The sequence below is a fragment of the Mixophyes fleayi genome, chromosome 2 (assembly GCF_038048845.1).
Source record: "Mixophyes fleayi isolate aMixFle1 chromosome 2, aMixFle1.hap1, whole genome shotgun sequence".
Classification (NCBI taxonomy): Eukaryota; Metazoa; Chordata; class Amphibia; order Anura; family Limnodynastidae; genus Mixophyes; species Mixophyes fleayi.
The window spans coordinates 157,071,206-157,215,384 of NC_134403.1; the positions used below are offsets into that span (position 1 = coordinate 157,071,206).

The window sequence follows — 144,179 nt, forward strand, 5'->3', positions numbered from 1 at the left end:
AGGAAATATTGCACTATATTACCTTCCTTGTTGCTTCTTATTTTCTCTCTTTGAGTGACAAGCGAAAGAAATGAAGAAATAAGAAAACGTCATTGTATATATATCCTAAAATTCAGGAAATTTTCAAGATATTCACCATTTAGTAGTATACTAGTATCTTCAGTCTTATCACCGTAAGGGAATCAGCTCAGCATAGGCGCTGTTAGATGCTTTGGAACACAAACATAAGGACAGTGTGCCCAGGAATTGCCTTTCATACCCTTTGGTATTTTATGGAATATTTCTTGGGACCTACACTATTGGGGCTATCCAGGAGGCCTGGAGCCTTATTATCTGTTTTAAGGATGCTATATGGCTGGCCAGGAATCGCCTCATTTTGAAAAGGGAGAAGATGACCATCCAGGACTGTCGCAGGCTGATCCAAAGCCTGCTAAGAGACTAACACCATTGACAGTATTGAGGTAGATGATTGAATTTTGTCTCCCTCTTCTACTTCTCCCCCATGTGTCTGTTTTTTCAATAAAGCTATGGGCTTGTGACCCCTCCTCCCTTACCCCATCCAACCCATTCCCCCATCACTGTTTAAAGTTTTGTTGAAATGTCATGCTTTAGTTTATGCAAACCCCCCCCCCCCGCCCCCACCTAGATATGTGTCTGTCTCTCAATAAAGCTTCGGGCCTGTGATTCCTCACCTACCCTTCCACCTACAGTCCCCTCATAACCATTGCTAATTTGAAACCATTATGCTGTTTAAGTGTTGCATGGCTATTGCAGTACTTGATGTATAGTGTAGGATGTCATATCTTGTACCTTATGTCGCCTATTGAACTAAAAGGTATGAATGATTATGTTTGACGGTGTATTGTGCTTACAGCTGCACTGCGACCCAGTACTTGAATGTAATATATTGCATGTTTTTGTACCTTTATACAAAATAAAGATACTTTTTCAATCAAATAATTCTATCTTTATTCTTTGTATGTATACAGTGCCAGGCTCCACATTTTCGGTGTATACTCTAAGATATGCAGATTTTGAAATAAAAGGAACTGTGATGCACTAGACTTAAACCTGGTCCTCAGGACCCATATCAGTGTATGTTTTCCATATCTCCTTGCTTTAGAACAGGTGTATTCATTACTGACTGACACATTGTAACAGATCCACAGGTGGTATGATTATTTACCTTGTCACCCGGAAGAAATGCACTGTTAGGGCTCCTGAGGACAGGGTTTAAGAAACACTGCTCTAGACTACACAGGCAAATAGGTTGGAACATTCAGTACCTAGAAGATAATAAATTAAACTTTCCAATAAGTATAGAATAAAACTGAAAGTAGGAAATGCTGAATATTGTAGCCAAGTGTTGTATGTGAAAATCATCTTTTCCCAACATTTGTCTGTGGTATATCTGTGTCTGCTCCTAGTTGATTGGTAATTTGTTGAACCCATACATTGGCTCAGACATTTAATCAAGTCTCTTGCTGATGCTGTTCACAGTATTTCCTCAGCTATCCAGTCACATAGAAAATTACAAAAATGAAGTCTGTGTTTATTTGGGAAAAAATAAGCACAGGTTCTATTTTTTTTTTTCACTGAATGCCAACCTGCATTAGTTTGATCTATCCATATGTGAGTACCTAGCATTCAAACTCTGAAAATGATAACTGGATTAAAATGGAATCTGTAGAAAGAACACACTGATCCATAACAATTTTGAATTAAACTATTCATCATTATTTATTTGTTATATCACAAATAATAAAGTCTCAAAATGTGACATTTGAGATATCTTACAAAGCATGCTATATTTTACTACATTCATTTGTCATTTGTTGTTATTTTTTTCAATCTTATTAGCATATGATTTTGCATAAAGTGTGTGTCTCATAAATGAAAACCTTGTACATGTGTACTATTGAAGACATTTTTTTAAACAATACAAACCAGCAAATTTATCTGCACTGCTGATTTCACATAATTAGGCAAATGCAAATTATTATCAACTGCTGTGATTTATTTGTAGCCAATACAGATAAGAACATCAGTGAAGTAGTTACTTAATTTGCTTCATTGGTTAGATACATTGCCTAGCAGAGTGTACCTAATGGTATCTAAAAATAAAATAAATTAAGAGCATTCTTTCTTCAGTGGGCAGGCATAATATGCAGTCTGGCTTATATGCTAACTCTAATTTCAAAACCAGCGTTGCTATTTGCCTATAGGAATTATAGTGTAATTTCAAATTATTTTGCATCACAAAATATATGGTCGGTATGTTTTACATATAACAACTTGCTTTAGCTAAACATATATAGTCATGGCCAAAAGTTTTGATAGTGACATAACTATTATTTCTCACAAAGTCTGCTGCCTCAGTATTTATGACGTTAATTTGCATATACTCCAGCATGACATGAAGAGTGATCAGATGAATTGCAAGTCCCTCTTTGCCATGACAATGAACTTTATCCCAAAAACAACATTTTCACTGCATTTTAGCTGTGCCACAAAAGGACCAGCTGACATCAGGTCAGTGTTTCTCTCATTAACACAGGTTAGTGTGTTGATGAGGACAAGGCTAGAGATCACTGAGTCATGCTGGTTGAGTTAGAATAACAGTCTGGAAGCCTTTAAAGGAGGGTGGTGCTTGAAACCACTGTTCTTCCACTGTTGACTGAAAGGAAAAACACTTGTCAGGAGAAGGAAAGGTGAGCGCTACCATCAGTCCTGTGTCATGCCAGCAGTAAAGCATCTTGAGAGCATTCATGTGTGGGGTTGCTTCTCAGCCAAGGGAGTGGGCTCACTTACAATTTTGCCTAAAAAAAAACAGCCATGAATAAAAAGTGGTACCAAAACATCCTCCAAGAACAACTTCTCCCAACCATCCAAGAACAGTTTTGTGACAAACAATGTCGTTCACAGCATGATGGAGTACCTTGCCATAAGGCAAAAGTGATAACTAAGTGGTTCGGGTATCAAAACATCTAAATTTTTGTACCATGGCCAGGAAACTCCCAAGACTTTAATCCCATTGAGAACTTGTGGCCAATCCTCAAGAGACGGGTGGACAAACAAAAACCCACAAATTCTGACAAACTCCAAGCTTTGATTAGGCAACAATGGGCAGACATCAGTTAGTATGTGGCCCAGAAGTTGATTGACAGCATGCCAGGGGAATTTCAGAGGTCTTCAAAAAGAAGGGTCAAATCTGCAAATATTGACTCTTTGCATAAACTTTGACACTTATGAAATGCTTGTAATTTTACTTCAGTATACCATAGCAACATCTGACAAAAAGGTCTAAAAACAGTGAAGCAGCAAACTTTGTGACAACCAATACTTGTGTCATTCTCAAAACTTTTGGCCATGACTGTCCAGTATGTACCATTATAGTTAACACTATATCGTATTGTTTAACGGAACATTAAAATATCTGCCAATATTGTGTAAATGTCCCAGTATCAGTGCTTCCTTTATGGCTGTGAATCATGTCATTATGACAATAACGAATATCATTTATTTTCAGTTCCCATCCTGCAGTTGTCCCATAAGTTGTAATTAGAGTTTATTTTCATATGTTGATGTTCTGAATTGATGGGAGTGATGTTGTGTTGTAGTGAAAAAACAGACTTACTGCTTGAAACAAAGAATAAGCCACATGCCAAGAAGAGACTGACTAAACTGTGATGGGAGCCCTGAGGGAGAAAGTATGCCTAGTGTGAGGAATTCTCACCAGATAACATCAAACTGTATTGTTCCCTACCGCAACGAATGTGAAATATGCTTTGAAAATTTAACTTCTTTGAGACACTGTAACAAAAATCCCAATTCACTTTATATTAATATTCTAAGTTCAATCCTCTGTACAGTACAGCAAAGTGATGTGAAGAATTGTTTTAAAATTTTATAGAATAAAAAATGTTGGCATAAGAGAAGTAATGATTAGCACACTAGACCCTTTGATGGACAAACAAATATATATAGCAGATATCTATAATATAAATGTCTAGTGGCGTATGTTAGTCTGTCTGTGTGTGTGTGGAAAAAATAAAACCAAGCTGCAGCGCCACCTGCTGGGCGGAGTTATACACTGACCTACTAAATTCTTAGTGTGTGTGGAAAAGAAAATTCAGAAAGGGCTGAAACTTGGTATACTAAGATGTTTTTAATTTGTTAAATTAATTTGTTAATTGTTAAAAGTGTTTATAAAGATTTAAAATATATATATATATATATATTTCTTGAAGGAGAAGTGACAGTTGGGAGTGGTTGGTGGTTGCCGGGGGTGACAGTGGGGAGTGGTTGGTGGTTGCCGGGGGTGACAGAGTGAGAGGAGTGTGATACTCAGGACCGCTGAGAGAGATCCCTGTGTCTGGATAGACTACTGGATAGATGTGGCGATGAAAATGAAGGATGAGGTGATGGAGAAAAATGATGAGGTGGTGACATGTGGACAAAACCATGTTAAAAAAGGGCGCTTACGTCAGGAAGTAACGCTCTTCCCCTGAGGAGGCCTGGGCTATGGCCCAAATGCATGACAAGAACCTTTTTAACACCTTAAGTAGCTTGATTTGACTAGAATGCATGAGTATCATGCACGGGTTAACTTGTGTATATATATATATATATATATATATATATATACTCTCCTCCAGGAGATCCCAAAGGAGAGATCATGTGACAGGGGGTAGGAGGGGGGGTGGTGATGCTTTTGCATCACAGTGGCCATGCCCCCTATTAAGAAAAGCCAAAATTCACGGCATTTCATAGAAGGGTCGCGGCTTTTTTATGTGGAATTGCATCATTAAGCCCCGCCCCCATAGCTTCTGGGAGATTGTCTACTTTTCCAGGAGTCCGGGAGGGCTCCCAGAAATTCAGGAGCATCCCAGAATTTCCAGGAGAGTGGGTAAGTAAGAGATATTCCCCTCAGTCCTACCCCATTAGAGCTTACAATCGAAATGCCCTACCACTCACAGAAGAGGGATTATTTTGTCTGGAGCCAAGTAATCAACAATGTTTTTGGACTGTGGGGGGAAACCAGAGCACTCAGAAGAAGCCCACACAAGCACAGGGAGAACATACAAACTTCACACAGATAGGCCTAGGCAGAATTAGACACATGACCCCAGTTTTTTTCTGTTATAGTGTGACTGGACCAGTGACTAGACTAGTCCATAACAGCCTGGCAATGATTGCAGCTTTTGCGTGGGGACCCCCCTCCCCCCGCCCCTGTAGTGGCAACCAGCCAAGCTATAAGCTCTGGGGGTAAATGTATGAACCCGCATGTTCATACATTTACCCCCTGGTGATTGGGTGCCTTTTTAGGTGGGGTATGCCTTTTTTATAATTATTTTATTTTTTATTAAAAGGAAGAGGTGTGGCGATGGAGGGAAGGGTTTTTCGAATGAAGTGTAACCGTATCTTCATGCACAAGATGCATTTAACATACTATGCTGAGTCGCACATATCTTAAGAGATAAGCAAATAATAAAAGTATGCAAATACATCATTTTTGGGACATTGATGTTCTATGAACATTTAGAACACAAATATACCCAATTCAGTATCTGGTCCAATTTGTGCAGATGTGTATTTAATAATGGGTATTGCTGCTATTTGCTGGGGCACTGCTGGTGTAATATAATAAGGCCACTTAACATTATAATGTGTGGAAGGTTTTGCTAGTATAATATTTGTGGATCACTGCTTGTATAATGTGTTTGGAGTACTTCTGGTTATAACGTGTGGGTCACTGCTGCTGTAATATATAGGATACTTGGTGCTATAGTGTGATACACTATATGGAAAAAGTATTTGGCCATACCTGTTAATTATTGAATTGCGGTGTTTCAATCAGACCCGTTGCCAGAGGTGTTTAAAATCAAGCACCTAGCCATGCAGTCTCCAATTGCAATCATTTGTGATACAAAATGGGTCATTCTGAAGAGCTCAGTGACTTCAAGCATGGTTCTGTGATAGAATGCCACCTTAGTAATAAAACGGTGAAATTTCATCCCTGCTGGATATTCCAGTGTCAACTGTAAGTGATATTATTAGAAAGTGGAAGCATTTAGGAACAACAGCAACTCGGCCATGAAGCAGAAGACCCCAAAAAATCACAGAGTGCGGTCAACGAATTCTAAGGCGCATGGTGCATAAAAGTCATCCACGCTCTACTGATTCCATAACTGGAAAGTTCCAAACGTTTACTGGCTTTAATGCAAGCACAAAAAGTGTGTGACAGGAACTTAATGGAATGGATTTCCATGGACAAGCAGCTGCATGCAAGCCTCACATCACCAAGACCAATGCCAAGCGTCGGATGGAGTGATGTAAAGCACACCGACACTGGACTGAGGAGCAGTGAAAACGTGTTCTGTGAATCATGCTTCTCTGTTTGGCAGTCAGATGGGTGAGTCTGGGTTTGGCGGATGCCGGGCAAATGCTACCTGCCTGACTGCATTATGCCAACTGTGAAGTTTGGTGGAGGCAGTATAATGATATGGGACTGTTTTTCAGGGTTTTTGCTTTTAGACCCCTTATCTCCAGTGATGGGCAATCTTAATGCTTCAGCATACCAGGTCATTTTTTACAATGCTATGCTTCCAACTTTGTGACAACAGTTTGGGGAAGGCCCTTTTGTATTCCAACATGACTGTGCCCCACTGTACAAAGCAAGGACTACAGAGACATGGTTTGATGAGTTCGATGTGGAAGAACTTGACTGGCCCGCACAGAGCCCTGACCTCAACCCCATCGAACAACTTTGGGATGCACAGGAACAGAGATTGCGAGCTAGGCCTTCTCGTCCAACATCAGTGCCTGCCCTCATAAATTTTGTACAGAATGAATTCCCACACTTCAACATCTTGTGGAAAGTCTTACAAGAAGAGTGGAAGCTGTTACCGCTACAAAAGGGGGACCAACTCCATATTAAAGTATATGTATTTGAATGCAATGTCATTACAGGCCCTGTTGTTGTAATGGTCAAGCATCCGAAGACTTTTGTCCATATAGTGTATGTAGAAGCATGCCCAGGAGGGGAAGAGGATGCCAACTTAACAGGTTGGATGAAGACCAGCTTTGATCTTTTTTTCCTAAAACAATACTCAGTTTATCTTCGTTTGTGGCTTAATTTAATCATGAAAGTAAGGGGACATGGGACTCCAATTGCTGCCTGTGGTAATTATGTGTGTGCTAAACTACAGAGAAGTAATGAAGCAGCATAACAGATTCCATTAAAAGTAATAGATGAGATTCAAAGCCCACAAGTTCTTAATTGGTGCAAAACTGATATCCTTATATGGAATGGAAATTTCAGTGAACCCTTCTGTATGGCAAGGATTACCTCCTCACCCCTTCATCTCATAGCAATAATGTCACTTCAGAAAAAGCAAATCTCATTAGCAACGCTCTGCAAAATAAGACACATCAGTGTATATTCTCAATACATTACTAGAAATACCTTCACTGAACCCAACTCCTCCCCTCTGAATGTGCAACATTCTGCTCCTCTATTAACAGCCACCTTGCTCCATAAACCCATTTTGATGGAAATCTAGGCACAATTGCGCAAATCAATACTGATTTTGTATGGTTGATGATTTGCGCTTCATGAATGACCTCCAGAATAACAGTGGCTTTAGCTTTTCAAATGTATTATTATTATTATTATTATTATTATCTTTTATTTATAAAGCAGCAGTATATTACTATATACTAGTGCTGTACATTGATTATGACACATTGAAATCACATACAATGACACTAAACAGAAGATAATAAAGATAGCCCTGCCCAAATGAGCTTGCTGTCTAAGAGGTGGGGTGAACACTTGATATATAATGTAGCAGAATAACAATTGTAATTGCTGGTGGGGAACATGTTTGTGGCTATGTATGATTCAACTGAATAGCACAACATATTTAGTATTAGAGTGATCAAATAATGTTGCTGTTTTGTATTACATTATTAAACAATTGCTATCACCCCAATTTTTGGCATCTGCTGTCCGAATTTGAAATTCCAGCCAGCCTCTCTCCCTGTATCAGTACCATGTAACAGATCTGTGGGAGGTAATGAGTAGAAAACTGTATTTGTTGTAGTAAAATTAATGACTAAACTGTTATAGTCTTTTAATTTTAATGTTGATAATGTTTATTTCACACATGAAACTTTACTAACCTTTTGGAAATATTTATTTGCATCAAAGCACTATGCCCTTAGAACATCTACGTTGCACCTTTTTGATGAATTTGTTTAGCACCAGTAGGTGATATTTAGTCTGTAGATGTACAATCGATACAGGCAGTCTCCAAACGAAAGCAGCAGACAATACATCTTTGTTGCCTGCAATGCACGCTGTGGTTTTTGAGAAAACATAAACAATTCAGTACAGCCAGAGCTGTCATACTCTTTATAAATGTAATCTTTATTTACAAGACGTTTTCAATAATCCTTCATTCACCTGAAATGTATGCAAGGAGCACAGCAGCTTTATTCATCAAAGGTTACAACAGTAATTGAGTTAAATGTAGCAGTTATGGTCTATACAATGCCAGGTGTTGATTTGTTGATTTCTCAGTTGTGTCAGATAAAAATAATATAATATATACACATACATGGCTGCTGTGCTCCTTGCATTTATATACATGTACAGTATATATATATATATATATATATATATATATATATATATATATATATATATATATATGTGTGTGTGTGTGTGTGTGTGTGTATATTCTATAATACTTATATGCATTTGCTTTATTTTATTTACATACCTTGTTTAATCTCACCCTATGGTTAGCTTAACGTCTGAAATCAAATAAGTGGATAGAAGATTCCTATATAAGAAAACACACTGCATCTGAATGATTTGGAAGGATGAATGACTACAGTAATTCCTTTTTATATATGAGTTTATTTAGTATAAAAATACTCCACTTTCCTATTGATTTATATGGATTTCCCATATGCATATATATAAAATAATACCTGTTTTCACAGTGCAGCCATTCATATTTGCAAAACTCATTGGAAGAAATATACTAAAGTGTGGTTTAGCAAAACTATGCTTTTGTAACATTTTGAGGGTTGTTTTAAACCAACCTGATTTACTAGAGGTAAAAGTGTAGCAAAACCAACGGGGAATCGCTGTTATACAAAGCGCCACATTATAAATCAAATACTTCTGATTTTTGACATGCTAAAAATACAAAGTATGAGATTATCAAAAGCAGCGGTTAAACAATCTGTAGAAAAACTGGATGGAAAAAAGAGGAAAAGAGGTGGTTGTGAGTAGAGATGCTCAGGCTCGGTTTTCACGAGCCGGCTTGTTACTTTCGCACGTCCTTGGATCTGAATCGAGGCAAATCGTCATTGTTGCCTTGTCGGATCTCGCGGGTTTTGGATTCCATAAGTACCTCCCTCCACAGGAGATCCATCACCATTGCTCACACAGATACAGGGGTAGCAGTGTTCTTGTCACTCTCCAGTCTCCAGTGCCATTGCTCAGTGCCATTGCTCATACAGAAGCAGTGTTCTTGTCACTTGACAAAAATTGACTGGAAATGATTGGAAATTAATGTCATTGAGTTTAATAATAATGTAGGGATAAAAAAAAAAAAGAGCCAAATTACGTGATTTTAGCAAAAAAAAAAAAATCGGGATTTTAGAAGAGAAAAAAATCGGGATCCAAAACCAAAACACGCGAGGGCGGTTTTGCCAAAACCAAAACACGACATTAATCCAGATCCTAAGCCAAAACCAATACCAAAACCAAAACAAAGGGGTCAGTGAACATCTCTAGTTGTGAGAGGCTCAAAACTCATGCTTTTTGAGCTTTCTTTCCTTCCTTTACATTATGACAAACAAAAAATAAATATAAATATGATAAAATAAATGTAAAACAAAGAAAACCTCCCTCCCCTTCTGTAACAGATCGTGCTACCCACCATCAGGCCCAGTCCCCTATGCACTGTATCGATATATTATTCTCTAGTTATTAACTGATCAGCCAATTTATGACAGAAAAGGCAGGGTTAAAATGCAGATTAAGTGTCTCTATGTTTGTCTATGCACACATATCTACTCTGACCTGCTATGCAGTTTTATCCAGTAAAGTGTTGTGGTCTGTGATATTTTTGAAATTTAAAAAGTGGGTCCTTTACAGCGCTTCAAATTCGATTGCAGCTAAAATAATCTTAAGTCAACCATACAGATGCGGATAGAGATTTTCGGAAACCAGAAAGATTTAAAGAAATTTTAAAGCGCTATCTATCTCTCATAGACCTTATCTCTACTATAATAAAGAAAATACTTAAATTCAATTCGGTGACTAGGTGGTCTCTGTAGATTTTCAACCATGTGATTCAAACAAGTAAAACAAGAATAAAAAATAATAGTGCAACACTGTATAAACCAATGAACTCTGATTCACAAATGTCCAAATAAGTGTAAGAGTTGGGGATCAAAATTGTTCATCCAGATGGTGGGTTCCCTCTCAAGAATGAACTTACAAAACTTACATTTGTGACCAAGATATCATAACATGCAGAATTGTGGGTCCCTTTTCAAAGTGGATCATATATATTAAATCTTTAAAGATCTCCAATGATATGCCTTAGAAATGAAAGCGAGGTCATGGATGGAATTCCCTCATGTGGATCATCCCAATGTAAAATACTGAAAAAAAGAGAGAAATCTAGTGAAGTATCTTAAAACCTATTTTCTTAATTATAGTAGATAGATAGAGATAACGTCTATGAGAGATAGATACTCATTTAATATTTCTTTATATTTTTCAGGGTTATGATTTTTTTATATCATGCAATGTAGTTGGATCAAGTCATGTCTAAGTTCTGTGCTATTTCCCTTATCAGTAGTTATAAATATGCCCATAAAACATGACATTTGCAGTTTCCCTCTCAAATAACTTTTAAAATAATTGGATCAGGCAGAGCAAATCCTAATCACATTTCTTCTATATCCGAGAATCTAGGTGGCCCATGGTCACATGTGTGTGAACTGGCTGCTTAAGCTCCACCATGTATGTACTTAGGGGGTCTCCAGTCGCCCAGAAATCAACCCCCACCCCCCATTACTGCTTTAATCCACGGCCATATGCCTGCTTTAAGTTTGGAAATATGACCTGGGTATCTGGAGAGCTTGGAGCAGAGACATTGCATACTGGATCCAAGCAGCTCACTATAATCTTGATAACTTACAAGGAAGTACCACCCAACATGTACCATATATTGCACAAATTCAGCTCACATAGGAGGGTGGAACATACTTCACATGTGTAAGGGGTGAGTCACACATTTAACTGTGCATTTCCCAGGCAGCTTGGAGGAGGAGGGAGTGCAGAGGAGTTAGCACCACGTGAGCTCCCTTCTCCCTCCACAGGTTTATACTGAGGGAAGCGGAGTGATGTCCGAGAACACAGTAAAGCACTTATCAGTTTGATACCAGCACTGTACAAATGTGTGGCTGGTAGAGAAAGAGCCAAGGGCAGTAGAGGAGGAAGCAATCTAAGTAATAATGGTAAACACCCCTCTCAATCTCTCAAAATCCTGGGAATTTCTTGGGGAAAGGGGATTTCTAATAGACAGAGCCAGAAGAGGAGTATGGAGCGCAGCATGGGACCGTTAGAGTCAAAGTTCTGAAATATTTTATCTTTTAATACTCTACCCAAAACATATTTTTTAGTTTTGGGTGGAGTTACCCATTCAGTTAATGATATTTTAAAAATGTATCAAAATTGAAATAATCCCACCAAAATTATTAATATTCATTCAGCTATTTTATGTTTCATTTTCTTGGTAGGCAATTTAAATATAATATAGCACACTGTGACTGAACTGTATTTATTATTTGCAGTAAGACAATTTGACTACAAATAGGTGTCTGTTCCAGGCTTATTGTGGCAATTTTTTTTAAGTTTGTTCCGAAATCAAGCATTTGGAAACTCTAAAAATTCTGTGTTTGCCCCTGCCCCCCCCCTCCCCCGCCACAAAGGGATGAGTATATGTCCAATTTGGCATCTCATATGCATATAACACAGGTTCAGGGCCTGATCAACCATTTAGGTCCCGGGGTGGGAGTGGAGGTGGCAACGATCAAAGGGATTGGTGGTCTGTGGTCAGCAACAGGCAGCCAATCGCTAGGCTGCCTGTTGCTGTATGGGCACCCACAATACTGTGCAGTAGACAGGAAGCAGGAAGTCTTCACTATCTGCTGATCTGAGGAGCGACACTGGCCAGCACAACTACTGGTAAGTGAGGGGACTGCCATACAAGTCTACAGGAAGGGGGGGGGACTACCATGCAAATCTATAGGGAGGAACTGCCATGCAACCCTATAGGGAGGGAGAGGGGGGATTGCCATGAAAATCTATAGGGAGTGTTATGTGCGTATTGTCGCTAACCAATAACGATTGTCGAACCTCGATTTGTGTTTCCAAAGCACAAAGATTTATTCGCAATAAGTGGAATATTATGCTCAAGCGAAGTAATAGTAAATACAGCCATTACTTATCGCAGGCGCTCTGGATCCACTGCAGTCATTCAATCCTGAAGTCTGGGGACAAGATGTCTGCACTCTGGATCACAAGCTGCTGCTTATATACACAATCAAATACAGTAATACAATGAAGATGGTACAGCTTGCATCTATTGGTCCGGGTCTCAGGAATGTCCAAGGGGTCGTCAATCATTGGCTGGTTCATCCTAAGGAATCCAAAGGAGGGGGTCATCTCTGCAGGGGGTATGCTCTGCTCTTCCCGCCAGGATTCCTTAGTCTTAAGTAGTTCATAATTCCCTATCATTCATAACTTGCGTATGCACTCTGCGATTCCCTCGCAGAGTGAACCAAACAGTAGGATATGTAATAAGGTTCATTATGATACCACTCATGATGTTATTCCTTTAACCCATTCCGTGTATTTCACTAATATGCATGTAACTCTGATATAACATATAAATACTACTATGTTTCGACATAACTGACTATGTGTTGCAACTATCATTAATGTGTACTATTTTATAAGTATGCGTGTTTGTGCGAATGTATGGTAAAAGACCAATTACTGTTGTTGCCACGTGTAGTGGATGCGTACGCCCTTTCACGCCGTAGCGTGCCCTTGTACGTCGATGCGTACCGTACGCATCTTTTCAGACAAAGACAACCAAGTTTGCTAGACTTTAATTGAAATGACTTTATCCAATTTGCTGACTTCGACAGCTCCACCCTTTGATAGTGTAATAAACTATCACCCAATCACCGTTTTAAGTTCAGGATTATACAATACTTCTTCACAGACCATGATCTCAGTATCTGGTACCACCCTTTCAGTCTCTTTCTCAGTGTTACTCCCATGAGACCGTTTTCCACACTTCAACACAGTAGGAACACATTTGACAACTAAACCAATTGCTAAGATGACACCCAGTATAAGGAGAAGGAGCTTACCTACACTAGCAACCATTTCCTGTACCCACTCCCTCAGACCGGAGAACCCTTTTGCTGGGTTCAACCATGATAACCAACCCGCCACCTTTTCCCCGACCTCATATAACGAAGAATTATGGCTCTTTCAAAATTCCCATTTCAGCTGCAAAATTTCATCCATCTTCCGGTCTATAACCTCTTTAGGGTCATCCGTATTATTAGTAATGTACGTGCAACATTTGACACCGAACTGGGTGGCCAGTGTCACACAGTACCCACCAGTAATAGAGGTGAGATAATTTAGTACCAGTCTATGTTGCACCAACTCCTTCTTGTACGCTTGTAGCTCCCTTCCAGTATACCTGTAAGTGTCATCATACATCTCTGTGATATTATCTATTAATTTGGCTAGGTCTTGGATATATTTAAAGTTTAATGTTCCCCGAGCGGTCCTGGTGAGATCTAGAGCAACCATAACTTGGAAACCAGCAGTTTCACTAATCAATTTTGTAGCTATGGGTTCCTCACCAGGAATCATATTTCTCTTGCCACGGTGTTCATACTGTGTGTGTATGTATGGTGGTGATGTAGTCTTGTGAATATCAACCATTTCTTCATAAGTAATAGTCATGATTTCAGGAACCAGTTTAGCTAAGAAACACAAGCCTTTGGAACTCGGAGTCACCCAGGAATAAGCTTTTCTTCCACAAACAAAATACACATCCTCAGGGAGAACATAAGGGACGGTATGCCCATGAATTATGTCACACAGAGTTTTGATAAAACTACCCATGCCTAGTGTCTCCATCTGCTCTAGACATGTGTCGGCATTAATGACATTTTCACATTTATCTGTAGAGACTTTTCCAATGGATACCTTCTTATGTTTGGTTATACGCCCTAACTTGTGACTTCCATCAACATTCCTGCCTAGTAGTGACCTTGTGAGTCTCTCTCTAAAATGAGTGTGGCGAGCCATTGTCTGATCTGATAGGTCAGCCTCCCAATTCTCCAGGCGCTTTGCATGAGATATGTTTAGGCACAGCAAAGATCTGCCTATGGAGTATTGTCGAAGCGTCAGACTAGGGGACCTAGTGTTATTGTACCTCCCTTCTATGGGCCTCCCTCCCTTTAATTCGAGTACTTCGGATATGTTTAGAGGGAATGGCACTAGTCCTATGTTATGCTGCCCTTGAGGCACGTGAGAGCACACCCAACACTCGGTTTGGTTTAGCACCTTACTCACCAGGGAGTGATAATCCTCCAAAGGATGCCCGCCTATATTCAGAGTACTGGGGGACTGGCATCGTTGGATGCATCTCTCTTCAACTAGAGAGTTGCAGAACTTGCAGATACAATACTCATCAGACAATAGCCCCTCACACTGCCTCCGAGTTCCTGAGCTAGCAGACCTTTTCATAACCCCTGGACCAAGTTTCATAATGGGCTGCTCAGGATATCCTATTAACTTTTCTTCGGCCTCCATTTCATCCGTATCACTCCCAGAACTCTCCTCCGTCCTCCATCCTCCTTCACAAAAATAGAATGTCCTAGAAAAAGTAAAAACAAGGAAAATCCTGGAACAAAAGAAAAACAAAAACCGCCACTCCATCGCTGGAAAGATAGTTCTGAGGCAACGTCTCTGGTTCAGGTGTCTCAACTGCAGGCTTTAGGTCTCCCGGAACAGGCTCACGAGTGACAGCTCTATGTCGTCGGTCTGAGTCTTGTCTTGCACTTTCTCCGGATTATGGACTCTCCTGCAGTGGGTGGAATGGACCCAAGTGTCTCTCTCTGCAACCTTCAGTGATGTAGTACTGGTCAGCAGCACTTGGTACGGGCCTTCCCAGCGGTCTGTTAAACAACCTGAACGTAAGAAATTGCGGATCATAACATAGTCTCCAGGTTCAACATCATGACAGTTCGTCTCTGGCATACCAGGTGACAGCATTTTTAGTTTTTGTTGTTGTTGTTTCAGCTGTCTACTCATTCTTATAAGATATTGTACAGTCACTTCATTATTACACTTTAAGTCGTCTTGTGGACTCACGATCAAATGAGGTTGTCGTCCGAACAGTATCTCAAAGGGGGACAGATTAAGAGGAGGTCTAGGAGTGGTTCGAATGCTGTGGAGGACCAACGGCAAAGCCTCAGGCCATGCCAACCCAGTTTCAGCCATTATCTTACCTAGTTTGTTCTTGATAGTACCGTTTACTCTCTCCACCTTACCATTGGCTTGTGGTCGGTAAGGGGAGTGAAGTCTGCTACTGATTCCCATGAGTTTACACATATTTTGGAAGATATCACCAGTAAAATGGGTACCCCTATCACTTTCAATGATTCTAGGGATACCGAACCTACACACAAAGTCTTGTACAATTTTCTTTGCAGTGAACACAGCAGTATTAGTGGCTGCCGGATATGCTTCTACCCAACCGGAAAACACATCAATACACACTAACACATACTTTAGATTCCTGCACGGTAGTAATTGGATATAGTCAATTTGTATTACCTGAAAAGGTCCGTCTGTAGGAGGGATATGGGATGGCTCAGTTGGAATAGTTTTCCCAACATTTTTCCTCAAACAAGTAAGACATGACATTGCTTTCTTACCAGCTTGAGAGGAAAATCCGGGAGCACACCAGTATGCTCTCACCAGTTTGCACATACCTTCTTTACCCAGGTGAGTCAGGCCGTGTGCTGCTTCAGCCAGGCTTGGATAGTATATTCGGGGAGCTACAGGCTTACCTTGTCCATCCCTCCAGAGTCCTGAGGACTCTTGACCACATCCCTTCGCCTTCCAGACCGCCTTCTCCTGCAGGGAACACAAATCTTGCATTTCAATTAATTTCTGCATGTCTAATGTCTGAAAAACCATCATAGTCTCGGTCGATACAGTCATAGGTTGCCCTGCTGCCCATTTAGCCGCTTCGTCTGCCCTGTTGTTGCCCAATGACACTGGGTCTTCTTCAAAGGTATGGGCTTTGCACTTTATGACGGCTACTGTTCTGGGTAACTGTATCGCTGTCAGAAGTCCTTTTATGTGTTGTGAGTGTGCCACTGGTGTACCTGCTGCTGTCGTAAAGTTTCTAAGACGCCAAAGGGCCCCAAAATCGTGCACTTCCCCGAAGGCGTACCTAGAGTCAGTATATATATTGGCTGATTTACCCTCTGCCAATTCACACGCTCTCCTTAGTGCTACTAGTTCCGCCACCTGGGCTGAGTGAGGTGGACCAAGGGGTTCAGCTTCTACCACATCCTGATCGTCTACAACAGCGTAACCAGTACATAGCTCTCCTGTCTCTGTCTGTCTATGGCAACTTCCGTCTGTATAAAACGTAAAATCAGCTTTTTCTAAGGGGGTGTCACGTATGTCGGGCCTTGCAGTAAAGGTCTGATTCAGGTGTTCCATACAGTCATGCGTGTCAGTATTCTTGCCTAACTCATCATCAACCAGGGTCTCCTCACCTCCCACCCTTTGTGTCTCTTGAGACACATACGGAAGGTATGTAGCTGGATTTAAGGTGTTACATCGTTTGATGGTGATGTTTGAGGGTGCCATCAGGGCTAGTTCCCATTTTGTGAATCTAGCTGAAGAAACATGTCTGGTTTGGGCTGAATTTAACAGAGCTGATACAGCATGGGGTGTATAGATGGTTGAATTATGACCTAATACTACATCTTCGCTCTTACTTACTAAAAGGGCCGTTGCTGCTACACTTCTGAGACATGTTGGGAGTGACCTTGCCACATTGTCTAATTGTGCACTGTAGTATGCTACCGGTCTGCTAGCGTCACCATGTTTCTGTGCGAGGACATCTGCTGCACAGCCATCAGCTTCTGTACAAAATAGCTCAAAAGGCTTTTCATAATCAGGTATTCCCAATGCAGGTGCTCTTGTCAGACTATCTTTAAGGTTAAAGAACGCTTGCTCTGACTCTTCTGTGTGTACAACACGCTCTGGTTTTGAGGAAGAGACTAGCTCCTGCAATGGTAATGCCAGAATAAAAAACCTGGGATCCAGGACCTACAGTATCCACACATCCCCAAGAAAGTACGAATCTGCTTCTGGCTCTGCGGCAGGGTCATGTGTTGTATGGCCTCAATTCTGTCGGTTGTCAGGTGTCTTAGCCCCTTAGTGAGGCAGTGTCCTAAGTATTTGACCTTAGTCTGACATGGCTGTAATTTATCCTTTGCCACCTTGTGCCCTGTTTGTGAAAGATGAAGCAACAACAATTTAGTATCATGCAAACATGACATAAAAGAATCAGAGCACAACAACAAATCGTCCACATATTGAATTAGAACAGACCCATTGTGGGGTTGAAAGGATTGCAAACAGTCATGTAAGGCTTGGGAGAAAATACTGGGGCTGTCAATGAACCCCTGGGGTAGTCTGGTCCATGTGTATTGCACTCCCCTGTAGGAGAATGCAAAAGGTATTGGCAGTCAGGGTGAAGAGGGACTGAGAAGAAAGCAGAACATAGATCAATGACAGTAAAATGACTGGCAGACGGTGGAATCTGCATGAGGATGACAACTGGATTCGGCACTACGGGGAATTGGCTCTCAACAACTTTGTTAATTCCCCTTAAGTCCTGGACTAATCTATAGCCCCTCCCCCCACTATTCTTTACAGGGAAAATGGGACTATTTGCTGTACTGGCTGTACGAATTAAAATCCCTTGTTGTAACAGCCTCTCAATAACAGGATATACCCCTAGTTCCACCTCCGGTTTTAATGGATACTGTGGGATTTTTGGAGCTATCCTACCACTTTTTAGATTGACCATGACAGGGGCTACGTTTGCCATCAGTCCAGTGTCCTGTCCATCTCTGGTCCATAGGGAACCTGGTATTCCCAGCAACATCCCCTTTACTTGAGATGGACTTTGTTCTATAACAGGTGAGTGTAACATTAACCTTTGAGGGGTGTCCAATATATCCTGTACCTTATGTGCGACCTTCTCCGGCATATCTAAGAACACACCATCAGAAGTACAGTATATGACACATCCCATTTTACATAACAAGTCTCTCCCTAGCAAGTTAGTAGGAGCCGCTGCAGCCAAGAGAAACGAATGCTTAGTATGCAGAGGCCCGATAGTAACTTCGGCGGGTTTAGTTAGAGGATAATGTAACACTTTTCCCGTTACCCCCATAGCTGGAATAGTTTTACTGGTCACCTGTAGGTTGAAAGGAGAGGTTATCACAGATCGGGCCGCCCCTGTATCTACAAGAAAAGTTTGTTTCCTACCAGCTATGTCAACTATCATTGTTGGTTCTTCACTCTGACTCTCAGTTAACCTCACTGGCTGTAGACTACAGGTATGACCTGACCCCTACCGCTGACTATTGATTTCCCGCGCAGCATTTGCTGCCGTAATATGCGCGGGTAGATGTGAGTCTTCTAGTCTATGTGAATCCCTCATTGGAGGATATCTATGTGACCCACCTTTCTGTGTATTGAGTCTTTCCTTTTTACACTCTCTAGCGTAATGTCCTTCCTCGTTACAGTTGAAACACCTGATCACTTTAGGTTTCCTGTTATATGGGTTGTATGCTGGTGGTCGTGTATGCACCCTTTCTAGAGCCTGTATACTTACCATCATTAACCTATCACTTTTCTCCTCCCTTTTTCTAAAAAGGTTTTTGTCATGCTCCACAGCAGACTCCCTAAGAGTCTACCGTGACGCCTCTCCAATTAGGTAATGTGGTTTGTACTCTCGTCTTTAAATTTTCTCTAAGGTCATCCATCAGTACTCCTACAGCTACCTCTCTGTGATGTGGGTCCTCACTTATGTTGGATATCCCAGTAAATCGTGCGATCGCTGTTATAGCTCTAGCAAAGTAATCTGAGGCAGTTTCACTATCCTTTTGTTTAATGGTGAAAATCTTACTCCAATTTACTACTACTGGAAAACAGATGGCTAAGTGTTTGACAATTTGTTCTATATTCCATTGGTTAATCTCATCAGTCAAGGTGTCATCTTCCTCCAACAAACAATCTTCAATAAACTTTTGTATGTTAGTATTGGGAGGAAGACACGCCCTCAACACTACACGCCAATTCTTACTGGTTGGTTCGTGAGCATTTCCTAAGTCTTTAACAAATTTCTGACATTTAGCTAACTCTTTTCTAGGATCTGGGAATTCAGTCATAATGGAACGTAATTCTGATCTAGTCCAGGAACAATGCATTGTAACATTTCTTAAAGGAACTACACCATCCTTATCCGGTTTCCCATTGGGAACTGATATTGTGCGGACCGGGAACGCATCCTCTGGTACACTGACTTCAGGAGACACTACAGGATTTACTGGTCCTAGATTTAGAACGCTTTCACTCCTAGTGATCACGCTACTCTCACCTATCTCAGCCATTTTCTCATACTTGCGCTGAGCCTCTAGTACACTAACGGCATGGGCAATGGCCGAAATCACAGTGGGTTCATCTTCACTTTCAGATACACTTGATTTAAACTGGTTTAAAACAGGATACAACTTAGCAATTTTTCTATTTTCAGTTTTAACAACGGCTGTACTTACCCCTCCCACCACATAAGGTGGCGGGGGCGCGCTTGCGCTGAGTTCGCCACGCTTCGCAACGGTTACATCCGCCTTGCGCGCGCTTTTCGTCACGCCTACTTCCGGTTTGCATTCGCTGCTCTGCCACGTGTTACTTTCCATTTGCCACAATTTTAAACAATCATTATGTTTATTCCTCACTTTCGTTGAGGTAATCAACCATACTTTATCTTTTACGGTATTTAGTACCTCTGCATTAAAACTTCCTATTGTTGGGAAAGGCCTATCACAAGTTTTGGTCATCTTGACCCACGTGTCACAATACACAGTTGCGTATGCACCATATTTCTTACACATGAGAAACCTCGCTGAACCAATAGGGCCTTCCTTAGGCAGTACACTGACCATCTCTAGCGTATGCTTAGCACCCATGTTGAACAATATACCTTCTACCCGGAACACAGACACACCGCAATGCTCTGTTCCTTCCGGCCAAATGTAAAATACAGACACACCGCAATGCTCTGTTCTTTCCACCTAATAATTTCAACTCTGTTGCTACAATCACACCTAGAGATCTCTAATGCTCGGTGAACGTATTTCCTTTAGCCGCGTTCACTCGCTTTTCTCGCCACTGGCGAGGATCCCTAATACAGAAATATCACTGTGGGCCCCAAGGGCTATCAGCTCCTCGATACCCTGGCTCAACCACAAAAATCTGCTGAGTTTATTATCGCTGGGAGCGCAAGTTAATACAATCAACCTGCCTTTCCAGTATAATTCCTCCTAGCTGCTTCACCAATTCGCACTAACGGTGCGATCGGATCGCACTGCCTACCAATACTAATTATTAGCAAACCTTGCGATCTATTGGTAGCGCTTTGCGAAAACCCGGTTTTCGCATTCGGTATATCTGCCCTGTATACCGTCCTTCAGTTGGGCAATCCGCCTCGTCAGACAGCAACTGAGCACAACGAATAATGAACAGTGTATCTACGTTACAACATCACACACTATACACCTTTTCTGCGCAGAAAATCAAAAGTTCCCAACAACAGTAATAATATCTCAGAGGCTTTCACAAGTACTTATACTATACATGTACAATAACTATCAAAACGATTGTTTAATCACGTGGCAAGTCTACCGGAAGTTCGCGTTCGCACAGCAGGAAATACACATACGCTAAGCAATGCAATACAGTTAAAACGCACAATGACAGAAAAAAGAAACAGTTTTCTCTTTTGTCCCTAGGTTCTAGTTAGCGTGCCCTAGATAATGCAAAACGGACATTCGGTTTCACAACACAGAGTAAAATTCAGGTTTTGAACACAATGCGTTCTTACCGTTTATGACGCGTCTCCACCCTTTGTTGAGGAACCGAAATCCGTTGGTCTTGCGTATCATCGGCAACGAAACCTCTAAAGCTCACGAGCCCCCAAATTGTTATGTGCGTATTGTCGCTAACCAATAACGATTGTCGAACCTCGATTTGTGTTTCCAAAGCACAAAGATTTATTCGCAATAAGTGGAATATTATGCTCAAGCAAAGTAATAGTAAATACAGCCATTACTTATCGCAGGCGCTCTGGATCCAGTGCAGTCATTCAATCCTGAAGTCTGGGGACAAGATGTCTGCACTCTGGATCACAAGCTGCTGCTTATATACATAATCAAATACAGTAATACAATGAAGATGGTACAGCTTGCATCTATTGGTCCGGGTCTCAGGAATGTCCAAGGGATCGTCAATCATTGGCTGGTTCATCCTAAGGAATCCAAAGGAGGGGGTCATCTCTGCAGGGGGTATGCTCTGCTCTTCCCGCCAGGATTCCTTAGTCTTAAGTAGTTCATAATTCCCTATCATTCATAACTTGCGTATGCACTCTGCAATTCCCTCGCAGAGTGAACCAAACAGTAGGATATGTAATAAGGTTCATTATGATACCACTCATGATGTTATTCCTTTAACCCATTCCGTGTATTTCACTAATATGCATGTAACTCTGATATAACATATAAATACTACTATGTTTCGACATAACTGACTATGTGTTGCAACTATCATTAATGTGTACTATTTTATAAGTATGCGTGTTTGTGCGAATGTATGGTAAAAGACCAATTACTGTTGTTGCCACGTGTAGTGGATGCGTACGCCCTTTCACGCCGTAGCGTGCCCTTGTACGTCGATGCGTACCGTACGCATCTTTTCAGACAAAGACAACCAAGTTTGCTAGACTTTAATTGAAATGACTTTATCCAATTTGCTGACTTCGACAGGAGCGAGTGGGGGGGACTGCCATGCAAATCTATAAGAAGGGAACGGGGGGACTGCCATGCAAATCTATAGGGAGGGGGAGCGGGGGGGGGGCTGCCATACAAATCTATAGGGAGGGGCAGGGGGGGCTGCCATACAAATCTATAGGGAGGAAGAGGGGAGGACTGCCATACAAATCTATAGGGAGGGAGAGGGGGGGGTGATGCCATACAAATCTAAAGGAAGAGAGGGGGGGATCTGCCATACAAAACTGTAGGGAGGGAGAAGGGGACAGTCATACAAATCTATAGGGAGGGAGAGGGAGGGGGATGCCATACAAATCTATATGGAGGGAGAGAGGTTGATATGTGTGAAGGAGGGCAGAGGATGGGGACTGATATATGTGGCTGGGGGGATTTTGATGTGACTGGAGGGGAAAATGGCTGCGGAGGTGGGATGTAAGGAAAATTGCTGCAGGGGGGGTTAAGGAAAATGGCTGCAGGGGGAGCAATGACTGTAAGAGGGGGTAAGGAAAATGGCTGCAGGGGGAGCAATGACTGTAAGATGGGGTAAGGAAAATGGCTGCAGAGGGAGCAATGGCTGCAGGGGGTGTTGAAAATGGCTGCAGGGGGTATTTAAAAAATAAAGCAGCTTTGGGGGCATAATCTCATGATTGTGTGGCATTTACATGGATGCTCTCTGTGGTCTCAGCAATCACTAGAACACTAATTATTAGTGACATGGGGCTGGTAGAGGTTTGTATTGATTGACCACAAATGTTCAGATATTGCTTATACATGCCTGTACAGTGGGGTACTTTTAGCTGGCCATAATGGAGTGTTTTGTTTTAACTAAAGGGCCTTATCATTCAGGGTTTGTTAACATTTTACATTATAATACATTTTTGCATTTTCAAAACAGGACGCCAACTTTCCAGAAGCCAGCGAGAGGATAACAAAGCTGCAAGAGAGAAGAGCAAGAAAGAGCAGGTAAGAGACAATGGCACAATCTGTCTAAATTTGAATTTTGGAGAATACACCCAAACATTCATATTGAGGAGTATTCCTATACACCTATATTCAGGGGAGGGGGCGCTGCGGCCGTATTAGTCTTGGGCGGCCAGAACCCTTAATTAGGCCCTGCACAGGTTGTTGTAATTTTACTGCACTGTAAGAGGGCAATATGAACCCTTGAGTAGAGAACGTAAAAATTGGAAGTACTTGTTGTGTTTTTGACCTATACATTTCATAAATGATTGTGCCTAAAAATATTGTGTTCATGTGGATATTTGACAGCAGCAATTCTCATTAGTTAGCTTTCTTACAGTGATGTACTATGTGTATACAAAGCGGGAAATTTACAAATACAGATAATCTAAGAACATGAGCCACATATGGAAAACAACATATTGGTATACAGTATCTCTCAACTTTAATCAGGTGCCATAACAACCCTGTGCTTTTAAAAACAAGAAGTATTTTGTTCGTTTTTCACACTATACTGTATTACATGCAAATAAATAAAAAAATCCAATTTATGTCACAGTATAGCTTACATGGAATACTGCATATGGTTCACCTGAGGATAATGAGTGGTTTGCGCCTTTTATTTTGTAACAAATCTGATTAAACAGGGATATCATCTTTATTATTATTATTATTATTGTTATGATTATTATTTATAAAGCATCACCATATTGTTCTGTGTATTGGAGGGATAATTTTAGAAATAAGTAACATATAATGATGTGAAACATTAGGATCTTACAACCTAAGTGGTGTGGGGAACTATTGATACATAAGGTAGCTAGCTACTGGTGGGGAAAGTGCATGTGGCTACTATAAGGCAGAATCATTTCAGGCACTTATTAAAGCATTAATGGGTGACTGGCATTTCTGTGCAGCTACTGGTTATTTGGTACAGTTCTAATTAGTAGAGACAGTGCAAGGTGAAGACATGAAAGATGAACTAGTCAATATAGAAATGTTAATACATCTATGAATTCCACTACCACTATGAATTATTGGCACAAATAATTTACTAAGTTACATAATTATAAAAAATAGTACAAAAGTCTATCAAATGCAACCTTTTCTAAATTCTAGCTACAGGGTCTTACAAAACGTATTAAGAACCATGGACAATTTCTCCCATTTTACTCAATAAAATAAATAATAAAATCCTACACTGACATTTTGTTCCCTGTGAGATTTCCATTTCAAAGCACTGAAACTCAAAATAAGATTTTTAACGTGACATTGCTTTATATTACAAAAAACATGCTAAGGAACAAATGGAATACTGTTGCAAGGTGATGCATGTTTATCAAGAGGAGAACAAGGTGAACCCACAGCAAGCTAGCTGCCAAATTAATCAGAGTGGAGACTTTCTAACACCATAAATGGTTGGAAAATTAACTACAAATGCCCTTTCCTGAAAGTAAAGCATCCAATTAAGTTTTAAATCTATTTGATAAATCAGACATCACCACCTCTATTACAGTGAAAATATTTCACTGTGTTGATGGTGAAACCACCTTTTCCTCATTGTATTTCCCCACATCATTTGCATTGTCTTGCAGGGAAGAGCGCAGCATTTTTACATGCTGATTGCTCCTCTTAGCTTTCACCAAATATGTATATTCTATGCAAGACTAACTTCTAAAGTGTTTTGATATAGTATATACAGTGCATCCAGAAAGTATTCACAGCGCTTCACTTTTTCCACATTTTGATATGTTACAGCCTTATTCCAAAATGGAATACATTCCTTTTTTCCCTCAAAATTCTACACACAATACCCCATAATGACAACGTGAAAAAAGTTTTTGGCGGATTTTTGCAAATTTATTAAAAATAAAAAATGAAGAAATCACATGTACATAAGTATTCACAGCCTTCGCCATGAAGCTCGAAATTGAGCTCAGGTACATCCTGTTTCCACTGATCATCCTTGAGATGTTCCTACAGCTTAATTGGAGTCCACCTGTGGTAAATTCAGTTGATTGGACATGATTTGCAAAGGCACACACCTGTCCATAGAAGGAGCACAAACTAAGCATGAAGTCAAAGGAATTGTCTGTAGAGCCCAGACTTGAATCCGATTGAACATCTCTGGAGAGATCTGAAAATGGCTGTGCACCGATGCTTCCCATCCAACCTGAAGGAGCTTGAGAGGTGCTGCAAAGAGGAATGAGCGAAACTGCTCATAGATAGTTTTGCCAAGCTTGTGGCATTATATTCAAAAAGACTTGAGGCTGTAATTGCTGCCAAAGGTGCATCAACAAAGTATTGAGCAAAGGCTGTGAATACTTATGTACATGTGATTTCTTAGTTTTTCATTTTTAATAAATTTGCAAAACTCTCCAAAAAACTTTTTTCACGTTGTCATTATGGGGTATTGTCTGTAGAATTTTGAGGGAAAAAAGGAATTTATTCCATTTTGTAATAAGGCTGTAACATAACAAAATGTGGAAAAAGTGAAGCGCTGTGAATACTTTCCGGATGCACTGTATTTTTTAATCTTAAGTCTGGTTGGGGTATTGTGAGCAAATGTAATGTACTTGTGCTTGTGATTGGTTCTTAGTATGAAAAGTTAAACAAATCTTTGTATTGACTGTGTGGTATAGCTTTTACTGTATGTGTGGTACAATTTACCTGTCACTCACCGGACTGTGAGTGCTTCTTCCTGGACATTTAGGAACCGTGGTCGTCCTCCATCCTGAGGGACTGCGCATGCGCAGCCCTTTCTAAACCTTCAGTGTATGTTCCTTTAACTTAATTGGCAGATCAGGCAACACTCCCTATATTAAGCACCTGTGGTCAACACCACGTTGCCTGATCTTGGAGTCTCATTCCCCATGAGTCTCTGAAGGTGTTCCCGTGTTTCCTCGTTTATTCAGCCCAGCTGATTCCTGTGGTTTCCAAACCACTTCTACCTCTGTGGTTTCCAAACCACTTCTACTCTGTGGTTCCCATACCACAGCTACCCCTCTGTGTATCATCGTGACTGTGAGCTGATTCCTATCCGCTGCCTCCGTGCACTACAGTCTTCTAACCACTTCAACTCTACCGTGTATTATTGGGACTGTTAGCTGATGCCTATCCGCTGCCTCCGTGCACTACAGTCTTCCATCCACATCCACTCACCTGTTCATCATCGTGACTGTTAGCTGATTCCTATCCGCTGCCTCCGTGCACTACAGTCTTCAACCTGCAACTCGTCTGTGTTTCATCATCGTGACTGTTAGCTGATTCCTATCCGCTGCCTCCGTGCACTACAGTCTTCAACCTGCAACTCGTCTGTGTTTCATCATCGTGACTGTTAGCTGATTTCTATCCGCTGCCTCCGTGCACTACAGTCTTCAACCTGCAACTCGTCTGTGTTTCATCATCGTGACTGTTAGCTGATTCCTATCCGCTGCCTCCGTGCACTACAGTCTTCAACCTGCAACTCGTCTGTGTTTCATCATCGTGACTGTTAGCTGATTCCTATCCGCTGCCTCCGTGCACTACAGTCTTCAACCTGCAACTCGTCTGTGTTTCATCATCGTGACTGTTAGCTGATTTCTATCCGCTGCCTCCGTGCACTACAGTCTTCAACCTGCAACTCGTCTGTGTTTCATCATCGTGACTGCCACTATTGCTACCCGCTACTCTCCGTGATCAACAGTTCCAGTTCAACTCTGCTCTCCCGTGTCCCATCGTCATTGCACCTGCTGGTTGCTATTGGCTACCTCCGTGTTTCCGCAGAGACCCGCTGTTGCTACTCCTCAGCGCTACTCATCCATCTACTGCTGATCCGATCTCCACGCTTTCCTGTGTTCCCTGCTGGTCTACCTACCTGTGCGCTGCACCTACTAGACCACCGCTTCACCCATCCAGGGACTTTGCATCCTGCCGGCCTCCTGCCGTTCAGGTATCTCTGCACTCCTGTTTGACTGCCTACTTCTGAACCACGGTATGCATACTTCTCATTAACTGTGCTGTGTATTGCATACCTTGCTGGACTGTGTTGGTTCTCCTCTGGAGTTTGCTATCCGCTGAGTCTATTGCCATCATTGACTGTGTTATCTCGTGCTGGATTACTTCAAGAGACTTTCTATATTGGCAGTGCTGTTCAGTCATTTATACATATATATTGGGCATATTACTGTGGATCAAAGTTAAGGTGCCCGTGTATATCTTGTGTTGCAGTCTCTCCCCGTGCACCTCCTCACATATATATTCAGTGGTACAACTTGCTAGTGGCAGACCACTGACCCCTGTTTCCAGTTTCACCTGTTCCAGTATCCTCTCACATAGCAGTGGTACAACTTGCTAACGCAGACCACTGACTCCCTGGATACCTCCACTTGGATTCCATTCCTTCACTCAGACAGCGGTACAACTTGCTATCCGCAGACCGCTGACTCTCATCACCTCCTCGTTTCTGTTGGACATTCCTCCTCACTATAGCAGTGGTACAACTTGCTACCGCAGACCACTGACTACCTTCACGTGTCCTTTGTCCATACAGTTCCTCGTGTATTATTACCCTCCATATTGCCGGTGCTGCTAGTCATAGACTTTCCTGAGCATCTCATCATCTGCTATTTCCTGTTCCGTGATCACCCTGCTACCAGAGTACCATATTACCATCTATACTGCTCTGGTAAGCCTATCACCTGGTGATCCCTGGGTAAAGACTCCAGATACGGAACCTACCGCTAAAGAGATGCTGCAGCATCTGGTCAGCCGTGTGGAGCAACAGGATGCTCGCCAACAGCTGCTACTTCAATGTTACCAATCGTTAACCTCCCAAGGAACATCTGGACAGACTGTTACAGCTAATATTGAAGCTCCTGTGCTTTCCTCCGTTTCCCCAGTGCCATCCCAGGTGTCTACAGCTCCTACGCTTCACCTGCCTACTCCGTCAAAATATGACGGGGACCCCAAAACTTGTAGAGGTTTCCTCAACCAATGTTCAGTCCATTTTGAACTCCAACCTCAAAATTTTTCTACCCATCGTTCCAGAGTGGCCTATCTTATCTCATTGTTTTCTGGACAAGCCCTGGCTTGGGCCTCCCCTCTGTGGGAGAGAAACGATCCAATTCTACAAGATAGTGCCAAATTCATTTCCACGTTCCGAAGTGTGTTCGATGAACCAGGTCGTGTGACCTCCGCTGCTTCCAGCATTCTTCGTTTGCGACAAGGCTTCCATACAGTAGGCCAGTATGTCATTCAATTTAGGATCCTAGCCTCTGAACTTCAGTGGAACACTGAAGCATTAGTTGCCGCCTTCTGGCAGGGGCTCTCCGATAAAATTAAAGATGCACTGACTACCCAAGAGCTTCCTTCGTCACTAGAAGATTTGATCTCTCTTTGCCATCGTGTAGATATGAGATTTCGTGAAAGAGAGTCTGAGAAATCAACGGCTGTCAAAGCACCTCTTCGTTCAACCCCTCAATTTCGTCCAGCTCCATCCTCTGTGATTCCCATGGAAATAGGACGTTCCAAATTATCTTCAGAGGAGAGGAAACGAAGAGTAAAGAATAGACTCTGTATCTATTGTGCTGATTCCACGCATATGCTCAGCTCTTGCCCTAAGAGATCGGGAAATGCCAGGCCCTAACTAGTTCTGGAGAGGTGAAGTTAGGGTCCCTGGAGTCCTCTCCATCGTCTATTAAATCTAAAGTCTGCGCTTTTGATGTTACGATTTCCTTTGCTACCAAATCCTTTGAGTCACAGGCATTGATTGATTCCGGAGCAGCAGGAAATTTCATTTCTAAATCACTAGTGAATCAATGGTCCCTACCAGTGATTACTTTAAAAACACCCATTACTGTGACGGCTATAGATGGATCACGTCTTATCAATGGTCTCATCACCCAGAGTACGTCTCCAGTAACTCTTCAGATTGGTGTACTACACCATGAAGAAATTTCGTTTTTAATTCTTCCAGTTACGACAAGTCCGATTGTCTTAGGCCTTCCATGGCTTCAGTGTCACTCTCCCCAGATTGACTGGCGCACCCCTCAAGTTACGTCTTGGGGGTCTGAATGTCACCATCGTTGCCTTTCCCAAGTTATTCCTCTTAAAGTACAGCAATCTTCCATCTCATCTACCTCCCCGGGACTCCCTCCTCAGTATGCTTCATTTGCTGATGTGTTTGATAAAGCTCAGTCTGAACGTCTTCCTCCTCATCGTTCTTGGGATTGTCCGATCGACCTTCTACCTGGCAAGACTCCTCCCAGGGGTCGGGTCTATCCTCTCTCGTTACCTAAAACTCAAGCTACATCTGAGTACATACAGGAGAACCTCCAGCGTGGGTTTATTCGACCTTCCACCTCTCCCGCTGGAGCTGGGTTCTTCTTCGTCAAAAAGAAGGATGGATCATTACGCCCTTGTATAGATTTTCGTGGACTCAACGCCATTACTATCAAGAATCGGTATCCCATTCCGCTGATCACTGAGCTATTCGATCGCATCAAGGGAGCTCGGATATTTACTAAATTGGATCTTCGTGGTGCCTACAACTTAATTAGAATCCGTTCCGGTGACGAATGGAAGACCGCGTTTAACACCAGAGATGGGCATTACGAATATTTAGTAATGCCCTTCGGGCTGTGTAATGCCCCCGCTGTTTTCCAAGGCTTCATCAATGAGATCTTTCGGGACTTATTATATGTATGTGTCGTTGTCTACCTGGACGACATATTGATCTTCTCACAGGACCTGCCTTCTCATCACCAACATGTGGCAGAGGTCCTCTCCAGACTACGGAAAAATTCATTGTTCTGTAAATTGGAAAAATGTTCATTCGAGTTACCCCAGATTCCATTCTTGGGGTATATAGTTTCCGGAGTTGGCCTGAAGATGGATCCAGACAAAGTAAATGCTGTATTACATTGGCCTCAGCCAACTACTCTTCGTGCCATCCAGCGTTTTTTAGGTTTTGCCAATTACTATAGACGCTTCATTCAAGATTTTTCATCCATTGCATCTCCTATTGTGGCCCTGACTCGGAAAGGGGCTAATACTAAGCAATGGTCATCTGAGGCTCTCCAAGCCTTTCAAATTCTCAAAGAGTCCTTCTCGTCTGCTCCCATTCTTCGACAGCCTGATGTGACACTCCCCTTCTTCCTAGAAGTAGATGCCTCTAATGTGGGCTTAGGAGCCATTCTCTCCCAACGCTCGGAGCAACAAAAATTACATCCTTGTGCCTTCTACTCTCGGGGCCTTCTGCCCGCAGAGAAAAATTATACTATCGGGGACAAGGAGTTGCTGGCCATCAAAGCTGCATTGGAGGAATGGAGATACTTGTTGGAAGGAGCTCGCCATCCGGTGACGATCTTCACGGATCATAAGAACTTGTCATATTTGCAATCTGCCCAATGCTTGAACCCTCGTCAAGCAAGATGGTCTCTTTTCTTTTCCCGTTTTGAATTAATTATAACCTTCAAACCAGCCGCTAAGAACAAGAAAGCTGACGCTCTATCTCGAGCTTTTGTGACGTCCTCTGATGTAGAAGAGGTTCCCAACCATGCTATTCTAGACCCCAAATGTATTTCTCTGGCTGCTTCATCCACCAAAATGCTACCATTTGGGAAGACCCTCGTGCCTCCTACTCTGAGGAGGAAAATCCTTTTGTGGTTCCATGCCTCTCGTTTTTCTGGACACGCCGGTGAACACAAGACCTTTGAGATTCTCTCTCGAAGTTACTGGTGGCCTTCAATGAGGAGAGACGTCAAAGAGTTCATTGCTTCCTGTGATTTATGTTCTCAGTTCAAATCCTCCCGCAGAACTCCAGCAGGGTTGCTGCGACCACTACCCATTCCCTCCAGGCCTTGGACCCATATTAGTATGGATTTCGTTACTGATTTGCCACCAAGTAAGAATCATAATACTATTTGGGTAGTGGTAGACAGATTTTCGAAGATGGCTCATTTCGTCCCTCTGTCCGGGTTACCTTCCTCGTCTACTTTGGCTGAACATTTCATTAAAGAAATCTTCCGCATCCATGGATGTCCGTCTGAGATTGTGTCAGATAGAGGAGTACAATTCGTTTCCAGATTCTGGCGGGCCCTTTGTAAAACCTTGGGCATACGATTAGCACTCTCATCTTCTTACCATCCGCAATCTAACGGACAAACGGAACGAGTCAATCAAGATCTTGAGACTTTTATTAGGATGTTCTCTTCAGCCAACCAAGACAACTGGGTAGAATTGCTCCCTTGGGCTGAATTCGCCCATAACAACATGTACCATGAGTCATCATCCAAAACTCCATTCTTTGTGGTCTACGGTCACCATCCGTCTTTTCCGGAATTTCCTGCCCTCCCGCCCACCCAAGTTCCTGCTGTGGAGACTGCTTGTCAGACCTTCAAAAATATCTGGTCTCAGGTCAAAACCTGTTTAAAGAAGACATCTAACAAATATAAGTCTTTCGCAGATAAGAAGAGGCGGGCTATTCCACCACTAAAAATTGGAGATCGTGTCTGGTTATCTACCAAAAATATTTGTTTGAAGGTTCCATCTATGAAATTCGCCCCTCGTTTTATTGGTCCATATAGGATCATTCAAGTTATCAATCCAGTATGTGTTAAACTTCTTCTTCCTAAGAATCTTCGGATTTCCAATGCCTTCCATGTGTCCTTGCTCAAACCTCTCATCATCAACCGTTTCTCGACTCCTCCCTCAGCACCGCAGCCAGTTCAAGTTCATCAGGAGGAGGATTTCGAGATTACTGAGGTATTGGATGCAAAAATTTCGCGAGGAGTCCTCCGTTTCCTCGTTCATTGGAAGGGCTTTGGTCCTGAAGAGCGTTCATGGATCAAAGCTGAAGATCTTAATGCTCCTGCCCTTTTGAAGAAGTTTTATTCCAAAAATCCGGACAAGCCCGGTTCCAGGCGTTCTGTGCCCACCTTTAAAAGGGGGGGTACTGTCACTCACCGGACTGTGAGTGCTTCTTCCCGGACATTTAGGAACCGTGGTCGTCCTCCATCCTGAGGGACTGCGCATGCGCAGCCCTTTCTAAACCTTCAGTGTATGTTCCTTTAACTTAATTGGCAGATCAGGCAACACTCCCTATATTAAGCACCTGTGGTCAACACCACGTTGCCTGATCTTGGAGTCTCATTCCCCATGAGTCTCTGAAGGTGTTCCCGTGTTTCCTCGTTTATTCAGCCCAGCTGATTCCTGTGGTTTCCAAACCACTTCTACCTCTGTGGTTTCCAAACCACTTCTACTCTGTGGTTCCCATACCACAGCTACCCCTCTATGTATCATCGTGACTGTGAGCTGATTCCTATCCGCTGCCTCCGTGCACTACAGTCTTCTAACCACTTCAACTCTACCGTGTATTATTGGGACTGTTAGCTGATGCCTATCTGCTGCCTCCGTGCACTACAGTCTTCCATCCACATCCACTCACCTGTTCATCATCGTGACTGTTAGCTGATTCCTATCCGCTGCCTCCGTGCACTACAGTCTTCAACCTGCAACTCGTCTGTGTTTCATCATCGTGACTGTTAGCTGATTCCTATCCGCTGCCTCCGTGCACTACAGTCTTCAACCTGCAACTCGTCTGTGTTTCATCATTGTGACTGTTAGCTGATTTCTATCCGCTGCCTCCGTGCACTACAGTCTTCAACCTGCAACTCGTCTGTGTTTCATCATCGTGACTGTTAGCTGATTCCTATCCGCTGCCTCCGTGCACTACAGTCTTCAACCTGCAACTCGTCTGTGTTTCATCATCGTGACTGTTAGCTGATTCCTATCCGCTGCCTCCGTGCACTACAGTCTTCAACCTGCAACTCGTCTGTGTTTCATCATCGTGACTGTTAGCTGATTTCTATCCGCTGCCTCCGTGCACTACAGTCTTCAACCTGCAACTCGTCTGTGTTTCATCATCGTGACTGCCACTATTGCTACCCGCTACTCTCCGTGATCAACAGTTCCAGTTCAACTCTGCTCTCCCGTGTCCCATCGTCATTGCACCTGCTGGTTGCTATTGGCTACCTCGGTGTTTCCGCAGAGACCCGCTGTTGCTACTCCTCAGCGCTACTCATCCATCTACTGCTGATCCGATCTCCACGCTTTCCTGTGTTCCCTGCTGGTCTACCTACCTGTGCGCTGCACCTACTAGACCACCGCTTCACCCATCCAGGGACTTTGCATCCTGCCGGCCTCTTGCCGTTCAGGTATCTCTGCACTCCTGTTTGACTGCCTACTTCTGAACCACGGTATGCATACTTCTCATTGACTGTGCTGTGTATTGCATACCTTGCTGGACTGTGTTGGTTCTCCTCTGGAGTTTGCTATCCGCTGAGTCTATTGCCATCATTGACTGTGTTATCTCGTGCTGGATTACTTCAAGAGACTTTCTATATTGGCAGTGCTGTTCAGTCATTTATACATATATATTGTGCATATTACTGTGGATCAAAGTTAAGGTGCCCGTGTATATCTTGTGTTGCAGTCTCTCCCCGTGCACCTCCTCACATATATATTCAGTGGTACAACTTGCTAGTGGCAGACCACTGACCCCTGTTTCCAGTTTCACCTGTTCCAGTATCCTCTCACATAGCAGTGGTACAACTTGCTAACGCAGACCACTGACTCCCTGGATACCTCCACTTGGATTCCATTCCTTCACTCAGACAGCGGTACAACTTGCTATCCGCAGACCGCTGACTCTCATCACCTCCTCGTTTCTGTTGGACATTCCTCCTCACTATAGCAGTGGTACAACTTGCTACCGCAGACCACTGACTACCTTCACGTGTCCTTTGTCCATACAGTTCCTCGTGTATTATTACCCTCCATATTGCCGGTGCTGCTAGTCATAGACTTTCCTGAGCATCTCATCATCTGCTATTTCCTGTTCCGTGATCACCCTGCTACCAGAGTACCATATTACCATCTATACTGCTCTGGTAAGCCTATCACCTGGTGATCCCTGGGTAAAGACTCCTAGTGCCCGTGACATTACCTATGGTATATGCTGCAATGCAAATTATTGCTGTAATAAATTATTATTATTAATTATTAATGTGGGTGTTGGCATATATGCATAAGCATGTATTGTTGTGGTTAATATGGGCCTAGATTGTGGCCTGCAGGTGTGATAAACTGGAGGTCATTCATGTATGACTGACTTTCTGTTCTATGACTATTACCTTTAGAGACCATCATGTGAGACTCTTAGGGGCATATTCAATTAGGGTTCCGGTTCGCGGTAACGCGCGTTGCCGTGAAAAGTGCGCATTCTTGCCGGTATTACGGTACCGCAATAACGCAGATTTTCGTACGCAACCCTATGGGCTGCGAACGAAAATCCCCGTTATTGCAGTAATGTGGATTAAGTTCGCGGCCCGTCCCGGCGCAATCCCGCGAACCGGAACCCTAATTGAATATGCCCCTTAAGGTGCAATGCTTATTTAACAAAAAGCAAGTAAATAAATTCTGATTCCTTAAAATAATTAGTAAGTTGCGGTGCTGTTTTAAATAACGTTCAGAACTAGGCTATCATGTTAAACTTACAAGTTATACAAGAACAAATACATGCACTGTGGTGCTGTAGTACAAACACATTTACCAAAGATAGTTTACTGCAGACATGTAAATTAAATGCTTATACAGAGTGGTTAGATTTAATTTATCTAAAATAAAATTTAAACTGAATTCCAATTCCATTGTAGGCAGTTATTTTTAGAGATGCTCACTGACCCCCGTATTCTGGTTTTGGTTTTGGATCTGGATTAACCTCGTGTTTTGGTTTTGGTAAAACTGCCCTTTTGTGTTTTGGTTTTGGTTTTAGTTTTGGATCCTGTTTTTTTTTTTTCTAAAATCACTTTTTTTTTGTTGCTTAAATCACATATTTTTGCTTCCCCCCCTACATTATTATTAACCTCAATAACAAGTCATTTGCAGTTAATTTTGACCACCTCACAGGTCACAATATTATTTTCATACACTTTCAAACAAAGACTGCAGATTTAGAAGACCAAGCCTGCCAGACCTATTATTTGTATTTCAGCAATGACAATTCGCAATGGAGCTCTCCTGAATGTAACTGGAGACTTTGAAGAACACTGCTACCCTTCCTCTTTCTTTTCTACCTATGACGCTGCCCATCTGCACTAGAGACTGCCAAGAACTCTGCTACCCCTTCTGTGTCCCTCTGTGAAATGGCGCTGGATCGCTGTAGAGAGCGGTACTTATAGAATCCAAGATCCGAGATCCGACTACATAACGAGGACGTTTTGCCTCGTTTTCAATTCCGAGGGCACGCAAAAGTTCCGAGCCGGCTCAGCTTGGTGCTCGGATCTGCTAAGTTAAGGTGTGTTCGGTTCTCGGGAAACCGAACCTGAGCATCTCTAGTTTGTGTATTCTTTAGATTTTATTTTCCACAAACAGGGATGAGTCCTATATGTGCCAATGAAATCCTTCATGAGCTCCACATTGCGGTCATATGCCATTTTAAAAAAGTGATCTAAAAAATATTGAAGACAATTTTCACACAGATACCACCCATGATACTTTTGTAAATAGCAAAGTTTTTTCTTCATAAAGCAAAAGATATTATAGTGTTTATGTGGTGGTCGAGTACTCGATGGGAAGTCTTTCCTTTACCTTGTCTTCCAGATACGAATCAGGTTATTTTCTGTTTCGGATATCCGGTGGCCAGGAGATAAATACTTTAATGAAAGGGCCAAGGATTGGTCAAACAACTTGGATTTATTGAGAATGCGGTACGGATAGATTTGGTAGGCCACCGCACCACTGACCCCCTCAGCCCAATAGTAATGACAAAATAATACGTCTTGTCAGTATAGAGCACAATAGCATTTAACATACACCTGGTGAGTATAAGGCACAATAGCGATAACATCTTCAATGCACTTTGTCTAATAAGGCACACTGATAATCACAGGTACTACTCTCAAGTTAACGATATCTGACTGGTGATGATGCAAGTAACCATCGATAATAACCAATCAAGACTCTTACGGTCACTACCCACCCACTAGAGGGCTCCTTCCAATTCAAGTGTTTGGGGTACCGTGCTATTCCCTCTGGGTCAGGCGCCCCACTCTTAGCATCTACTACTTGGTTAACTTGAATCGCAGCGGTACCACTAACGCTGAATGTCACACCCTCAATATCAATAAATCAACTCTTAGGTAAATCACATAACATTAACATCCCTCTAAAACATTTGGTGCACCAATATTATCCCCGGTAATTTTCCACTCAGTCCTGGGCTGACCTGTGCACAGGAATTTTGTGGTGTTCAAATGTCCTGAAGAGGTTTCCAGAAGGGTTAACAGTCCTGGTTAAGTCTCTGTACTTCCTCTGAAAAGGGGAGCTGTTAAAAACTGTAGGCTGGGTTGAGTATTATAGTAGAACACAGGGCTGTTGCTCAGTTCAGCCACAAGTTGGCGCTGTTCTCTCACCAGTCAATGAATCTCTATTAGCACGTGTGCTCTGAAACAGGGGATAGGGTCCAGATATCAGCAACACACAGGATATAGCTGAAACAACAGTCTTAATTGTTCCCTGCAGCCTGTGTAAAGGTATGATCTGGGGGAAAAGCTCCCACAAATGGAACAGTATCCTTCCTTGTACAAGAATGCAATGGCAGTTTTGGGTAGATTCTCTCAACACTCTTCCCTCTGACACTAGGGTGTGTGCAGTACACTGCAGGCTAGGGTTTTACCTTGAGAGGGTTCTGCAGTTAGTGGAGACAGTCTTTGGCGCCCCACTGCGTGTCCCCAGCCGTTCTCCGTCCGCGTGTGCTGGTAATGTCACTGGTTCCGGCAGCAGCTCAGTCTCCTCTCTGCTCGGCTGCACATCAGCCCCCTTTTTTCTTCTACCATGCGGCTCTCTCTTCCTCCTTCCAGTACACCCTCTTCCTGTTACTCCCCCAGTCAATCAGGGCCTTCATCCTCCTCCTGTCAATCACTCCTGGGCACAAATCTCCAGGAGCACAATTAACCCCTTGTAGCCCTGCATTTTAAAAGCGCTTATGCACTCCTCTGTGCTGTGCAACGGGGCTTTGGGGCACCACATTTACTTTTTAATACTGACATAAAATATTCACATTAGCAGTATCATTCCAAACTATATATTTAGACAATTTTTCAGATAAGTAGAAACTTAGAACAAAGCATACAATATCCTTCCACAAAGAACGTACCTTGTTGGTTCACAGATGTAAATTTGTAAAACGCTCGTAATATCCCTTTGTACTATCCTTTCGTTTTCCAAGGAATTTTAGAGGTTAAATATCATGATATATCAACAAACACGTGATTATTATACACAAATGAATTTCACCCACAATACTCCATTCTGGACATATAACATCAATGATTGGTTCACAACTGAAGTAAACACCCATGTCTGTGTTTATAAAAGTACAGAAGAGAATGAGGAGCAGGTGTTGGTGGGGGTGCCGGAACTCAAAATTGAAGAAGTAGTGGTGGGGGATGGAGAAGGAGAGGAAGAACTGCAATTACTGGGCTTTGAATGAGTAAAACCAATGAGCCTGCGAGAGGTCGAGATGATAGTGAAAGTGCTGGACCAGTACGACTACAACTGCCAGAAGCTAAAATAACGAAAAATGAATAACAGAAATGAACTGATAATGCAGAAACTCCTCAACCAAATAAAGGAGAAACTGGGCAGGAAAAGGACTACATTTTGAGTGCAAAAGTGGTGGCCAGACCTAAAATATAAAGAACGCAGACTGATGAGAATACATAAAAAAAACATTTTAAAAAAAGTGAGTATTCCATGTTGTACAACTGTTTAAAGGACTTGTTAGTGAATTAGTAGACGAACACATGACAATATAAAAAAAATATTATAAATTATTTTTATATTAACAGACAGAAGAATGCACATGTTCTGCGTAGGTACAGAAAAGGTTCAAGTCCAAGCTGAAAACATTATTTTAAAAGAAGAAAACATACACACAATTCGAAGACTAAAGATGTTAAATAAAATAAGGTAATTGCAATGACATGTGAATGCTGTCACAATTGCTTGGAGCTACGTGTACCGTTATAATAACCAAAATGGCGCCTCTTTTACAGAACCTATGGAGCAAAAGGTCAGTAGAGAAACTCCAAGAGGGACCACAACATAAACTTATTTTGAACAGTGTGCAAGATGAGGAAATTAAACTTTGTATGGTGTTGGAACAGAACTTGTGTTCCGTTTATTACTGTGATAGAAGTAAAATGATAAAAATATTTTATCCTTTTCTTGTAAATACCATCATTATATCTGATGATAATTCTGAGGGAGAGGAAAACATTGGTAGTCCTTTGAAGGGTGGGGTCGAGAAGATGGAGAAGCTGAACTAATATTTTCAAGAATTAAGGGCAAACATCAGTGATATATAAAAAAATAAAAAAAATAGATAAAAATTTTATGGAGATGTTTCATGTGTTTGACACGGTTATATCACAAAGCGGTAGCCAGTTTAAGAAAATGTAAAAATTATAGTTATATATACAGTTATATATCATAGTGCTAGTATATTTATATTTTTGCATGTCTCTATATTTTACACAGGATCAGTTTTGTAAAATGTTCAACAATAAATCTGTTGGATTAAGATTGTGTGATTTATTTTGTGTATTCTAGAGAACTATATGTGTTAATAAGTAAATAAAGGCAAAAGTATAAAACATGTTAAATATAAACGTACAGGGTTATAAAACACATGCAATATACATTGCCATGACCACAGGTGTATAAATATGCTTGCAGTCATATACAATACACATCTATATAGTACATGTGCACAGTTGTATAATTAGGCAGGCAGACAAATCTAATACACATCTTTTGTATTTCAAATGTATGTGTCTTTATTCTATACTAGAGTGACTAAGAGGCATAATTATAGAGGCAGACATATGCAATACACATATATAGAAATCAAAGCTGCGTGCTTTTCTTGCACACTGTAATGACAAAGGTGTATAACTAAACAAGCAGTCATGCTATACACATCAATGTACTAGACCGCTAGTGTTGTTTTACCATTAGAAGCACCTAAATACCAATTGACTGACGTGCGGACACCACACCACGTGGGAGACGTACAGGCATCAGCAGTTTACATACACACGCCCTCAAAGGAGTTGCAGCTTGAGGAACTATCAGCAGTTGGTTGTGGATCGATATTTATACTCACTAAGACGACATCCGAACGAACAGTCGTAAGTCGGCTGATTTGCATTATGACTGGTGGAAAAAGCTCCATTGTGTACCTAGGCTAAGCAGGGCCGCCTTCAGAAATCATGGGGCCCAGTACGCCCCCCCCCCTTGATGAGCGCCCCCCAGGCCCCCCCCTTGATGAGCGTCTGTCACAGGCAGATCACATGATCGCAGGGGGAATGATTCCTCCACCCCTGCGATCGCATCCTGGTGCCTGGCTGTCACGGTGCCAGGCTGAAGAGAGAGTAGCGGAGACCAGCGGACTGCAAGACAGCGGGCCCCCAGGTAAGTAGGTGTTGCACTGTTGTACTGGGCCCCCTGGTGAGCCCGGGCCAGTACCCCTCATACCCCCCATATGGCGGCCCTGAGCCTAAGTATACAGCTGCACCAAGATATGCCTTCAACAGATTTCAATGTGACAGCATTAAAAATAACCCAGAAATTTCACATGAATCACATTTTACAGAGGCACAGACTGTTTGACAGAGGTGTATATTTCAGAACATACAATTCTTAAGTTCTCCTGTTTTCGACTTTCCAGATAATGTCATTCCACAATGTATTTGTAAATTTGCATCTGTTAGAATTTACAGTCTATTAAAAAAACCGATGGTCAATTCATTTATATAGTGTGCTTGGGGACAATGTGTGGTTAGGGTATGACTCGGGACAATGTGTGGTTGGGGTAAGACTGGGGACATTGTAGTTGAGGTAAAACTGGGGACAATGTGTGGTTGGAGTGGGATTTGGGACATTGTAGTTGAGGTTAGACTGAGGACAATGTGTGGTTGGAGTGGGACTGGGGACATTGTAGTTGAGGTAAGACTGGGGACACTGTGTGGTTGGGGTTGAACCCGGGACATCGTGTGATTGAGGTAAAACTGGGTGATATGTGTGCATGGAGTAGGACTGTGGACATTGTGTGATTGGGGTAGGACTGGGGACATTGTAGTTGAGGTAAGACTGTGAACAATGTGTGGTTAGGGTTGGACCCGGGACACTGTGTGGTTGGGGTTAGACCCGGGACATTGTGTGCTTGGGGCAGGGCCGGATTAAGGGAATTGAGGCCCCTGGGCTAAGGATCCGAGCCGCCCCCAAGGCGCTTACCTCCTTCTTCTGGCATTGCGGTCCTTCCCCGGCGCGCTGTACGCTCTTTACTGAGGAGATCTTGTGAGAGTGAGACTCACTAGATCTCCTCAGCAAGGAGACTACAGCGTGCCGGGGAAGAACCGCAGTGAAAGTGCTCAGCCGCATTGATCGCCACAGCCCCCGACCGATCAATAATGCTGTTGAGCACTTTCAAGGGCCCCCTGGATGCCCGAGGCCCCTGGGCTGTAGCCCAGTTAGCCATATGGTTAATCCGGCCCTGGCTTGGGGTAGGACTGGGAACACATTACACCAGAAAAAACATGCAAAATTTAGCAGCCAAATGTAGAATGACGAGAATATTTCTCTGAAATTATTTAAATAGTTGCTCATCTCTTATCATTTTAAAGTTGCACTATCTATCATATTCTATAGAGGCAATTCAGACATTAATAAAATATTGCATTTATGTGAAAATTACATTACAAAATGTTTTATTTAAGCATTTTGTTCAGAATGTTATTTTAGATTCATGGGCAATATTTTTACTCTTTACTCTTATAAAATACCTTCCTTCTGAAGTATATTAATTCCCTTAAACAAACTGTTGGAATCTGTATTTACAATGTAAGTGGCATAGCACTGTAATCCTATATATTAAGACATGACATACTGTAATTGAATCAGGCACACAGATTTATAAGCATAACATTCATTGTTTCTTTGTTCTATATAAAGTAATTTTACATTTATATTCAGTATTTCAACAGTCAAACTCGAATATATTTTTTTATTTTGGTGGTTTACGCTTGTGAAAAGAAGGAATGTTGTCAGGAGCAAGCTATTCATATAGCAGACACCGTAATAAGAATTATGAATCCACAAAAGATTTATGATTGTTCAACACAGCACTGCAGTCCTGAGAGACTTTATGAAGTGCTCTCTGTGTTATGTCATCGTAAGAAAAAAAGGAACTAACAAGAATTTGTTTTAACTTGCTGTTAAGCAATAAAATCCTTGCAAGGAAATTGTATTTCAGAAAATAGTGCCACATAAATGATGGAAGACATAGACAAACAAATATTATAGAACACGGGTTGGGGACAAGAATAACAAAAACATTCAAATTTTATCAAAAATAGTGTTTATAATTAAAGCCATAAGGGCTCATTGTAAGGTGGGTGTACACCAATCTGCTTAGTGTAGAATATGCAAATTTGTACTTTGCATGCAAAAAAAGCATGTGCCTATACCCATATGTAGATTTGGTACAGGCGTCTCCTCCTACTTGCTGCGGCAGAATGGGGGAGGGAAGTCAAGAGCAAAGTAGACCAAGTAGAGTAAGGGCATGTTCACATAATTGCAACCTGAGGCCAACCTGCACGAAGAAACAGATACTGCGGTCAGTAGCCGTACCACCTGCGTGTGCCTGAGGACTGGTGCAAATACACACCGATGATGATGACAGTCACCAGCACTAACAAGCCACATCTGCTTGGATGTTTACGGATTCACCTCTAAAGCTTTCATAATTGCTCATGCCCATAGTATATGACTTTGTGGGCATATTTTTAAACTAATTTTTTGCTACTGTGATTTATATATACAAAAAGGAAGATTTTACTCACTGTATTATAGACTTTTTTCATTTTAATTAAACTTAATAGAAAATACGTTTTTCACTATCAAAATAAATGTTAATAAACATTTCTTGCTTATGACCTAGTTTGTACTGAATATCTGACTAAGTATGCCTGGCATATATGCTACTGGTTCACAATTTTCAGATGCCTCCATCTCAGCATATGGGTGTAAATATATTATTTTTATGTGCAGTTTTTGAGAGATTACTTTTTTGATGCATATCCGTCCAAAGCAACAGCAGCACCATAATTGTTAATGCAACCCATATCTTGGTTTCAAACGACTTTCCATTGCCAAGAACATCATTGTGAGGTGCAAAATTTTGTGTGAACCAAGCCTTTCCCAGATCTGGCAACCCATTCTTCAAATTTACCAATTCTGAATGTTATATTGCTGTGTAACATAAATAAATAATTAAAATGCATCCAACCCCTAGTCCTCAAAGAGCCCACAGTGAAAACTGATTAACAAGATTGGGATACCTTGACTGGCAACTTTGTCCATAAGACCTTTGTCCATTATACTAAAAGAGTAAAAAAAATAAAAAAAATAACAGTAATAAAACATTTTCAATTTTAAAATAAACCTATTTAAATAAACAAAACCATCTGTCCCCATTTTACTTAATATTTTTTAAAAAATGTATTTTATTCTTTCTTGATCTGTCGTAGTCCAAATGGAACATGAAATCGTCTTTTCTCCTTTATTAATCCAAATTAGTCCAAAGGAAAGCTTAAAAACCCTGAAACCTCCCATAAAATACAACTCACTTGTGAATGAGCAAAGTAAAATGATCAAAGCTAGAAGTCCCTGGCGCTCTGTTTCACCTGCAGCCTATCACAAATGGTAAGCAATGGGAAATGTTTGTAATTGGCTGACAGTGAAGGGAAACCTGCGGACAATTGTTTGTAAGGGCCAATTCCACCAGCAAAATGTGCATAATTTCATGGCTAAATGCAAAATGTGGCAAATACTCCAAGGAACAGTTTTGAAAATTTCATGGCAAACAGATTATAATCCTTATTATTTATGAGCATGGTAGTGGTTCTATGTAACATACTGCTGAAGACTTGCCACATCTTAATTATGCACCTACTGTTTGGGTTTCCATTGTTTTGTTTTGTTTTATAGCACTAGCACTAAGAAATAGAGACAAAAATACAGAATACTCCATACGATGGTTAAAAAAATGAATCCATGGGGCTAAATTTGGCCTGCACAAATATAATCACATTCTGAAGGAGCTTCTAGTATGTTTTTTGTTGCTTGAAAAATTGCTTCAGTTATGCAATATACATCTCGTAGCCTGGTGACCAAAGCAGGAATAATATATTATTTTAAGATGAAAGAGGATGGCCCGTAAAGCATCATTAGCTGCACAGTAGCCATAGCAATCTCTCTGTAAATATTCAAAACATATTTTTATCTTCCTCAGATATCGCAAAACCAATAAACAAAATACTGTGCATGTATGATAAAAAATATATGTGTTACATAAAATGTAACAATTTTTAACTCAAGCCTTATAACTGGATTTACCCATGACTCTTGCATACATTAGTTTGAAAATGTCTATTACAACCAAGTTGAATAGGAAATGGATAGTATTTCAAAACAGGTTCTACTGTTATAAAAGGGGCATGAAGATGTAGACACTTACTCATGTAGAAATAATATCCATGCATAGGAGAAATCCCAGTCAGTTTCTGAATTTAAATCCTTCATGGTTGACCTGTTAATCGTCTTAGATTCACCTGCTGACTTGCACACTAAACAAAATATAATGAGTATTAAAGGCACAAATTAAAGAAAAGGGATGTCATCATGGTGGTTACCACAGGAAAACATGTCTGAACTATTTCTCATAGTAAGTTCTGTGCACACAGCATAGTATAGACCTCTATTCTACACTATTTTCTTGTTTGGATAAAATGTTACAGGCGGGGGAGGCAGTGCGAACTTAAAGTGCCCCTTAAAAAACCTTGAATGTGGCCTCATGTTGCCAGAACCAAATTGACTGTAGGTGGGGTCAACACAAAAGTAGGTGGGGCTAGGGCAATGTTAGCCCTAGCCACAACCATGGCCAAAACAACACTATAGGCAGTGTCATAGGAACTGAAGGCAGCCTGTGACAGTAGGTGGAGCCAGGCCCTGCACTACCATTAGGCAACGTTAGGCAGCTGATTAGGGCGCCGGGCACTGGGGGGCGCCAATGAAATCCTTCACATTTTGAAATGCTGTGCAGCGGTCACTGAGTTTACCTTCCATAGCCGCTGCACAGCTTCAGATCCATAGCAGGGTGGGGTGATTGATCCCCGCCCCCCAGTAACAATGGGACGCACAGTGCCTCCTGCCCCTCTCCACTCACTGACTGTTGGGAGTGACGTCATATTCACGTCCCGACAGTCCTCATAATCCCGACATTTATAATGTGGGCGGTGCTCTCCTGAATACTTGTAACATTCACAAAGGAAGAAGAGAAAAAGGGTATTTCTATTGGAGGTCCCAAACTCTAAATCAACACCAATCACAAAATCAAAAGTTCTGTACTTTATTTCTATTCATTAAATATGTCAAACACAATGTTATGAGCCCCATTAGATATACTATTGAAATATCAGAAAACTCTTTGCTTAAAATATAATAAATGTGCTTGTGAAAAAAAAAAGAGTGTCTTAAAATGTATTAATTAAAAGAATATGAAGACCCCCTTTCCTTATTATCAAAATATTCACAATGGAACTTCTTATAAATATTTTAGTTTAATTTTTAGGGCCCAAATGTATTAATTTATATATGGACTCTTAAGAATGATTGTGCTTGAAATATTTAATGAATAATAATAATAAAGTATAGGTTAATTTTGTAATTGGTGTTTGTTAGTTATATCCAGTGTGTCTTCAGAAACCGAATATATTGACAGTTAGAAATAAAGCAAATCATAAGGATTTATTATAAATGTGGGACACACTAGTACCAGACTGTAAGGGCAAAATTGTATGATTATTGATTTAATATCTATCATGTATTAAGTTTTAGAAACTAATATGTTATGCTATAACCTTAAGTGAAATCAGCAGATATTATGTTCAGTTTTTAAGAAGAATTATTCAAGGTTGTGAAACTACATATCAGGATGTTCCCACGAACAGAAACAGACCAAGGACCCGCAGCGAAGCAAAACGTTCTTTACAGATAAAATCCAAGAACTGAAAACTGGGGGCAGCACAAGAATTTTGGCAGAAAACCTGGAAAGAGATAACACAGAAAGAAGAAAGAATTGTTTGAACTTTGATGGAAAAATGCAATAAATATAATTGTTGATTGACTTACTTTCATAATCTACTGTCTTATAATTGGTTGTTAAGCATCTATACCCCTAAACTTTTATTAATAAATAAAGACGCTAAAGCGGTCTCAAATTGAAACAGAATCAGAGCTACTCAGCATTATATCATACAGGTGTTGAGTGTTTTTCTGTTCAACAGTCGACTAAAAATTCAATGAAGATCTGACTATTATTGAAGGTGATTGATAGAAGTATCGGTGAAACCCGATACCCCAACATTTCTGGTGTCTTGTCCGGGATGCCCGAATTTCTCCACACCAGAGGCCAGACTCCACTGATATCCAGAGCAATGCTGAACCAAATTCCGTACAGTGAGTAAGAAAAAGTGTAGATTTCTGCCATCTTACTCTGTTCAGTATTTCTTTGCATGCCTAAGGAAAGTCAGTTGAGGTGATTAGAGGGTATCTCATAAACCCAATGTTCAGTCAGAGAAAAGAATAATGATATTGTGAATGTATGGATACAGTGGATTATGATGGGTGTAGACAATTTGAGTTAAAAGATAACAAGATGGGTGTATGTAAAAATTGTACCTGCTGCATTATTCTGAGAAAATATTCAGGGTATAAAGGACCTTGTTTAGAAGGTGTTACAGCCATAGATGTACATTATGGTTTTGTAAGTAATGAAAGAGAGCTATAGTGCACATTAGTTTGCCATTTGAACAAAGAATTTTTGCAGAAATATTTGAGTCAAGACTGGTTTAACATACTTACCTATTGGCCACGGAATTATTTGTTATCCGATTATAAACCTATATGTCCTTAAGTATAGGAAAATTGTCTAAAACTGAGACAAAGGAAATAATAGTGAAAGGATATGCTGAAGACCGACTGTTAAGATTGACCAGATAGTACCGCTGGAAGAAGTAATTGTCATAGTGGTAGTATCTGTATTTTGTGCCATATTCTTCTGTGTACTTTGCAGATATGGTACAAATGGTGTGGAAGGTATTAGAAAATTTTTAACTGGTGAAACCAGTGTATAGATTTTCCTGTACACATTGCAAAGGATATATTGTTATTCAGACACAAGGGTTCCAGAAGTAGTGGGAGTGCTGCCTTTGGAAGCAACACCTGGGACATATTGGGGCTCCACAAATAGACCATGGGAGAATCTCATTATAATAGTGGGAACACATGCCAGAGATCCCAATATTTATTTCATGTATTAGATTTGACATGGGGAGGGTTGTTTGTTAGATACCCCTATTATACAAGGAGGCAGAGGGAACCTCACAGACCCCATTATATGTCGGACTTAAGCGGAAGAATTGGATCAGCCATAAGTGCCAGTCTTTTAACTTAAAGCCAATAGAACTCGCATCTGGTGTTCCTAGGGCAGACTAGGAGATAAAGATTAAAGACACTTGTAGTCTGTAGAAAGGGGAAAATTGTATTACCTTATTCCACTTACAGGACATTGTATCTCAGATACTGACAGTACTGTGACCAGTAACTCAGTAATGGGGCCATAGAACAGTAAGATGCCTACTATAGGCAAATCTATGGATATAATGAAGGAGAGAGAAGGTAGTAAAGCTCTTAAAAGAATTCAGAAAGTACTCAAGAGAGCAGGATTTCCCCCAGAAGGGACATTAGACTTGGAAAAATGGTCCAGGTTTTATTGGAATAATAAGGAATGGATAAAAAGACATGGCTGTGAAGATAAGGCCAATATGTGGATAAATGCTAATAAAGAATATGTAAGAACAATCCCTTTATATGAGGATTATTTCATGTTTTGTGATCCACCCCAATAGATGGCAGTACCACCCCCATATGCAGAACCATTAGTTATGCCTTCACCCCCACCTCCACCACGCAGCAATGAAACCCCCAGAGCTCTTTAATTTCCAAAGATTGCAACCACTACAGTGATGAAAGTGGGGAATAAGTGGGAGATAATTACACCAGGTCATGCTCCCACTTGACCAATACAGATATACTATCTTGAAAGAAAATGTACAGAATGTGGGAATTGCATACCAAAAGGATTTTTAATATGCCCGTTCTGTGGTAATCAAATTCCCCCAATACCCCGCCTTGTGAGGACATACGAAGAGAGGATGTACCAGGATTACCTAGCTTCTCACCTGTAGGCCCTCCTCCAGGGGCATTAACAAGAGCGAGAAGAAAAATATTTGGTCTAGACCTGGACTCAGAAGAAGAAAAAAGACCCACATATGAAGAGTTAAAATCTTTACAGTTGGGACAAAAGTTCAAAGAGTAATGAATGAAGCCAGTAATGAAGTACGGCAACTCCAAGAAATCCATAGAGCCTGGTCCTCATCAGATATGCATGATATCGTCACCAAAGCACCAGGTCCCAGGAAAAACCCTGCAGCATTCAGCCAGTACATCTCGAGAATACATGTCATATGGATCTCTAGTTGGGTAGACTATGACTAGCTGGCCGGTGCGCTATTGGGAATGTGAACAGCTACGGAAATTAGGACCATGGCAATAGCAGGAGCAGTGGATAATCTACCAGAAATAGTAGCACCACCAGTGGACAATTTGAAAAAAACAGTGGCCTCTGGAGTACTGTTTTATCACCGGTTAATGAGATGGTGCTATAAATAAAGAGAAAATGTACCAGCAGCACCAGAAGTATGACATGAGAAAGAAGAGACCATTAGACAATATTATGACAGAGCTACTCAAGTACATGAATATGAAGGTTTCACTCGAGATAATGGCCAACATCGCAGACTGTTTAAGATTAGATTCCTTAATGACCTTTCTGAAACATATCATCAACAATTGTTCCTTATAAATGCACCAGCAGCATCAGAAGTACGACATGAGAAAGAAGAGACCATTAGACAATATTATGACAGAGCTACTCAAGCACATGAATATAAAGGTTTCACTTGAGATAATGGCCAACTATGCAGACTGTTTAAGGCCAGATTCCTTAATGGCCTTTCTGTGGCCCAAGAGAATCAAGGCTGGAAGGTTCGAACAGACACAAGAGGTGCATCTAAGCAACAAATAAAGGAAAAAGGAAACATGACTCTGGAAGAAATGAAAAAAAACAAGGGTTTGCGTCTTTTGCAAACAGAGAGGACACATGAAAAGAGATTACATTAAGCATAAGAAATGGCTTGAAAAAAGAAATCAACAAGCTACAGACCAACAACCTTCATAGGAAATAGGCACTCCAACGTACCTCCAGCTCACAAATAACCAAACTCTAAAAGAGGACTTGACTAAAGGCCTAGTGAATGTCACCTAACGGTCAAGAATATAAGTGTCTAATTGATACTGGAGCAAGCCGCACTGTATTAAGCAAACAGGAGGTACCTCAACAACAGAAATTGATTTACCTGCTACAGGCCTAGCAGGAAAAGAAGTAAAATAAACAGAAAGTAAACCAGTCACACTTTTAGTAGGTGAAGAGAAAATTGAAGCACCAATACAATTTCTCACTTCCTCATCTTGGGCCTGATTCATTAAGGATCTTAACGTAAGAAACTTCTTATTTCAGTCTCCTGGACAAAACCATGTTACAATGCAAGGGGTGCAAATGAGTTTTCTGTTTTGCACAAAAGTTAAATACTGACTGTTTTTTCATGTAGCACACAAATACTTGATAGCTTATTTGTACACTGAAATTTAAAGTTGATATTTGTGTGCTACATGAAAAAACAGTCAGTATTTAACTTATGTGCAAAACAGAATACTAATTTGCACCCCTTGCATTGTAACATGGTTTTGTCCAGGAGACTGAAATAAGAAGTTTCTTAAGTTAAGATCCTTAATGAATCAGGCCCCTTGTCCCTATAATATGTTGGGAGCAGATATACTTTCAAAAATACAAGCCAGTATCAAATACACCCCAAATGGAGTAAAACTCCCATCTCCAGTCCAAGAAGAGCTTACAGCAGCAATCTACATGATAGAACAGATTAGCACATGTCAAAAGGATTAGACTGTTAATCTACCAGATAGGCTGAACATAGTACCAGACAAGTTATGGTCCAAAGGAAAACAGGATGTGGGTACACTTAAAGTAAGTCCTGCAAAACTGATACGAAAACCAGGAACACATCCTGTCTCAATTAAACAGTACCCACTTGCTACAGATCAAACCAAAGCGATCTCAGAACAAATACAAAGATACCTACAAATAGGGGTGGTAAGAAAACGTCTTTCTTCTTATAGCACACCCTTATTCCCAGTAAAGAAACTAGATGTCGGACATGGGATGCAATACCGAATGGTTCATGATCTAAGAGAGGCCAACAAAAGATTACTGATCAACACTCCCATTGTGCCCAACCCCCACACTTTGCTTAATCAGATACCTCCAAATGCAAAATGGTTCTCAGTAATCGACTTGGCAAATGCTTCCTTCTCAGTGCCCATTACAAAGGATAGTCAACTTCTTCTAGCCTTCAACCATCATTGAAACCAATACTGTTAGGCAAGACTTCCTCATGGAGGAGCCACCAGCCCATCAGAATTTTCAGAGGCAATGGCACTAATTCTCCAAGGATGGAGGCCTATTAATCCAACTACTCAACTTATCCAATATGTGGATGATCTCATGGTGGCTGCAAAGCAGAAATACTGTCATTAGTTTGTTTCCTGGACGAACAAGACTGCAGAGTATCACCAAGCAAATTGCAACTAGTACAGGAAAAAGTAACATTTTTGCGACATTATATCTCTGCAGGAGCAAGACATCTTCCAACTGAAAGAGTTAAAGTTAAATGAGACATGAAGACACCAAAAACCGTCAAAGAGTCTTCTGGGGGCTCATAGGGTTTTGCAGAGAGTGGATCCCCTCAACTTCAATTCTTCTGCAACCATTGTATGAATGCTTGAGGAAACAACAGGGAACAGAACCGCTCAATATAACTGACATAGAGAATGCAGTACAAGACTTGAAACATGCCATCTCTACTGCACCAGCACTTGGACTAATAAACTACCTGAAACCATTCACATTGTTCTGCCAGGAGCAGTCAGGACATGCTCTAGGGGTACTCACACAGAAACATGGAATGAAACAAAGGTCACTGGCCTATTATTCGGCACAACTCGACCAAGTTATAAGAGGCTCTCCATCATGTATAAAAGCAGTAGCAGCAGCAGCAATACTAAAAGAAAAGATAGCAGATATGATATTGGACCATGCACTTGTTATTCAAGTTCCACATGCAGTCACAGAAACTCTCAACCAAGCAAGGACAAGACTTTTGTCTGCAGCTAGACTAACTAATATGAGTTAGCCTTGCTTAGCACTTCACACGTAAGAATTACCAGATGCACAGTCCTCAATTCAGCAACCCTGCTCCCCATTGATGATTCAAAAGAGTAAGGGGAGTCACAAAGGAGATGAATAATCAGACAGGGGATATGAGGATCTGAGTGAAGTGTCTGAAGCATCTGAAGGAGAAACTGAAGAAGCTGAAGAAATACACACACAAAAATTTTCACATGACTGTTTGGAACTTATGAAATTAGAAACTTTGCATAATGCCACTGACACACCACTTTTAGATGCAACCCTAACTCTTTACATAGATGGATCTAGATATTATGTTGATGGAGTTCCATACACAGGCTATGCCATCACTACTGAGGAAGAGGTGCTTGAATCGGGAACACTGTCTAATGGAGCATCAGCACAAGAAGCAGAATTGATCGCTCTAACTAAAGCTTGTGTATATGAAGAAGGACAAATAGCCACTGTATATACAGATTCACGTTATGCCTGGGGAGTGGCGCATGATTTTGGTCCCATTTGGAAAAGTAGAGATTTCTAAGGATCAAATGGAAAACCCATCAAACACGCCAACTTAATTAATTAGTTATTTAGAGCATTGGAACCCTCTAAACAAGTAGGAAATATAAATGTTTAAGCTCACACTAAAGAAAAAACACCAAAAACAAGAGGAAATCATTTTGCAGATCAGGCAGCAAAAAAGGTAGCATAAAAGCAGTAGCAGCAGCAGCAATACTAAAAGAAAAGATAGCAGATATGATATTGGACCATGCACTTGTTATTCAAGTTCCACATGCAGTCACAGAAACTCTCAACCAAGCAAGGACAAGACTTTTGTCTGCAGCTAGACTAACTAATATGAGTTAGCCTTGCTTAGCACTTCACACGTAAGAATAACCAGATGCACAGTCCTCAATTCAGCAACCCTGCTCCCCATTGATGATTCAAAAGAGTAAGGGGAGTCACAAAGGAGATGAATAATCAGACAGGGGATATGAGGATCTGAGTGAAGTGTCTGAAGCATCTGAAGGAGAAACTGAAGAAGCTGAAGAAATACACACACAAAAATTTTCACATGACTGTTTGGAACTTATGAAATTAGAAACTTTGCATAATGCCACTGACACACCACTTTTAGATGCAACCCTAACTCTTTACATAGATGGATCTAGATATTATGTTGATGGAGTTCCATACACAGGCTATGCCATCACTACTGAGGAAGAGGTGCTTGAATCGGGAACACTGTCTAATGGAGCATCAGCACAAGAAGCAGAATTGATCGCTCTAACTAAAGCTTGTGTATATGAAGAAGGACAAATAGCCACTGTATATACAGATTCACGTTATGCCTGGGGAGTGGCGCATGATTTTGGTCCCATCTGGAAAAGTAGAGATTTCTAAGGATCAAATGGAAAACCCATCAAACACGCCAACTTAATTAATTAGTTATTTAGAGCATTGGAACCCTCTAAACAAGTAGGAAATATAAATGTTTAAGCTCACACTAAAGAAAAAACACCAAAAACAAGAGGAAATCATTTTGCAGATCAGGCAGCAAAAAAGGTAGCCCAACAAAAGAATACTACATTTCTAGTAGACTCAACGGAAGGGAACGCAGACAAATTTCAATTTCCAGACCTACAAAGTCTTAAAGACTTTCAGAAACAAGCATCAAAGGAAGAAAAGAAAAAGTGGGAAAAAGAAGGTGCACAGCTTGTTGAGCAAGAAATATGGTCAAAGGAATATAAATGGTGCCTGCCAAGAGCTTTATACACAGTAATGACTCAAATGGCACATGGACAAGTACATCATTCCAAAGAAGCAATGACTAATAGGGTATGGAAAAACTGGATTGCCCCTGGATTCAACTCTGCGGCCACAAACTATGTGACAGCTTGCTGGATATGTGGAATACACAATCCAGGGCAAAGAGTAAAGACCCCAGGAGGAAGCATTTCAAAGGCTTTCTATCCCTTTCAGAGACTTCAGATTAACTATATACAACTTCCTAAATGTGGTACCTACAAGTATGTGTTAGTAGCCACAGACATTTTTAGCCATTGGGCAGAGGCCTGGCCAGTAGGAAAAGCTACTGGCAAAAATACAGCAAAGAAATTAATCTCAGAAGTCATCTGTAGATATGGCATACCTTAAGTTATTGAATCAGACAGAGGTACAACCTTTACAGGAGAGTTAATGCAGCATGTGATGAAGGACTTGGGAGTATCACAAGCTTTTGACACTCCTTATAGGCCACAAGCAAGTGGGCGGGTAGAAAGGCTTAATGGTGACATTAAATTGAAACTGCAGAAAATGATGCAAGACACCAAAAAGACTTGGTTAGAATGTTTACCAATAGTTCTGTTTAACATTAGAACTACACCTATGAAGGGAAACAGGCTGACATCATTTGAGATATTGTTTGCTAGTGTCCCCAGGACAGATTGTTATTTTCCACAACAGCTGCAGCATGATCATGGTGGTTTAACTGGATATATGCAAGAAATATTTAAAACCATGACTCACCTCCTTTGGCAGGTTTTCTCTTCCATTCCAGATCCAGACTCAGACGGTGCCACTCAATCCTTGGTTCCAGGAGATTGGATATATCTGAAAAGACATGTCAAGAAGACTTTTGACCCCAGATAAGACGGTCCCTATCAGGTCCTGTTAACCATGCCCACGGCAGTAAAGGTTGCTGGAAGAGACACCTGGATTCACGCCTCACATTGTAAGAGGTTGATAGTGACCATCGAGAAACCAGAATGAAGATTTATATCTTTTTGTGATAGGATTGGTGAGAATCTTAGGGCAGGCATGGACCCCGGGTCAGATACTAAGTCGGTTAAAACCCTATGAGCAGAATGAACAAAGAACTGTAGGGTGGTATTGAAAAAATGGCACAAAACCCAGATCACAAGATAACTTCATGTGCCCTGAAAATCAGCCGTGTAGGGTTATGAACGCAAGGACGAATGGGCGGGGGGGGGGGGGAGTGTGGTATGCAAGCCTTAGGCCAAAACAAGGAAAAACTGGGTATTGGACACTGTCATTTCTTTAAATAAATGGCAGTAAAACACTGACAAAGGAAAATTTTACCGCCATAAAATGTTTTATAGAACCCACAGATTACACTCAGGGTCTATATCCATGGATAAAGAAAAAGGTATCTAATTGCACCAAAATTACCAACACTACTATCACCCCAATCCCAGACCAAACATTGATATGCACTAATGCCTCAGAACTACAGAACAGAACCACCTGGGCAGATGGAGTGAGCTTCCTGAATCTTCAGCCAAACACAAATAATGATACACTAAAGCCAGTCCCATCTACCTGTGTAAGGATGGGTATTAGGCATCAGACAATTAGATATCACTTCAACTTCACCTTTCCTCCAAATCCAGTATGTAGTCATATTAGGAGAAGCCGTATCAGGAGAAAGCGTGAGTGGTATGATACACTACTAGGAGGCACTGGAACGGGAATGGGGGTATTGAACTCTATCGACATAGAAACCATCAGTAGTAGTAAGATGAGCAATGCAGGTCACCAGTTGGACAAAATAGTACATATGCAGGCTGATTGAATGCCCACTCTTTATACACCCATCTAGCAACATTTAAAAGTAACTCAAGAATTACTTCAGATTTTTAACCAGTCACAAATTACCCAGTTTAAAATGGACAGAAACATTACTAAAATGTTCAACAGGACAGTGTGCAATATGCAGGTAGCACAGGTAATGCAGAAACAAGTTATCCAAACCCGATTCCTTGGTAAACATGAAGAATTCTATAGGTCACTATTTAACTTGACCAACACACTCTGGTCCGAGATGAGAACAAAAAAGGTAGAATGTTCAGATCAAGCACAGGTGTACTAGAGGTGTTTAATGTTACACAAGAAAAGACAGTTTGCAACTTTCTGATATTACCAGTACCCCTGTACACAACATCTGGGGGTACACAGCTATGGACCCCCACTATGAAGGGATCCTACATAGAATTAGAATCAAATCAGACTTATGACACCTCATTATGTACAAAAACCTTTAGTATTATAATATTGTTATATATGTCTTATATGCATTAATATCGAGTGCATATTTTAAAACCTTTGTGGAGTTTTAGCACGGATGATTGCCGATATGAGCATCTATTTACGAGTAACTAAGATAATCTGTGGTGCATGGATGTTAAACATCATCATGAATTGCTGCAATACATGATGGATTTTTATCAGTGGAACGATCAGCTGCAATTACTATCACCACAGCTTGTTTACTAATGACGTGCTTAACCACTGGCAACTTTATGAATGGGAACCTGTTTTCATTGGAGCTTCCATGTCACGTGATTACCACTAGGGGATTGGTTTACCATCCCCATGTGACCCAAGCAGGAACTATATATGGATGGCAGATATGCCTTGATATCTATACCTCTGATGAAACGGTCAGAGCGCCGAGAAACGCGTCAGGTGTTTGTTTTCAATTGGTGTTCTTACAGCGGAGGAACTATTACACCCCGGGGTTGTAGAGCCTGCTTTATGATCGCAGAGTTATTATTTTCTTTCATCGCTGTCCGGAGAACGATCCATATGAATGTTTGATCATCAGCCTGAGATTAACGATAAGTACTTTATGCCTAAGGACTATTGTTTCTCCTCTCACAGAGAGGGTGTTTTTTCTGCCTAAGGAGGATTTGTGCACTTGGGTGTGCCTGTATGAACAGTCCGATCAATTACATGTGATTTTTCACCAAACGGACGGATGCCTAAAACCTCTGTGATCTCAGGATTTGTTGCACTTTACAATTAGGTGCTTTAATGGATTGAACTTTCCGGATTAAAACTGATAATTTTTGCTTATTATGTGTATGCATTGAGCGGTGTTTATAGGCTTCAACCTCCTAATATAAGAGTGGATTGACCAATTATTTTACCTGCTGAGAATCACTCTAGAACCATTCTCAATATGCTTTCATTATATAGAGTTTGTTAGTTTTGACATATTGAATATCAACTAACGCTCCACTGAATATGTATATAATACCATTACAATTTGTGAATATTTTTTAATTATATTTGATTTTATACATTAAACTGAAATTATTATTCAAATAACTATTGGCTTTCAGTACTTGCGCTCTCATCTCTAGTTGTGTTTTTGCATGTATGTACAAAAACTAACAGAGGTATAGTGTGCAACCAACACTCACCTATATATGAGCCCTGTCAACTGCAACATCCCACCACTGCGTGTAAATGGACCTTACACGACCGAGGTAAGGATATGTACATTGAGATTGCACCACAAGTAATCTGCATAATAAGTACAACGAAAGAAGACATGCGGGCCATAGGGAAGCACCCACCATTCTCCGGATGTCTATATAATGTTACAGTCTTTCAGTGGAAAAATCCACACATATATTTTTACCAGATACCGAAACAGAGGTAACATTGAAAGGGGAGGAATACAAACTTAAAGCCAGAAACGTATCATTTAACCTACAGCCTCTTATTAGTCAGATTAAGAATACCCAACTATTAGATAAACACCTAAAAGAGGTAAATTATTTTACTCATCATGCGAGAATGACTACAATCATAGAGGCAGGTAAACTAGCCCATTTAGCCTCGGAATTGAAAGATGAGTTGTCACATCATTGGTGGGACATATTTGTTAATGTATTTTATTCCATGAAGAAAGCAATAAATATCTTGATTCATCCATTGTTACTAATTCTTCTTGTACTAACAACTATAATGATTATATGGAACTGTTACCTAACATGTAATACAAGGACAATTCTAAATAGTCAGCAAAATATTCCCCTCTATACACCTAGATAAGACATTAAGGAAGAGTTATGGTGATAAGGATACCAGATGACAGGTGCTGAATGAATTATTATTCTACCTATAAAGTGTAAAGGTAAATGCTAACTGTCTTCTGCTGATTATCACCATGACTGATAGGTAGAAGTTAGAAGTAGATATTTAATCACAAGAGAGGAGTGTATGGGTAAAATTGTATGATTATTGATTTAATAGCTATCATGTATTAAGCTTTAGAAACCAATATGTTATGCTACAACCTTAAGAGAAATCAGCAGATATTATGTTCAGTTTTAAAGAAGAATTATTCAAGGTTGTGAAACTACATATCAGGATGTTCCCACAAACAGAAACAGACGAAGGACATGCAGCAAAGAAAAACGTTCTTTACAGATAAAACCCAAGAACTCAAAGCTGAGGGCAGCACAATAATTTTGGCAGAAAACCTGGAAAGAGAAAACGCAAAAAGAAGAAATAATTGTTTGAACTTTGATGGAAAACTGCAATATATATAATTGTTGATTGACTTACTTTCATAATCTACTGTCTTATAATTGGTTGTTAAGCATCTATACCCCTAATCTTTTATGTATAAATAAAGACGCTGAAGCGGTCTCAAATTGGAACAGAATCAGAGCTGCTCAGCATTATATCATACAGGTGTTGAGTGTTTTTCTGTTCAACAGTCGACTAGAATTTCAATGAAGATCTGATTGACATTGAAAGTGATTGATAGAAGTATCGGTGAAGCATGATACCCTAACAAGACCCAGAGGCAAATTAACAAAGGCTTGAAAACAGCTAAAGCAAATAATAAAGTTTATGAGTTGAAATCCTGGAGGCAGGGGTGATAGCAAACAAACAATAATGAAAGCAAACAATAATCCTAGGTCAAGTTGAAATACTTGAGTGTAAACACAAACAAAGTCCAGGTACTTAGCTTGAATGAGAGTCTTATTGTAAAAATACAAATTAATATAGTTCAGATACTCAGCTTGAAGTAAGCAGGCAGCAGTAAAAATCACCACTGAAATAACTAGGAAGCATTTAAGAACCAGTAATTATGAGCTAGAAGTTGCATGGACAAATATGCCTGCAGCAGGTATGGCAATCAGCTGCCATAGAAAACTGGTTAACTGCTGCATTGCTGAAAAGCATGTGAAGAAAGCTGCCACAATCCTGGTGTAAGGGAGCAAACTGCATTAGGATATTAGACTTCAGGTCCTCAATCTTAACAGTGTTGATTTAGAGCCAAAGTGCCTCCAATGGGAATACTCTTTTTATTTATTTGCTTGTTACTGTATATCCATCTATTTTATTCTTACTGACCTGCCTTTTAAAAAATAGACACAATACATTAAGCCCTGTGCAGTCCCAGGCTTCTGAAATTGCATCCCATTTTGCCCGTCTCCTGCTATCAACATCCTGTCTAATCTTTATTGTACAAATATAACCCATACAGTATGACAGTAATAGTGCCAGACTCCTACACACAAACACAAAATATCTGGCAGGCTCTCATTCACATGTAGTGTATGCATGCGGCAGACTTTCTACCATAGTTTTCATTCATTATAAGAATGAAGGATCAGTATGGACAATGACAGTGCTAACATTTTTATTTGCAAAGGAAATCCTGTTACATCATCTATTAAAATACAGAAATAGAGTAGCATAAGCAGAATTACCCTATATAAGATGCCAAACTTAATATGCACACATGGACCTAAAAATGCAATATAGACAAAAACAGAATCATGCTAGATGGGACTAGATTTTAAGTAAATACCTTAGAACTGCGCCATGCAACTTCTCAGGTATGAAGGGCCATATGTTTTGGGACCTACAAGGTGGAGGGCAGGGCACAATCTGGTGGGAAGCAGGAGAGTAGGGAGAGGTAGGAGGGCGACAAGGAGCAGGAATGATGGGGCTGATCTGCCCAGTACATGTCATAACGTGGCTGGCCCCTAGGGAGGGACTAGCCATCATGAAACAGACAATGACCTATTCATTTGATAAAGGGAACAGTTTAAAAGAGAAAATATGGCTACTCATACTGATGCAATGAGTGGAATTCACTACATAACAGTTTATTTTGTTCCATTTCACACCTTGTTTACAATCTTGTACAATAATTGGTTAACATCAATTTATATTTCGCTATTGTAAAATTTATAGATCCCATTCATAGTATTGTATGTGCTCTTTTTATATAAAATACAAATATAAGGCATCAGATTGACCTGAATTGGTAAATGCATAATGGTGATATTTGCCATTATGATGCCAAATGTCAGACACAGAGATGAGTTCTCTAGAACTGGCTTCACGAGACTTTACCTTTAGCAGCTCTCTTTCCCATAGAGAGTAATATGCTCATCAGTACTGAGTTGCCCCAGAACTTTACACATGGTTGTAGGGGCTCAAACCATTTCTGATGTTGGCACAAGATATTTTGCAGATTGTCGCAACAAGCAGAGGAGGACTGTGGTGAGACTGCATAAAAAATTATCAGGATATATGTAATGTCCAGTATCTGGTTCCTCCAAAGACAAGCAGCATAACTAAGTGGCAGGACTGACAGTGCAGGGTTGAATATTCCAGCTGATATCAGGACAACTAGCTCACAGACTAGGTCAGTAACCAGGCAGAGGTCAGGGCAGGCAGCTAACTGACACGGTCAGTATACAGGCAGAGAGCAGGACTACCGCAGATAGACAAGGTCAGTATTCAGGTGGGGATTACACGTGAAGACAGAACAAGAAAGCAGACTATAGTAACATTGTGCATAGCTGCAGCTACCGCTGGCACAAGAGACAGAGGATCCCTGCAATGTGAGGGGAGCAGGGAGCCAATCAACATTTAGATATCATTAGTAACCATAATCACCAGTTTACTTACTGTACTTAGGGCTTTTCTTTGTACCAAATCTCATGGGATAATCACTGCTTTTTGTTACTGGAAAATCTTTTTTTGTAATTACATTCTTCAGACCACTGAATTAACAATACAATTAAATTGGTTCCTAAAACTACTTTACTTTATCTAAATCTTAAAACAAACCTTAGGGTGTTTTTATGGCCTATGCAAACTTCTCATCTTATATGTTTCCTTTTTTAATTTGAAAATAATTATATTGATATAATGATAATAATAATGATATTGATATTATAATTATTCATGACTTTAATATGGGTCCATAGTTGAAAGAAGAAATTCCAATTTTCAAAACGGTTTGTAGATGTACATAATATTCTGACCGGATTCCAGTTATTCCTTATGTTTCTGTTTTCAGTAAAGAAGAGTTCTTCTTCCAGTCATAATACAGGTTGACCTAGAAGCTAATCCAAGAGCTTGTGCTTTATCATTCAGAATGAAAAGATGATTGAGGCAGGTCAGAGATTAAGTTACTGTATTGTCAATGTGAAGTGGATCTGCCTACTTCCAAAGACTCTAGAACAATGTCTAGGAAAACTACTTTTACAACTCTAAGCTCATGATTAGTTTATTAATAACTGCTGTAAAACAAGAAAAACAGAATTAATCTGTTAACAGTGCGTGTTTTGGGAGTCTTTGGACAATGCCAGTATTCCAACTACAAATATGGATTATGAAACTGATGCTTTTCCATTAATTACTTTAATTGCAACTGAAACAGAGATATAATATTTCCTTCCAGGTTATCAGTAGTTATTATTTATTCTCTCTTACAGGCCCAAAGGCCCTCAAAGCCATTCCATCTATTATGCCAGCTGCAAATATTTATATTTCATTACTATGAAATTATTTTGAAAGCTTACTTGCCTTACTCAGAAGTGTGAATTATAAAAACTCCAATATATTGATAGTACATTAGAAATTATTATTTTATTTACATTTGCACAAGCTAAAATTTGCTGTTATCAACCATTTTGTGCTAAAAGATGCTAAAGCTAGCCGCAGACCAGCCCATGCGGCCACTCTGTCCAACAAGATTCCTGTCTAATTTGTCCACACATATGGGGGTTAAATTGGATGAGATGTATATTGTCACTTGAAAAGCCTGATCACTTCTGGCTTACACTGAACATGCAGGCCAATAAAATGATCATGTCATGGCAAAGCCACCTATGAAGTCGTTATGTTTGTTTTTCCCCTACCAGAATTTAATTGAAAGCTGGCTAATGGTTGTTTTTGTTTTGCTTCCCTCCAATCCTATTTAGAATTTAGAAAAAGATTGATCTTGATGGCCAAATATATAAATATATGTAACTATGAGCATGATGAATTTAATACTTATACTGACACTTGTTTGTTGATCATTAAATGCTTCTTCATTTTCTATTTTGATAAATTCAAATTATCTGAAATTTTTGTAATTTGGGGTCTTTACAATTAAATTTTCAAGCACACTGTTTATATATATATATATATATATATATATATATATATATATATATATATATATATACACAACATACATATATACACATACATATATTCCTTCCTTACACTCATGATTCATGACATAATTACCATACTAACTCTGCACATTAACCCTATGTTTGGTGCATTCCAACATCAACCTCTACTGTGGCAAGGTGTGATTGCATAATATTGTATGATATAAAAAAAATATAGAACATACTTTTATCACATTTGTAAACATTTGCTTTAAAACAAATAAAAATACATACACTTTTTTTAACTAAATAATAAAGCAATACTTGAAAATATTTTTTTTGAACATAAAATCAAATATAAAGCTACAATGTTTATTTCAATAATCAATTTTTTTTTCACTTTTCAATTTTTTTTTATTAATATATGAGTGGGTGGTATTGCTGTGCCACCTGGAAAAAAACATTTTTGTTACAATCGCGATCTTTTTTTAAACATATCTTAGCTCTATGAGTGTAGTGCAATTTCTCCCCTTAATTCTGAGATGAGCTGGGGTTGCCTCCTCCTGAGGTCACTCCACCAACGTTGGAGCTGCACTATGCAGCTGAACTGTCTCTGGCAAACACAGATTTGCAGCCCGATTAGCAGCTTTCTTCTGCTCATTGGAAAAGTACCAAGCTGCAGGACCAATACAACGGTCCATTGTACTAGTAACCCGCAGTTCGGCACAATTGAAGCTTGCTGCCCTCATGTTTGCAAGTGAATGAGACTGTTCAATATTCTACTCACTGATTGGCTATCAGGCTGTGTGTAGACATAGACACACATAATAGCACTATACATTGGTATCTGAATTTACATGCATACAATTAGCTGAGGACTGGTTGTGTGGGATCTAAATATTGTTTATTGGTATCTAAACTGTGACAGAATGGACCGCCTATGCCACCCACTCTGTTGTCGTTGGGAACTGGCTGGGCTTACTTTACCACCATTCCCCTTCTTTATCCCAATTTCGTTGTCTAACTGTAGTAGCAGGGGCTTATGCTGCTGCCACCACTAGACTCCTATACCGTCACCTAGAACAACTTCCTTCTGGGTAACTCTCGCTTCAAGGTTCTCCCTTTGCTGGTACACCTGGGCTCGTGTACTTGATCTCTTTCCTTCAGATCAGGGTTGCTGTGGATGGTTCCTCCCTGGCCTATCACACTGGCCAGAGCTGCAGATAGTGAGCAAAACGTTGGTACTGGAATGCTAGGTCCACCTCAGAACAACCGGAGAACGGATTAGATTTAGGTCTAATCTGCAGGTCACAGGAAATTACAGCAGGGTAATTAGTCATCAAAGCAGATTCTTGAAGCAAAAGGACAGTTCACAGTCACTAGTTGAAGGAACCAGTGACATCCAGAAAGGTACAGATGGTATGACCTATTTAAGTAATTTTATCGTTTTCAAATAAGCATTGCCCAATCAATTGTATGTGTTTCAAAAGCACAAAGTTATTTATTTTAGCAGATGTAAATAGTCAACAATTCCATACATTATTATATTATGATAAAGTACAGTACAGCCAATACCAAAAGTTACATACATACATACCGCGCTCTTATCGCATTGCGCTCGCTGCGCAACCACGGGACCCAATGGACAGTATATCTGCTTAGAATACTGTGTCAGAAGTGACTGAGGTCTGGATGCACAGCTATGAATATATATATATATATATACAGTCAGTGTTTCATTGTGAACAATAGAGATGACGTAGATTGTTTCTATAGGTCCAGACGTTGGGTGGGTCCAGGCAAGACAGGTAATAGGTTGATTCAATCTAAGGAATCCAAAGGTGGGGGTCTTCTCTCCAGGGGGTCTGCTCCTTTCATAGCCAGCATCATACAAAGGTTTACTCTCTAATATCAATAACTAAAGTATGCAATGTACGATCTCTTCGCCGACTGCACCGGACAGCTGATGATGATTAGGGCTTCAATATGATATCAGGCATGACACCTTTCCTATTACCTAAACCTTTAATAACACTACAATGTACATATAATCACTATATATATATATATATATATATATATATATATATATGTATGTATATATATATATATATAGACTAATAATAGACAGAATACTATCTGCTCCTGAATTACAGTGTAACAGAACCAATATGAAATTATATAAATAACTAACTGTTGTAATGCGAGTGCGTGCGTGCGTATTTTACCATGCGATCGCATCACGCCACGTAACACGTGGCGTACGCTTTGCAATACGCACGGCAAACCAATATTAAACCAATATACTTTCGCTCATCCAATTATACGACTTCAACAGACCATTAGATGCTCAAACAGCCCACTTTTTATACAGTTCTGACATAATTCCTGGCATGGGGTAGCACCGCTCCCTGATCCTCCCTGGCCCCAACACTTCTGAGTTATTTTTAGTATCAGGATACAATATGTTTTCCTAAACATGAATTTACATGTGCAAAGTTAACAATATTTACACTACTCTATTATATGCTAAAACTTTCTGCTTGCATTATCTGAGATGTAGCCACACCAGACAGTAAGGCAATGACCCCCTGTTGCATATACAGGCTAAACAGACATGCTGGTCACTAAGTGATGAACAGGACTATTTAGCATGAGTTTATCTGTCTCTAGACAGTTTCAAAACATATCCCCTCCATTCTACTGCTAACTTGGTGTGAGGACACCGGGGTTAGAACCAAAGCTCACTAGATACCCTGTCCTCTAGGTTCACAGGTCACACAGGTAAGGAGACAGGAAAGAAATAATAATCCCTTTTATTAAACAAAGTGTACACACTTAGTAAAATACAACAGTGCTCCCCAAGGAGAAACTTGTTCCCCCACCAAATATATCAAGTGTCAGAAAATCACCAGTGCAAGTAAAAACTCCCCAACAAAGTCCCCAGCAGGTTACCTCCAAGCACAGAGTCCTAGCAGGCCCAAACTCCTGGTAATAAAATCCACAGCTGACAATCCAAGTGGGCCACGGTTTCTGATCCTTAAGGTGGGTCTGTGTATCTTGCTGATCCCAGCCGCTCGGCCAACTCTCCACCAGCTTGGTGGGATCCTGGGTGAAGTCTCCCTACCCATGTAGGCTCACCAATTCCCCAGAATCTGCGAGTGTCTCCCAATGGAGTGGTAACAGAATCAGTCCTAGAGGTACACTGTCCGATCTCTGTCAAGAAGCTCCTGCCTTAAACATTCCTTTAAGGCCCTGCGAGAATACGGTTACTCTCCAACAGTCCAAGTCCTCACTGTCTCAAGATTCTCCAACAACTCCCCCCCTCCCCCAGACAGCTCCCTTTTGTCTCTTCCACAACCCGCCACTCATTGTCCTCTTGTGATTGGTGGTGGGAAGAGTTTGGGTGGTAACAGGGGTGGAAATAGTGCATGACATCAGTGGTCTCCCCACCTGCGGTGATGGTGCCATTCGGACTGTGTTGCAGACTTGCTAGAACAATAGTTAGCAAACAGGGAGAGACCCCCTCCTGATTTTAGATAAGGTCCTGACCCTCCTCTTTTTAACCCGTTCCACTACTTTTTGATGTCACAGGGTCCACAGCTGATTCACACTTCCTGTGAGCTGCCTCTCCCCTCCCTCTCTGGACACCACAGCAATAACAGATCTGGCCACCGGGCGGCATTTAATAACAGAGTGGGCCATGGTTGTTCAGTTGGCCCACTGAGGACAGACCGGGTTGGCAGGATATTCTCAATATAAGGCCGGGTCTGTCACACTTGGGAATTCCCAAAGAAAGTTACAGCCCCAAACAAAACATTTCCATACAAAACACATCTCAATGTAACACGATAAGTGCATTTGTAATTATATACATTGGTACCTGCACTACTAATTGAAATACATTCCTACAATAAATTATTTGTACATATTCCAACCACAAATAAATTATTTATAAGTGATCCAGCCACATAAACAAACACCCAACATTAAGATCTGCGGAATAGTATACTGTAGATATTTTGAAAAATTGAAGACATTTTATACAGGTCCAGGATTTGTTGAATGCTTTTCAGAAAGTGGTTAATTCTGGGAGTAAACAAACACTGGCAACTGTATTGAGTTTTGTTTGGTTTTATATCTTATACTTCATTCTGATAGAAAACATTTAGTAAGTCCAGAAAACATACACTTTTCATCTTCTTTTCACTTTTATCAATAGAAGATTAGCAAGAATAAACAAATTAAAAAAAATAACAATTAAAACTATAAGGGAATATCATAATTTAACATTAGCATTACTTATACCTCCCATCATTCCCTTTTCCATCCCCACCAACTGCGCCCCATTACCTACTTTGATAAAACAAGTTAATTTTTTAGGAGATATCAGACAACCCCTATGGTTGGTGGCAGCATCCCACAAGCTTTTTCCTCCATCTAAAGAAGCGCTGGTCTGGCAAAAATAAATATATATTAGTTTTTTTTTTTAGCGATATTTATAATGCAGTATATAACTCTGCCACTGCCGTTAATATCACAGTGATGTCAGTGTTTACTAGAGATTCTTAATTATGTTGTATTAGATGCATTTGATGTTATTTGTAAGCAAAATAATAGCTTTTAGGTAAAAATGGATGTAGGCTATACTATGTCCTCTGTAGACTCCTCCAACTTAATCAACTATTGATCTGATATAATGTGCAATTTTTCCTGCAATTGTGAGGTTTCAATCATTTTGAAGTGCATTTCAATAGAGTTCTGAAAGCAGTTGTTTGAAATTAAAGACTCTTGAAATTACTGTGATCTATGACAAAGTCATAAAAAATAATCAATTGTAAGTTTGTTACAAGAGCTTTGCAGCCATGTATACTTACAATTGTGTATTTATAACAGGCCCTAACTATTGTACTGTAACATTATCTTTTGATCCAGAGGATTAAAAGTAAGTTATGAGTGTCTAAGGACAGAAGCTTCTGTTTTGTCTTTCTACCAGAAATTTCATTATCATTATTTTATTTGTTCATAGCACAGATGGTGTTTTCTTTACTCTATGGGATACAACATTAGATTAGATAAACATGGTTCTAGCAAAAGAAGTGTTAGTGCATCAGCAGGGAGTCTTCACACACTTGTAACCTTCCACGGTAAATTACATGCATAAATTATGGGTAAATAAATATGTGTATTAAAGCTAAACTAAATTCCCTTATACTATGCTGATTTTGGCATATGTAGAATGCAACTGAAAGAAAAAACTTTGACTATACATCTTTATATTTTTTCACTTTTTTATTTCGTTTATATTCCCTGAAACTAATTTTCAGTGTACTCTATTGCATCTGTATTGGGCAAGTGTTATAGATTAAGTGCCCGATTCATGTTCGCTTGCATAGTGTGTTTTGCGTGAAATAGCTCAGTGCATGCACAGAAACTGACAATACCCCAATGAATGCATTTTCATGCAAATCTGAAAGCAAATACCACTTATGACTCTCATATGACTTAAGAGGTGGCATGGGGGAGAGAAGGGGAGGACTAGCATAGCCCAGGTAGTTCTCAGATACTCTTCACATAGCTTCAAGACACTACTTCAAGTTTACATAATATAATGGTCTTAGGACCAGAATGCAGGAGAAGACATGGACATATTTTGAGTCCACAAATTTTGCTATGGGCACATTATTAGGGCTCCAGTGCAGAAGCGAATTGCCCATAGGGCTCACAGGGCATTTGTCCGGTAGGTTGGAGGCTTCCATGATTGCATGGGGCCATTACAGGCTTTTTTTTCCTGTTCTCTCTCTTTATTTTGGGGAAAAAAACATAGAAAGAGAAGAGGCAACACAGGTTTTACAGACCTGACCCAACATTGCTGTAGTTCCTGGTAGTTGGCACCCTGATAGCTGATCTGTTCCTTCCCTTCATTCACTACTCTCATACTTCTCTGCATTCTTTCTTTACCCCTCATTTTCCCTCTGAACATGTGGGGATGGCGTAAAGAGGAATAAGACAAAAGAGTCTGCCTCTCCCGGAGTTCAAGAGCACGTGTCAAGTATGTTGATTGGGCTATTAATGTTATGTGGAGTCTTGGTAGCAGTATTATTTCTATGTGGGGTAGGTAGCATTAATGCTATATGGAAACTGGTGGGGGAGTATTAATATTATGTGGTGTTCATGGGGGTATTTATGTTATGTGGAGGTTTTTATTAAATGTGGGGTCTATTGACACAATGAGCAGTTGTTAGGGGATATTAAAATATGGTAGGAGCATAATAAAATATGAGGTCTGTTTTAAATGCGGGGGCTAAAAATTTAATGTCAGGGCTCTTTAGGGAAAATAGGCTTATTTGTTTTTACTACACAGCTTTCCAGGAGATGATTATTTCCTATCTTTTTTTCAAACACTGCACTGGTAGCTGATCCAGAATGAGATACAAGTGTATTACCCCCTTACTCCTGCTAAGGGGTGTACATGTAAAATCATTGTGTGTGTATCACATACTTCTTCATGCGCAGAGCCTCCAACAAGTTTTCTTAGTCTGGGTATCTATGGACCACCAGGGGCGACTTAGGGCCCCTTGTAACCAGACATGCTTCGCATAACTCTAAAACTATTTGCTTTGAAAATATATATATTTTAAATAGATGTAAAATTAAGGAATAAATAATTAAAATCAGAAACACTTTTATGAGGTTGAGTATTAGACTAACTAAAGATATATTACTTTATTTGGATGTTATAGCATCTATGCAATTTTGATATTATGCTCTTACTAATAGACTACAAAATTCCCTTTATGGACTAATCCTATCTCATTATTAAATATCACTATGTCTAAAACATTTATTAATTCTGGCCAGACGGCACTTAAACTTTATACTGACTATATACAATTGCTGATGTGAATAAATGTCCTTCATATGCACAACTTTCTGTCTAGTGTACTAGATCACTCTGACACGTCCCCTGTCCACCTCTATGACTTTTTGTGCTTTGGAGTTTCTCTTCTTTTGTACAGTTATACAAGTATTTCTAATCTAGAAATTGATTTTAAGTTATCAATAATTTCTCCTTTATCAGCCTCTTCATAAAATATATCAGGTTACTATAAGGAATTCATTAAGGATACTTTCCTCCTAAAGGTCTAGAAACTATTTAGTCTTGTTAACTGAAAGATAAAGATGTGATCGCTTGTATCAAAGATTATTTGTTATTTTTCTGTATGCTCCATCCTTGGGAATGCAGCCCATGCAGGAGATAAACTGAAATCATTTCACATGGCTTTTATGGATCAATACATTTATTCGGAGTTATTTAAAAAGCAATTAGCATTCCATTAACACCGGACTGTGATGTGTGTTAAAGCAATAAGATACTATGTGGTCATTTATTCTACAACTCAAAGTCAAGACAAACACACAAAAAAACATAATTATCTAATCACGGCTAGATTAATATCAGGACAATGGTTTGAGGTAAGATTTTTTGTTAAAGTCTTACATGCCTCTAATCCTCAGTGCCAGAAGGTTAAATAGGCATGTAATGTATAGCACATTATTCCATACACTAAGCAAGGCAAAAAAATAAATAAAAAGACAAAGCTATAAAAGTACATTTTTGACTATGTAATCTACCTAATATTGGATCAATAGAGGTATTTATATTTAAGCTATAATTTGCAGATTTATAATATTGTGTTCTTTATTTTATAGTGAACTTGTCACCTATACTGTGTGAAGTGGAGGGGACCATTTTGATATTGTTCAATAATATTGTTTGGATCCATGGCTGCTTATGTATTAACTTTTCTTGCATGCTGCAACCTGGAAATATTGACACTACCCAATTATATATTCATATCTAGTCTTATATGAGCAATTTAGAAGTTAATGTACTTAGGAAACAAAATTATATATGTCTTTAATCACATACTGCTACAATTATAAAATGTTAACATAAAATATGTTCCAACATAAACTTCAAATATTTTATATGGAAAATAAAGGCTCTGCAACTGAACAATATAGTGGGCCTGATACATTAAGGAATGTAAATGCTGAAACGTGCCATATTTGGGTAAAATCCCTCTGCGCATGCCCAGAAACAAACCATACACCAGAGAATGCAGCAACATCCAATTCATCTTTGAACACAAAGGATCCTTACTACAGTCTACAATTCATTGGGCAGAACAGTGAGGCGAATGGGCGTATGCACATAGTCAATGTACAGCTCGAGCGCATACAGCAGCATCCGATTCAAGCATTGGGCATCTCAAACGTACATCTTTTACTGTCGTATCAATTGCACCAGCTACAGGACCAGTGTAAGTTCCGATTGCTAGTAATGATGATCTCATATGCAAGCTAGAACATGTGTTTGCAATCAGGAGCAGCTGTAAAAATGCATTACATACAGTACACATTAATAACATCCTAAGAAATGTATTTTATGGAGGTGGAAATGGAAAAAAGAACACTTTATTTTTTAAAGTTTTGTCATTGATGACTATATCATTAACAGGTGACATTAGCTGATTAGTTTATTTTTCTGTGCATTCTCTTGGGACTTTAGATTCCACGGGGTAAATGTATGAATCTCCGGATTCTTCATCTCCGGCGAGTTCAGCGTCTTCAGCGCTTAAATTTAAAGCGGCGCTGCCTTGTAAAGGGAGAAGGGAGACTTCCCTTTACAAGGCAGCGCCGCTTTAAATTTAAGCGCTGAAGACGCTGAACTCGCCGGAGATGAAGAATCCGGAGATTCATACATTTACCCCCACATCTGTACTGGACATGTCCTGCATTGTCTTGTCTGTTAGAACAGTGTGCACTTAGCTCCATATTCATCAGCAGACGCATCTTTACATCCACTCCTTGTTGAATATGGACTTGTGTATGCCTTTATGTTTATTTCATTTTAAGAAACGCACAATACGTTCGGTTTGTGTGCTTTAATAAATCAGGCCCAGTATATCCAATGTTAAAGTATCTCAGAATAGGCATATTTGCTCTCAGAGTTTCCCTCCTCCAATCTTAGCAATCAATCAGATTCTATTTTTTATTTTCTATAGGCAACTCCTCCACTTTTTCTTTTTTGAAGGTTTGACGAATCTACCCCAATGAGTCTAACTTCATCATAGTACTTATGCATGTTATAATAATATATAAATGTGGTCATGATTACCCCCATAGATGTTAGTACCTGTGAAGTCCCTGTGTGTGTGTGTTACATTCCAGAACCAGATCCTGGGACTCACTTACCAGGTCTGGCATGCTCTCCTTCCAGTAAGTCTCTGCATCACACAGCTTCGACCTGCCTCTGTTCTGCTAGTGGCAGGCAAGCAGATCTGCAGCCTCTTTGAAACAGCATTCATGTGACCACTGATGTTTCTGAACCCACCTAATTCAAATTACCTACGCTACATAAAGCAGACTCTGAGCACACTATGGTGACAGAGTATTAGGTCTCTTTTACTGCGGCATTTCTTGTGATAAACTATATTTTTGGATTTCCTGTATACCAGTTTTCTGGCTTGTTTCCTGTGCTTGAACCTCTGATAGTGACTTTGACCTCTGATTAATGTGGCCATTTTTTTGCCTGCTGATTATGTACCTTTACTGCCAGCCCATCTACTGACCTTGATAGTTCCGACATGCAGTTTAGTCCCATTTTACCAACCTGTCACACCTGGAACTCAGACAGATGACCACAGCCTGCATGTCTCCATTTCGAAGGTCCCTGGTGAAGACCGGTGGCACATTAGACTCCATGCTGAAGCTTGTAGTAGTGCTAATCTGGGCTGACAGTCCAGGATTCATACTTTCTCAGTGTGACAATGTGTAAGTAAACCAAGGGTTAATATATTTTGATATTACTTAAGAGGGTCTGCGTTGTGTCACTAGCACAGAGTGTGTTTGAAGAGATGTCTATGACCAGTCAACTACAGTTTATGTCCCAGCCACAGATACTTGAAAGTTTGGTAAAATTACTTTGGCTGCATGTGACCACAGGAGTGTAATTTTCTGTAAGGAAAATGCATCAAAACCATGGAAAGTTTGTGTGTGTGAGTTTGCTGTTTTTCTTTTATTATTCCTGTTTATTTTAAGAGAACTATTTGCAACTTTATATCTGTGTGTCATTAATATTCTATTTTATACAATAAGCACTGCAACTTTCTTTGTAATATTAAATACCATATAATAATGTTCTGTCTGTGTGCCCTTAAAGAATCACATGCCAGATAAGCTTTGTTGTTTTTAAGACTGCATTCAAAGCAGATAACGGTTGGGTTACAGTAAGTTTGCACAAATTAGGCTGTGATTGCTGTGAAATAAGTGAGGAAGGAAGTCTGATGACTTACTAAAGAGTGTCAGCTCTTGAACCAAGTCTTAGCGATGGCAGAGTTGGGTGGTTAATAGTGATTGTGAGTATAATTTTGGGGAATTTAATCATTTGTAGGCAGACCAGGGGGTTTTATTTTGATTAGCACCTTTCACGCATGCCAGCTAAAGCTTTACATGAATAAATGTATGTTTTCTAACTAAACTGTAGGTGGAAGTTTGTCTAGACAATGAAAATAGATTCATATAAAATTGTTGCTAGTAATTTGCCCTGAATAAAAATAAGAAACTTATAGGAGATATTGAGAAAGACAGCACATTATAAATAAATAGTTATTGGGCCCTTGGGTAAGCGGGTTCAAAAACACTTGTTAAATAAACAGGCCTCTTTCTGCCAAACTTTACAAAGATTATAGAATAAAGAACAATCTACAGTAAATCAAACAATATAACTATAGTAACATGCATGTAAAGTATAACCTTCAAACATGAAAATAATTTTTTGAAGAGCAAACAGGGGAAGTGATTTAAACTGTAGTATCCTGTGTAATGTTGCACAAATATATTCCATATTTTAAAGTGTCTTTGTAAAGTGGTTTCCCAGTTACTACTGTCCTCTGGGCACACTAATATTGTTACTTTGCAGGATAGTAAGTCAATCAATGGCTCATTGTTTCAGCAGATGTTCACTTGTTATTGAAATTTAATTAAACTAGTATTTGTCTCAGTTTCTCAGCAGAATTTAGGATAAACTAAATATCTACTGTACCATAGATTTCAATGTAAGCAAAACTATTTTCCACATTGTTTTATTGAATGTTACTGGTCAAAACTGCTTTATATAAAAGGAAATATCTAAACTATGATATACTATTGTCATTATTATGCTTCACACATTATAGTATAAAACATTTTTTTGCCCCATTAATTATCATCTGCCATTGAAACGATGACAGATGATTTTTCAGGCCCATGTATTAAAAAACTCATCATTGGAGAGCGCTTTCGATAGGAGGTTGTCATGATGATACTTTCACTTACCTTAAGAGTCCCATTGTCTAGCTTTTTTCCAAGTAAGTATGGCAAAGTTGCTAAGGTCACGCATGCACAGAGACATATTTATGATAGTGATCAGAGGGAAGAGCACTTTCACATTGGGGGGGTACTAATTATCAAGGATGAGAATTTTGACATGAGGGAGGTAGACAAGAGAATTCTGATGCCTATTATAGTGACATCTACTGCCGGCATTCAGTGCGCTCGCAAATTTTTCCTGGCACTTTTTGTGTAAGTCTACATTTAGTAGATGTCGCTATAATAGGCATCAGAATTCTTCTGTCTACCTCTCTCGTGTCAGAATTGTAGTCATCGGAAAGATGACGATCACCGTTTTCACACTTGTTAAATCACGCAAAATAGCATTTATGGGGACTGTTTTGTGTCCTATATATGTTTTGGTCCTGTAGTTATAAATTACTACCATACTTAAAAATGAGGTTATCCCCAGATAAGGCTAAAAGGACCTTAATAAATAGACCCCTAAGTCTGCTAATGTCTGTAAATTTAGAAAAACTGATATAGCCCATAGGAATCAAGTACAACTAATCTCCAAAATTGACATTTTAGGATATAAACAAAAAAGTGTTAACTTTACATTACGCTGCTGATCTATTGAAAAGTAAAATTTGCAGACAATTATTGAACTTTCGACGGTTTGAACATACTCAAGCTGCTTCAGAATTAAATAGCACATTGAGCAGTATTTTTAATATTTCTTAATGCAAACATTATAGTTAAATTTTAATATATTTTAACTGCAAATGTGAACTGTACAATTCAAGTTAACAGCTTAGTAGTTCTAAAATATACACCATAGTGATTGAACCAAAAATGTATGTTGATATTTTCGAGAACTATAGATTGTAAGCTAGTGTGCAGGGCCCTCTTACCTTTTTGTCTGTCTGTTAATAGCAAGTATTGTTTTATTACTATATTCATTCCTAAATGTAAAGAACTGAAGTGTACAATAGTGTTTTTTAAATAAATGTTAATAAATAAATTAGTGGAACAACCAAAAGTTTGAAGTCATCGAAATGTCACAAATGCAAGGACTGAATCTTGCACTCACCTGACACAGGTTATACATTTGCTGAAACACCACCAAACAGTACTCTTACACCCATACATACCTATGATCTTCCACCAACAGGGTCTGAGTAAGGGTTCTGACCGCCCTAATACACCCATAGCAAACACCCCCCCCCCCCCCCAAGTCATTAAAGGAAAATTCAGGAGTATTTTCCAGCAAACAGCAAACAAATTTAGACAGATTCTCTTACCTGTTCTTGCTGTTTTTTCTTGCTTGTTTGTGCAGCTTTGTTGTCATTTAGCTATGTTCTGGAAAGTTGTGGTCCTGTTTTGAAAATGTGCAGACATTACGAACCCTACCAGTATGTTTTTGGAGTGTGGGAGGAAACCGGAGCACCGGAGGAAACCCACACAAACACAGGGGGAACGTACAAGGTCCTCACAGGTAGGCTAATTGGCTGCTAACAAATTGACCCTAGTCTGTGTGTGTGTATTAGGGAATTTAGACTGTAAGCCCTAATGGGGCAGGGACTGATGTGAGTGAGTTCTCTGTACAGAATTAGTGGCGCTATATAAATAAATGATGATGATGATGATGATTAGGATCTTCAGAAAGCATCCTCATAAACAGCACACAATACAGAGATCATACCTCCCCACAAGTGGCCAATTCATGACCCCCCAGCCATTTCATCACACCACAGCGGCCAATTCATGACTACCCTGCACACTGTCCCCCTCAGAGCAGACTCTGTTCTCGTTTCTGCACACACTCTGTCCCCCTTCAAAACACACACTCTGTCCCCCTTCAAAACACACACTCTGTCCCCCTTCAAAACACACACTCTGTCCCCCTTCAAAACACACACTCTGTCCCCCTTCAAACACATACTCTGTCCCCCTTTCTGCACACACTCTGCCGACCCTGTCTACACACACTCTGCCCTTCCCTGTCTGCTCACACTCTGCCCTCCCCTGTTTGCACACACTCTGCCACCTACTGTCTGCACACACTCTGCATCTCTGCCTGCATAAACACAGTGAGGAATTGTCCCTGCTAATGTCAATAATAGTCCAAAATATTTTTCTTCCATAACTTTTCTCTGTCAAATCAGAGACATAAATCCCATTCAATAAACTGGTCAACCTCCAGCATAATAACATATCAACTATGATGGAATTATAACTTTTCAAACATCATTATAAATGTTTTGCTGCTAAAGTGGTTTCTCTGTAGAGAGGTTATTTATAATGTGCACACCATATGCTTGTTCTGTCCCCAAGTACAAATTGACACACTATTTTCTCAAAACATGAATACAAAGAAATATGCTTTGACGTTCATATTTTCTATATTCATGATAATTAACTGGTTTACTTTGCATTGGCCTCAATGTTCCACTGGCTACCTAGCAACACTGCTCTACATCTCTTTTTTTCAATTAAATAACCCCTACAAGTTAGTGTTGTACTTACTTGTACAAGACCTTAATTAGAAAGTCTGCTTCATGTAGGAAGGAACATGGATGATCTGGAGGAAACAAGGTTGTGATCTGCATATGTTAAGTGAGTTCCCCGGAAAGTGTTTAAATGCTCTGTGGAAAACTTAACGGAAATACCTCCCACTGAGCTGAATGACCAAACTATTTAGAACACCTTTGTCTGAGACACATTCATATGTATCTATTAGTTTCAATATTTTATTTTGGGCTCCACTCTAACAGATCAAATTTTAAACTGGTTTAAATGATTCAAACATCTCTACTTCCCCTTTTATAACAGACAACTGAAGCTCCAGGTACATGTTTAGCACAATGTTCTAATGGGATCTACAACAGATTAAAAGCTGAAAATGCAGTAATTTTCGTTACTGTAACATCACTGGCCATACTCCTATACAAGACCTGAAATCCACATAGTGCATTTCTATACATTTGCCCCTCACTGTGTCTACTTTAACATGGAAAACTGCTGCAGAAAGGCTAACTTATTAATTTGGGCAGCATGGTGGCTAAGTGGTTAGCACGTCTGCCTCACAGTGCTGGCGTCATGAGTTCAATTCCCATGTGTGGAGTTCGTATGTTCTCCCCGTGTTTGCATGGGTTTCCTCCGGGTGCTCCAGTTTCCTCCCACACTCCAAAAACATAGTGGTAGGTTAATTAGCTGCTATCAAAATTGACCCTATGCTCTCTCTCTCTCTGTCTGTGTGTGTATGTTAGGGAATATAGACTACAAGCTCTAATGGGGCAGGGACTGATGTGAATGAGTTCTCTGTACAGCGCTGCAGAATCAGTGGCACTATATAAATAAATGGTGATGATTCATAAACAATCCAGTTATTTCCAATATATCAGCTCAGTGAAGTACATCAGTTGAGATTGGTTAATGACTACAAAGAGAGTTTGCCTGCCATCTTTATAGCCTGGTCGCTAATTGTGAAACTAGACTATCAATGTTTCCCAAAATGTTCTTTTCTTGTCTCTTGTATTCCTGTTTAAAAGCCAACCAGAAGGGTGGAATTATGTATAAATAAAATATGTCTGTGTATATTCTCTTTTCATGGTGTTGATCTGTTTAATTCCTTATTATCAGATGGAAAGAATTTCTCAGGAGAGCTGAGGTTTGGTAAAATAAAAATTGTTTCCTTTCAATGCTTTTGGTCTATTCAAGTTTTGTATATATTCCTTAGAGTTAACATAACTGATCAAAGCAGCACGTCTAATACATATTTGTGAAAAACACTGCATACATTGGTAACCTTTGAAAGTAACAACATAAAATGGGTTAATGATATATACATGACTCTTGAGGAACATATAGGGATGATTTATCTCCCTGAGGATTCAATATAAAGAAATCATGATTCATTATTATTTGTAGAATAGAATATCATGTCAAGTGGAATTAATGACATATTATGTTCCAGGAAATAGTTATTATATATTTTGAGACACATTACTATAACTGTTCTTTGACGAGAAAGCATTAAATTGGTGGTAAAACAGATTAGCATACCAGCACACCTTTCAGTGAGATTGCAGATGATGATTTTGAAAATGGGCAGTTTGGGGAATCAGTCTACTTCTAAGAAGTTGTTCAAGCCTTCCCCCCAGACCACAGTTTACAAGAAAGAATATGTGACTGTAATCCTTTCATTTCATTTCTGTGTTGTTTTAATTTAAGAAACTTTTTGCATTTATATTTCTGTGTGTTTAGCACTATTTTTATTCAATAATCATTGTAACTTGTTGGGCAAATATTTTTTTCCCTCTATCTCTCTTTTCTAACTCCATTTTTTATTTTGCACAAGGTGTGTAAAGATAGCCGCTTCTGAACTCCGAGGATCATTTTCTTTCAGAGACCTATTAGCAGGTCAGATACTACCACTTTTTTTTTGATTGAAAAAGTAGCTTTATTTTGTATAAAGTACAAAAAACACAGTTCATACGTTTCATTCAAGTGTACACAGTACACCGTAAGACATGATCATGCATACGTTTTAGTACAATACAGGGCATAAAGTACAAGACATGACATCCTACACTATATACATCAAGTACTGCACTAACCATTCAAACTTTAAAGCGTATCACAGTGCAATAAAATAACATTGGATGTGAGGGGGAGGTAGGTGAGAGGGGTAGGGTGATGGAGTCACGAGCAAAAAGTTTTTATTGAGAACAGACACAAAGGGAAGGGTGCATAAATAGACATGACATTCAATAATACTTCATGCTGTGAAGGGAATAGGGGAGCACAAACCAAAGTTTTTTATTGGAAATAGACACAATGGGGAGGAGGAGAAAAGGAGACAACAATCAATCAATTACAATCAATCGTCGTCTTCATCTTCCTCAGGACTGTCAAGGGTGTTATAGTCTCTTAACAGGCTATGGATAAGCCTGCGACAGTCCTGGATGGTCATCTTCTCCCGCTTCAAGATGAGGCGGTTCCTGGCAAGCCACATAGCGTCCTTAAAACAGTTCATAAGGCGCCAGGCCTCCTGGATTGCCTCAACGGTGTGAGTCCCAGGAAATAATCCATAAAATACCGAATGGTATGAAAGGCAAGTCCTGGGCACACTGTCCTTAAGTTCATGTTCCAGGGCATCCAACAATGCCTGTGCAGTGGGACAGTCCCAAAAGATATGTTGAGCAGTCTCCCTTTTGGTAATACAAAAGGGGCAGTGAACATATCTGCACAGGTTCCGGGAGTGCATAAATGTCCTGAGGGGCAAACTTCCCCCTGAATGGCCATCCATGCAATGTCTTAATGTCCATTAGTCAGTCTCTTAGAGGCCACATTCTCCCAAACATGTTTGGCCGTGGCCACAGGGAGCCCTGGAACAGACTCCATAATGTCCTTAGCTCTGATGAGCTTGTGGATAGTTTTAGGTTTCCACAAGTCTGGTTTAAGTCCCTCCAGATGATGCTCCCTCACAAATTGTCCAACATCCAGGTAAAACCAAGGTGTAGTCCAGTTGTAAGGGAAGGAGCTGTCCCACTTGTCCCAACCAAGTTTCCTCCAAAGAGGAAGAAGGAAAAAGCGGGACATGGACTTCCCAGCAGAGCAAACATTCTTTTCAAGGAGTGTCCTGCGGATACAGTTGCAAACAAAGAAAGCCCGCAGCATGGTGGGGATGTCTGGAATCCCTTTCCCACCTTTGTGGGGCTCCTTGTACATAACTGACCGCTTCACTCTGTCCATTTTGGAGCCCCAGATGAAGTGAAAGACTGTCCTCGTGATGGTCTTACAGACGGCAGCAAGAGGTGGCCAAGCTTGGGCCGTGTACTGAAGAACGGGAAGAATCTCGTTGCGCAGTACCAGTGCTTTCCTTTCGATGGTAAGAAGTCTGAGGCTCCACAGTCCAATCTTTTGCCTGACTGTTGCCAATCTCTCTTCCCAGCACTTCAGGGCCGCCTCCTCTCCACCAAACCAAACTCCAAGGATTTTGATGAAGTCCGGCTTGATTGTGAAGGGGAATGCAGCGGGGGATGACAAGTGCCACTGCCCGAATAGCATGGCCTCTGACTTCCCGCAGTTGACTTTTGCCCCTGAAGCTTGGCCGAAGTTGTTGCAGGTCTGGATGAGTGCTGCCACCGAACGCTGATCAGCGCAGAAGACAGTGACGTCGTCCATGTAGAGCGAACACTTGGCCTCTAGTCGGTCTGGACCCGGTGCAGTGATCCCTCTGATCTCTGGGTTTCGCCTGATGGACATCGCAAAGAGCTCTATACAACAGACAAAAAGGAGAGGTGAAAGAGGGCAGCCTTGTCTGACCCCAGACAGTACAGAGAAGGGGTCAGTCTTCCAGCCGTTCACCAACACCGAGCTGTAAATATCAAGGTACATCAGGTTAACATAAGAACAAAACATATCACCCAATCCAAACCTGCACAGAACCTTACGCATAAAACCATGAGAGACACGATCAAAGGCCTTCTCCTGATCAAGACTGACCAGGGCCACATGTGCATGGCGGTCTTTGATATAATGAACCGTGTCCCTCAGCAGCGCAAGGCTGTCTGCAATCCTTCTACCAGGAATGCCACAAGTCTGATCAGGATGAACAATTCGCCCAATGACAACCTTTAGCCTGTTGGCTAGTACCTTGGCCAAAATCTTGTAGTCCACGTTCAGGAGGGAGATGGGCCTCAAATTTTTGAGGTCACATCTCTCTCCCTTGCGCTTATACAAAATCGTGATCAAGCCCTCTCTCAGAGTAGGAGGCATCCTGCCCTCCACCACCATCTCCTCATACAGCTCTAGCAGGTCCGGGCCAATGAGGTCCCACAGCGCTACATTGAGCTCGGCTGGGGGGCCATCACTGCCCGGGGTCCTGCCCGGCCTAAAGGATTTAGCGGCAGAGTGCAGCTCCCCCAAGGTGAGGGGGGCATCCATAGCTGCCCTACCTGTAGGATCAATAGGGTTAGTGATACCTGACAGGAAAGATTCAGCCACGTCGTCGTCTGTAGTCTTAGGGGAGTAGAGTTTGCCGTAGTAGTCTGTGACGACTCCCATGACGCCCTCCTTCCCCCTCCTGGGGGTGCCAGACTCGTCCCGCAGTTCAGTCAGGGGCGTGTGGCCGGAGTGGAGTTTTCTGAAAAAGAAAGAATTACATTTCTCACCCTTCTCCAGATTCTCCACCTTGGAACGGAAGATGATGTGATTGGCCTCTTCCTCGAAGCGCCTTTTCAGGCCCCCCTTGGCCTCAGCCAGATCATCCCTCACATCCCAGCCGCAGAGTTGGAGATCCAGCAGGGACTGCAGCTGACGCTGAAGCCTCCTGAAGTTTCTTTTCCTCTCACACGCCTGTTGGCGGCCTTTAGCCTGAAAGAAACTGCGAAACTTGCCCTTGACATACTCCCACCAGTTAGACATACAGTCAAAATACATTTTGTCATTTTTCCACATTAAATAGGCATCCCTCAGCTCAACCATCACCTCTTCCTTTCCCAGCAGAGCGCAGTTCAACTTCCAAGAGCCAGGGCCGGGAGGAAACCCGTGACCCAGAACACCTTCAAAGAGAATGGCCCTATGATCAGAGAAAAAGCAGGGAACCATGACATGCCTGTTTTGTCTTACCGCTCTCGATGTAAACACAAAGTCAATCCGGGAACGCACTGAGCCATCGGGGCGACTCCAAGTATAATTCACAGAGCCGGCCCCCATGGATCCCACTGCATCCCGCAAGGATGCTTCGGCTACCATCTCCTGCAACAACCTGGAAGAAACATCAAGTTTAGCATTAGTACAGGAACTCCTACCATCTTCCTCTATAGGACAGTTAAAGTCCCCAGCCATCACTACCGCCCTGGTGGTTGCGAGCTGGGCCCGCAGGGTCTGGAAAAGCTCCAAACGCTCATTCTTACCCGGGGATGCATACACACAGATAAGCCTGATAGGCTCATCCGCCCAGGAGCCATCTAAGATAAGCAATCTGCCGCAGACAAACTCCTGAACGGAATCTAGTGTGAAGAGGCTTCCTCTGATAAGAATGGCGACCCCTGCAGACTTACAGTCACTCCCCCCAGACCAATAGCAGGGCCCGTGAGACCACTGCCTTCCCAGATGCCTGTAGGAACTAGAGAAAGGGAGAGAACATTCCTGCAACATGTAAACATCACATTTCTGACTGTCAAGAAAGGTAAACACAGACTGACGTCTTATCTTATCCTTCACACTCCTCACATTAATGGTAAAAAGAGAAAAGTTAGCCATTAGTTGGGAGAAAAAAGAGAGTTAGCACAGTCAATACATCAGTTACCCTCCTCGTCCGCTGGGACTTGGTCCGGTCTGCCCGTGTCCCCTTCGGGTGGGAGCAGACCTTTCTCCTCTAGCTGGTCGAATAGGCAGATTTGGGGCAGTTGCAGGAATTCTTCCTCCTCCTGCTCGGAATCCAGCAACTCATCCACCATCTCTACCAGGGCCCCCTCTGACGGGAGAGGGTCCTCTTCTAGTTCGATTGCCTTTTTCTTGGAAGGGTCAGAGTCGCCAGCTGGGCTGTCTAGCTCTTTCCGCTTCCTCCTTTGTTTGTTCTCATCACCTGCAGGCACAAGAGGGGGGAGGGGGGGGAAATCCTCCAGGGAAAGGGAGGGAGCTGGAGTAGCGGTGGAGGGGGTTAGTGCTACTACAGGGGGGGGTGTTGTGACAGTGGGGAGGGAGGGGGGTGCTGTCACAACAGGGGTGGGAGATATCTTACCAGCTCTTGGCTGCGGTGCGGGCTTCTGTTGCTTCCTCTGGGCTGGCTTGGGCTGCAGGGCAGGGGCAGGTCCGCTTTCCGGCAGTCCAATCCCGGCAGCTGCAGCGTAGGATCTGGCCCTGTGGGGGCAGTCCCTGTAGATGTGGCTGGCCAGGTTGCAGAGGTTGCAGGACAATTTTCGTGGGCAATCCTTGGTCTCGTGCCCCGCCACCTTGCAGTTCCTGCAGGCTGAGACTTTGCAGCTTCTCGCCATGTGGTCAGCTTCACCGCATTTCCTGCAGTTCCTCGGCTGATCGGCATAGTGAAGAAGGCCGGCAGAGCCGCCCAGGGCAAAGCTTGATGGCAGGTGTTGGAGTCCGTCAGTTGCCGCGTTGTCTTTCCTCAGTCTGATAATGATGGACCACTTGCCTGTCCAGAAGCCGTTGACATCCAGGATCTTGGAGGGGTCCATGACCACGGAGCAGAAGCGGCTCAGGAAGGTAGCGATGTCCTTACCAGGGGTGTGAGGATTTCTCATGGAGACCGTGACTCTTCTCTCCTCTCTCTGGATGGGGCAGTTCCCCATGAAGCGGGAGAAGGGAGACTCCGGTCTCGCAGTCTTCACTGCCTCCCAGTACCTCTTACAGATGGCAATGGAGGCGAAGGTGATGTACCAGATCCCTTTCAGGTAATTCTGCACGCTGAGGGTTTCAGCCTTGGAGAAGCCCTGATCGAGGATCATCTTCTTACCGAAGGTCTCGGCCGTCATGTCTGGGACCCTTCCTTCCACTTCCTTCAGCTTCAGGACCACGGTCTGCCTCATCCAGGCTTCCAGAGTGGGGGTCTTCTGGGGGGTGTCCTGGCTGGGCTGGCCTTGTCCGGCAGTAGCAGGGGCAGTGGAGGCAGAGGTTCCGGCCACGGGGAGAGGCTTCGGGGCGGTGGTCTTTCCTCCCTTCTTCCCAGGGGCAGGAGCAGGGGTGGAGGCAGGAGCTGGGGTAGCTGAGGCCATGGTCCTGGCTCTTCCTGGGGCAGAGAGGCTGGTCTTCCGGGGTGGAGGGAGCAGTGCAGGTATCCTCCCGCTGGGTGGAGAGGAGCAGGGGCTTCCGCTGAAGAGGAGGCGCTTCTTCCGCTGGAGCAGGGCCGAGGGGAGGAGGGCTTCTTCAGCCAGAGGTGCACCCGGCGTCTTCTTCCCGCCAGGCAGGGGGGGTCGGCAGCGCTTCTTCCCCGGGGTCGGTCTTCTTGCTCCTGGCCGGCTTCGATCGGGTAACACAAGTCTCAAACAGTTCCTCACCAGGTTAGAGTGTGCTATTGGATGAGCCACACTCAGGTATGTCCTCTGGGTTTTGGGCAGGAGAGAGACAAGTGCACCATGCAGCAGAGTCTACATCAGCCCCTCACCGATGTTAGAGTGCGCTATCGGATGAGCCACACTCAGCATAACCTCCACCAGGTAGTTGGTAAGCTGATAAGAACAGATACTACACTTGATCTTAGCCAAAAGGCCGTGAAGCGATCAGATACTACCACTAGGCAACCTAAGGTGTTTGCATAGGGAGCCAAGGTTTAGGGATTCTAAAAACACTGATTTTAAAAATTACTTGTGCCCCATTTGTTTTACATGATAAGTAATAGTGACCCCATTTTTCTGTATTAAATAAATACTTACCTACCACGTTCTTCTTTTTTTGGGCCAACATAATCCATAGGTAGTAAAAAAAAATGGCAGAGATGAACCTAATAGCTACTGAGGTGCTCCCGTTGCGGAATGAGAATGTCCAGTAATAGATGGGCAGCCAATCAGGAGTCTCTCATCCATCACAATGTTCTTTCAACTTTGAGCTCCTGCTTAGAGGAGCCTTATTTATGTATTAAGCTAGTGACCATGAGGAAACATTGGCCCTGTCTTTATTGTATGTGTCACCATCATAAATGTAATTTTATTATTACATTTATAGAAATTTTTGTATAAAGTGCAACAAAAAGGTGCAAATGCTGTCCCATTGTGCATATAGACACATATAGATAAGAAAATACAGAGAATGATAAATTAAGACATATCCATAGTTACACATAGCCTCCCTTGCACATGTGTCATTCATCAACAGATTTTTGCTTGAAACATTTCTGCTTATATTTTTTAAACATTGACAGTTACCACCTATTTATTACTTTCTTTATGTAACGAAATAAACAACTCTAAAATCAACAAAACACAGTACCACTAAACTTTCACTTATCAACATACAATTAAATGGAAAAGTGCACGATTTATTTTTAAGAAATCCCTACTGCTCATGTTGGAGTAAGAAGGTATAACAAAATGAATTTCCAGATAAAGGGATTTTATGAGTTGGTTGTGTAATAGTAATTCTTAAACAATGCAAAAACACAGAGGCAGAATTACATTTTACTCACTCTTGGAGCTAGAGTTACTAAACTGCGGGTTTGAAAAAGTGGAGGTGTTGCCTATAGCAACCAGCCAGATTCTAGTTATCTTTTATCTATTGCTTTCTACAAATAACAGCTATAATCTGATTGGTTGCTATAGGTTAGGTAACATCTCCACTTTTTCAAACCCGCAGTTTAGTAAATATATTCCTTGATCTATTAAAGTATGTTTTTTTTGCTCCTTCAAGGGTTGTTTTTCAAAGTTACAAACGGGATATTTGTAAAGACCACAGCAGCAAATTGCAATGTGTACAGGGATTTATACAAAGAGAACAGTGCCTCTTGTAACCTGAAATTATTATTTTTGAAAAAAAAAAACAGAGCACACTATCTAGTAAAACTGTTGTGGCTCAATGCCATAGACCCCTGTTGTTTGGGAGAACTCGCTCCCGCCAGTGCTGTAATGTTTATTTGGCGTCAAATACAAAGAGCAGTTCAAATTCAAACAGTGCTGTGCCAGTTTCTAGCACAAACACTGATTGGACAGAGCGCCTAGTGGTGGTATTTGAATTTTCCCTTCTCACTGTTCTCATATCTGAGGATCCCGTAAAAAGGCACCAGTGTCATTACACACAAAGCTTGAAAGGGAATGGACTGATTCAGTTTTTCTAAAAGGTAGACATGTGTGAAGTTGTGCTGATTTACACATAAATGAAGTTGCAACACCTACACCATTGAGTCCTGCCTTCTCACAAGTGACATCCACATCATCGATCACTATCTATAACCAAGTGCAAGTCATCTGACAACTAAAGCAACACAGATCACCAACCCACAGCAGCACCTTTTCAATTTCAAGTTAATCACTATTATATTTTTGGATATGTTGCCTGAGATAAATGTATGGAAACCAGAGCCATAACTTAAAATTTTAGCAACTGCGGCGAGAAAGAAAAATGCTGTACCCCTAGCTCTCAATTTTAACCAAATGAACCTAAAATATTCATAAATGCTCCCCCATTCAGTGCTGCAGCCTGGGATGTCGCCCCTATATACAGTCCTAGTTACGGCCCTGATGGAAACCTATCCATATTTAATATCTATGCATTATTTTATTGATTTTCTGTTTAAAATATAGGGTATGTGTGAAATATTCCATCTTTTTTTAAATACAGAGTTTGACCCCAAAATTTAGTTTTATAGTTTGAATTAGAAAAATATTATTTCCTTTGAATTCTATAAGCCTTTAACGTTAAAAAAAATGGATTTGAGGGTCTCAAGATTTTCGGGGGGTTTAAAGTTTTAAGTATTTTATGCAATGGTAATTTTTTGGATTTATTGAATGATAGCACTTCTGCATGATGGTCAGGAGCAATAGATGTTGCATATACATGGTATTTATGTTCTTGGGTGAGTCAAGACTTTTTCTGGTTTAAACATTTTTGCTCATAATAAGCATACAACAGCAGGCAGTATTTCCCCAGCACGTAAGAAAAAAATGTCTTAGGCACCACAAGTAAAACATTTCCACAACTCCGACTGAGAAAGGGTTAAAAAATAAGTTTAAACATTTGGAAACAATTCCAAATGGCAACTAATAACTTTTAAGCAAAAACATTTATATACAGTGCAAGATCTGCAGCCTCACTCACCGTCTCATTGACAATGACTCTTTAGTTCCTAACTGTAAAAGAAAAGTAGAAAGCACAACACAGTCCATGAAATACAAGTAAAAAAAGCATCTGAAATTGCACTTACTAGCTAAAGCTTATGTGTGAGCGAGAGTGTCTGTATGTTGATGCTAATCACCTTTTTGTGATAAAATCACTGTCCTATTAGTATTAATTCTGGCTTTGGAACTGGGTCCTGAACTCCCCTCTCCATACACTTCCCTTCTATGCTAAATAGGCTACTGGTTTTATAGGTGCTAATACAGCAGCACTGCTATTCAGCTCTCTCATGTAATACTCATGAGTCAGTAACTCTAAAATACCTAAGGGGGCACTGCTGTGCTCAGACATTGTGTGAGTCTCTGTGGAGCTGATCACTGAACTATGAGTCATTCTTCTGGCTCAGGAGTTCAATAGTTCATCTAGCTCATTTGGTTCTTTTGACTCATTTGAATCATTTAGATACAGTGGTGGGATTCAGCCGGTTCTCACCGGTTTGCCAGAACCGATACCTAATTTTAGGCTCGGTTTGGCGAACCGGTGACTACAGGCTGAGTCCACCCATTGCATTTGTGGAGGGAGCAGGCTCCTTGAAAGAAAAAAAAAAGAAAAAAAATTCACCTCTCCACGGCGTCGGTACCCCCTCCTCCCTGCTCCGTCCGCACTGAATGTCGGACGTCATGCCCGACATTCAGTATGGATGGAGCAGGGAGGAGTCGGCGTCGGCAAGCAAGAAGACAGAAGGCAAGATGACAAGAAAAGAGAAGACAGAAGTCGATAGAAAAGACAAGTGAAGGAACGGAGCAAGATGGAGCAAAGGAAGGCAGCATGGCAGTGTGTGAAAGGAGAGCAAAGGAAGGCAGGATGGCAGAATGTTTTGAGAGGCAAAGGAAGGCAGCATGGCAGAATGTTTTGAGGGGCAAAGGAAGGCAACATGGCAGAATGTTTTAAGGGGCAAAGGAAGGCAGCATGGCAGAATGTTTTGAGGGGCAAAGGAAGGCAGCATGGCAGAGTGTTTTGAGGGGAAAAAGCAGTGTGGCAGAGTGTTTTGAGCGGAAAAACACATTTTTGTATACTTAAAACGGTCAGTAGAGCAAAGATCAGGTTGTTCATTTATTTGAATCCCACCACTGTTTAAATCATATAGCTCACAAATCACAGAATATGTTCCCTTCCCTGCCAGCTCAAGACACAGTGCACTGCTGATTGCTGCATGCTATATAATTTAGTTTCGCTTACTCCACCATATATACAGGGGAGATGTATTAAACCTTCAAGAGAGATAAAGTGGGGCGTGGCCTGGTGTGAAATGGAGTAGGGTGCTTGCATCGGAGCTCCTCAGCCTTAATATCCGACGAAACTATCCTCCTGTGGTGCCGGCTGTTACAACTTACCTGGTCCTGTGTGGGAATCCCTTCTGTACTCCCCGGTCCAAGTCCAGGCTGTGGTCGCGGTCCAGGGCAGCTGTGAGTTGCGCTCATCCCCCGGAGCTGTGCTGTGGCTGGAGTCACGCGCGCAGGAAGGAGCTGTGCATTCATTCATCCATCCGGCGGTGCTTGGTCTGCTGATCCGCGGTGATTAAAAAATTGCCAGTCCATTGGGGAGGCTGTTAGGTGGTGAGAGGTTGCCTGTCTGCTGCTGGAGGAGTCTCTGGGTCCTGGAGTTCCCGCCGTGGAACGGGCCGCGGCGCCATCTTGGACATAACTGTGGGTAAAATAAAAACTGGCATACAGTCTCACAGCACTGGAGGGGCGGCTGACACAATAACAATCCCTATCTGCAGCAGTAAAAACCCTGTTCTTGGAGCAGTAAGGTGAATATACTCTGTCTGGAAGCTCTTTCTCCCTGTCATCTGTATGTGGAAAATACTCTGTGCTGCTGTTGCTGCTGCTTGGAAGCCCTTTCTTCTTGTCATCTCTCTGAGTGTGTATTTTGGCTGGACTGTGTGCAGTAATTGGTCCTTCACTGGTCAAATTCTGGTTATACTACCAGTTGCTGCTGGACACTCTGCTGTGGCCCCTTTTTGTATCTAAAGTTACATATACAACATCTAGGGGTGCACCCGTCAGCACCGGTGAATAGAAAGGCCCAGTATGGGTAAACATTCTGCAAATACCACTGCTGTGGGCAGATTGGAGAAATATGCCCGTTCTAATCCTGCCGTGGCCTCGGGAGGGGCTCCTGCGTCTGAACTGCAGGCACTCCAGTCTTCCAAAGATACGGATTCACCTGCTGATTCTACTCTTCAGGAGGTCCTGAAAGCTATCGCTGCCTCTGAAAAGAAGGTAATGGATAAAATTGGAGAGGTGCAGGTTGACCTATCGTTGATGCGGCAGGATTTTCAGAAGATTCGTGAGCGTGTGGCCGAGATGGAGGCCCGCATCTCAATATTAGAGGATACTACAGTTCCTCTGCCTCAGAAGGTTGCTGGTCGGAGGCTCAGATGGTGTCGGTTAAACAAAAAATGTCAGACATGGAGGGCCGCCTCAGGCGCAGCAATGTTCGGCTGGTGGGTCTCCCTGAAAAGGCAGACAGTGATGCTCCGGAGACATTCTTGGAGAATTGGATGATCCAGACATTAGGCAGAGGGGAGTTCACGGCCCAGTTTACGGTGGAGAGGGCGCATCGGATTCCGACTCAGAGGCCGCCTCCGGGTGCGCAGCCGCGCACATTTATTGCTAAACTGCTTCACTATAAGGACCGGGATACAATTCTGCGCCTGGCTCGGACCAAGGGCCCCTTAATGTATCAAAACCAAAGAGTGGCTGTATTTCCTGACTTCTCGTGGATGTACAAAAGAGCAGAGCTCAGTTTATACAGGTGAAGCGTCACCTTCGTGAGATGCAATTGCCGTATGCTATGCTTTTCCCGGCTAGATTGCATGTGGTTGCAGATGGAACTACCCTTTTCTTTGGATCGCCATCGGAGGCGACTCACTGGCTAGATAGGAGAGCTCCTGGAGGTCTTCGTCCGGATTGAAGATGCTTCTGGTGACGTATCGACCTCTTGGACTGAAATGATGCTATTAAAAATTATATGCCTTGATAGCTTTAATGTTTGAAAGATAAGCTCAGTGGATGTATATCACTTTGATTTATGTCTATACATATTGAAATGCTTTGATTAATATAGAAGTTACTGAGTGTTTACGAAGGTGTCAATTATAAGGTGATATTTCTGGGAAAACATTTTTCGGATCTTATATTTGGTGCTAGTGGATCGGGTGGATATGTGGTACTGGAGGAGTAGTAGGGTAAAGTTATAGGCTGGGGGCTTCCCTTGCTTAAAGGGTCGCGATCTCCCTCTCCTTTTTTTAGTGTATACTGGTGTTTCCATAAATACGTGGAGATAGCTGTGTGCGTTGTTTGAGGAGATGCAGGGTAGGGGTAATGGGATCCAAGTATGTCTAAGTTGGGGGTGGATGTACGGGGAGGGGGGTTGTTTGGATAGGGTAGGGAGGGGTAGGGTTGTTAGAGTTCAATGCAGTGTCAAGTGTGATATTTTTTTTCTATGCAAATGCTTTCAGATGGTGAAATTGATTATTCTGGTATATGCTAATGCGGTTGACTGGTGGCTGGGTGTCTTCCTGGGCTGGAGGGGGTTGATTTCTATGTGGAAATGTCTCATTTGTATTCCCTTGTGTTATGGTGACTGGGAAGTTGAATAGGGGGTCTATTAAAATCCTGACTTGGAATGTTCGTGGTCGAAATGATAAAATGAAATGGTCTTTGGTCATATCCCAATTAAAAAAGTATGAGGTGGATGTTATATGTCTAACTGAAACACATTTAGTGGGAGGTAAAGTGTTGGCCCTTAAGAAACCGTGGGTTGGATGGGCATATCATGCTACTCATACGGGTCATTCTAGAGGGGTATCTCTCCTTATACGTAAAAAGTAAATTTTATTTTGGAAATGGTGGAGTCGGACCCATTAGGTAGATATGTTTTTGTAAGGGGCATCTTTGACTCTAAGCATATAAACTTACTGTCAGTTTATGTTCCCCCCCCCCTTATAGTGGTGAGGTTCTAAAAAAGTGTGGTGAATTTATCTCTCTCTCACCTGATACTCCTGTGATTTGCTGTGGGGATTTCAATAATGTGCTGGATTCTAATGTTGATAGGTGAAGGGAGGTGGGTGATACTACACATGCCAAAAAAAAAAATCGAAATTTGGTGGCAGAGATGGGTTTGGTGGATGTGTGGCGTCTGAGGCATCCAGCAGAGGTCTGTTTCTCCTGTTATTCCACTTCATATAATGCTTTCTCCAGAATTGATTTAGGACTTGTATCAAAGGAGTTACTGCCGGCTGTCTCCGATGCTGCATATTTACCAAGGGGGATTTCAGATCATTCTCCATTGGTATTAACAGTTAAACTTAATGTTTCTCAAGGTCAAGCATTTTGGAGGCTTAATCCCTTTTGGTTGACATTATTGCAGGATGGAAATACTTTAGAATCCCAATGGGAAGAGTACTTTGCTACCAATGCGGATACGGCGGCCCCGCCTCTTGTCTGGAACTCATTCAAGGCTTTTTTAAGAGGTTCCTTAATTAGAAGTATTAACTGTTTCAAAAGAGAGTCTAGGTTGAGAGGTGATAGATTGGAAAAAGAGGTTGTGCGGTTGGAGGAGGTGTATCTCTCTTCTCATGTGGCTTCTGATAGGACGGCTTGGTTAGCGGTGCAGAGAGAATGGTCAGACTATTTACTAGATAAGTCAAGGCGTAAGTTGTTATTTGCTAAACATACTCAATACTTTGAAGCGGATAAATGTGGTAGGTTTTTAGCTTATTTAGCTAGGTCAGAAAGAGCGGCGGCTGTAGTGGCGGGGATTACAGATACTTTGGGTGTTGTACATACCTTGACTGAAGAGATCAGTGATGTTTTTTATGTGTATTTCAAAGATGCTTATGCGTCAAGAGCTGAGTACTCAGACTTTGATTTGGACACGTACTTGGCGGCTGTTTCCTTGCCTGAATTGAGCGCAGACGGTAGAGAAAGTTTGGACCTGTCAATTACTGATGAGGAGATTGTAGCTGCAATAGCCTCGTTTCCAAATGGCAGGGCTCCGGGCATAGATGGGATACCCATAGAGTTGTATAAGAAGCATCTGGGGTTCTTTATGCCTCGCTTGAAAGATATGTTTACAAGCTTTAGAGATCAGGGGTGTGTGTCTCCGTCTATGTCTGAAGCCCTTATAGTTCTTATCCCTAAATCGGGAAAGGATCCCTTGTTTCCAGAATCATACAGACCTATATCGCTATTGACAACGGATATTAAGATTTTGGCAAAAATTTTGGCAACACGTTTAAATCGGGTAATTAGTGAGATTGTACATCCTGACCAAACTGGGTTTATGCCGGGAAAATCTACGGCTTTAAATTTGCGTAGGCTTTTTTGTCACCTGCAGTTGCCCCACCCTGCGGAGGAGGAGGCGGTGGTGGTGTCCTTAGATGCTGCTAGGGCCTTTGACTCTGTGGAGTGGAGGTATCTGTGGGCAGTGCTGTTGAAATTTGGGTTTGGACCCATTTTTATTCAATGGGTTTGACTGCTGTACTCCCCTACAGCTAGAGTCTGTGTAAATGGCTTCGTGTCCCGTCAATTTGTTATGGGCAGAGGTACCAGACAGGGGTGCCCTTTGTCCCCCACTCTATTTGCCTTGGCCATAGAGCCGTTGGCATGTATGATTAGAATGCAGTCAGATATTACTGGATTGAGGATGGGCTATAGGACGGACAAGATTGCCCTTTATGCAGATGATATGCTGCTCTTTTTGTCATATCCTGATAAATCGCTGCCAACTTTACTCAGTGTGGTCTCGGTGTTTGGCAGCTACTCGGGGCTTTTGATTAATTGGGACAAATCCAGTGTAACTCCGATTAAGGGTGCTTGCCCTATGGGTCAAGTTTTGCAGACTTCTCTTAAATGGATCCGGGTATTTAAATATCTTGGTGTCTGGATCTCTAGTGATATGGGTCAATATATCCAGCGTAATGTCCAACCTCACATTGATTATCTTAGGAGCCGGATTGGGGTACGGAAGCAGCTCCCACTGTCGGTCACAGGTAGAATTAACCTGGTCAAAATGATAATCCAACCAAAGTTTTTGTATGTTTTACAGCAGTCACCGGTGTATATTCCTCATAGCACATTTCGATACATTGAGCGTCTCATGGCTTCTTTGGTGTGGGCAGGCAGGAGAGCAAGAGTTAAGCTTACTACTTTATATCGTTCTCGAGGGTCGGGGGGTTTGGATTTGCCGAATCTACGGCTTTATTATTTTGCTTCCCAGCTAACGCATATTGAGGTATGGTTCCGGTCGCGGTTGGGTGTAGATTTGCATGACTTTTTAGTCTCTGAGACAGGATCTAATCATACACGTGTGCAGTTTCTTCTGGCTGGAAGAAAGGTTGGGAGGGACCCCCCTTGTTAATTCAGGCCATGAAGGTTTGGCGACTGTCAGCCCAGATTGGGGTTGGATTAGGTTTAGATCCGTGCACTCCACTCTGGGATAACTTGGATTTTGGAAAAATGATTAGGATGGAGGGAGCTGAAGCCTGGCGAATCTACAATATAATACATATTGGGCAACTGTATGAAAATGGGGTATTATATTCATTTGAGCAACTTCAGAGGTTATATGAGCTACCTAGGGGTTACTTTTATAGATACTTGCAGTTAAGACATGCTCTGGCCTCGTAGTTTCGGGGAGCTGCCCTAAGCTTTAGTGCAGACTCCTTAAGGGTGCAACTGTCCAGGTTGGGCCAAAGTTGGCAAATCTCTTATTTGTATTCAATATTGGTGGAAGGATCTGGTGAAGGGGGCTTGCCAGAGCTGCGATGCAAGTGGGAGGGGAATTTGGGGAGACTTAGTGACAAGGCATGGGATATGGTGTTGTGTAGCCCGAAAGAGGTCACTGCATCAGTCAGATTTCGCCAGGTCCAGTTTTTTCTGTTGCACAGAGCGTATCTCACCCCTCTTCGGCTTTCTAAATTTAGTGGGGGTCAGAGGGTGTTGTGTCCCAAGTGTAAGAGTGAAAAAGGAGATTTTTGGCATATGCTCTGGGAGTGTCCGCTGATTTCATCCTTTTGGGAAGAGGTGGAGGATTGTATTAAAAGATTGGAGGTGGGAGTAGTGGCCTTGACTCCAAAACTTTGTATATTCGGTCTAGGCTTGAACAAAAAAACCCGTAGACTTATTAGACTGCTTATCAACACGTTACTTATGTTGACAAAGGTGATGATAGCTAGGAAATGGATGGCACCAGAAGGTCCGACTTTGAGTAGCTGGATTGACCTTGTTAACGATACAGTCGGTCATGAAATGTTCATGTATACCAGCAGGAACCTAGTGGATAAGTATGAAAGAATATGGTACAGGTGGAGGATATCCCCGTATGTCACGGAAGGATTGAGGGAGGTGGAGCTCTCCTAATGTAATGCTCGGGGCAGACATCCAGCCGCTTATTATTGTGTTATTAAGGTCAACAATTATATTTTGTATTATCAAAACTGTACTATTATTTCATTGTATCTTGAAATGGTGTAAGATGTACATACCTTGGTTTGAAAATCTGAATGGTAATGTTTTTTCTGTTTTGATCCTACTGTGTATGAACACCTGATAATACCTGTATCACTGTGTGGGTTATAGTTGGGGGTTTAGCCTAATGTTATGGGCTTATTTGTTGTTAAAGTGTAAAAAAAAAAAAAAAATGCAACAAAATTTTACCTGATTTAGAAAAAAGAGAGATAAAGTGGAAACATTGCCCATAGCTACCAACTCAGTTTCTGCCATTTTGTAGACTCTGCTAGATAAATGACAGAAGTTGATTAGTCATACTTGCCAACTTTATGTTTGTCACGTCCAGGAGTTAAGGGAGCAGGGTATGGGCGGATGGGTTGGGGCTTTGTGAATTGCGCCATTTTGGCGCCACCCACAGTGACCTTATTTTTGGGTCTTTTTACAGCTGTAAAAAGACCCAAAACAGGCATTATGTCACAGGTGGCTGGGCCAAAATGATGCGATTCCCTGAGAATCGCGTTATGTCAGCTCTAGTATGCCCAGGTCACTAGTGATGTTCATAAAAAATCTGCAAAATTGCATAATTTAGAGAGGAAAACAGAAATGTAATTTTAATCCTTATGATTTATGGCCGACCATGTGGCCAGTTGGTCATCATCATGCTGCAATGATGATGGGCCTATTTTTATGTGGAGGCCAAGGGCTGTACTCCCATCTGCCCCTTTGTTAATCATGGCACTGGCGTGCATTCAGTGACATTAATGGTAGAAATTAGCAAAATAAGATTAGGTTAAAGGTAAGTTTTTTTCATCTAATCACTATATTTTAAAAGCAAAAAGTGACACTTTATAATACTATGAATTTGGGTCTTTCTCATTTGCATATTATGGAACTAAGAAATAATAATGAAAATGTAATTAACTACAGAGCTCAACATGTCACTACTAGTTTTTGTAGAAGTGATTTAAAATATTAAAAAGGATCAGACATATTAAACTGATCATTTTAACAGGATTATAACTCATCTAATGAGGTAGTAGTAGATATGCCTACAGTATGTGCAATAGACTAGATCTATGTCTCCAATCACTTCTCTCAGCAGTGTTCCAGAGCCAGTTATCTAGCTGAACTAACTGAGCCAAATGAGCCAAATTAACTAAATGAGCCAAATGAACTAACTGAATCAAAAGAGCCAAATCAACTAATCATTTCAACTAATCTTTTGAGTGAAGTACATCAGAGTGAAAAATATAAATAGTGGAGTTATTGAACGAATCTCCAGAATGATCTAGATTTCACATCACTATATATACAGTATATATAGAGGCTCACTTACAGTTAGGAGCAACCCTAGCTATATTTAAGATGCATGTCTACAATCTGACCAAACCATGTTGCAGTGTATGGGGAGCAAATACATTTTTTTTCACATGCATGGAAAAATACTGCCTGCTTTGGCATGTAACACACAAATACAGGGCAGCTTTATTTTATAACGTAATTTTGAGTTAAGCTAGGACAACTCCCAACTACAAATCTATCTTCATGTAGCTTGTTTTTTCCACCTTCTAGCTGGCTTTACTCCTAAATGTGGGCCATAGTAGTTCCGATCATAGTATCTGCTGCATGAAAATAATATCTATACAACCAAACTATAAAAGGTTTGATTGGAAGAGTTGCTGTAAGAAATATTAAGTTGCAGTATCTACCTAATAAATCTCCAGATTCTAGCATTAGCAGCAACATTTCCCTGAAAGCTTTTTCTCTCCTGAGATATATTAATATTCATTGGTTTGAAGAAGTGAAGAAGACAAATGAGCACAGAGTCTAAAGTCAATTAAAAGAAATGGCCAAAGTATAATAACTGCTTCTTACACATTGGGACATGGTACACAACTGGAGTCATTGAGGGCTGCTGACTGGACAGATTTTCTAGGCCAAATGCAATGACCCTGTGAAGTAAATTAACAACTTGTGAAACAGTTTCACTCCTCAAACTTCAACTCATCATCAATCCTTATTAGAAATGACCACTGTGAACTATTAATAATGAATTATTGATCTTAGAAATATTGTTGTTAGTATTTATTTGAATGCACATTGTGCCACACTAATTATGGAAACATGAATTTCCAGCCAATGTTTTGGAGATGAATGCAATAAATGAACACAGAATGCATTGAAACAAATAGAAATGTCATTTGAAAAACTTCAATAAAATTTTATATAAAATGTCTACAATGGAAAAACTAGATGGATCAATTATTAAATTATGGACATAAAATATAAAACTATTATATTCTATCCCGATATAGTAAGTTTATAATTACATTGCAACCAGGTGTTGTCTTGTTCTTGCCTAATATTTATGGGTAAACTGATTTTTGATTTTTTTTTAAAGGCTATTTACCACCGAACAGTTACTGTATCTTATCGCTAATGGGCTCTAGTCTAAGCTTATTTCGGCATGCATTCCTTGTCACATATCTCTAACGTACTGCTTGACCCAAACAAGGGAGAACATATCTGAAAAGCATGTCTTTAAAAATAAATTATTAGTAAAAAAAATAAACAACTTGTAACCAAATACTACAGGCCAGGATGCCAAGAACAGCATTAGTCACAGTGCAACGATTTTTGCCGTTCCTGCAGGCTGTGTCCACAGCCTCAACAAAATCTAAGACTGCATCTAGACAAGGAGCGTGTGAAAGCACTGTGATCATGCGGACCAATAGCTACTGGTCTATTTTATACAGTATGTAGAAATGCAACTGCAAAAAATATGCGAGTCTAGCTACAGAAAGTGCACGAAAGAGCAAATCTTAGCAATAAATTGCATTTAATCATAAAACTATATGAAACTAAGTAGATTAAATAAAATTGTAGTTGGTTCCTATGTGGTATTGGCGAGGAAATTAAAGACCATATAAAAGCGTTGCTACTTAGACAACTATAAACGGTTTTGCCTGCTTGACCAGACAAAAGTTCATGGTAAAATATGTCAACGGCAAGATGTGGATGAATGCAGGTGGGAAACAGAGACGGCAATTAATGACAATTTGTCCAGGGCAGACTCTGCACCGAAGGCAAATGTTTTGGGGAAGAATTATAGTCAGCAACATGAAATGTGAATGTTTCAAATATAAGCAGGCAAACTAGATATGCCAATGATATATGTGGGTGAAGCAATAATGACAGATTGTTATCTTCAAAATAGTTTCCCTAGTAAGGCTACAGACGGGCGTAACTTACAAAATTGTGATTGAGCTCTTTACGCAACATCATAAAGTCAAACGCATCAAGATCTGCTCCATACTCAGTACTCAGTAGGTCAGAGTATTGGTTTCATTTGATAACAATATGACACAGTAATATGAATTATATATATATATATATAAAGTTGTTTTATCCTCAGTGTGACGATTATGTATTATTGTTATTTTCCCTTAATATTCAGGTATGACAATGTATATTGTATGTAAACTTGTAATGTAATCTCAACGTGTGCTTTTCTAGATGACACGAGTCTGAACCTATGCAAGTATCAATAATCTTTTTAAACTAGCCAGGACCGGGATAGATAAGGATCTCAGAGGAGTTTGAAGCCCCAAAGTTGTAAACCATCTAGCCACTTAAGCAGAGCAGAGGTGAGAGATTCTCTGAGGTGCCAAAACATATATCTTCGTGATAATTTACTTCGGAAAGCTCTGTGTCATTTTGGGAATCAATCTGACTTAATTGAAAATGTAATTCCTAAGGTGGGGGTGAAGAGCCTGTAAAAAGGGTTTAACATTTTCTGCTTTAGACATTACTTTGTGCATTTTCATGAGGGGGTCTATCAAGACTGAAATGTCCCATATTTTTCAATTGTATTCCCTCACACACGCCATATCTTAACTAATATAACTTCATCATTCAGCACCAGAAGGGAGCAGAACATGGAAACTCAGATGGCCTCTCGTGCCAAGGGGCAGTGGTAAATGGGCAGGAGAGACAGTGACAGGTCACAGTTCTCCGTGCCCTAGGGTCAGGGGGAGGTGTGATGATTATGTATTATTGATATTTTCTCTTAATATTCAGGTATGACAATGTATGTTTTATGTAACCTTGTAAAGTAATCTAAACGTATGCTTTGCTAGATGACATGAGTCTGAACCTATGCAAGTGTCAATATCTTAGTGACAGATAATTTACTTTGGAAAGCTGTGTCATTTTGGAAATCAATCTGACTTAACTGAAAATGTAATTCATAGGGTGGGGGGTGAAGAGCCTGTAAGAAAGGTTAAAAATCTTCTGCTTTAGACATTACTGTGTACATTTTCATGAGGGGGTCTATCAAGACTGAAATGTCCCATATTTCTCAATTGTGTTCCCTCGCACACGCCAAGTCTTAACTAGTAAGTAGTGACTCTAGTTTTATGTCCTATTTTATTCCTGAAACTTATTTGTGCAACTTATTGTATGTCTTGTTATAAACTTTCTTGTAACTAAGCCTTCGGAAAAAAAAATCTACAAAACTGTAACCTGTAATTAATCCCCTCCTGATCTATATGTGAATAACTGTTTTTAAACTAAGCACTGGTTTACTAATGTACTCAAGGTAGTTGGAAATTTTCTGCTCTGTACCCAGAATGTCAAGTTAAATGATAAGTTGAATACTACTCTTTTTCTTGTAACAACCATTGCCTTCTGAATGAAGTGCTCACTAAAGGAACGCATAGGAACCATTGATGATTATAACAACTTTTTAAAGAAAACAGGAAATTACTGAAAAATTTGTGTGTAATGACTGACCTTAAGTAGCAAGATCACACTAAAAACAAAATAAGTAGTGAAGCAGAACATAAAATCAGTGCATCAAAAATGGCCCTTAGCAGAAGCCAATTGTAAATAGACCAGCCAAATATAAAAAATTAAGAAACATATAGGGCCTGAGTCATTAAGGAGAGTAAAGCAAAAAAATTAGTGAGTGTTCTCCTGGACAAAACCATGTTACAATGCAAGTGGTGCAAATTAGTTTATTATTTTGAACATAAGGAAAATATTGGCTGTTTTTTCATGCACACAAATATGTGATAGCTTTATTTGTAAACTGAAATTTAAATTTGATTTAGGATATGCCCTATCCAAACTAGAAATCTGTCCCCATAGTTTAAATTTACCTCCCCATCCAATGCAATATGCATTGCCCAGGTGCACAGTTACTAATTTTTTATGCTTTGCTCTCCTTAATGATTCAGGCCCATAGTCTCAAACCAAATAATCTCGAACCATTGGTCCAGGTGTCAAACAAGGACAGAAAGAAAAATGTAGAAGGGTAGAGTGTAAAAAAAAGATTACCACTGTGAAATGACAAATTGATACAATAGCCATTGTAACTAAAAACAAATACAACGTTGACCAGAAAGGATAAAATAGAAGAGAAAAGCAAGGCAAGCGGAAACCAAAGGAATTGGCTCAAAAATAGCTGCAGATGGAATCAATCAATCACTATCATGGTAACAAACATCACTGACTTATAATGGTAGCCCTCACAAACTAAATAAAGAAAAAATTCAAAAGAAATCAAGCAGCAGGTACTATATTGCACAAAGGAAAATGTGGCATCAGAATGATAAATCTCAAAGAAAACATTGATATTTTATTATTTTTAATAAGTCCATTGGGTGCCAGAGTTTGATGGCTTTTTTTCTCCAGAAAATGTCTGGTGATTGGACTGTCACCCTGTCCCACAGAGAACACACAGATAATACTTCCTTGTCTCAGAAAGAAGTAGTAGTTTTACCTATGTAAGATTACATTGACAAATAATCATAGATATGCAAGTAATTCTATGATGATTGTTGATGTGTCTAGAACACTAATGGTGAAAATTGTCACCAATAAGAAATTTGCTGCAGATGACACAGAATGACGACAACAACCAGATTTATGTGGTGGTAGTCAAGTAAGTGCAGACAATTGACAAAAACTTTCAGAAGTTGTATCTCCTGAGGACACTGGGGGTCTGGTGCAAAATATGACACTCAGCAGCATTAGCAAAACACTTGTGATTGGCTGACTGCTTTTTGATCCCTCCCACTGATAGGACTTAATTCATTAATGTGGTTGCTATATTATATGACGTCGTAGCAGTTTACTCACATTACTTAACATTTCCATTTAGATTCTTAAAGAGCAAAATAACATATGCTTTTTTTTATTCATTTTAGTTCAAACTTTAATTTTGTATTTGTGCTACATTTAATTATATTTAACATGATCAATGTGACTTTCACATTAATGAAACTGTGCAGACACTATTCTCCCTTATGTATATGACACCTCACTGCAGTATTATATTGTGTACATATAGGACAAGGCAATTTTTAAATTTGTCTATTAATACTGTAAAGCCACATCTCTATGCTATACTTATACTTTCCCTATGCCATCCAGTGGTGTACTTTTTACTCCGACGCAAATCAGATACACATAGCAGTGTAGCAGATCTTGAGATCATGCACATAAATGTTTTGCATTCATGTGTTTTTCTGTGTATGTTCTTGGTGCAAATGTGTCCAACACTACATGAGGCCCAATGTGTGGTATAATTCTTTCATAATAGATTGTACAAATTAGGACCTCTTCCGTAGCTACACCAATGTGTACTTTGGAAGTCTGTGGGTAAAGTTTTGTTAGTAGCTAAAACAGGCCATAAATGATGAATGGCCTCTGAGACCAAAGTAGCAGTAGAAAATGGATATACAAAAGTTAATCTATTAACTTCTTGTATAGGTGATTCACACTGACAGAAGTGTTAGACGTTGTTTGTATAATTTTAAATCAATGTTAAACAATTGCTGCCTTTCAGTAATAGTGTCATATTCATAATGGTGCATTTCCAAGCCGCATATTGCTTTTATGTATAGGAGTCTAACCTCAAATTGAATTACCCGCATTTCTACAATGTGAAAACGTGACGGTGATGTAATTTGAGATACAAAGAGATACATTATGTATACTATACTGGGTGACAGAGTATAAAGTGAGAAATTGTGTTGACAAATAGGAAATCACTGAATTATAACTGCATTAGTATTCATATAGTTTACATTCATTTTCACTAAATCATAATATAGATTATATAAAAGTGCTCAAAATTACATGATTATAATGTGTGATATTCAAAATCAAAGCAAAAAAGAAAAAGAAAACACCAGTCTGGTTTTACCAAAACCCATTACCCAAATGACAGGATTTGGGAAACATTTCTATTGCAGATATAGTCACTGTGAGGAGCACTGCTAAATAGGGATGAGCGGGCTCGGATATCTGAAATCCGAGCCCACCCGAACCTTGCCGATCCGAGCCGGATCCGAGACAGTTTAGGGTTTTTCCGCCAATTGCAAAACTGAAAGCGAGGCTCCGAGTCATAATCCCGTTGTCGGATCTCGCGATACTCGGATTCTATAAATTTCCCGCTGGCTCAAGGCATTGATCAGGGTAGAGGGAGGTTGTGTTATGTGGTCCTCTGCCCTGCTATATCCTGTGCTGTGCTGTGCTGTGCTCAGTCCAGTGGTGCTGTGTCCTGTGCTCTGTCCTTCTGAGTTCAGTGGTGCTGCTGGGTCCTGTGCTGTGTCCTGTTCAGTCCAGTGGTGCTGTGTCCTGTGCTCTGTCCTTCTGAGTTCAGTGGTGCTGCTGGGTCCTGTGCTGTGTCCTGTTCAGTCCAGTGGTGCTGTGTCCTGTGCTCTGTCCTTCTAAGGGCATTGTTATTTCCCCATTATTCCCAAGTTATAAAATTTTTTAAAAAAAGTTATAAAAAAAAGAAATTAAAAAAAAATATCCAAAAACAATCCTGCAGTATAAGTCCATTGGTACTGCAATATTACAACGTTCACTGATTCTGCAGTATAAGTCCAGTGGTACTGCAATATTACAAAGTTCACTGATTCATCAGTATAAGTCCAGTGGTACTCTCCTGTGCCGCATATAATTTTTAAAGGCTTTGCCGAGTGTGTGTGGCTTAGGGGTACGCTCTCTTGTGCTACATATAATGGAAAACAAAAATTTGGAGGATAAAGCTGTGAGGAAAAAGCTCAGTTTTCCTAAAAGACCCGCTGGCGGGGATGCTGATAACATCTGGTCCGGACTGAAGGACCTGCCAACCATTGCAGACATGTCTACTGTCGCTGCATTGGATGCTGTCACAATAGAAAAAATGGTGGAGGATTACTTTGCTGACACCATCCAAATAGACATGTCAGACAGTCCATATTGTTACTGGCAGGAAAAAAAGGCAGTTTGGAAGCCCCTGTACAAACTGGCTCTATTTTACCTGAGTTGTCCCCCCTCCAGTGTGTACTCGGAAAGAGTTTTTAGTGCAGCGGGCAACCTGGTCAGTGAGCGGCGAAGGAGGTTGCTTCCTCAGAACGTTGAAAAAATGATGTTCATAAAAATGAATTATCAATTCCTCAATCAAGTACAGCACTGCCCTCCAGATAGTACAGAGGGACCTGTGATTGTGGAGTCCAGCGGGGACAAATTGATAATGTGTGAGGAGGAGGAAGTACACACTGTAGGGGGAGAGGAATCGGAGGTTGAGGATGAGGACGACATCTTTCCTCAGTAGAGCCTGTTTAGTTTGTACAGGGAGAGATGAATTGTTTTTTTTGGTGTGGGGGCCCAAACAAACCAATCATTTCAGCCACAGTTGTTTGGTAGGCCCTGTCGCTGAAATGATTGGTTTGTTAAAGTGTGCATGTCTTATTTCAACAACATAATGGTGGGTGGGAGGGCCCAAGGACAATTCCATCTTGCAACTATTTTTTTGGCATTATGTGACCATTCAACAGTCGTTTGCCATGTTCAAAAAGTAAAAGAAAATGCCAACAAATTCCATAAATTAAATCAAAAGTTAAATGCCCTGTCATTATTTAAAACAAGAGGTTTTGACGTGCTAGAATTAGTGTAGTGTTAAGATGTTATAAACACTAGACTTGGAACTTGGAGGAGGTATTGTGGCCCCGGTATCAAATTGGGTACCGGGGCCACCCCACTACGCAGTCCAGATACTTGTTTGGTGGAATTCTGACCAGTTGAGGGTGTATTTATTTTATTGTGGCTCCGGTATCAAATTGGGTACCGGGGCCACTCCTCTACGCAGTCCAGATACATTTATTGGTGCGAATCATACAAGTTCAGGGTTTTTAAATTATATTGTGGTGACCACTCCTCTACCCAGTCCAGGTACATTATTCGATGCGATTCAGACCAGTTGATGGTTTTCTTATTATATTGTGGTGACCACTCCTCTACGCAGTCCAGATACATTTATTGGTGCGAATCATACAAGTTCAGGGTTTTTAAATTATATTGTGGTGATCACTCCTCTACGCAGTCCAGGTACATTATTCGGTGCGATTCAGACCAGTTGATGGTTTTCTTATTATATTGTGGGGACAACTCCACTACGCAGTCCAGAAAGATACCTCGTTGCAACGTTTTGGACTAATAACTATATTGTGAGGTGTACAGAATACACTGTAAATTAGTGGAAATGATTGTTATTGAATGTTATTGAGGTTAATAATAGCGTAGGAGTTAAAATAAGCCCAAAAACTTGATTTTTGAACTTTTTATGCTTTTTTTAAAAAAATTCCGAATCCAAAACCTTAAATCCGAACCAAAACCTTTCGGCAGGTGTTTTGTGAAACAAATCCGAACCCAAAACATCGCGAAAATCCAGATCCAAAACACAAAACACGAGACACCAAAAGTCGCTGGTGCACATCCCTACTGTTAAACAACTTATTAAAGAGGGCAAAGCTAGGTGCAGTGGGGGGAAAGATAGAGGCAACTTTTAAATAACATTTATTACTATTTTTAATTTCACTATTATACTCCAAATTATGGAAAAACCCATATCCTGAAAACTCTAAGTTCTATGTAATAGACATACAACAGGACCTCACCATCCAAACTTTATTTCAAAATGTAACAACCCTGCATTACACATTCTCATTCAAACATATTCCACTTCCACCATTAAATACTTATAGCATTTGGCGAGTGTGTCTGCAAATGTGTTTCTCTGCCAAACAGGTAACTATTAAAAGTAAAGGTTTTTCCTATTATTATTTTTTTTAAATCAGGACCAATATGGAGGTCAGGCAGGTTATTTACTTTTTTCTCATTTTCCATTCCAAGCAAAATTCACAGTGATTTGCGACCTTCAGGCAAAATCGCAACCGATAGAATTTCTGGGGCCTCACACAACCCTATTAAAAATTAGAATTGTATGAGGTGTTCACCTCCCATTACTACTCTGTGGGATCCTCTTCATGTAATTGTAGCCTTGTTCATGTGAGAGGTGAAATCGCTGTTGTATTTTTACATGTGTCACGATGATATATTTGAATGTTTTATTACATTGGTTGAGATGCACAGAGAAATGTACTTTCCTACATAAAGTGTATCTGGAAGGTGGTAATATGGTACTTTTGATTCAGGACAAGCTCTGGATACTTTATAAAAATAAAATACAATTCATCTTTTATCAAAAATAATTCTACTTGAAAGTATGTAGAATAAGTGTTTTGGTAACTGGCTCTCATAAAGAGTACTCATTCATATTTGCTAGATCCACAATTACCCTTTGATTACAATCTTTTGTGTCTGCAGCTGAAGTAAAATATCTGCACAGAGGAGATGGAAAACACATGGCTTTTAAAAGACGATTTCCTAACTGCAATTTTCGCTTGATTTTGTTAAATCAGTTGAAGCCGGTACAGATTTCTGACATGTGCAGGCTTGTCACAAAACAATAGTGAAGCCTGCTGCGTTTAGCCATCAAACATTAAGCACTTCACATCGGACAGCAATCAGTAGCTGTTGGACCTGTAAGGATATTTTGAATTACTGAAATATTTCAAACTGTTATGGCTTCCAATTCCTATATTAACTTATTATAGATGGTGCTGAGGTCAAAATGAGGATGTTGGAACAAGATTTTTGTAAGCCGTGGAATCCAGTGCAATTATAATAACATCACTAGATATACAAACCTGAGCTAAACACTGAAAAATACATATTTTAGAAGAAATTTAAAAGCTCATTCTACTGCTTTTAAATTACAGTTAGAATCTGAAAGGAAACCATTGCTTACAGTAGCATTTTCTGTCCCTCATTTAATTCTTAAATTAATCAAATTGAGAAACATTTTTTTTCCCAATACCTGGTCAATTCACTGGTCTTTTAATTTTAGTTTTACGTCCATTACCTGGCTGAACAGTAAATATGGAAAAAACATTACATTAACACCTTTCTAGGTTTGATCAATGGTACAAGTTGTGTGAACACAGAATTAAGTCTTTAATTGATCTATATATTGCATATGTAGAAAACCAAGGATATAAATTGTGTAATAATCTTTATTAATATTCATTTGTGCTTCATGAAATATATATATATAAAAGACAAAGATTTTACAAAGTATTTACTTTGTTCTTAAAACCAAGGAAGCTCCCTTAATTGGAGAGGACACTCCTGTTGTCGTGAGTTTTAGATTTTCTCGTAAGAAATTGCGTTGCTGAACTGCTGCCACGTGCCTGATACCCAGGGAACATATTTTGGAGGAGACATTTGTTGGTGGAGTGGTCTTTGGCGCAAGGCCATGGATTTCATAGGTCCATTCCATGGTGGATGTCTAAAAAAGCAAACAATTAAAGAAAAATTAATCTCACCGCTAAAATAGTTTCTCATAGTTAACAATGAAAATTGAAACCAATACCTAGTAATAAACAAGAATGACCAATACAACAACATATACGTTTTAGGAAAAAGTATATAGAAGGTATTTATATTCCTGTTTGTAAAATGTAAACTCATGCAAAAGGAAGTTCGAGTCAATCAGCAAACAAACTTGAACAAGGAATGGTACAATATATAGCTTTCACCACAGGGGAAAATTAACATGTAAACATTACAAAATATACACCAGTAAAATGTCTCCAATACATGACAATAGAGTATTGACACACTCTGCAGCAAACCTCTACACACACAAATGTTCTCTTATTACCCATTCAAATCTTTGTTATACCATATAGAGAGCTGACTTATCCCTGTAATAACACCACATACCCAGGAAAATGTGCAGGACTGCAATTTATTTAACAGCCTTGTTCTCTGTTCTGATTGTCTCTGGCATGATAAGAATTTATAACAGTGAACCTAGAATTGGGCTGCCGCCATACAAGTTACTGCAGGAAACTGAATAACCGGAACATAACATAAAAGTGCTTCATGATCTGCACCAAACCCAATGCAACAATACTATATAGTCGGAACAACCAAGATAAATTTTGGGCCTCGGTATAGCAGTTATTTGGGGCCTCTTTTATAGCCACAGAAAGGGCAATGGCCACACCAGTTGGGTGTCTCCTCCCCCTACACAGGCAGGCCCGGGACCCGGTACTTTGAACCTGCTTCCCCATCTCGGTGCCCCATATATAGTACAGAGATGCTTGTTTACTGTATGCACCATTGTGTACACAAATAAAGCATCATAAACTAAAGAAAATACCTAGGAATTTAATTTATAACTTTCACCATAAATGCTAACTTACCTATTTCCACAAGGTGATGTTTACTCTTGTATTTTGAAATAATTTTATGAATAAATGAACCCACACATCCCCATGTAATTAATTAATATAAGAGTAATCTAACATCAAGTATTTAATTGAACCCATGTTAAAGAAGAATGGCACCCAAAATTTTAAGTTTTGTTTTTGGTCACTCTGTCAGTCTGACATGCCAGCAGAATTCGATTACACCACAAAAAGTCTGCATATTTAAGGTGCTGTGTATATTGGCAGCACTATATAAATAATTCATACAGAAATATAAGGCCTGATTCTTTAAGAAAAGTAAGAGAAAAAAAATGAGTACGTTTTCTCCTGGACTATGTTACAATACACGGAGTGCAAATTAGTTTATTATTTTTTATATAAGTTAAATGCTGGCTGTTTTTTTATGTAGCACACAAATACTTGATAGCTTTAATTGTACACTGAAATTTAAAGTTGATCTAGAACATGCCCTACCCCAACTATAAATCTGTCCCCACATTTTAAATTTATATCCCCCTCCAATGCACCATGGTTTTGCCAAGATGCAAAGTTACTCATTCTTTTTGCTTTCCTTTCCTTAATGAATCAGGCCCATGGGCTTTATTTGTGACTAAAAGCTCTACACATAGGAATACACTAAAGAAAAGACCAAAACAATTATATTTAAAATTGGGAGATGCATACTCTTATTTATATGCATTGCAGGTTAATTTTTTGCAGGTTACTGTAAGTTAAAGTAAAAATCAAGCATTTAAAATAAAAGGTAAAATCCACAATAACATAAGGCAAGTGAATGGTAAATAAATAACGCCATACAGAAAATTATTTATAACTGAATGCTTGCAGCATATCACATTTTAAATAGTAGCAAGAATGGGGAAAAAGGTCATGAACAGAGAGGCCTGGAAAAGTAAAAATGTAAGATAATCACATTATTGACTACAAATTAGCCAATTAGAGGTCAGCCAATTATTGTTTATATAATTCCTATAACAGCAACATGTAATTGTGCTAGAGAATTGTAGATTATGGATATGTTGCAAGCTCTCTGTTTCTGGCTTTCTAAAGGCCTGCCACAATAACCCTATAACCTTTGGCTGTGCAGCAAGCAGTTCTTCCCTGGTAAGAAAAAAAATAAACAAAAAAAAAAAAGAAAATGTAAAACTAGAGGCAAGAAAATGCAAAACACTAAAAATTTTAAAAATCAAACAAAGCTGTCCCATATAACTGTGTAAAACATATCTGTCATTCCTATACTGAGAAATAACTTGTTTTCAATTCGATTCAACTTTGTCATTTCAAACACTGCAAATACAAAACTAAAAAAAAGTAGAAGAAGCTAGTAATATATATAATTGGTCAACACAAAGCAACTAGATGTCTCAGAAGAGTTTGCACCATTGGGTTACAATAATACATGTGGTGTTGAAAGCTTACCTATTATATGCCACTAACTAGTTTACTTTCAAAGGTTTAAACAAATAATTCCAACCTTTTTGCTGTCGGATGTGTGATAGCACCAACACTATCCTTTTTAAGTACTAAAAATCTAAACAATAATAAAAAATAAAAAAAAACAAAGAAAAATACAAAAAAGAAATGAAAGTGTTAAACTTACACAAGTGACTAATGTTAAATTGTTCTGCCATATATAGCATGACACACAGCTGTCAAGAAAGGTGTATTTGGTTTCCATTCACAACAGCACATAGTACAATAAAATGTACTTCAACTGCATGGTATGGTAAAACAGAATGAATAGTATGCAAGTTAATATACACAGCAGTTAATATGCACAAGTAAATATCTACCATGCAGGCTACGGCCAGTACAAACAGTACACCCTCAAATCTATATACACACACGTCAGTCACATGTCACAATTTGCATCCCATCATGCCACCTCAAAACCTCATACTGCCCCCATATAGTATCATTATGCCTCCACAAATTAGAATTATAACAAATAGCTTCCCTTTTGTCAGCATATAACTCCATAAAGCTTCCATACTGCCCTATGTTCCACCATATAACTCAATAATGCAAAGGTATAACCTCATAATGCCATCATGCAGCTCCAATGAAGTTTACAATTCTGCTCCAAGCCCAGAGTCCATGCCCATGGTAGATCATGGTATTGTCACCACTATCTCACACAATTAAACGTTGAATTGAGTAGAGAATAACTTTAGTTCTGTGGTAATGCTATATTTTCCAGTGAACCCCTATTTGCTTGCGTCTACTAGGAAATACACACCAAGTGCTTTGTTAAGAATGCCAACACTAAGGCTACTTCATCCTCAGTATGGGACCTGTCTTGTGAATGTTTTCCCAGTGAGCAGAGTGTGATGAGTATCTGTGACAAAGTCATGTGATATGGTCCAAAACTGTACCTGAGACTGTGTGACTTGGCATGTATTATACCAGCAGTACCCCCATATGGAGTATACCAGCAGTACCCACATAATGATTACAATAGAAATGCCCCATAAGTCATCATGATCAGTGTTCCTTTAGTGATGTCCTTCTGTTATTCCATAGTATATACATCTAATATACATATAATTCTATAAAACGTTTGGTTAACGTCACAATCTATTTTATAGACACAGAGGTGAGAAATTCACTCATATATCCCAAAATTTCAAATGGCTATAGTGATACTTAAGATGTTATTGAAAAGATATATTTCTTACTGTATTAAATGTGCTCATATACACTCACCATGGAAGACTTTTATATACAAAAACCTATAAAAGCACAAGTTGAAAAATTATGCTAAAAACAACAACAACACATACAAAAATACGCAGCATTATAAATATAAACGGCAAATATACATTGAGTAGAGTTCATCTGTACAGATAAACATATCAGAAACAAAGGGAAAACAAAGGAAAAGGTGTAGCAGGGGGATTAGGGTTCAAAATGGCAGACCTCAAAACCATCCAGACTTATGCTCGACGGTCACATGAGAGACAGCATTGTCCCACACTGGGTAATTTGGGAGGTATGTCCCATTCAAAGCAGAGCAGAGGTGGATATGTTCCGGGAACACCTGCCACGGATTCACGCAGCATTTAAAGGGTGTTTTAGAGGCAGCTGGGAGCGAGGAGTTTTTAGAAGTGACCCCCACCCAGTGAGACATGGCCATGCCCCTTTCTCATGAACGCGTCCCAATTCCCCAACTTCAAAAGTTGAGAGGTATGAAACAGTAATGTGAACAACTATAACAAACCCGCACTGTAATATCAGACTTTTGTTAGTGAAATCAGCTTTAAAAATATACTTTGTGAATGAGCAATTGTTCATGTTTATCTTTAGTGCGGCTTATACTGCCCATTAATGAACTAATGCCTGATTATGGAATCTTCAGTTCAATCAAGCAATATGCTGATTTAAATCTGTACAATAACTCTGGTTTTTAATAGGCATTATTCCCATAAGTGAACCTAATTGCTTTGTTAAGTGAAGCTGAAGGTGAAACAGTTTATCTTTTCTGGATTCATGGAAATGTACCCTAGGGTTATGCTCACTGTGCATGAGCTTCATTAAATTCTCCTAGACATCAGTGTATATCTGATATGCAGTTGAGATTTAACCCTACTCTACTGGATGCACCTTAAATGACCAAGAAGACATTCATTGAGAACTATTATTAAAAAACAACAAATGTACAGAGTGAAGTGGGAGAACAGTCCGTTGCTCACAGAGACTTCTCTGCTGTTGTCGCCAAGAAAGGTGGGAGGGAGCATGGTTTGGGTGAATGTGCTGAAATCAAGCAGTTTCTGCAGAAAGCAGCACTGTACTGATAATAAATTCCACACTGTGAAAAAGTCAAATCACATTCATTGTCTAATAACAAACCATGTGTCATGTAGGATGACATATTACGCACTGGTAATAAATGCTAGTGCAAAATTAATCATTTGCATACTTTAAAAAAGAACTGTGTGTACAGTACAAGGCATAAGCAGTCATGCCAATTACTTAGTGCAATCAGTCTGCAATGCTGACCGACTTTGTCTTGCAAACATATGGTAAATAAAAATATTATCATTGACCGTATAAGTAGAATCCACCAAATGAACTAACTGGAGTGTAAAACATTAGGTGATGGCCCCTAGCCGAGTATCAGAGGCTAGGTCTAAGCTGGTGGGGGCACTATAAACAAAATAGTCTCTAGCCTATAGTTATGGTACTTACTCATCCCCCTTCTGTCCCCTACCTGCACCCTTGAGTGTGATGCATAGTCAACAAGTTGGCCCCCAACCTAGTGTTGAAGAAAGAAAATCAAACAAAAAGAAAGAGAAAGACATGCAAAAAACAAGACAGTAAGCTGGAAAGGGATTCACATAGGTACGGCTCAAAGAACAAAAAAGGAACAGAGTTATCTATATAGGATACTGCAGATGCATGCTTGAGACTGTTAGGAAGAACTTCATTTTTGCCCAACAAATACACTGAATTCATTCCAAGAATTGGATTTGTTATAGAGATGGGCGGGTCCGGTTCTCCGAGAACTGAACCCACCCGAACTTTGGGTATCCGAGTACCGAGCTGAGCAGCTCGGTACTCTCCCGCCCATTCCGAATCCAAATCGAGGCCGAACGTCATTGTGACGTCGTCGGATCTCGGGGCTCGGTTCTCGCGATACTTCGACTTTATAAATACACGCCTCCACAGCAATCCATCGCCATTTGACAGAGGGAGAGAGCAGGGTGTAGTCATAGGCTAATTAGAGCAGGGACAGAGAATACAATATTGTTCTTGCAATTGCTCTAACCAAAATCGCTAGTGCAGAGAGGAGGATAGAGGTTTATTATTTTTTCTTCATATTTGGCACTCCCCAGCGCTTTTGGGGTGTCCCCCATAATTGTGCATAAATATTTCTGGCTGTCAAAAGTCATATCTGTCAGCAGTATCTACTAAATAATTTTTAGCACTCCTCAGTGCTTTTGGGGTGTCCTCCCTAATTGTGCATTAATATTTCTGGCTGTCAAAAGTCATATCTGTCAGCAGTATCTACTAAATAATTTTTAGCACTCCTCAGTGCTTTTGGGGTGTCCTCCCTAATTGTGCATTAATATTTCTGGCTGTCAAAATCATATCTGTCAGCAGTATCTACTAAATAATTTTTAGCACTCCTCAGTGCTTTTGGGGTGTCCTCCCTAATTGTGCATTAATATTTCTGGCTGTCAAAAGTCATAACTGTCAGCAGTATCTACTAAATAATTTTTAGCACTCCTTAGTGCTTTTGGGGTGTCCTCCTTAATTGTGCATTAATATTTCTGGCTGTCAAAAGTCATATCTGTCAGCAGTATCTACTAAATAATTTTTAGCACTCCTCAGTGCTTTTGGGGTGTCCTCCCTAATTGTGCATTAATATTTCTGGCTGTCAAAAGTCATATCTGTCAGCAGTATCTACTAAATAATTTTTAGCACTCCTCAGTGCTTTTGGGGTGTCCTCCCTAATTGTGCATTAATATTTCTGGCTGTCAAAAGTCATATCTGTCAGCAGTATCTACTAAATAATTTTTAGCACTCCTCAGTGCTTTTGGGGTGTCCTCCCTAATTGTGCATTAATATTTCTGGCTGTCAAAAGTCATAACTGTCAGCAGTATCTACTAAATAATTTTTAGCACTCCTTAGTGCTTTTGGGGTGTCCTCCTTAATTGTGCATTAATATTTCTGGCTGTCAAAAGTCATATCTGTCAGCAGTATCTACTAAATAATTTTTAGCACTCCTCAGTGCTTTTGGGGTGTCCTCCCTAATTGTGCATTAATATTTCTGGCTGTCAAAAGTCATATCTGTCAGCAGTATCTACTAAATAATTTTTAGCACTCCTCAGTGCTTTTGGGGTGTCCTCCCTAATTGTGCATTAATATTTCTGGCTGTCAAAAGTCATATCTGTCAGCAGTATCTACTAAATAATTTTTAGCACTCCCCAGTGGTTTGCGCTCAGAATGGATTCAAAGCAGTCCACATATGATCTGAATGAGCAACCAGGTTCTGTCACCAGTCCTGATGTTAGTGTTCCCAGTACGTCATCTGGCCAAGGCGATGTCAAACAACAGAGTGTTTTCAAATTAGTGCAAAAAACAAAAACCAAAAAAAATTTTACTGTATTGAAGCGAAAAAGAAGTGTAACTGAGCAAAAGTTAAGTGACGATAAAAAAAAAATTGCAAGCATGCCATTCTACACACGCAGTGGCAAAGAGAGAATGAGGCCTTCACCTTTGGCTATTAGTGGCAGATCCCAAAAAGTTACCCAGCCTACAATTGGTGCACAACTACTGTTACGCGTCAAAGCCGAGCTGCAAGATAACAGTGAGGCATTACAGGAGAATATTTGCTCTGATTCACAAATGACAACAATCCCTGTGGAGAGTCCATCCAACAGTGGGCTGTCTAATCGTGAGCATTCTGCTGATGTGTGCCTTAATAGCCCGAGTGTAGCCGGTGATACCCAAATTGAGAATGCCACTTTGGAATTAGAAGAGGATGAGGAGGAGATTTGTGTAGGCAACGAGGGCGCTATGATGATGTTGATGATTATGATGCAGACAGATACCAAATTGCCTTTCTCAATTTCTATTTATATTCTAGATTATATAACGGCTGAATAGTTTTCTATTTTACTCCTAGTGGAGAGAGGATCTGATGCAGACAGATACCAAACTGCCTTTGTCCATTTCAATTTATATTGTACAGTATATAACGGCTGAATTTATTAGTATTTTATACAAGTGGAGGGGGGCCTAGAAAGACAGAAACCAAACTGGCTTTCTCCATGTCAATTAATATTGTACAGTCTATAACGGCTGGATTTTTTTGTATTTTATACAAGTGGAGGGGGGCCTAGAGAGACAGAAACCAAACTGTCTTTCTCCATGTCAATTAATATTGTACAGTCTATAATGGCTGAATTTTTTGGTATTTTATACAAGTGGAGGGGGGCCTTGAGAGACAGAAACCAAACTGGCTTTTTCCATTTCTTTACATATTTAACTATAAGTGTAGGGTGTAATATACATTCAAAGACGATGGCTGCATTGCCAATATGCATAGATGGAGAGGAAGACAATCTGTTTTGTGTGTAGAATAGGCCTACCAACGAAGAATTAAACTGTTTTTTTGGATGATTTATTACCTCAACAATTAGATTACTTGTCTCTAAAACAGTTGGAGCACTAAATTGGGTTAATTTAGGCCCAAAAACATGGATTTTCCAAAAAAATAGCAAAACAAAACCAAACAAAACCAAAACCAAAACCAAAACACGCAATGGCAGTTTTGCAAAACCAAAACCAAAACCAAAACATGACGGTAATCCAGATCCAAAACCGAATCCAAAACCAAAACACGGGGGTCAGTGACCATCTCTAATTTGTTAGCACTAGAACATATATACAATTGGGCTTATATACAATTGAGTAGATATGGCAAACTGTCCCAACCAATCTGAGATTATCCAGACTCAATGGAAAGATTACTGAGGTTTGGCTTGCAAGTAGGAACAGTTACAAGGAAGCAGAAGATTGTAGTGATTGAATACTAGGTTACCTAAATGGTATCAAAAGTTTATAAAATAAATAAGAAAAATAAAGAACAGCCCCTTGTTGACGTTTATATATGACATTTATATAGTGACAGTGTGCCTACAGATTCAATTGCTTTCATTATTATTGAATTGATAGTAATAGGAGAAAGCATGATATCAACAATGATACAGAAATCATCACTCCAGTTGCATGTACTTATACAACTGTGTATTATGAGATTTGGTTTCAGTATGGACAATCTATTTATGAAGCATTTAGCACACAGAGATACATACATTGATGACGTAATAAAGGCTACATTTCATAAAATAAAATTAATTGGAGCATTAATTATACAGTTAGGTTTAAGCAAACAGAATTTCTAGATTTGTTGACAAAACTAAGCAAAGATGAATATTTAGTCACAGAGGATTATGGTAAACATACAGCAGTTAATGCCTTCTTGAGGGAAGATATCAATGGGATTTCAGTGGTGGTAATCCCTGAGAATATACAGGAATTTTACCATTATGGTAGCATATGATAGTGTAGCAGAAAATCTGGCTCAGCGATTTTTAAATAAAGGTTATATTCCAGGTGATATGGGAAGAGCTATAGAAAAAGAAAATCACACTGTCCAAGAGATACTGTTATTACCAAAGCCAAGAAAGTAAAGGAATATGATTAAAATAGCATTTTACATAGACATAATTGTATTTCTGAAAAACTGAAAGGAAAGGGATAGTGACTTGCAAGACTGCTGTAGTAAACCTCTAAGAAGAGTGTTTAGGAAAAGTAACAACATACAGGATATGGTCCAACCTAAATTTAAATTTAAATCTATTCCTACAGCCACCTGACTACTAATCTCACCCAAAGGTAAGTTCTGTGGTCACTGTGATTTAGAAATATGTTTTTCTGCCTAGGTGAACAACACAGGATTAATCACTTTATCCCTTGGAAATTGGTCTTGCATAATGGTGATCCCACATACTGTACATAAACATTATAGGGAGATTATAAAGGGAAAATGTAATTGTGGTATTCCTTGCTATATATTTTCCTGCAGCTCTACATGATAACCAAGGAGTCCAAATACAGATAGTGTGCACTTACTATAGAAAGATGGAATGGAAAATGTGGAAATACACCTTTCTTGAGAAGGACGGCATTATGTAAAACGATAATCTAGAGTAGATTGACTATTTACTGGTGTAACTCATGGGACTCAAGCGACAAGTAGCAATTAATATTTTGATATTGTCAATTATTTGATATTATGATATGAGCTGAATGCATATTGTAAATAAATCAATATATCACTACACAGACTTCTTTTCTGCTATAGCTGTATGTGTTACGCTAGCACATTGGTCAGGGAACAGGGGTAAATTACCCCAAATGGGGTAAAAATGAAATTCCTGGAGGTAATGCTGCCGATTCACATGCTGTCAGTTGGATTGTAGACCCCTTTAAATGTGAAATTGCTGTTTTACCAGAAGAACCTCAAGGGTTGGCAGAGGCACTTCTTGAGCTTCGATGCAATAATGAAGCACATATTGCATTTGAAAACAAAGCATATCTGTCAAAAAGATGCTGCCTTTTACAACAACCTACCTTTGCGAACAAGGATTTTCCACTCTAACGAACATAAAAACAAAGCAGAGAAATAGATTGGACACTGAAGACTGTATCCAAATTGCTCCAATATCAAAATGCCGCAATATTGATGCTCTCGTATCAAAAATGAAGCAACATCATTTCTCCGAAACCTGAAGTTTTGAAGTTGTAGCTTTCAAAGAAATTTTGAATAAATTCAATAAAATTTTGGATTCCAATAATTAATAATATATGCTTTCAAATCAAGGGGGTAACGTCGGCGTATCTAAATATATTTGGGGGTAAAAAGTAAAAAAGTTCCCTGACCCCTGCGCTAGATAATTAAGAAAGAGTGCATGCACATCATCTGGTGCAGACCTACATCACCTAAACCATTTACAGAAAGTGTGTCCGGGAATTCTTGCAAGGAAAATCATAATACTGACTTGAACATTACTTATGTGCATATTATAGGAATAGACATCTGTGTTCCTGAGCCTGCAGGTAGAATAAATCTTTGGGTAATAGCAGACATCAGGAAGAAATATAAGAAATCATAGCTTTTATTATAAAGCAAAATGTGCAAAGATACATCAATCTGCAAATCTGTCTCTAGCTATGTGTCTTTTGTAGGAACAAACTACTGTTAACATTTACAAGCATACAGCTGAAAGAGTCAATAATTTACTAAAATGCATTATACAGTAACATGCCTACAGATTTCTGTGAAAAATAAGTTTATACTACATGACTGGTGTGAGTACATATAATAAACAGCTGTGAAAGATATTCTTATGTTTGTCAACATCTGCTAACACTACATCAAAGATAAAATCGTTCTCTACTGTGGCCCAGTTACTACATATCTCATTAAAGTCAGAAAGTGTTAGACACTGAACAGTTGTTTATACACTATGTTTGAAAAATATTTACATTTTATCAATCGTTTTACTTCATTTCATTTCTAGCGATGCTTGAGTTATTCGAATAGGATCAAAATTTGATGGAAATTGGGTGGATCCAGTATCTCAAACTTTTTTGCTGTACGATTGTGAATTTTGAGCTGATTTAATTTGCAACTGCTGTGGCCCAATTCACATGTATCAAACTATCTGAAAACTAAAGTGGGGGTGTCGCCTATAGCAACCAATCAGATTAATGCAAACAGCAAACATTACTGTGCTTGAATTTGCTGTTCACATGGAAAATCGATAAAAAATAGGATGCAATATACCGGTAGCTATGTAAACTGGAACATGTTCAAACTAGCTCAAACATGGTTGAACCTGTTTGCCTTGATCAAAAGTAGCCAATTTTTTTTCGTCTACTGAAACTTTAAGAATTTCCGGCAACAATGTTAAATAACTTGAAGCATCTCTATTAATTTCGTTCGTCCAAGCATTACAGAGATCACAGTAGACCTAGCACCAGCCCCACCCCAGCACATATCTGATGTACATACTTCATGTGACAGCATGCTCTGACACTGCTGTGTGACAGGCTGACAACTCACCCTCCTCACATTTCAAACATAAATAATCAAATGCTAAAAAGAGTGTACCAAATATAATCTAGTTAAATAGAAAAGGATATATTAAAATGTTACAGAAACTATTACTCATGTACTATAAGGAATAACGCACCCATTTCTGCGGAAAATTAGGATATTAGAAGTCACTGAAAAGTTCTGTGACCTGTATAAAAGCACAAAGACGGGGGCTGCAGCATTCCATATACAATGAGTGTAGTGAGCTCACTAATTATAAATTTATTCTATATTATATCCCTTTCACTATACAATAGTTGAGTTGCTCCTTGTATCTAGGGTAATGTAAAGAAGTGATTGAAATCTTATTCCAAATGCACCCTTCAAATGCAGCAGATTCTGGGAGCTTTATAAGCCTGGGTCTAGTGTTCCACCCTCTCTCTGACCTAGGTTAACCTCACAGAAGTACCTGTCCAGGGTTATTTGCTGCGCACACTGATGGTGATCATCAGCACAAATTTTTGCAGTGTTAAAATTAGAAAGTTCATTCATGGGGTATATACGTAAGTAACCAGCTTTTCACTCTCTAGCCAATCACAGTGAAGTCACTCTGATTGGTAACTTGCAGAGAGCTGCCTGGCCTGTCTTTCATGATTTGGTTCCTAGTAAACCAAACACTTTGTCATCAATGAGGGTTTTTTATTTTAACCAATGGATTACCAGAATAAAAGAAGACAGAATAACCAAGAAAAGTACAAGCAAAAGAAGTAGAAAGAAGAAAAGAAAGAAGGTGGAAAGAATTTTCCTCAGGAGGAGAGACGAAGGATTGGATGAGTCTTTATTTTGATTAAAGGACGTTAATTAGTGTGTGTCTGTTTATTTCTTAGTAGATTACTATGAGTTTCTACTGGTTCCAGCAGATCCTGGTTGCTATGGCATGCTGGCTCTTGCGGTTCTACGAGAACAAGTATGCCCTGGCTGCAGTGGGAATACTAGTACCTATAGCTCTACAAGTGCCACCATACCCAACCAGTTAATGACTGCCAAAGTATGTTTGGATATTAATTTACAATGTTTTACTATTTTACATTCATTATTCCAAATCCAGGGATTTTGGGTGGAGACCATGTGCTATTAGCACAGTGCTGAAACACCTTGAAAAAGACTCTTGTTTGAGTCGAAACGTGTAGGTTATATATGTTAGCTGAATCGATTTCTTCTGTTGGATCCTTTCTTCATACAAATGGATATTTGTTGATAAGCGCATGGTTACAGCAGAATCTGGTACGAATACACACATTACTTTTTTATACTCATGTTTTGATTTGTTTTAGCATGACATGTTGGTTATGCAATAAACATGTTGTTTTAAAGATAATGCACCATTGCATTGCAATTGCATTGTCCATTCGGTGGAATTAACTCTGGGATGGAATTTGAAGGAGCAGTCCATGGATGTATATATATGAGATGCCTTATACCATCTGCATTCCTGTAAGCACAACACCTTTGGGGGAGATTGTGGTGTAGACAACACAAAATTTTGCTGGTGTCATTTCTATTTCCTGTACACAAAGTGGAGGAACAGAAAGAGTTCATTTCTGGAACTTTTTGGGACTATCTATTTACAAAGTTGTGTACATATTGCACTATTATTGTCCCTGTATTTTGTATTTTATAAGTCTGTTGTAGGTTCGTTATACCCACTTACAGAGAAAGATTAAGTTCATCATCAGGTGGGAGGAGCCTATACAATCACTGAACATCATCCAAAACGTACGTGTGTTTTTATGTTTAAAAATTAGCACAGTGCTGGTCTTTCTTAATTGGTGGGGGACCGATCCCCATAGGAAATTCATGCTGAACAGGCTGGAACAGTAGAATCCCATGACTTGTGTTTCGGTGTTATAATAGGACAGGCCAGTCTGTCCTAGCCTAGTGCCGGTTGCGGCTTTTGTGAGGCGAGCCCCGAGATATGTGCAGCTAAACATAAACAGGTAAGTGTGCAATTTTGCTGTCTGCATTTTCTATGTGCATTCAGGTTGTAAAACTGCGCTCAACTCTAAGTGAGACCATATATGTTTAGATGGCATTTTATTCCATTGTCCTGTATGCAGACACCTTGCTTACAATCTGTAATAGGTTTCAGTTTACATTGCATCTTGCAAAACTTATCACAGATATCTGTCTCTCTACCTAGCAATCTTGTACAAAGCCCTGCTAGGTAGCCATAGACATTAACTGCGGCTGTTAATATGCAGAGCAGCATTTCTAAATTAGAATGCAGATAAGTAAATTGCTGTGCTAAAAATGGAATGCATTTGTTTAAGTGTTGGCATGACTGATAAACACAGCTAGCAGAGAACAGACCGCCAAGGAATGTATTATTGGACTAAAGTTTTTCTTGCTCCTTGTGATAAAATTATGGCGCCAGCTTTGTTTATGAAGTCTTTCTGCATGTTGTCACACTTCATACTAATTATTCCTTGAGTTGAATTGTTGAGATAGCAAGCAAATACCATTCAGTGTTATGCAGATTAATGCCCAAGTAGATGTGATGTAAGCAGTAAAGATCATAAACATTCAGACAGTACAGAAAAGAAGGATTTGTTGCTTGCTACTAAGGATCTTTCTCTGTAACAAAGTTACCAGCCAGTACATGCTAGTTTTTTAGTTTAATATTTACTGAACAAAACACTAAGGAGATGAGGTTAACGTTTTACATGTGATGGGTGCAGTCTTAAAAATATTTGATTAGTACATTTCTATATATCTCAAGGCAGACTAAATAAAAGCCTTTGAGCGTAGCACAAATGTAGCATTATTATCTATATAGTACATGTCTGTATCATCATCATCTATTTATTTATTTATATAGTGCCACTAATTCCGCAGCGCTGTACAGAGAATATTTGCCACTCACATCCGTCCCTGCCCCATTGGAGCTTACAGTCTAAATTCCCTAACATGCACACACACAGAGCTTGTTTTTATTGCATCGTGAGGACCCATGTCTGGAACATGGCGTATAGGGACACCCCTTTCCTAATGCCCTGTCGACAGAACAATCATAGGGGTATGTGTAGGAGCGGTTTGTCACCAGAGTTACAACATGAGATTTGCACTTTGACTTTGCATAAAGTACTGACACGGACTGCAAGATGGGGAAAGTGTCATATATCCTGGCCGTCTGAAGACATCCGCATGCCCGTAGTGCTCAGTGGTTAACCGTAAGCTCTGTGGATAGCCCACTTCGGTAGGCTTGCTGCTTCTCATCGAGGTACAATTGCATCTTTTCACATCTTCCATGAAAGGTAAGAGCTGAGGCATGTTCATTTGGACTCCTTAAGAGTTTTCAAGGCAGCCAATGAGATCAACTCGTTCCATCACGCCTCATATAGCTTTCGGAAATTGTGTGTGTTTTCAACCACAGCGGCGCAGCCCTCCATCATGGCTCGGCACTCCACAATGCTCACTATCTTTTGCAGGCCATGCCCAATCTTGAGTGCCAGCTATGGTGTCTTAAATGTACCTGTCTCCTCGTCATAGCCAGCTACCAGCTTCACAGCGTCTACTACGTCACAAAGATCGATGGGGCGGTAAAGTCTTCCATCCTCTCTAAAGGGGTAGCTCTTCTGGCCTGTAGCAGTAGCCTGCCCATTTCTCTAAGGTTCTGACAGATGTACTTGTGCTTGCCAACAACTGATCCGACCCGGTTGAACAGATGCTGTCCCATCTGTATGATGCATCGATCATTTTTGACTGTGAGTAAGACTTCATCCTCGGTCATGTCACTCAAGAGCTTCCAAAAGCCATCACTGATGTCACTGATGGAACAGGCTGAGCAAAGGCGCACAGTGACTGAACTCTGTTCTTGCCAAGTGTGAGCTTCTTGCCCCTTCGGTTTAGTTTACATCTCTTCATGTGTCGCCAGAAATATTTCCTTGCAAACAAGTCCTGGCAGGCTACACAGTGCATGAAGCCTTCAGCCGTCATCCATCTCTTTGGAAGTTTGCACGGGACCAGAACACCATGGCCTGTCCTCATTGCCTCAGCATTGTGTGCAAAGTTTCCCCTACTGCGAAGATTTGCCAATTGCATGCACTTTTCTTTTGAGTGCTTGGGGAATTTCAGGGCCCAGGCTACTTCAGTCTCATTGTGGTGAACATGGTCCATGTGCCGGGCAATTTTTAAGAGGGGCTTCTCACAGTACAGGCAGTACTGCTTTTTGTTATATGCCCTGGAGCCATCACTGTTTCTGGATAGCATTTGGACAGACACCGCATCGTCTCTCCGACCCTCTGTGTTTAAAACACGGCTAGCAGAAAGTTGAGAATGGTCGTACATAGAACTCATCTCTGGTTACCTGCACTCTGCTGTGCAAGTGGGCAACTGGGCATCGCCGCTGGTGTCTGAAACGCTCTCCTCCGAAGTGTTAGGGGCATACTCGTCTCCACTGCTCTCTGGGCTATAGTCGGAGATAACGGCGGGCTCTGTCATGCTTCAACGTCCCCGCTTTAACTTTAGATTCGACTGTGTCTTTATCCGCTTGGTGTACAAAAGCGACGCAGGATGCTCCTGCTATACATTTGGATGGAATACTGGCATATAGCGGTGGGAGGCACACACACTTTCTCCCCACCGCATCAGACACACGCACACTTTTGTTCCGACAAATGTGACTCGTAGGGACATACCAAATTTTTATGCTGAGCATATCAGCAAGGTCCCCTGCATTGATTAGTTTTGAGAAGCTTTGTGGGGACCTCAAATTTTGTCCCCACCAAGACTCAGGTCCCCACAGTGTTGGTGTGTAAACAGGTCTGTGTCCCCACAAGCATATGAATGAAAGTACACAGCAGCCAATTAACATACCAGTATGTTTTTGGAGTGTGGGAGGAAACCGGAGCACCCGGAGGAAACCCACACAAAACACTGGTAGAACATACAAACTCCACACAGATAAGGCCATGGTCGGGAATCAAACTCATGACGACGTGCTGTGAGGCAAAAAGTCATAACCACTAAGCCACCGTGCTGTCCTTATTATATACACATTATGTTACCATGGATTTATTTTTTGTAAATTGTTATGTGAGAGGGCCATGTACTGCCTCTCTCTCTCTTTCCTATATAATACATCTGCCACTAGTGTGCTAAATGCTCTATAGACCATCAACATCATAGGGGCTTTACTCTCTTCAGGCTGTGGCAGTATGTACAGTCAGGTAGTATGTGCTACAACTATGAAAGTGCTCTAAATGTAAACAAGAGTTTGCGGGATCTGAGTCCTCCATTTCATGTAGTGCTAGGTTTAGTATACTTAATAGATGTACATAAGAAACAGAATATTATTATTATTATTACTACATCTTTAAAAAATATGTAGCAATTATATCTAAAAAAAAACATACCTGCACTACTAGTGTAGCTTTGTGTTTCTTATACATTGTAGGCTTGAAACCAACAGTAATCAAGGTCCCGGTAGTTCCTAGAGAAAGCAGCTCTCCGGATTGCGGTGAGACAAAGAAATCCAAATCACTGCCTGGTAAAAAGCATGCATTGAATGGCTTTGGGTACCTTGTTACAAAGATAAAAAAATATTTGACTGTAATTACATTTTACTTGGAAATAAATTACATTTGCAAAGTGATACTCAAGATACAACAAAATGTAATGAAGAATAAACAATTAAAACAAGATAGGAATCATTTTAGCAATAAATAACAGTGAAATGCATTTTTCTTCCTGCAGCACTGATTAACAGGACAGAAATGTCAGTAGCAAAGTGCTCTTAAATCTGTCACTACAGTTAGACCTCAAATACCATTACACCTATGTCACCCTGCATTTCTGTGCCCTGGGAAATAAAGAAAGGTCATACACCTTAAAGAGTCAGTGTTACAATGACAAAAGTGGTTTGGTTTTTTAATATATGTCTTGTAAAATGTATTATACCTTTTATTTTTACACTATCTGTCCAAAATGGTTATACTTTACTGCAAATGATTTGTTATTATAGTTTCACAGTAGTCTAAAGAACTACTACAATAATGTAAAAGTTTCATCATGTTTATTTATATATGTGATATACTGATAGCCCAATGATCCACCAAGCTTCGTATGATTAGTATAGTCTGCTCTCCTTTCCCCCAAACATTATTTGGGAAGCTACATTGCATGAGCTGGAGGTACAACATCCTGGTTCCACTTAGTTAAAATAAATAAATAATTGTAAATAAATAAATAAAATGTAAAAAATATCAATAAATATTTTACAAATACTGACCAGTGAACAAAAAAGACTTTATTTGAAGAGCAAACCATTTTTTATTTTTCTTCTGTTATGACTGTCCTAAGATGACGATAACAGAACAAGTATTGCGGCTATGACCTGAGAGATCCGGCAAATCTTACCGCCAACGGTGATCCACTGATGTACAGGTCAAATTCATATTGCCAGCAAAACACCCATTCTTGCTGGAGATAAGAATTTTCTCCATTTAATACACTTGTGCTCTTACCCTGCACTCCATTGGATAACAAGGAGCCCTCAACAATCGAAAGGGGAAGAGTTGGTGAGGATATGATCGTATGTGTGTCAATATAAAGTATGCTACCATTTGGATCTAGAAGCATACCACCCATTTTTTCTTTTTGTAATCATGTCATCAAAAAATTTGTATTTCAAAGTTAATGAATTATGAACACTCACCCATTTGTGTATTATTGGGTTGACAATCTATGCTATTCTGCAATTGCAGGAAAACAAAGAGGCATAGCATTAAACAGTTGTATTACAATTTCTGCTCATGCCATAAACACACATGGTAAAGGCACCAAATCTCTTTGTCCATTATAGTGTATATATATATATATATATATATATATATATATATATATATATATATATATATATATATTCGTGAATATGGTAAACTTTCAGTAATTTATAAGGGTTAACCCATCGGATAATTGTTTGGAATAAGGCCTAAATCATAACGGAAGTGTAAATATGGTATATCAAATGCATACATTGATAGATTGAGTTACTAAAGTGTAAAATATGAAGTCAGAAACTCTGCTGTGTGTGTATTCGGTGGCTCTGCACATCCCACTGTTAGAAGATAGCAGTGTCACCTGTAGCAGCTTCAAAGGGCCCCCGCTGTGAGCTATTTCCTGACACAAGTTAGTTTTTTGGACACCTGAATAGACTTTGTGGGGTTGACATCTTTGCAGACAAAAGCCGCATTTGAAGGCTGCCTATGCAGGTATATAGAAATCGGAACTTCAAAAGGAAAATGTCTTCATATTTCATATTTTGGGAAATCTGGGTGCCATTCCATACTGAGGGGCAAAAACCACACCCGGATTGTGAATTATACTTACTAGCTTTACCCGGGAACAGCTATAATCGCATGTCTTTGGGAAAGGTATTTCATATTGCTATGATTCTACCATGTTTGGTATTTAAATGTGTGGGAGATTATGACCGGTTTATTGACGAGGGAGTTAGCTTTTCTCAGATATATCCCAGAAACATAAGACAGGTCAAAACTTAGGAATAGTTTTGAACAAGCCTTAGGTGACACCGAATGGACATTTCCGTCCCCGCATTAACGTCCACACTGCCCCTGTGAATGCCATCCCATTTGAGTTTGCTTAAAAACCTGTGTTGAAGGGACAAATTGTCAGTCTTTTGGGAAATCAATCATTCATTGATAAGCTGTCCATCTTCAAGCCAATTTCCCTTGGCAAATAATATACAACTTCGATGTAAGTTATACTCTGAATCTAATCCTTTTTATTTTAAACTGGTGGTTTTGCTGGTGTATGTTATGTCAATTGTTTAAATAATTGTTTTTTTATATTTGAATACCTTTGTATGTTAAATAAATCTATAAATTTAGTAAGTGGCGTTCTTGATACTCTAACGAATCCATTAGCCTGTTAAGAAGAATATAGCTCGACCAAGTTAGCCCTTTGAATGCTGGTGTGTGATTTGTTAATACATTTGACTAACAAGCCTAGTGTGTGCTTGCATTTACATTTATGTAACAGTCTGGAGGTGTGAAGAGTTAATCCTTTGGTTGCTGGAGTGGGCCTTGCTAACCTGTGGGTAGCCAGAAGCCTTGTGTGCCAGTGTGGGACAGTATATTGGGGTCCTATTGCCCGTATTCAATAGGTGGTGGCAAACCTGAAGTGTGTGGGGGTGTGATAGCGCCGTGTGGGGATGATTCAGTAGGTTTATAACCTGTTTGGAAGGTTTGATAAAGCTACCCTACAATATCCGCTCCATCCAAATGAAGTAAATAATAGACCAGAGTGCTTATTGCAGAATTTGGCACATTAGTGTGAATTATTGAATTATATATACAGTGATGTTATCCTTACTTTCCAAATCATGCAACTACCTGGATACATTTGTTATGCAGTCATATTAAAATTGTTATATAAGGCAAAGTTTTTCACCTGGGTCAAGGCTCCCTGTCCTGCCAGGTCTCATAGCAATCGCATGGACTGCTATGATTATAGTTACACTCTTGCATACTTTTGTTTCTCTTTTTTATAATTATAGTAAACGCTCAAGAAGTAATTATTTCTACAACATAAAACGCAAAGCTCTGGTGGAATCAGGATTTATTTAAATAGCTAAGAAAAACATTTTTGCAAACAGGATTCTTTCCTCCATTTAATTGCTCCTTTGGACCTTAAACAATTTTTCATTGCTAAGCGCAGAAATTCAAATGCAGTGAAAACAAAATAAATTCAGTCATATTTAATATCCTAATAATAATCTTATCCTCCCTTGCAATTGAAATTAAATTCACACAAATAACCAGCTCTTACATTTTGACCTAATCTCAGCAAATCTTTGCCAATTATGAATATAATTTCAACAGTAAAAGCTGCTTACTAAAATAATTATGCTGAATGCAAGTCCATTTAACAACTAATTTCACACTAACAATTAAAAGTTCCAAAACAAATAAATAGTTTCATATTTTATAGTTAGCATATTTGAAATTCATGTTGTCCTGTTAAATAAAGCTTGTAACTACAGCAGTACACCATTTTGGCAATTAAGAATAAAAAGTTTTTCCTGTGACTTACAGTTTTATATATATAGTTTAAGCGGCCCCTTTACTAATGAGAAAACAGTTGTAGTGACAATATACCTCAGCCACTGTAGTTATACAACAGACTGAATTCAATAGATTTTATGGCCTGAGTAAACATCCGGTTACCTGGCTGTCCTGTTTTTTTTTTTCATTTTAAATGGTGTGATCCCTACTCTGCTCAATAAGGAAGTCAAACAATTTTGATACCTGCAGTATTGTTGGGTCCTAAACAATAGTATTGCACACCAGCACCCACCATCACAGTAAACCTGTACCAAGGCTTATACTATGAATATACCTATGTAAAATAACTTACTCACAAACATTAATCATATATTTTACATTAAAAAATTCTACATAACGTTTAAAATTAATTTATTTTTCAAATTATTGGCAATTTTAATTACCTTGTCTGGCTTGTTAGTCTAAAGCCAACAATAGATTCCTTGTTTAGACCAACTGCTTCAATCTGAATAACGTCATCCACATTTGGTTCTGTGGCAACAAACTGTATGGGGAATTTCCATATTCCACCAGTCACACACTGTACAACCAACACGGCAGAGTGTCTGAAATATAATTAATAAGGCATACAAAATCAATTATTAATGCTTACTACTCTTTAAATGTTGCCAAGGTCTGGACAAGAGAAAAATGCAACAAAGTTGGGTTTGCATTAAACACACTAATATAATATTGTCACTGAATAGTGTTCAAAGACCGATTCGTCAAAGTTAATTCTACACGACAGTTTTCTCATATTAATTTAATCTAATAGCTAGAGGGAGATAGAAGACCTTCTGTTGAGGATTCAGGTGAAGGTTAGCTGGTGCATCTACTGAGGATCAGCCATGTGGGCTCATCTCAACGCATTTCATTTTTGAACTCTTCTGTAAATTAATGCAAAATGGCACTAATTGAAATGAGTTTTGAAAGCTCCATATTTGCTGTCTTGTTACCAGATCAAATATAACTCCCAGTATAAAATGGGACATATGTAGTACTTTACCTCATTGACTTGTTGGGTGCAAAAATTATGTTGAAAATTAATGTGACAATCCCAGATGGTGCATCACGTTCTTTTCTCACTATTTCAATTCCCACAGATGGTTCCAGCAGGGATTTTGATTCTTCGGTTTCATACCTAATTTCATACAAAAATTCCTCTGCGGTGCTGAAACCTAAAATTAGAGCAATGTCAGTGGGTATGTGGTCAGAACCATCAGTATCATGAAATGGCTCTATTGTAGTGATATATTAAATGTGTTTTACATCCACACTGCCAAGGCTTCCATGCCTAAATAATATAAAATATGGTATCGATGGTTTTATTCATGATATGTTTTACCATTTCTAATTGAAGATTCAGCTAAAAATCCCCTTTAAATGCCCAGTCTGGCTGTTCCTTCCTTATTGATACCCACAAATTTTGTATATATTAATTTTATAATGTATTTTTACATAACTTTACATTCATCCCTACAGATACAATGTAATTTGTTGATGATTCATTTTCCCTGCACTGTTTATGGGGGAGTTGTCTTGTTCTTTAATTCTGATAACACTGTATTTTATGATTGTGGTGTGATGGGAGATTTAATTTTATACATTTTGTTTTGTTTTTGTTAATGTTTGAAAAAAAACAAACCTCAATAAAAATATATTTGTTTAAAAAAAATAGAGTGCTTTAAAAATTCCAAAAAAAATGTTGCCTATATGCATCTCAGCAGTATGCAGAGAGCGCAAAGATTTTTTTATGTTACATATTAAAATCCCATTTCCACTTAATTATTTATGACACTTGTGATTATATTACATTTATTTCCAGGAAATATGCCATGTCTCTAATTACCCTTTAGTGAAAGAGATATTTCTGAGATGTTTCAGGTATGCCAGGAATAGAATTCCTTATTTCTTAGTCTGCATATGTACATATGACCACACATGTACAGTAGGTAGCCAAATTGGACAAGATAAAGAAATCTGGTATATGTGCCAAGATGCTGAGTATCATCCAGCTTCACTGGTGCCTGTTAGTGTACTTCATTAGATGACTGCACACACAGGCTGATAGTAGTCATTTTCCAACTGAATTTTACAACATGCCGAATAATAAGTTAATTCATTTCAATTGAAATACTGTCAGGTATTAAATCTTTTATTTGGGTCTAGAATGGGTTGATCCTAATATAACATGGAAATCAACAGCGTGGAGCCTGTTCAGTATAGGGATAAATTTCATAGGTGAATTGTCAGATGCCGTCCCCACACGTTCATTCAGTGCCAGGGATGGACGCCGTCATCTGCTGCTCAGCTGTGTCCAGTTGCTTAGCAATGTGACGCATCTCTTCTTCCTGTTTGGCGCCCGGCGGGCGCATGAGCTGAATGCTTGCATCTCCGTTGCTAGGCACCTGGACGCTTTCGTTCTCTGTGTCACGAAAACCAGATAGTTGGAATGGTCTTGATCTCTGCTTGAGTGACAGCTTACCCCCAGAGAGGTGCGGAGTGTAACGGAGGAGAGGTATTCACCAGGGGTTCTCGCAAGGGAATATGGTTTAGCTGCTCTCAACCGCTGGTCACGGTCCTCTAGGGGGCTCAGAGCAGATAATTCGGAGAACCACAAAGTAACTCTAAGGTAGAATGAAATGTAGCCTCATGTGTATGGAAATTCAGGAACAGGACAGATGCTGTGCGATGAAGTAAAGGTCACAGGACTTAACTGCGGAGTAAGCTGAACAGGTATTGCTGTGAAGCGATGAACTGCGGGGGAGCAGAAGCACTGAGATCCACACAGGTGTTATAACTCTGAAACAGGACCGATGATGGATGAAGCTGCAGCCAAAAAATGAACGATTTAACTTGCAAAAACAGGAACAGAGTTAAGTATAAGCACGGACAGGAATCAGAAGAAATGCTTCCTATCAGGTAGGAGACCTGATGAACTGAGACCCATAGAAAGAAGGAGGACCCTTATAAAGGGAACTGGCTGGTGATCACCCTATCACTATGGAGCAGAGGTTTTTAAAGGTTCCCAGGTTGCGCATGTGCAGAATACTTGGCAAGATGGCTTCCAAGGACAGAGGAACGCCAGGCTGTACAACAGATAGGAGTAACCACGGGAAACTCATGTATACAAAGATCAGAATGGGGCTAAATTGGTGAGATGCACGATAGTCTGTCTTTGGCGGTGAGCTGTTATACTGCCACTTTACACTGCCAGCAATCAGATTTTTCCTTACACTGTATATAGGAGGCTCTGGCACTATTAGGGAGCCAGAGTATTAAGGTCCATTTATGCTCCAGCACTCCTGTTTGCTTCAGTGCATCATGACTGACCTTCTGGCTCCTGACCTGGTTACACCTGACCTTGCTTTTGGATTCTCCTTTTGGCGTGTATAGATCTCTTGGCTTGACCTTTGGCTTCCTGACTTTGCTATTATCTAATCCTTTGGTACCTATTTGCTTGCACAGCCTGACCCCAGGTTGCATGTCTACGTTTGACACTCTCTACTTCGATGGTGGCTAAAAAGAATGGCTGCGACTTGCGTGTCTTCTGCAGCAAACAGCGTTTAGACTCTGCACCTCTGAGCTTAGCAGTGCAAATATCAGCAAGTAGGCCTCAGTCTCTGCAAACCCGTGATAGTATACACTGGCCATGTCGACTGAAGGTATGAGTGAACCATCGACTGGTGAATTATTGCTCTATCTTGCTCGCCGTGTCGATCATCAGGAGTCTGAACAAGCTCAACTACTCCAATGCTTCAGGGAGTGGTTTCCCGTTTGGATTCTCTTCAAGTCTTTTTATCTGCCTTCCAGTCGGTGACCGTTACCACCTAAGGGGTGACCCTGCCTGCCTTGCCATCTTCCATGGCTACCGCTACCACTCTACGGATTCCTCCACCCGAAAAATTTGATGGAGGCCCTAAGAGGTGCCATGGTTTTCTGAATCTATGCTTGATTTAGTGTGAGTGTAACCTGGCATCCTTTCGATTGGAGCAAACCAAGGTCGCACTTATTTCCTTGCTCACGGGGCAGGCCTTGGCTTCTCCCCTCTGTTACGGAACTCTTCATTCCTTATTAAAGCTTTCTGCAAGGTATTCGACGAGCCTGGGTGGGTCTCTTCGGCAGTCTCCAGCCTCTTGAACCTGTGTCAGGGTTCGCAGACCATGGGACAGTATGCAGTCCACTTCCGCACTTAGAGTCAGAGTTGAAGTGGAACAACAAGGCACTTGTTGCAACCTTCTGGCAGTGTTTGGCAGACCGGATTAAGGACGAGTTGGTCTCTCGTGAACTCTCTGCCAACCTCAATGCTCTTATTTCCCTATGTAATCGAATTGACTTATGCTTACAGGAACACACACAGGAAAGATCTACCACTAAGCATTTTACTCCTCATTTGGCGCCCCGTTTCCAGAGTCCAGTTCCTCCACCCGATGAACCAATGCAGATTGGGCAACATCGTCTGTCACCTGATGAGCACCAGAGACGCAAGCAAAAAATTTGTCTGTATTGCCGGGAATCCGGTCATCTGATAACATATCCTAGGAGATCTGGAAACGTCTCCTCCTAGTCGGTAACAAGGAGGCCAATCTAGGGGTTAGAATAACCACTCCTTACACTTCCTCCTAGAGGTTCCTTTGAGACCTCTGCCTTCGTGTATTTCAGCTCCACTGGGGATTTCATTTCTGCCACTTTGGCATCGCAGCTCCATATACCCCCTCCAATTCTGTCTCAGCCGCTGTCCTTCTCCACGGTGGATGAAGATTATATCACAAACGTTGCCATATCCAGGGTCTCCGTTCCCATATGGTGTTGGAGTGTTACATTCAGAGTGGATCAAATTTTTGATTCTTGTGCAATCCATAAATTCTGTCATCTTGGGACTCCGGTGGCTCAGGATCTGCGCACCATAGTTTGGAAGACTGTTCAAGTCACTTCCTGGAGTCCACAATGTCACAAAGGATGTCTTTTCACTGTTAAGCCTGTTCTGGTTGCCATCCCATGTCATGCTCTCTCTTCCTAGCCGGCTCTTCCTGCACCTTACACCGTCTTTCGGGATGTTTTCTGTGACGATGCCTTCGAGGTTCTTCCCACACACCGATTGAGGTACTGCCCGATCAATTTAGTTCTGGGCAAGCTATATCCAGAAAACCTTGATATGTCGCAGTACACTGCAGAGAACCTGCAAAGAGAGTTCATCAGGAGGTCCTCTTCTCCGGCCAGCACCAGATTCTTCTTCGTAAAGAAGAAAGACAGGATACTATGCCCCTGAATCGACTATCTACAGTTAAACACAATTACCACCAAGAACATACTCTGCCCCTCATTACTGAGTTATACGACTGGATAAGTGGCTCCAAAATCTTCGCTAAACTGGATTTTTGAGGGGCTTATCATCTAATCCATATCAAGAGGGAAACGAGTGAAAGACCACCTTCAGCACTCGCGACAGTCATTTTGAATACCTGGTGATTCCCTTTGGCTCTGTAATGTTCCGGTGGTGTTACAATCTTTCATCAGTGAAAGCTTCCGAGACCTTCTAAGCAAATCAGGGCTAATTTATTTGGATAACATCCTGATCTTCTCCGCTGATCTTACCTCTCACAGGTCTCATGTAAAGGAGGTACTCTCTCACCTATGTTGGATCCTACTCTCTTCAGCAAACTTGAGAAATGTATATTTGAAGTCTCTCAGATGCCATTTTTAGGATACCAGGACTCGGGCTCTGGTCTCTAAATGTAACCAGAGAATGTTTCTTCTATTTCCAACTGACCACAACCCCAAGGCTTGAAGGCGGTCCAAAGTGTCACTGGATTTTCCAACTACCACAGGCAGTTAATCAAACATTTCTCTACCAAGATTGCTCCCATTACTGTACTCACCTGAATGTCTGCCAATCCCAAATGTTGGCCACCGGACGGCAATCTCCACGTTCAAGGCTCTCAAATGTCTTCCCCAGTTCTGGTCCAGCCAGACCAGGGGAAACCTTTTTTCTTAGAGGTGGATGCCTCCTCGGTCGGTGTGGGGACTGTTCTTTTACAGGAATCCTCTTCTGGTGACCTTCGCCCCTGTGGAGTCTTCTGCAAGAAGTTTGCTCCTTCGGAGCACAACTATGGTATTGGAGACAAAGAGTTACTTGTCATCAAATTAGCCCTGGAGAAAAGGCACCACCTCTTGGAAGGTGACGCCCATCCTGTCACCATATTTACTGATCACAAAAACCTAATTTATCTTAGGGACGCCTCCATGCTTGAATCCTTGACACGCTAGGTGGCCATTTTTTTTCACGCTTTGACTCGTCTATCAATTCAGCGCCAAGAATTTTCAGGCCATCGCTTTATTCCGATACTTCAATGAGTCCGATTTATTTCCAACCTCTGTGCCTCGACCCATTTTCGAGCCCTCTAGCATAGTCTCCTTGACCAGAGCTTCTCCCAGGACTCCTCCGGTAGGGTGCTCATATCTTGATCCTCCCCTGCACCTCAAGGCACTGCGCTGGGTTCATGCCACGAAGAATGCAGGTCACACCGGGTTCAAGAAAATTCATGCTCTTCTTTCTTGGTGGCCCACACTACATGCTGATGTTCCAGAATTCATAGCCTCCTGTGAGGTCTGTGCCCAGAACAAGACTCATGGACACTCTCCTGCTGGATTACTCATGCCTCTGCCTGTTCCAGATTGTTCTTGGGTCAGTGTCTCTATAGACTTTATTTCCGACTTACATCCCAGCAATGGGTTTAATACTACTTGGGTAGTCGTGGATTGATTCTCAATGATGGCCCACTTTGTTCAATTAAAATGGCTTCCCTCTTCACCAAAGCTTGCCCATGTTTTCATTTAAGAAATTTTCCGTCTGCATGGATGCCCTCAAGAGGTTATTTCTGATTGCAGTGTCCAAAGTGCATTGCGCTTTAGGAAAGCCTTTTGTAATTAGTTGGCCTAAAATTTTTCTCAGGTTACCACCCTCAGACCAATGGCCAAAAAGAGCCTGAAAACCAAGACTGGGGGCTACATTTACTAAGCTGCGGGTTTGAAAAAGTGGGGATGTTGCCTATAGCAACCAATCAGAATCTAGCTATCATTTTGTAGAAGGTACTAAATAAATGAAAGCTAGAATCTGATTGGTTGCTATAGGCAACATCCCCACTTTTTCAAACCCGCAGCTTAGTAAATCTAGCCCTTGGAGTTGTTTCTTCGCTGTTTTTCCTCTGGCAACCAGTCTGACTTGAGTAATTTACTCACTTGCGTAGATTTTGTCCATAATTACCACGTCCACGACTCCTCTGGATCCTCCCTTTTCTCCACTGTCTCTGGTACCCACCCCATTGTGTCCCACTTTGCCTCTTCTCCGGCCCTTACGGTTCCTGCTACTAACACTTTGGTTCGTGATTTGGCCCACATCTGGGCTTCTACCAAGGAAAAATTGTTAAAATCCGCTCAACAATACAAGCATTCTGCAGATTGTCAGTATAAAGCAGTTGCCATTCTTCAACCTGAAGACAAGGTATGGCTTTCCACAAGGAATCTTAGGCTCCGTGTGCCTTCTATGAAACTGGCTCTGATATTTATTGGCCCTTTTTCAGTAACCCAAGTAATTAATTCCGTGACTTACAGGCTCCGCATTTCCCCCCTCTCTTAAGATCCATAATACCTTTCATATATCTCTACTTAAACTTCTGGTGTTAAATAAATTTGCTTGTGCTTCCTCTCGTCCACCTGCTGCCTTGACCACAACGGACAGTACATTTGAGATCAGCCACATCCTGGAAGTTTGCTGTTTACGTGGACGCTCCCAATATCTAGTACATTGGAAAGGTTATGGCCCCGAAGTGAGATCATGGGTTAATGAAGAAGATATCCAGCTTTGATGGACATGATCTTTGTATTTTGTGGCAAGTGAGTGCTCTCTGTGGTCTCTAGGGTCGCTAGAATGCTAAATGTTAGTCAGGTCGGGCTGGTAGAGGTTTGTATTTGATTATAGTTCTTTGACAACAATTTTGTTATATTTTATTGTCAACATACACCTGTGCTGTGGGGTAGTTGTATTTGTATTAGGAGTATTGTGTTTGGACTAAAGAGCCTAATCATTCACGGTGTGTTAACATTTTGCATTATAATACAATTACTGAATATTTTTAAAACAGGACCTTAACTTTCCAGAAGCCATCTAGATTACAACAAAACTACAATAACAGGCAAGTAGTAAAAGCAAGAACTGATAATAGAGAATGCTTGATCAAACTAAATTTGAATGCTGGAGAATTCCTATATGCCTATTTTGTGAAGGAGGGGCATTAACTGGCGTCCCACTCCTGAGTTGCGGTGTACTGTCCCCACCCACTCAATAGCAGCACTATTGTTTACTAGTCTAGTTAGCTTGAGCATTGCAATGGTTGTCACATGTGCAAGGCATTGAATTATGCCAGGTAGCCAAAATGATTATGCTACAACTGTATTATTAACCTCAAAAACATAAATGTTCCGTAAATTATCTGGTTTTACAAGAATAATCATTTTTCATAATTCTCCTAGTTTAATAATGTAGACTATGTTTAGTCAACCAACATAGCCTAATTTGCTTAATATTATTGGCCAGCTCAAGTGTTTATTTTTTGCTAATTGGCTAAAATATGGGATTACAGGTGTGCCTATTAAATGTTTGTACTTTTGTGATTATTCCACACTATTTATGAACTGGAAAATTGCCTAATTACAAAAAACACACACATTATTATTATACTGCAATCTCACATGGTGTAGCAAATTGCATTTAAACTGATAGCTAGCAAAGTATGACAATGTTACAGATGATTTTATGGCAGGCATAACATTTATATACAACTAATATTAATATAATGCCACCAGCTAGATTAGAAATCTCTCAACCTTTTAAATGATTCTGGGCTCTAATGTGTCAGTGTTCCATTATTAGTCTCAGCCTGAAAGAATGTTATGTTCCAAATCAATACATACCTTTTTATCAAAACACTGGAATTAGTAAACAAGTTTTATTCCAGTGACATCAATAGGCCCAGATACCAAGAGCAAGGTTCATTTTCGCTGTGCAAAAAACCCCAAGGATTCTTGTATAAATAAAATACCATACTGTAGCAGAATATAATTTTATTCTCATCATAGTACCCCGAGCAATATGTGTAATTAATTGCAGTCAAGGATGGAAAAAACACATGCTATGAAGATGTACATTATTATGACATACTGGAGACAATTCAGTAACAGCACTTCAATTTACACCAAAGGGCACAAATTAATAATCCCAAAGAGTTGTCACTGTTTGTGAAATCACTAGCAAATGAATCAAAAGAACAGCAGAACAATTCTCCAGCGGCAAACAAAAACTGTAGGAAGAATGTGTTAATGGCTTTTCTTTTCTTTCTTTTTTTAACTATACTTAGCCTGTTCCTTAGTCAGAATATTTTCTATACACATCAATAATACCCCTTACATTTAAATTTATTTGAACTATTATCGTATTTGAATAGTTAGTATCCTATGTTTTGGAATCAACTGTGGATCACTATAGGATATTTGATCAAAGGGAATCTTGGGAGAAAGGACTATATTGCTCTCCAAAATCTAAAATTAGTTTACCAAATAAACTCATGTTGTAGAATATTCTACATCTATTATATCAAATATGGGTACTACATTAAGTATATTATTTCTACAGCGGCCCCTGGATAAAGCATTTATAGGAGGGGGGGGGGGGTTCCTTCCATTTCCTGGACAAGAATTGGCTGCCACTTGTTCCTTTGTTTACTTAGACAGTAACATATGTTGATATGTCCTGTCCGTTTTCAGGTTCATGTTTCACATTTATTCAATACAAGTGAAAGATAAATATATAAATGAATAATATAAGTCACATCATTTCTTACATGCTAATGAGCATCTGCCATGGTGATCATTCTTAAACTAAGCGGAACAATGTTGTGTATCCTGAAACCAAATTAAATGATACAATTCACATGTAATGATTTCACATTTTATAGATATGTAAGCAACTGACAGAACAAGTGAAGTACAATATGGTATATAATGTTGCTAATAGGGCAGTTTATAAACTAATCAGGTTCAGTGACTTTGGCTGACTTTCTCAGAATTGTAGCAATATGTAGTGATCAATGTTTCAATGATACTAGGGAGTAACAGTTGCTGTGACATTTAAAATAAAATAAAATGATAATAAAACAGCAACTATGTAAAATGAACTTCAAAGTCAAGATTTCTGTAATAATTTGGTGTCTTGAACAAACATATTACTAGACGTATCAGATTGCTTTCACCACTTCTGTTCACATTAGCAAAGGAGGAATTTGGCTAGTCTATCTTGCCTGATCAGAAATGTACTATATCTGGTTACTTGAAGGATTAAGTTCAATATACAATTAGTTTGTAGGTCACTATGCTCTTCCTGACTGTTTCTAACTGAACAATTACCTAGTTTGGTAATTTGGCACATTCTGTACATTCCATATACTTTAATTAGGAAAAGTTTCTCTTGGAAGCATGACATGAAAGGCAATGTTTTGTAGATGTATTGTGTAAGATCCACCAGGAAGGGGACAAAGTGATCTTTAAGGTTTAGGCAATATAGCTAAAAAGAGCACAACTTTACTTAATTTTATTTCTCACAGTTTGATTTGGTTCTCTTTAAGTGGTAAACTAATTTACTGAGCTTAGAAGACAAATGAAAAAATGGTTCAGTTATATCTTCTAAGGGGCCAATTCAATTTGGCCGCTTTATTCTAGGAATAAAGAAGCCTGCGCACTATTACCATTACTATGGTAAAAGTGTGCAGTACTACCATTAGTACAGTCATTTTAATGCTGATTTTTGTTTGCAGCCCTCGGGACCGTGAGCAAAAATCCAAAAACATTGTCTACCTGTTTAGATAATTGCTCCTTTTGATTGTAAAAAAAAAAACCTGTACAATTCCTACGCTATGGTTCACTTTTTAGGGAACTTAAAAAGCCTATGGTCCACCTTGAATGCATCTATATATCATACCTGATATCTGAGTTACATCTACATATTTAATGCCATTATTTTCTGGACGTTATATTTTGGCAAAAGGCATCATACAATAATATTTCTATGTTCTTTTCCCAGGTGTGCTATACCAGTGTATTATGGAAACCTGACCAGCCTTAATCAGTTGAAACAGTACAATGACTGCATAATTGAAAGTGATATAAACAATCACAGACATTCATTTTATTCAATACTCCAGAAAAATACCCAAATAAAAGGATTATGGGTATCTTCAGTTTATATGGTCCATAAATGTTGGAGATTATCCAATCTTTTTGAAAGTAGACAGACTACTTTCTTCAGAAAACTTTGGATTTTCCTATTTGAATTTGTCCATGGTTTTGGTAGTCTCACCTCCTCTCCACAAAATCCTCTCTACAAAATATATAACTGTGGCTGTCTATGCTTAAGTGGATCAGAGTTTCATTTAGGTTAAAACCTGGTCTATCTTTCATAATGTTTAAACTAGGAAGGAAAATGTTTCCCTTTACAAGTAAGACTGTCAAGTTTCATAGTTTTCTATTTTTTCTTAACTTTATTAACTTAAGTGTTCATATTGTAAACTATAGAACTGAACTGATATCAACATATGGAGTACAGAGTTACAAATTGGCAAGCAATATTTGAGTACTATACCATTGCTGACTTGAACCTCTTGTACGAGGGCAGTCTTTTCCATAGAACTGTCATCACGACTTGACACTGGCATGGCAGTCTGTCCAGGAACAACTCCAGTTAGCAACACTTCTACTCTTTCTTCAGTCCGACTTCTTGCTTGGCAACACACAACAGCTGAAAGAATAATCTATTTTATTTCTAAGTTGATAACAAATGTTTGAAATTAAACAGACACAATTAAATAATTTGATGGTACTACTTTGTAAATTAAACAATAGCTCTTCTATGTCTATGATATGGTTGTTCAAACGTTACAGGGTGATAACAGCAAGCTGCATATATAAATGTTATTTCACTTAGGGGTCCACTACATACATGTATGGTTGCACATTGAAAGTCCCTATCCGCACTCCAAAGATCATGGCACTCGGATATCATTGACCTGAAAATATTTACAACAGGTGCTAGCAGTCTGTGTAATGGGCGAATAAAAACATGGGATAATTGTTCACAATAACTTGCTTACTGGCTTATGATAAATTGCCTTTTGTTTATTAGAAATGCGCAAAAAAAGAATATCTTGATTTGTCATTAGACCTCTTTAAGACATTAACGATGTTCGAGTGAAGATGTCAGAGTGCCTCTTAACTCTCTTCAAAATAAAGGAACCTGGAAACAGTAAAGTTGAGTCTATCACATTTTTTCTTTTTAAACAATACAAAAATATAAAGTGTTCACTGATACAAATTACACTGTGTTAGGGGGAGGTGGATAGCAGCTCTCTTAGGCTTTTAGGAGTGAGGAAAGCTTTAAAGTGTATTATTAGTTAACGGTTGGGACTTAGGCTTTGATAAGGGGTTTAGATAATGTTAGGCAAAATATTAAAGCTTGCAGAATATAAAGTGTAGTACTTAGATAATTCTGGACTTTAGTCGTAATTGATAATATTTTTAAGAGTAACCTTTATGTAGCCCTATTGGTAGTCTAAGTCAGGAGCAGACCTAGACATTTTTTTTTTGGGGGGGGGGGATTTTGCATAGCCGCGACCCTCCTTGGCTCTGATTGGTTGGCCCGGTTGGCTTGGCCCCCTCCTTCCCGTTGATCTGACCTCTCAGCCGCAATTTAAATGTATGAAGGTTGATCCGGGGGGGATGTTGCGCCTATCGCCTCTCTGCATCCACCAGTGGTCTTGGTCAACACCTCATTTCAATGGGGAGACAGAAAACATCTAAACTATTTTATTATGAAGCCTAATAATGTTGGTCCCTTTTGTCCTAATGGACCAAGGGGAAATATCTTTTTTACCTTTATTTTAAATGGTCCTTCAATGTAAAATGTAACACACCTGTTACGCAGCACATTTAAATGCAGCTAAAAGAGGCAGACTTTACTGTCTGCAATAGAAAAGACTTTTCATCTTAATCTTCAAACCGTCAGCTTATATCAACAATTAGAAATATCAAAGGATTCAAAACACCCTATAAGAAAAACTCCAAAAGACTGATGATCTTTGCGATATATGCACTACAAATAGGAAGTCATTTAATATGGTTTGTAGTTTGCAAACATGCAAGAGACATGAAGTTTGTTCCGACCACTAAATTATAAAGTGTGTTATACTGTCATGGCTATTCCCTCAAATTCTGGTTTTCTAGCTATACCAGGATCTATTTTTAATAAAAACAAAGAAAAACATTTTCAGTGACAAAAAACCTGTCCTGGGAAACCCAAAATATATATGGGAGCCTTATTAGGTTAAAGATACCATATCTTAAAGTTTAACAGGCTATAGAAATTGTTATATTGATTTTTACTATTTCATATATGATATTTATTCATGGTAGTTATAAAATTAAAAGAAATATAAAATATTGTAGGACATAAAAACCAGATTAATACTACTATGTTAAAAAGCATTCAAATGTATATTATATAATTTAAAGGATAATTAAACTACTATAATCCCATTCTATTCATTACAAGTACAGGATAATATAGAAATATTTCCCTTTGTGCCCCTTGTTTAGTTAAAAAAAATGTTGAAATTATTATACTTAATATCCCATTACTGAAATATGTCTGCATAGTGCCAACAGGAAATGATGTTGGCATGCTGAGACAAATAACTATGTATATTAATTTCTAGCATATTGATATTTAACGATAGGCGTAATTAAGTCCGTGCTGTTCCATTTTTCTACATAAATAAAATAAGACGCCTTTCTCTAATTTGTATTATATACCTCGTGATCTTGGTCCTGTTTTATATAGAGACCCTCAACTCATTAACCAGATGTCTGTCTGTCTGGGACTCTCTAGCATACAATCTGACAGTCACTGAGACCCACCTACTAGAAAGAGTGAGGTTCTGTAGGATGGCAAACTCTTAACAGAGGATTTGAAAACGTCAGAGCGTAGGGTGCTAATTACCACGTTCTCTCTGTTCTTCTTGTGTCAGTACCCATTAATGGCACATTGGAACAATGGAATCAGGTTTTGTTCGTTGTTGTTGCTATTGTTTTTTGAGATTTCTTATTCATATCAAATTGCACTACAAAAGAAACTTTGTATGTATATGTATATATATATATATATATATATATATATATACACACACACACACACACACACACACACACAAGACAAGTGGTTTGATTATCTTGTTACAATGGCACCTGTGAAGGGGTGGGATGTATTAGGCAGCAGGTGAATAGTCAGTTTTTGAAGTTGATGTGTTGAAAGCAAGAAAAATGGCTAAGCATAAGGATCTAAGCGACTTTGACAAGGGCCAAATTTTAATGGGTAGACAAATGGATCAGAGCATCTCCAAAATGGCAGGTCTTGTGGGGTGTTCCCAATAGGCAGTGGTTAGTATCTACCAGAAGTGGTCCAAGAAAGGACAACTGGTTAACAGATGACAGGGGCATGGTTGCCCACGGTTCATTAATAAGGAGCGATAGCTAACTCGTCTGGTCCAAACCCACAGAAGAGCTACTGTAGGACAAATTTTTTAAAAAGTAAATACTGGTTATGATGCAAAGATGTCAGAACATGCAGTGCATCGCAGCTTGATGCGAATGGGGCTGCGTAGCCACAAATAGGTCAGAGTGCCCATGCTGACCCCTATACACTGCCAAAAGCTCCTACAATGAGTACTTTAATGCCAGAACTGGACCATGGAGCAATGGAAGAAGCGGCCTGGTCTGATGAATCATGTTTACTTTTACATCACGTGGAAGGCTGGGTGCGTGTGTGTCGTTTACCTGGGGAAGGGATGGCACCAGGATGCACTATGGGAAGAAGGAAAGTCGGCAAAGACAGTGTGATGCTCAGGGCAATGTTCTGCTGGGAAACTATGGGTCCTGGAATACATGTGGATATTACCTTGCCACGTAACACTTAACTGAACAGTGTTGCAGATCAAGTGTACCCCTTCACGGCAACAGTATTCCCTAATGGCAGTGGCCTCTTTCCGCAGGATAATGCCCCCTGCCACACTGCAAAAATTGTTCAGGAATGGTTTGAGGAAAATGACAAAGAGTTCAAGTTGTTGAGTTGGCCCCCAAATTCACCAGATCTCAATTATTATTAATTTTATCGTTTATTTGTAAGGCGCCACAAGGTTTCCGCAGCGCCGTACACAGTACGAACAGTAGACTATACAGGGTAAAACAGTACAGAACAATAAACACAAAGTACCAGTACTTCAGAAACTCTGGGCAGGCAAATACAGTAGAGACGGAGCAGAAGAACAGGTATGGAGACAGGAGGGAAGAGGGGTCCTGCTCATACGAGTTTATATCCTAAGGGAGGGTAAACAAATCAGGCACAGAAGGGAGCCAGTGAAGCAAAAGGAAGAGAAAAAAGGGGCCAGGGGAGAAACAGAAGAGATGAGAGGTTAAGTGGATGAATGGTAGGACTTAAGGAACAGGTGAGTTTTAAGTGCCCGCTTGAAGGAGCACAGATTGGGTGAGAGACGGATGGAGCGAGGTAAGTCATTCCAGTGAAGGGGGGCAGCACGGGAGAAGTCTTGGATTCTAGAGTGGGAAGAGGTGATCAGAGTGGAGGAGAGGTGGCGATCATTGGCCGAGCGCAGGGAGCAGCCGGGAGTGTGAATGGAGAGGAGGTTAGAGATATAAGGGGCAGTAGACTGGGAGAGAGTCTTGTAAGTGGTGGTAAAGAGTTTGAAAAGGATTCTGTAGGGGAAGGGGTGCCAGTGTAAGGCAAGACAGAGAGGGGAGGCAGAGGAGGAGCGGTGTGAGAGGAAGATGAGTCTCGCAGCCGCATTGAGTATAGAGCGGAGGGGGGCGAGGTTGGAGCAGGGGAGGCCAGTAAGGAGGAGGTTGCAATAGTCAAGGCGGGAGATGATGAGAGCATGGATGATAGTTTTGGTGGCATCTTGAGAGAGGAAGGGACGGATGCAGGCAATGTTACGGAGTTGGAAGCGACAGGCTTGGGCAAGGGATTGAATGTGTGGGGCAAAAGAGAGAGAGGAGTCAAGAGTGACTCCTAGGCAGCGGAGTTAGGTGACAGAGGAGATAGTGGAGTTGTTAACAACGATAGAGAGGTCATGGTGGGAAGGGAGTCTGGGTGGGGGAAAGACAATGAGTTCAGTCTTGGAGATGTTAATTTTAAGAAAGCGTGAGGACATCCAGGAGTAGATGGCTGAGAGGCAGTCAGTTACACGAGAGAGGAGGGAGGAGGAAAGATCAGGAGAAGAGATGTAGAGCTGAATATCATCAGCATATAGATGATACTGAAGACCGAACGAGGAGATGAGAGCCCCAAGGGAGGAAATATTGAGCGAAAAGAGTAAAGGGCCAAGAACAGAGCCCTGCGGGACTCCAACAGGGAGAGGGGAGGGGGTGGATGTTCCGTCCGATGGCTTCAATTTTGGAAGAGAAAAAGGAAGCGAAGTCAGAAGCAGAGAGGGAAGGCGGGACAGTGGGAGGGGGGGAGAGGAGGGAGTTGAATGTGGCAAAGAGGCAGCGGGGATTGGAGGACTGAGAAGAGATAAGGGACTTAAAGAAGGATTGTTTAGCGAGGGACAGGGCAGAGCAAAAAGAGGAGAGGATGAATTTGAAGTGAAGGAAGTCAGCCAGGGAACGAGATTTCCTCCAGAGGCATTCGGCTATGCGAGAGCACTTTTGGAGGGAGTGGGTGAGTTTGGAGTGCCAGGGTTGTGGAATAAGGCGACGACCGCAGATAGAAGAGGCCGGGGCGACGGTGTCCAGGGCAGTAGTGAGGGATTGGTTGTAGAGCGAGGACGCCTGATCAGGGCAGGCCAGAGAGGGAAGGGGTGATAGGAGAGTTTCAAGAGAGGAGAAGGAGATGGGGTCGAAGAGTGGGAAGGGAGAGTTGGAGATGTCAGAGAGATCACAGAGGTGAGAGAAGACAAGGTCGAGGGAGTGACCAAGACAATGGGTATCGGAGGAGGTCCACTGAGTGAGGCCAAGGGAGGAGGAAAGAGTGAGAAGTTTGATGGTGGCAGGGTCAGAAAAGTTGTCAATAGGGATGTTAAAGTCACCCAGTATAATGGAGGGCAGGTCAGAGGAAAGATAGTGGGGGAGCCAGGCTGCGAAGTTGTCAAGAAAAAGAGAGGTAGGGTCAGGGGGACGGTAGATGACGGAGACACGGAGGTGGATGGGGGAGAAGAGCCGAATGGAGTGGACTTCAAAGGAAGAGAAGGAGAGGGAAGGTAAAGTGGGTATGACCCGAAAAGTGCAGTTAGGGGATAGGAGGAGGCCCCACTCCTCCTCCTGGACGCTCGTCAGGTCTGGTGGAGTGGGTGAAAGAGAGGCCGCCATAGGAGAGAGCGGCAGGGGAGGTAGTATCAGAAGAAGTGAGCCAGGTTTCGGTTAAGGCAAGAAGATTAAGAGAGTTAGAGATGAAGAGGTCGTGAATGGAGGACATTTTGTTATGGACAGACCTGGAGTTCCAGAGGGCACACGAAAAAGGGAGGGATGGAGAAGGGGAGATATGGATGAGATTGTCGGGGTTGATGGATCGAGGGGGGGGGTGAGAGATGGGACAGAGAGATTTGGGCCCTAGGCGGGGGCTGGGGGAGAGGATGGGTATAGGAAAGGAGCGAGGCAACATGATGAGAAGCAGGGGAGTAAGAGAACGGTCAGAGGAAGCGAGGGAGGTGTAAGGGAGAAGCACAGAGGGGAGGGCAGCAATAGGGAGTCCAAGGTGGAACAGAGCAAATTAGAAGTATGTTCTATATGGACTAACAAACAGAGTAAACAGTGAGTAGGATAGTAGGGGCTATAGAACAGAGTAGAACAGAAAGGCAGTGGCAGAGACAGTATGAAGTGCAATTGACATTCAAATAAGATTGAAGTAAAATGAAATACAGTAAGATAAAATACAATAGAATAAGCTATTAGGAGTACTGGCGAGACGTGAGATCCGGGGAGACACGGAGAAAATGTAGGTCCCGTGTCCAGGTGACCAAAGGTCAGAGAGCCCAGAGGTGAGGAAGGTCCAGGGAGGAGGAGAGCCAAGAGTTCGGGAGGACCAGAGTCCAGGAGGGCCGGAAGGGCTAGGTAGGTCCAGGTTTTAGGAGGGCCAAAAGGACTAGGTGGTCCAGAGTTCAGGAGGGCCAAAAGGAGCAGGCGGGTCCAGAGTTCCGGAGGGCCAGACGGACTTGGTTGGTTCAGAGATCAGGAGGGCCAAAAGGACTAGGTGGGTCCAGAGTTCAGGAGGGCCAAAAAGGACTAGGTGGGTCCAAAGTTCAGGAGGGCCAAAAAGGACTAGGTGGGTCCAGAGTACAGGTGGTCCAGAGTGCAGGTGGGTGAAAAGGACAAGGTGGGTCCAGATTGCTGGGCCAGAAGGATAAGGTGGGTCCAGAGTACAGGTGGGCTGATTTGACTAAGTAGGGCAGTGTCTGTGAGCAGACCACAGTCAGGGGGAGAGGGGGGTTTGCACAGAGGAAACCAGGGAGGCAGGGAGGCTGTGAGAGGGCCAATGGTGGGGCAATGAGCAGAGGGGACTCAGCGGGAGAAAGGCTCAGAGGCGACCAGGCAAGCTAACTAACTACCGACTAACCAGCGGAGAGAAGGCAGCATGGTGGCATCCGATCTGCAGCTGGAGATGGCCTCAGGACAGGAGCGGAGCAGCAAGGATGGGGCAGCAGGAGACAGCAGGAGACGGCTTGTTTGGGCAATATACATATAAAATCAAAGCTGACTAGAAGCCCTTAAGACAAATTGATGTAACAGCCAATATATCAAGTAAGTGATAAATCACTAATAGAAAAACTGCAGATTATGATAAAAATAATTGATATCACAATTCAATACAGTGAAAATATATAGCGCTTGATAACATCTATATGTATGCAAAACCAATTATTAAGCACACAGTGGTCCGGACCACACAATGAAACAGGTGTTATAGATAACCTTGGTGAATCTCCTACACAGAAATAAAAAA

General features: G+C 40.4%; 2 protein-coding genes and 1 pseudogene across 2 annotated transcripts in view; all 3 read right to left on the minus strand.

Annotated features, from left to right (window-relative positions):
- Positions 1-45,326: 45,326 nt before the first annotated feature.
- On the minus strand, positions 45,327-86,724 carry LOC142139863 (uncharacterized). Its single transcript, XM_075197724.1, has 6 exons — positions 86,577-86,724; positions 81,178-81,997; positions 53,514-53,638; positions 53,312-53,395; positions 47,640-47,698; positions 45,327-45,443 (listed from the first exon to the last, which is right to left on the minus strand). Exons 1-6 carry the CDS (start codon positions 86,722-86,724, stop codon positions 45,327-45,329), a joined length of 1,353 nt encoding a protein of 450 aa, XP_075053825.1.
- LOC142142013 (U2 spliceosomal RNA) lies at positions 82,528-82,638 on the minus strand (annotated as a pseudogene).
- Positions 86,725-104,095: 17,371 nt separating the features above from the next.
- The window catches only part of CFAP47 (cilia and flagella associated protein 47), a 402,255-nt gene continuing 362,171 nt past the window's right edge, over positions 104,096-144,179 (minus strand). The window contains exons 60-64 of the mRNA XM_075200313.1: positions 136,761-136,916; positions 126,078-126,249; positions 125,476-125,637; positions 121,361-121,526; positions 104,096-104,388 (exon numbers count right to left, since the gene is read on the minus strand). Of these exons, the coding sequence (XP_075056414.1) occupies positions 104,179-104,388; positions 121,361-121,526; positions 125,476-125,637; positions 126,078-126,249; positions 136,761-136,916 (866 nt within the window). The 3' untranslated portion in view covers positions 104,096-104,178. The remainder of the gene's footprint in view (positions 104,389-121,360; positions 121,527-125,475; positions 125,638-126,077; positions 126,250-136,760; positions 136,917-144,179) is intronic.

What these genes read in the sequence shown, in the direction of transcription:
- LOC142139863 (XM_075197724.1), bottom strand. Translation starts at nt 86,724, where the DNA reads ATGAATGAATGCACAGCTCCTTCCTGCGCGCGTGACTCCAGCCACAGC. An exon ending in GGATTCCCACACAGGACCAG is followed by an intron (nt 81,998 to 86,576) that starts GTAAGTTGTAAC and finishes CTGCCGGACAAG; the next exon opens with GCCAGCCCAGCCAGGACACC. An exon ending in CACTATCAACCTCTTACAAT is followed by an intron (nt 53,396 to 53,513) that starts GTGAGGCGTGAA and finishes ATGTCTTTTCAG; the next exon opens with ATATATCCAATCTCCTGGAA.